Source organism: Phoenix dactylifera, chromosome 9 (assembly GCF_009389715.1).
Source record: "Phoenix dactylifera cultivar Barhee BC4 chromosome 9, palm_55x_up_171113_PBpolish2nd_filt_p, whole genome shotgun sequence".
Classification (NCBI taxonomy): Eukaryota; Viridiplantae; Streptophyta; class Magnoliopsida; order Arecales; family Arecaceae; genus Phoenix; species Phoenix dactylifera.
Genome location: NC_052400.1, coordinates 13,218,304 through 13,357,800, shown reverse-complemented (window position 1 = coordinate 13,357,800; position 139,497 = coordinate 13,218,304). Strand labels below are relative to the sequence as shown.

General features: G+C 40.0%; 9 protein-coding genes and 2 long non-coding RNA genes across 15 annotated transcripts; 3 read left to right on the top strand and 8 right to left on the bottom strand.

Moving 5' to 3' along the window:
- Window positions 1-514: 514 nt before the first annotated feature.
- On the bottom strand, window positions 515-2,925 carry LOC103701847. Its single transcript, XM_008784051.4, has 2 exons — window positions 2,595-2,925; window positions 515-2,390 (listed from the first exon to the last, which is right to left on the bottom strand). The coding sequence occupies exon 2, from the start codon at window positions 2,333-2,335 to the stop codon at window positions 809-811; it is 1,527 nt and encodes a 508-aa protein (XP_008782273.2). The 5' UTR covers window positions 2,336-2,390; window positions 2,595-2,925; the 3' UTR covers window positions 515-808.
- Window positions 2,926-11,383: 8,458 nt separating this feature from the next.
- LOC103701846 lies at window positions 11,384-15,261 on the bottom strand. Its single transcript, XR_603225.4, has 2 exons — window positions 14,575-15,261; window positions 11,384-11,640 (listed from the first exon to the last, which is right to left on the bottom strand). It is a non-coding gene; the product is annotated as an uncharacterized LOC103701846 (long non-coding RNA).
- A 5,859-nt stretch (window positions 15,262-21,120) lies between these two features.
- Window positions 21,121-26,576, top strand: LOC103701845 (phosphatidylinositol 4-phosphate 5-kinase 2-like). The gene is made up of 8 exons (XM_008784050.4): window positions 21,121-22,676; window positions 22,788-22,955; window positions 23,118-23,283; window positions 23,877-23,987; window positions 24,097-24,290; window positions 24,381-24,511; window positions 24,607-24,709; window positions 25,701-26,576. Exons 1-8 carry the CDS (start codon window positions 21,448-21,450, stop codon window positions 26,005-26,007), a joined length of 2,409 nt encoding a protein of 802 aa, XP_008782272.2. The 5' UTR covers window positions 21,121-21,447; the 3' UTR covers window positions 26,008-26,576.
- Window positions 26,577-39,053: 12,477 nt separating this feature from the next.
- Window positions 39,054-56,645, bottom strand: LOC103701844 (oxysterol-binding protein-related protein 1C-like). Of its 4 annotated transcripts, none has more exons than XM_039130108.1 (10): window positions 55,800-56,645; window positions 55,318-55,674; window positions 53,411-53,510; window positions 46,555-47,003; window positions 44,306-44,461; window positions 43,144-43,311; window positions 42,930-43,070; window positions 40,055-40,285; window positions 39,827-39,940; window positions 39,054-39,474 (listed from the first exon to the last, which is right to left on the bottom strand). In XM_039130108.1, exons 1-10 carry the CDS (start codon window positions 56,289-56,291, stop codon window positions 39,307-39,309), a joined length of 2,376 nt encoding a protein of 791 aa, XP_038986036.1. In that variant the 5' UTR covers window positions 56,292-56,645; the 3' UTR covers window positions 39,054-39,306. The 4 variants fall into 4 exon arrangements, with proteins under 4 accessions (XP_038986036.1, XP_008782269.1, XP_017696973.1 ...); XM_008784047.3 differs by having other exon boundaries at window positions 53,411-53,506; window positions 55,800-55,990; XM_017841484.3 differs by lacking the exon at window positions 55,800-56,645 and adding an exon at window positions 54,436-54,540 and having other exon boundaries at window positions 53,411-53,506; window positions 55,318-55,446.
- An 11,159-nt stretch (window positions 56,646-67,804) lies between these two features.
- LOC103701911 (serine/threonine-protein kinase MPS1-like) lies at window positions 67,805-75,806 on the bottom strand. Of its 2 annotated transcripts, none has more exons than XM_039130107.1 (6): window positions 75,352-75,806; window positions 74,666-75,109; window positions 73,663-74,522; window positions 69,930-70,130; window positions 68,631-68,792; window positions 67,805-68,522 (listed from the first exon to the last, which is right to left on the bottom strand). In XM_039130107.1, the coding sequence occupies exons 1-6, from the start codon at window positions 75,515-75,517 to the stop codon at window positions 68,016-68,018; spliced, it is 2,340 nt and encodes a 779-aa protein (XP_038986035.1). In that variant the 5' UTR covers window positions 75,518-75,806; the 3' UTR covers window positions 67,805-68,015. The 2 variants fall into 2 exon arrangements, with proteins under 2 accessions (XP_038986035.1, XP_017696995.2); XM_017841506.3 differs by having other exon boundaries at window positions 73,663-74,447.
- A 1,331-nt stretch (window positions 75,807-77,137) lies between these two features.
- Window positions 77,138-91,209, bottom strand: LOC103701842 (histone-lysine N-methyltransferase ASHR1). Its single transcript, XM_008784042.4, has 15 exons — window positions 91,121-91,209; window positions 89,329-89,637; window positions 88,074-88,219; window positions 85,639-85,773; window positions 84,100-84,154; window positions 83,890-84,008; window positions 82,085-82,173; window positions 81,887-81,968; window positions 81,668-81,766; window positions 81,468-81,558; window positions 81,238-81,357; window positions 80,943-81,049; window positions 80,533-80,602; window positions 79,316-79,379; window positions 77,138-77,625 (listed from the first exon to the last, which is right to left on the bottom strand). Exons 2-15 carry the CDS (start codon window positions 89,435-89,437, stop codon window positions 77,466-77,468), a joined length of 1,446 nt encoding a protein of 481 aa, XP_008782264.2. The 5' UTR covers window positions 89,438-89,637; window positions 91,121-91,209; the 3' UTR covers window positions 77,138-77,465.
- A 129-nt stretch (window positions 91,210-91,338) lies between these two features.
- Window positions 91,339-97,058, bottom strand: LOC103701843 (probable plastid-lipid-associated protein 4, chloroplastic). The gene is made up of 6 exons (XM_026802527.2): window positions 96,624-97,058; window positions 96,423-96,536; window positions 95,900-95,998; window positions 94,749-94,823; window positions 92,931-92,998; window positions 91,339-91,667 (listed from the first exon to the last, which is right to left on the bottom strand). The coding sequence occupies exons 1-6, from the start codon at window positions 96,939-96,941 to the stop codon at window positions 91,595-91,597; spliced, it is 747 nt and encodes a 248-aa protein (XP_026658328.1). The 5' UTR covers window positions 96,942-97,058; the 3' UTR covers window positions 91,339-91,594.
- A 3,266-nt stretch (window positions 97,059-100,324) lies between these two features.
- On the top strand, window positions 100,325-104,872 carry LOC120111905. The gene is made up of 2 exons (XR_005513316.1): window positions 100,325-101,123; window positions 104,024-104,872. It is a non-coding gene; the product is annotated as an uncharacterized LOC120111905 (long non-coding RNA).
- Window positions 104,717-114,925, bottom strand: LOC103701839 (uncharacterized membrane protein At4g09580-like). Its single transcript, XM_008784039.4, has 4 exons — window positions 114,333-114,925; window positions 111,436-111,706; window positions 111,090-111,260; window positions 104,717-105,089 (listed from the first exon to the last, which is right to left on the bottom strand). Exons 1-4 carry the CDS (start codon window positions 114,653-114,655, stop codon window positions 104,958-104,960), a joined length of 897 nt encoding a protein of 298 aa, XP_008782261.2. The 5' UTR covers window positions 114,656-114,925; the 3' UTR covers window positions 104,717-104,957.
- A 1,823-nt stretch (window positions 114,926-116,748) lies between these two features.
- LOC103701910 (patatin-like phospholipase domain-containing protein 1) lies at window positions 116,749-127,601 on the top strand. Its single transcript, XM_008784128.4, has 7 exons — window positions 116,749-117,327; window positions 118,353-118,496; window positions 122,669-122,741; window positions 123,291-123,396; window positions 123,493-123,589; window positions 126,718-126,813; window positions 126,904-127,601. The coding sequence occupies exons 1-7, from the start codon at window positions 116,785-116,787 to the stop codon at window positions 127,117-127,119; spliced, it is 1,275 nt and encodes a 424-aa protein (XP_008782350.2). The 5' UTR covers window positions 116,749-116,784; the 3' UTR covers window positions 127,120-127,601.
- Window positions 127,602-128,746: 1,145 nt separating this feature from the next.
- Window positions 128,747-139,249, bottom strand: LOC103701840 (transmembrane protein 87B). Its single transcript, XM_008784041.4, has 5 exons — window positions 138,779-139,249; window positions 134,843-135,779; window positions 134,580-134,675; window positions 129,295-129,431; window positions 128,747-129,222 (listed from the first exon to the last, which is right to left on the bottom strand). Exons 1-5 carry the CDS (start codon window positions 138,997-138,999, stop codon window positions 129,051-129,053), a joined length of 1,563 nt encoding a protein of 520 aa, XP_008782263.1. The 5' UTR covers window positions 139,000-139,249; the 3' UTR covers window positions 128,747-129,050.
- Window positions 139,250-139,497: the final 248 nt, after the last annotated feature.

Below are 139,497 nucleotides of genomic sequence, written 5' to 3'. Positions count from 1 at the left end.
GGGATTTTGGTAGCTGGTGATCACATCTCCTTAGTTGTTTGCCTATTATACCATGACTCGTGGCGGTTCTAAATTTTGGATCAGGTAATTAATCCGACCAGATCGAAATATTTATGCTGAAATGTTGATCTAATCGGACTAAGATTTCGAGCCGGCCGGCCGACCGGGCCCGGCCGATTTGGCCTCCTTAATTTTATAAGGTGCTGCACGGCCGGGACACGTTGGCCCCACCTTCGACGACATGACAGACCGATGCGATGACCTCCTTTCACCGAGTTAAGAAATCTCCATTGTCGTCAAATCTGTCGCACTAAATCTGTTTAATATTACGTCCGGTGACCCGTCGGCCAGATTATTCTATCGCCACACTTCCGAGAGGAAAGGCAGCCTTTTTCTGCCCACCAACTTTTAAAGTCCAACACACGAGTGGCATTTCAGCTGCGATCTTTCAAGCAGTGCCTTGCAACAGTGCAACCCCTTCTGAAATGCTTGTAGCAAAGAGAGAAGATAGACGAACAATTAAGAGCTAATTACTTAATTAATTACCAAGATTTATCATTAATCATGAAATGGAAAGAGAAAAGAAAGAAAGAAAGAGCACGCTAATGGATGATGGAAAGCCCTGCGGTGAGCAGACTGTGAGGGCTTTGCATACACGGGTTATTCCGGACGGCACCAAAGACTGATGACCATCTTAATAACATCAATTAATTTAGTAGATAAGATGATGATGATGATAATAAGAAGGGTTGGTCGGGTCATTAACAGGATAATTAATGGAGGGATCTCATGGATGTGAGGCAGCAACTCAGGAGGAGGTGGCAATGCAGCAGGGCTCCAGAATGAAGAGCGGCCTCCGCAGCAGGCTGCACCTCCTCATGTGGTGCAGCAGCTCCTCCCGGTTCCGCCGCTTCGACGTGAACAGCAGCTTGTTGTCGTCCGGCGGCGGGCAGTCGTCCGGCGGCGCGTACTGCCCGCCGCCGAGCTGCGGCCCCCTCCCGTGGAACGAGTGGTGGTGGTGGTAGTAGTAGTAGTAGCCCTCCGACGAGGTGCTGAAGGTGGAGGCGGCCGCCGCCGCCGCAGCCGCCGTGGTGGTGGTCGTCGGCGCCGCCCGTCGTGCAGGCGCCGCGGTCGCAGTGCTGCGGTGGTCTTGCAGGATTTCCTTTTTGTCGGGTGCTATCGGCTTGCATTCTGCCATCTTCTCGGCCCATCGGGTCTCGCCAGCCCCGACGAATTTGTTGATCACGAACGACGACCGCTGCACCTTCATCGCGCCGCTCTGTTGCTGGGGTTGTGTGCTGACCTTCACCTCTACCACTGTTCCTCTATCCACTACTTCCACTTCTTCCTCCACCTCCTCCTCCTCCTCTTCCTCTTCCTCTTCTGCCTCTTCCTCCCCTTCTTCATCACAATTCTTCTCTTCTCTCAATTCTCCGTCTTCTGTTTGTGCCATTGACGTTGCTTCCTCCTCCTCCTCCTCCTCTTCTTCTTCTTCTTCTGGTTCACTTGGCTTAAAAACATCGTCTTCTTGCTGTTGTGTCATCACCAGGGTGTCGGAAGGATTGGTCTCGGTGTCATCAGGACCGTCGAAGGTGGCGTCGATTAAGGAAAGGAGCAGGCGGCCGTCCTGCCGCTGGGCGTGGAGGTAGTTCTGCGAGCGGACAGCGACTGCCTCGACGACAAGGCGGCCGTCGCGGCGGTACGGCCTCATGTGGATGCAGGGCCCATCGCGCCGGGAGATGGAAGAGAGCGGAGGTGGGAACGACCGTGGAGGTGACCTCCTGCTAATCGAGCAGTGGTAATTCACCTCCACCAGCTCCTTCCTTCCGCTCTGCACTCGTCGTTCTTCTACCGCCTTGGCCACTCTGAAGCGTGGCACTTCTTCTTCCGCCATTGAAGTGCTGTAGATGGGTCCGCGGTGCTCTTCCTTCTCTGATTCAATCTTGGATGAGAGGCAGTCGAGCTCGTCGAGGAACGAGGAGAAGTCGGCGGAGCCCGTCTCGGACCCGAGGCTCTCGGTGCAGATCTCAAGGCTTTTTTGGCTCATCAGTTTCGACGACCGCCGCACCAGTGGGTGGACATAAGGGGCCGGGGGATCGGCGGTAGCGGCGGCGGCGGCCTCCTTGGCCTTCTGGGACTGGATCGAGCTCCATAAATCGAATTGCCCGGGCCGGTCATCGTCCTTCTCAACTTCCACCGGGTTTTCGACAGTCGTGTATTGCTCTGGCGGCGGCAGCCACTTCGTAAGCGAGATCGGTATGGTTTCTCTTGCTATGTTAGGCATAACTATGGACTCGAAGGGCGAGCAGGAACTCCTGCGCACAGCCACCGACATCTAGGGCCGAGAGAGACACCCGCAAAGTTCGGAAATGGAAAGGTACAAGAGATCACTGGAGGAAAAGAAAATCAAAAAGATGTCAAGCCAAGAGTTTTTACCACAAACTTAATTCAGAAGGATGGGAGCGGAGAGTCCGGCCCAAAGGTAATAATATATACTACTGTAGAAGAAGATCGATGTTAGGCAGTCTAGTTAGTACTAGTCTTACAAAGAATAGGCAAGTGGGTGTGGATAGTAGCAATAAGTGTTAAATTACCTCAAACAAGAATAACATCCACGGTCCAAGAAGCCGTTGGCTGGTTGCTGGTAGATGGAAGGACAGAGTGAGAGAGAGATGAGGGTTCGAGACAGAGGGAGGAAGAGAGACCACCAAGGGTTCCTCTCCACTCTCTCACTCTCGTTCTCCTCGAGCCGGAGCTATCTGGCTTCGGGTTCTCTGAACAGACGGGCCGATAACAAACGAGGGAGGACGGTGTGGTATTTGTAGGTGTGGAGAAAGGCAGGCTCTCCCCCTCTCACTGGCTGGGGGAACCTTTTGGCCGTCCAGGGCCCTCCACCACCACTATCCCCTCCACAATCACACCACCTTTTACTTTTTCCAGCTTTATATTGTACATTTAATTTCTCTCTCGCTCTCACGCACGCACCCTCTCACTCAGCTTTTTTAATACCCTTGGCTTAATTATTCTCTACTTGTTACCGCTTTCTGTTTAGCTAGCTTAGCTCAGCTCAGCGTAGCTTAATTCCGGTAGCGTCTTTTTAGTAGTGACTTGGTGACAGCAGAGCTCTCCTTTCCCACCGGCATCACAGTACCGGTTCCCGCTACATATTCTTCGCCCCCCACTTTCACGAATTACCGGGCTATTGATGCCGACTTCTGACGCCAGCCACCCAGATATCCCGTTTCTTTATTCCTCCCCCCCCCCCCCCCCTCTCGTTAATTTTAAACTAATCGAGTTGTTCTTATTTATCAAGTCCAGCCTCTAAAGGCGAGCAGGAAGAGCCAGGGATTCCGCTCTTTTTATTTCCCCTTCCTGTTCTCTTTCCATCCCGAATATATTATACATCGCTGCTTTTCTCCTCGCAGCTGGCCTAGCTTCCCCTCTCCCTGCTTGCCGGCCCCACTGACGAGCAACATATATACCATCGCTTCCAAAAAACGTAGGAGCCTTGTGATTGGGTGACTCGGAGCGCTCTCCGGCACTCGTCGAGCCACTACGTTCCACGTGTCGAGAGACGGGACAAGCGCGTCCCGGCTCTCGCCTTTATGCGGACGCCGCGGAATCTCCGCCCTCGTGGACCAATCCCCTCCCTACCATCCGTAGGAAGGAGCATCGCATCCTCGGGTGCTTTAGCCTTTGCCCGCTAGTGGCACCAGAGAGAAGGGGATCCGCTTCTCAGCAGCAGCAGCAGCAGCAGCAGCAGGATTCCTTCTGTGGATAGATATATAGAGGCTGCCAACCCGACATGCCGATAATAAGCTATACGCCACACAACATTCTATCGCCGTGGCCTCTCCCTCCAATTCTTCGTTGACGCGGCTCTGCTCTCGTCCAAATCCCCTTCTCGCCTCAGATCAACCCATCAGGAGATCAGGCACGCGCGTAACAAAGCCTGGGTCTGTATGTGGTGCTGGGGCGAGGGGGGCTGCGGCCTGCCACGCGTTGCCGGGGGATTGGGCCCTAAAACCTCTAATCCGGACCTGGACGGGCCCAAAGCAGCCGGGCGCGGCCGTCATGTCTGGGCCCCGGCGTCGAGGGGCTATCCGGGCGAAGATTGCGCGTCACATCCCCTGCGTCCCGGCTTGGAAGCCCCAATTCTTAGCGCCTAAGCAGGAGGGGATGTTGATGTCGCATCGCAAAAGGAAATGAAAGGAAGGAAAAAGTACACGCCCTAAACGTGCAAGCCGGGAGGGACGGGGCCTTCGGATGGCTGATGATGGCCCAAAAGGCAGTTGGTGTGTCGATCATCTCAGAATTGGACTAGCAACAGCGGTCCGTAGCACCGCCCCCAGCAAATCAATCGGTCGGTGGCAACCGAAGATTCTGGCCCAAGTGGGCCCGCGATGATCCGCCGTACTGGGCGGCCAGAGGGGCCTCATGGCCCGCCCCGGATCCTATGGCCCACTGCAGCCAATCCGCTTCCTATATCGTGGCTGGTGCTCTGTACGTACTTCGCGTGCAGCCGCCCATCTGCCATTCATTCATAAATTCCGATCGAGAAATGCGAATTTAACAGTTGAAAGGTATATTTACTAACTTTGATTCTAGCTTGGTGCAGACATGTAACCTAATCAGTTTTATCGTCATCATCATTATTATTATTAAAGTTTAAAAAATAAAAAAATTCTAAATTTTGTCTTGGATCAAGCATCATAGCGACTAGTATTGCACAAGAAGGGTCGCGTTAGAAGCAGCAGCTACCAATGAGAACTAGGGACTTATCTCCATCATTCTCTCTCTTGAAGATTCGGAGAGGACAGTATCTTGGAAATCTAGCGGATGGCTGTCGGGCTAGTGCAGGCTTGGTCAATGGAAATTTTGTACAAGGTGTAGCCGGTAGAGCAATACAAGATCTTTCATAATAGAAACGCAGACGCTACGCGACGTATGACCGAGCGTTGCTCCAACGACTGCAGCAAGAATATTATCCTTGCCATGAATCATTGGGACTGGACAATTTTTCCAGGCTTGGCTTGATACCGCTCCAAGTCAAAGATCAGCATCATGATTACTTTTTTTCAAAGAAATCCATTGTTGTCGGGATTGGAGATTTCTGGAAGATCTTTTTCAATGGACTGATGATAGTCAATTAATTAGGACATGAAATATCAGAGACAAACCGGAGAAGAGAAAAAAAAATAGAATTTGACATCCAATCCTGCAGGGACACAAAGATCGCCCTTCACCAACAAAACTGGGTGATATTTTTAGCCAATTTACGATCTTGCGAGCCCAATAACCAACTTAATACAACTTGGATAAATAATTAGCCTCTATGTTCATTCACCTAAAGGAAAAATGTCTCATCCCGTGTTGAAATAGGGCTTGATACGCCACGGTTTCTCCTTGAACAACCTCTCAGTTTATGCCACTATTAACTTAGCTCAAGCTGATCACCAATGGACCTAATCTGGATTAACCTGCCACCTTATCCACATGATACTGCTCTTGCTTTGGATAAAAACCCATATTTATAGACCAAAAGACTTGCCTGCATGTCAATGTCCATGCTTCTATGATAGTATGATCATAAGACGGGTGAGAAGAAACCATTCAGGCAGTGAGATTTGGGATTCCTCATGCAGAATCCCCCCAAAAAAATGTGCTATGTTCGGTGCTTTTCGTAGATGGTATGTCATTTTCTTTTGTTTTGCCATCGAGAATGTTAGCTAGGGAAAAAGACAAAGTATATTAGATTATTATACAAATGGCTTGAGGCTCGGCCATACCTAATCTAATGTGTCGAAGGGTTGGTGCTAGTGGATCTGACCGTCAGGACCAGACGTAACCCACTTGACCACCTTTTTCTCTCATGGATGCACAAATTTTTTAATTTCTACGTAGCCTTGAGAGTTGAGATTCGTCTTTTGCATTGCCACCAAAAAAAATAAAAAACTAGCATCCACTCTTTTGTGGCACCGAGGCCTGCCATACACCAATATAAAGGTAGCATCACGCGAGCAAAATTGACAACAGATCCAGTGCTTACGCAGAGATTCTCATGCAAACAGTCAGAAGATCGCGACTTGTCATGAATAATCCCAAGATCGAAAGCTACAATATGTGTAAACAAATCTACAACTAAAAATCATCCCTTGAATATTGCAAAATGCATTGCGAATCCCTTGATACAGGCATACTCGTAATAAATTTGATCGCAAGAAGAAGATTTGTTTCCTTTCCTTTTCTTTTCTTTTATTGATTTTTTTTTTCCTTAGTTGGGAGGGGAGGGAGGTACACAAAAAATTTCTTTTCTGTAAGGATTCGTTTGGTTGGGTACGTCATGTTATGATATAATCTGATGATTTTTAGAAATTATTTATCTAAAACAATAATTATGGAAAAAATAGAATTTATCATGTTTAGCTAACAAAGAAATTATCATGAAAAATGGCATCAATAAAATATTACCATATTTAGCTAAAATTAATCTTATATAAAAATATTGCCAAATTTACAACAATGCTCTTGAATAAACAATTGAAGTAATAACATTTTTCAATATTGGCTACTTCGAATATTGAAATATATTTACACGTTAATAAATATTTTTAAATTAATTATACATATATTAAAAAAATATAACTCTTATTATAAATAAATTTTAATATATTTTGATATATAAATAAATACATTAATTATTAATAAATCCTATGTTTGGTTATTGATAATTAATAAATAATTTTAATTTATTTATTAATAATTAATATTCTAATAAATATATTAATATATTAAATATATGATTACTTATAAATATTATCAATTGATATATTGATATATTTATAATATATTTAATATAAAAATAATATAATATATTAAACATAATTAATTCTAAATATGATAAATTCAAATTACCTTTACTTGGTAGTTTAACATAAAAAAATAAATACTGCTCTTCCAGTGGTATTTTATTTTACCTTCTCTCTCTAAAAAAAAAAAATATAAGATCCATCATTTATTTCACTATGAATTTATTTTTTCATGCTAGATTATCCCTATCCAAATTGGCTCCAAGGAACATCTCCCCCTCCACTTAGCAAACACTTTCTATATTTTTAGAGTATAACCTTCTGAAGCTTGTGCAGATTATTTTCCTGCTCATGTTGTCTAGTGAGGGCATTAATCCATTTGTTTTGAATGATGAGTATTCTTATATGGGAGAACAAATTTATTTTGTTTCTCTCGAGAACAACAAATTTTAAGGACATTGTGGATTTTCTTTGATTTGTCTTTGACTTGCAGATTTAATTTTACTCATGTTACTGTGCAGTAAGGGTGGAAACACGACATGGTGCACCACTAGTCTTTACCTCCTCCAGTTCGGTGGAATCTGAAGCAGCTTCCCATCCACCCTAGTATCATTTTCTGCATCCTGGTCCTGCCAAATGAGCCCAACATTTATTTCTCTTTTAATTGTGGGAACAACACCAAAATCTGAACCATAACCTTCTAGTGAAGGTGCAACCAATCGGTCATTTCTGTCCGCATCGAATATTCTTCTAGCAGGGTAGGAGCCCACTGGAGGCTGCTACGCGGGGGTGAGCTTGTCCCTTCCTCCCCCCTTCCCTTTTTTTAAAGCAAAAAAAAAAAAAAAAAGGTGCAACCAATGGGCTACAGCCCAGCTTGCTGATTAACCCAAAGTCTTGGATTTCTACGTGGTGGGGATAACTTGTCGTGTCTACTATTACAATCCAAAGTTATATTATATATTTCATAATGTAATAAAAGACCACTTGCTCATCTCTTTGACTCCATCATCACATCATCAAAAAGATTCTTCAATAATTGTGTTGTTCCTTTTTGTTTTGTTTTGTTTTTTTAACAATTGCAGGGTAATACACAAATATGTTTCTATCATACGATGTTGAATGATTACTTTGATGCGAAGGATGTATTTGGGTTATAGAGATTTGCATGCTCCTTACTTTTAATTGTAACAGTTAGTGCACCCAAAAAGATCATTTGTTGCTTATAAATGCACAGGTTTCTGGATTTTTTGTTCTCTAATAAATCTAAATTATCATGCATTAAATTGAATGACCTCAATAATCTTGGACTTAATTAGATTTTTAGAGACACTATAATTAGAACACCGCACTTGCATCTACCTTCAAATCACTACGTATACCCAACTTTGTATGCACTTGGGTGGATTGCTGCTTGCAGAATCAGCTAGCATCCAAACATCAATTATGTGATGCCTTTTCTCTTTGCACTTGCTTTTCATGGTTTTAATCATGATCTAAATCATCAATGATGCACGCAATATGCACGTGTTCTCCTTTTTCTCTAGCTTGATTATAGTAACTTACGCATTAAGCAAAATTTTTTATTTAATGATGAAATTATCAGCTGTTGTTGCTATGGTAAAATTATGTTGAATGCTATCTCTACTTGATATAAATCATTCATTAAACTTAAGCCGGTTAGCCACTCTTGCCCATCTACATGCTAAATTTTATGGGTCAAGAGCATTATTCTCCTACATTTGAAGGGTTAAATACTTCAAACTGACTCTCATTTTGCTCCTTAATCTGTCCATGTGGTGCAATTTTTGGTTGAGCAACTACTTTTTGTTTTCTAACTATGAATAAGGGGACACATAAAATATTTTGATCCTTGATTTCAGTAGCCGAGGTGTTGTGTGCATTTCTTAATGGGCAATATTCCTCTCACGGTTTTGTCCTTCTTAAAAGGACCCTCTGGAAGAAAAGGGATGGCCCCTTCTTATAAGGCACAATCTTTTTCGCTACTATTTCAATATGGGACTAAAGTACCAGGTCTCCCATCCGCCTCCCAACAAAACCAAATCGGAAAACATGGTACAATATTGCGCGTGTTGCCATCTCTGCTCGATCTTAATCATCTATATGTTGTAACTTTAAGCAATAAGATGCATGACATTTGCTAATGTACATGGCTACCTTCCTTGGTCCCAATCATCCACAACATGCATGATGGTACCACCATTATTGGATGGTGGAAGCTCAACCAACAGCTAAATCCAGTCAAGGAAAGTTTTGGTGAGGCCACCACCGGCAGCACCGCCCAACCCATTCACTGTGGACCATGGGCACCTCCCAATACGAGAACATGACCCACCGTACGCCATTCTCCCGGCATGCAATCTAGCGGAGGATCCACCCTCCAACACGACTGGGAGTCGAGATCCATGGGAGATCTCCCCTTGCCCCCATTTCCTCGGGAACAATCCAAGCCGAGAAAGATATAGCTTTTGAAGTGGCAAGAAAAGAGGAGAAAGGCTTTGCAATCTATACAACAGCATGGATCCAAATCTTTGAAACGTTCACCACTAAAATGAATGTTCAACAGTAACTTATGTTAAATTTTTTTGAAATTTTGAAGTATCTTCCAAAAAGAATTGCATCTCACTCATGTTCGCCAAACTTTATTTTTATTTTAATTACAGCCATCCAAGCGTCCTCTCGTGTGCAACAGATACACATGAGCCAGAATGTAGTAGCTGCAATGCATGCAATATGTGGGTTCTGGAGTGAATGCATTTCTGACAGACGAAAGATAGTCATAATTCATGCCACTTAGGCCATGGATTTGATTTTTGAGTCACAGTCCCTCTGACATCGAGCCCAGCTCTTTCAGGCGCACATCAGGCACGTTGGTCCAGCCTGGGGAAGATTGGAACCGAGCCTGCAATGTAGGAAGTTTGGCCCCAAATGAACCACTTGATTTCTCGAATAATTTTTATCCATATTTCCCCGTTAAAATACACTTCAACAGCTCTGCAACAACTACGTACAAATGCACGAATTGATTTTTGTCACATTAAACTGTTACTTAGGCAGGGTTATAAGCAGTTATTCAACCCAGGCCAAGTCATTCTTGAAGGGGATTTATTCATACCAAGAGAGAACAAAATATTTTTCATTAGGTGTGCGACGAGCAGTATATAAGACCAATAACGATGGTTGAAATGATAACTATTTTAATTTCCGTCGCTGAAAGAAGTGGAGTCTTAATCTGAGACCCAGGCGTGGAAGACTGGATGCTAGTTTGCTTGGGTTTATATTGGTTCGGCCGGCTGTTATTTCCTTTACGAAGAACGGAAATTTACAGTTTTGGAGGGGATATTGCTTTGGGGACATATTGGCCTCACTGAAACCTTATATTAAATTCATTCACATAACAAGCTCCAATCTGATCAGGCCTAATAAATGTCAGATTATGGCCAAGTTTCAGATGAAACCATGCTTGCTAATGATTAATTTCAAGCTTCAAATGAAAAACAGAAGCATCCATACATGCTATATCACTTTAGAAGAATTAGATGGTACATGTATACATAAAGAAAATAAATTACGCAGTTTAGAGAAGCAACTCTGACATGAATGCTAGTCTCATCTTGCGAGTATTCAAGCAGAATAGGTTGTAAATCTGCTAAATGGGACTGAAATGTAGGGCCAATTGTTTCAGTTAGAGAGCTGAAAAGGATCAAAGCCACATAGCATTGAATCAGAAAAGCAAAATAAACACGAACCACCAATGAATATTTAGAAGAATTGGTGATGCACATAAATTACAAATAGGAATGCCAAGTTGTTCAAAGAAAACCACTCAATCATAAACCAAGAACCAGTAACTTTGACAGAAGAATTGGATGCGAAACATATATATACTGATACATATAAGTTGCATAAGGTGCACACCAGAATCATGAGAATGTGGAAGCTTATAATGTAATGTCAGAAAATAAAGCAAAACCATATATACATATATACATTCATACACATATACATAACACACACACACAAATACATAATTTGGGCAACTTCAACAATATTTTAATTGTCGTTTGGAGACCATCACAACTCAAAAAAAAGAAATAAAAAAAAGACTGTATATACATACACACACACACACATACATATAGATATTCAAAATCCCCATTTAACACAGTACGAAGGAATGTACTCCTAGTATACAACTCCATGCCAAGGGAGCAGCAATAATTGAAAAGAAATTTCTGATTTTATTGAAGGAAATATATTAACCACCTCAAGCTCAAAGGTTTACAATGACTATTCATAAAGAAAGAAAAATCCGCTAATAAAATGATTTTTCTATAACAAAAATTTTTAAAAGTAAATAATTATTTCATACAACCCCATGCCAGAGCAGCACCAATAATTGAAAATAAATTTCTAATTTAGTAACTTTATTGAATGAAACATATTACCCACTGCAAACATTTAGTAGAGTATTTTAAGAGAAACAAAAATTATGATAAGATTTTACTAGATTCATGCATGGGACCGAGAAAAACTCGGATCCACCAAAAAGGTTGAAAGGAATTTCAAAAAAAAAATATGAATTATGCGGTGATGAATTACATGCCTTCCCCCAATTTTAGACCTAAGCCCAACCCAACTATTGCTCGAGGTGAGACATAGATCTGTAGAGAGAAAGACAGAAGCAGCAAGTGTCCACAGTGCAACTAGGAACACTATAATTTAAAAATGTCACAATATACAACAACCTTTATTGGCACAGTGAAAAATCTTCAGGTGCACCCACTTCTCTACGGACTTCTTGTGAACTTTGCTGCATTGAAAAAGAAAAGGTAATAAATCAGTCCACCCTCTAGCTGGGACAGCATGTTTAGCAAAAACACTCACAACATTGGCACTTGCTTGCCTCATTGAAGGACTGCAAGCAACATCACATTCATTGATTAAATATTAACAAATACATTATCCTCTCTATTTTATGAGATGCACTCAAATGACTAAAAAAGGAGGAGAAGAATATAGATGATACTATGATAACAACAGTACACAGAATTCGAAGCAATCTGGAGAAACAAGAGTTGATCCCAACCTATCCTATCTGGCGATGGGACAGTGAAAATAAATTATAAAGTAACAGACAAAGGGCATACATGTGATCATGGAGCAACATGCAGCATCCCACAACAAGATGCATGATAGTTAATATGAGATGCAGCTAGCTGTTTTAATATATGATGTGCATCTAAATCATACATGTTTGCAAGTTGCAACTTTGAAAGCTTTCTACTTCATGAAAAAACAGAAGGTACTCGGGTAACTACACATCAACATAAACTAAGAAGGTATTAAATTCAAGAAACGTTTAAATTATGGCCAAAAAAGTTAAGACACTAATGGAAGCTACATGGCACAAATTGAGGAATAAAAGATAAAATTCCAAATCTAATAATACTGTAACAGCCTAGAACCTCGTCCCAAAAAGTTAACCGGAAGGTATTATTTGGATTTCTTGGCCATGTATAAGTATCCAACATCTATTTGGTGCATAGCCGATATGAGACTGAATACATGCCCGCACAAATCCTCATATACTTCCCTTGTTTAAGCTCTGGCATCCTCGCTAGGGTAAGGGTTAAAAAATTCATTCAAATCTAATCACAAGCACCACGATCGGCCCGTGGTTAGCCCCAATGGATAAGTACTACAATGTCCCTTAGTCCACATAGGTCATGGGTCAGATCCGCTCTGATACCATTTGTCACAACCTAGGGCCTCACCCAAAGAGTCTAGTTAAAAAGCATTATTTGGATTGTTTAGCCATATATAAGTACTCAAGATCTACTCAGTGCATAGCCGATATAGGACTATACACAAGCCCACACGGATCCTCACAAATACAAAACTAAGGCAGAAGGGACCCAATACTGAGGAATGGTTGGCATCGAGTAGACAAGTTCTTATGAGAAGAACGACTAGAAAACATATACATATATACATCCATACATATGTATGTATCTATATATGTATATAGCCGTGCGTGCATATGGAAAAAGAGTTTACCAAAAACACAATAAAGCAATGACTAAACAAATACTAGCCTGTTAAAATAATGATGATACTTATGGTTATTGCAATTATGTTCACGGAGCTGACTCCTTTGGAGTATGAGATAAAGATAACCACAAATTTGTTCCAGAAAATTCAACAACAGAGAGAGTTCAGACTGCAAGAAGTTAGACTATGAACTACGAAGAAATTCCACTCGCACATGCACATGAGCTAACCACCTCAATAACCTATCTGGAACTTCTCCAGCACAGGAATGGAATCCAGATGAGCCAATGTTATGTACTTGTGGCAATAAATTATGGGTCCACTTTTCTGATAGGTAATCTCTGAAAGTTTTTTTCAGTCCCATAGACAGTATACATCCTCATTCCATGATGTGATCAAGAAGACGAGTGAAGAAAACTGAGGTTTTAACAGGATAAGCTGATCAGCCATCTGACCATGCCCTATATGTTGTTTTTTTTTAACCTTGACCTCCAATCAAAATGGGGGCTAGGACATCTATTATAATGACATCCATTCCAATCGGCATAAGACTGGCACGCATCGCCTTACTGGTGAGGCAGCAATTGCATGGCGCTAGCTTGGAATGCTGCCAAGCATGGACACAGCACTGGCACAGAGGATACTTTAGTCGTTAGGCCAAGATATAGAGGGAAGTTAAATAGAAGGAGATGGCTTGTAAGATGATATGCGCCTCTCGTGACATATGGAGGATTCCCTAAAAAGAAGATTTTTCAAATTTAGTTCCCTCTCAGCCTCTTTTGTTTTAAGCGATTACAAAAGCGAAAAGAAAAAAATCATGCCAGATTTGGTTGTCTACATATTAATTAATATTAGAGCACCTTCCACATCCTCATTCACATGCACCAATAACTTTGATCCTACATTTGCATGACTATTTTGGAGATCATCAAAGTTTTGTTAGAAGGGTGGAGGAATGCTAGAGAGACAATTATGCCGGAGGTTTGAATGAAATTTTGTCGCATCAAATTAGACTATATTCGACAATCTGCACTGAAATCTCAATCGTACTATCTGTCGACCTGTCCACCAGAAGATAAAACTAGAGAGTCTAAGATGTTTGGTTGCAGCAAGATCAATAGAACCAGATCATGAACATCTCGTGAAAAGGAAAGCTCAGGATCCTCATCCACCAATTTCAAGAAAAGGTCATACATCGATACTCCTCTCCAATGTTCTTTACAAAATCTGCACTGAAATCTCAATGTACTATCTGTCGACCTGTCGATCGGAAGATAAAACTACAGAGTCTAAGATGTTTGGTTGCAACAAGATCAATAGAACCCCATCATGAACATCTTGTGAAAAGGCAAGCTCAGAATCCTCATCCGCCAATTTCAAGAAAAGGTTATACATCTATACCCCTCTCCAATGTTCTTTAAAAATCATCAGGTAAAAAAGCCGCCTTTTTCTATTTTCTTCGTTTGTTCAAATCGATAACCGGGGAAAAAATCTTCCTCTGTAAAATCATTCGCGCAAAGTTTTTTCCGCAAACCAAATAAAGAATCTCATGAGTGCTTTGAGAAGCCAGGAGAAGAGGAGGAGAAAAGGGAAGAGCAATTAACAGAAAGAGCATGGAGAAAGAATTCAAGAAAGAACAGATTGAAGGAGGAGGAGGAGAAGAAGGAGGAACACGAGGGAAGGGGAGACGGACCTGGGGTCGAGGGTGATCTTCTTGCGGAGGAGGACGGCGGAGAGCTGGCGGACGTTGGAGGTCTTGGCGGTGCCGAGGTGGTGGACGACCGCCGGCACTACCTGCGGGTTCTTCACCAGCCGCTTTATCTGCTCCTCCGCCTGCCGCCGGCGGCGTTGTCCGGCATCAAGAATTGGATCAGCAGCAGCTCCAGCCACCGCGCCATCGCTCTCTCTCTCTCCCTCTTGAGGTGGACGGGGCCGCGAAGTGAAGCATTTCGATGAGAAGGGGAGGAATATGTATTAATTTGATCAAATGGCACAATGGGATGATTATAGAACTGGCATTGCCGATTTTTTTTTTAAAAAAAAACAATTCATAATTTTATTTTGCCTACAGAAAAACTGTTCTTATATGTCAAACCTATAATATCCGGATTTCGACTAAATTTATAGCCCTGTTCTTATAAAAAAAATTGAAAAGGTTATAGAGAATGAGTTTATGGTAGAAGAAAACTTGGGTCTTAAGGATGTAAACCGTTTGGATTTTAAGTAATAAAGGGCAATTTTATGTTGGATACAAATCTAGCTGAATCTGCAACCCAATCTGAAAGTCAAAACCTTGAATAAAGTCGACAGGCCCGAAGAGGATGGAGGGGACAAGAGTGGCAAGGTCTTAAATCAATGCAGGGGAATCTGCCAGGTTCAGTCGAGGCCAAAACACAATATAAAAGAAAGATGGGAGAAAAAGGTAGCAGGGCGACTTGGTTCTAGGTAGAAGGCTTGGTCGAATTCTAGCTAAGTCCACCCTCATTAATTCAATTTGGCCCCTGACAAGGCCAGCTCACAGGTCCATCACTTGAGCCTGCGATGGACCGACTCTTAATGATCTTGCGAATTTGCTTGTTCTAATGATTGTTTTGCTGGATTTATAAGAAAATATGAAACCATTTCATGGGCGTTTTTACATTTACATGTCTGGAAATACCATGAGAATTTTCTCATATTATCATACACATTACACAGTATGTGAGTCCATAAATATTACACAGGAGCATTCGTGCTTGTGTCATACATGGACCGAAGTGGGCTACCTCAAACAAACCTGATCCAGATTCCTGATAATTTTTCTGGAAATAATGGGTATGGACAAAACATGGTACTGCTATATGATAAGGATACCTTCCCCTTCCTTCTCCATGGTTTATCATCCTTAATATTTATACTCATCCCTTGAGCTTGTGTGTTAGACTCCTTATCAGGCCATCAAAACAAATAGTATGTTTCAATTAATCGATATTGTCGCTTGTTTATCTTTGTATTCCGATAACCATGCATTGACATCATTTTAAACCTAATTATGCCAATGTTATGCTAATTTGTTCTTTTTATTGCAAAATGATATGATCCATATAGCTGAGTTAATACTATATATCCTTCTAATTCAAAAATTTGGCATGTGGTGTATGTCCAATTAGCAAGTGGCTGGTTAGAGAGATGAGATATTAAGGTGGGATATGGGTATTCCTCATTTTCCATTATTCCCATCCAAACATTGATAAAATCGGTATGTTTGCTTTATTTTTTAATACACATTAAGAAGATTAGCTGTGAAGATTTTTTTTTTGGTTTTTTTTTTTTTTTTTTGGGGGGGGGGGGGGGGGGGTGGCTCCTTTTCTGATACTAAGGAGAGTAAGAAACTAAATCAAATGATTGTTTTTTCGTCGACGCCTTTTTTTTTTTTTGCCAATATCAACAAATAAGAGAGAACAACCAAATAGAAACAAAAACTATCACTTGATAATTTCCACAAACACAAATTCTACAAGGTTAGAATTCTAACGCTTCTAAAATAGTATCTCATTGATGGCCCGGGCTCCCCCAGTAGGAGGCCTTTTTAAAGTTCCATCTAAATTGTGTAGGAAAGGCCCAAAACCAATCCTAGAAAACTATAAAAATTTATATGGACTTTCTGTCCACTTGCAAGTAATCTACATCTTCACACACATGTCTATTTTAAAAACCTCTCTTTGAGATAGCACCTAAGTCGTTATGCCTTTCCTGTGGGTCAAAATTGATAAATTTCACAAGTTTTCCAAAGCAATTATCCTTTTTTTTGTCCCCATATTTTGTTCTCCATTCAAGAGCTAACCTATGGTTAAATTCAACGGCAAATATCAAATCACATAAAACTTCTCTACGACATACAATTTACGACCCAATGGACTTGCTTAAGCGTTCAACAAGACGGCATTTTTTGGTTATGACAATAAATCTAGTTTAATACTTGTGAAATATTTAATTATTCAAATGTACCAATAAAATTATTTAATTCATAGCTGAAATCCAATCCCTTCGCCTCTCAGAAGCGAAAAAGGAAGTAGCAAACGAAAGCTTCGACAATGCATTTTAGGGCACTAGTACCTAGTTGCTTTGGTGAACCCACTTTTTTTTTATTTTTTCGCTTCAAAATAATAAGAAGCTTACTTTTTTCTATATCAAACATCAAAAGGACAATCCAATTATCATTGTAAAAAACACTGACCATTTTAAAAGCCTAGTTTCACTATGATTACGGAGTTTTAATCCTGCTGTAGAAATTTTCATCTTTGGTATATGTTCAATAAACAATGCACAAGCATGTCTATCTATTATTCTCTCTTCTCAAAATTACTTGTTTATGATTAAAACAATAACAAAAAATGAGAGCATATACTGTTACCTTTGGACATGAACATGGTAAATAGGGTATTATTGAATACCCAAAACGAGCGCCACGCAATTCTGCTTCCTTTTTTTTTTTTAAACCATGAAAGCATTCCTTTAAATCAGGACCTAAATTGATTATAGGTCTGTGATGGGTCAAATTGGTTGTTTCCAACCTCTGTTTCTTCTCAAATATTCTCAATCAACCGAAAATGATAATAACTACCTCCATGGTAAGTATTCTAAATTTTTATTCACAGTTTACATATTCGAGAAGAAATGAAGATATTGAAAGATTTAATTAGATTCATCCAAAAATCCATATATATTATATATCTGTTATTAACATATTTAGGATTTGAAATCTAGTAAATGATTTATTTATCTATCTTTTTTTTCTATGATCCTAGTTGTTGAATACATGGACGTATCTATTTGCTAGCTAATCATAGTATCCCAAAACATCCAAATATTACACTATGAAATCGTATATTATTTTAATAGTCCCTCCTTGCTTTGTTTAGTACTCCTGTTACCTCCACCAAAATACTTTACACATATGCATTTATCTTCACCTTCCTCATTGAAATTGTTTATCTATAGTATTTGCATGTATATAAGTACACGTGGACATACATAGATACATATATACATACATTTACCTTGAATTTTATACCAGATAGAAATGTGAAGATAAATTGATGAGAAAATGTTGCCAAGAACGAAAAGTTGCATGATCTGATACCATTGATCAACGTAAGTAGTTTTCTTTGCTCACGAGAGGTGAATGCTGGTGAAAGATTTGGACAACAATTTTGACACTATGACAAAGTGTCGTGCTAGCATGATGTTCCATGTAGATTGGGTGAGGGCCCATGCCAACGAATAGTAATATTCACCATATAACTACTCCATGTCGACATATAACTTTTTTTTTTTTTTGAAAATTGCTGCCGAATTTTATTTTGTATGGTATGGTCTTTTACCACATGAGGGGCCGATCCCACAAAGTGTCGACCCTCATCTCAGGGCCGGCTCAACCCTTAGGCGACTGAGGTGGTCGCCTAAGACCCTGGCCTAAAAACTCTAGCTATAAATACGGTCAAACCAAATATGTTGGAGGATATAACCATTCCGATTTTCATTTCAATCTATTACGATTCCAGCCGCAAACTAATCACTCTCTGAAAATGTAGTAGAGATGTCAACTATGAAGAGTTCAACTCCATCCACTCGTATTACAATAATTAGATGTTGGATTTCGACAACAAAAAAAATTGATTCATAAAATAGTATGCCCTTTTTTTTACTAAGACGAATGTATGATACAGACCAACTCTCTCTTCCCGAAGAGCACTGAACAACTTTCTCTCTCCCTTAGCCAAATAGTATCTTCGGAGTGGTTGGTTATACATAAAGCCACCAAATCCATTGTTCTATTGGTCTCACGATATATATACTTCGCGTAGAAGGCCAATCTATCGCAGGCCATAACCCGAATATCTCCAACCAGAGAGTGAAAGTCGTCTATACCAACTTTACTTTATTGGATTCAGCTAATAATCGCTATCAATAATTGTTGCCGAATCTTCCTACAGTATGAGCCCGCAGAGTCCGCCAAGCATTTCAATCGGTCTTTAACTGACCACACGCAGTGTACATGCAAGCTTTGAGCTTTATATAACCCAGACTGTCGACAGGAGCATTGGATTGTCGTCGTCATGAATTCCATACTCGAAGGAGGAGGCAAGTTTTAATGCCCTGTTTCTAACATGCAACAATTTATGCAGGTGGACCCCGGACAAGATCACTTCCCCACCAAAACATGCATGGTTTCCCGTCCGGTGTCCAACCAGGGATGATTGCGTCTGAAATTAAATGGGGAGGGCTCCAAAGCCTAGCACGACATAAGTTGCTGCATTTCAACTTTTTTTTGCAGCGTATATTTATTGTTTTACAATATAATGCAATTTACCCCACTATTTGTCCATAAAACACAATCCTAACAGTAACTACATCATTATTCTGGTACGGATTTTTACAACTATATATCCCTTCACTTTTATAGCTACCAAGATACGCATTTGGAGTCAAAGGGGATGGTTATTACATTATGTCGGTAATCATGCAGTCTAATCCAAAATTCCAAGTCCTTAATTATTGTCGTCATGGAGAACGGTCCAGCTCGGCTGTTCCCAACTTGCCACTCATCTCAAAATATCCTTAGATATCAAAAATAATAATTGGCCACCCTAACGAGGCCCGGAGCAATGATATGCATACACTACCTAATTATAATTGACCCCGTAATGGAAAATATATATTGATGAGAAAAATTCCTACGGACCCGAAATTGCCGCATCTACCCAATAATAGCAACAATAATCCTCACCTAATCCTCTAACAACAAAATCTAAGTCCAACACCAGATCTCCCGGTTTCCTAATTATTCTTCTCAAAATTTTTTTAAAATCTGTCAAACATAAGTATTTGGGCTATGATGAGTGGTAATATTTAAGAACGTAGATTGGATGGTTTTTTATATAGCCTATTTTTTAAAAAATATTTTATGAACTAAAGAGAAAAAATTGTTGAAAATATTTTAAAATTTATTTTTTTTAATTTTATTGGGTATATGTATACTCAAAGCGGCCTGTTTTTAATTAAAAAGAAAAAGAAAAAAAGGGAGTTCACCAAACATAGGACCTTCCCACATTACCGTTGCCGTTACGAAGAATAGCTTAGCCCTAGTTTCCTCACGGCCCCCAGTCAGTCAACCAAACTCTCCCAAACCCATACGGCACGGGAGAATTGCGGGGTAGGATGGTATGTTATCCGTTTGGGACAAGGGTTGGGCCGCGACGGGACTTGACATCGCACGTTTAGTTGGCGCTGCTGTAATGGCAAAGCGGTGGGTCCCGGGGGCACGAAGCGGTGGCAATGGGACCGCACCCGGCGCGATGGCAATTTAGGAAACTCGCGACGACGAGAGGAAGATTTGGTAGGGGTGCGGACAAAAACAGGTCGCAAATGCCATCCAAATCGATTCCTTTTAGTTTGATTTGTATCAATTTTTTTTTAAAAAAATTAATTTGATTTCGGTTTGAAAAAGTTTGAGCCGTAAAAATTTGATTCTATTTTAGTTTAAATTTTCAGAAAACTGATTGAAACTGACCCGATTCTTTTTTTTAATATAAAATAAATTTTTCATATTTAAATTTTGTTTTATCTATACATCTGCAGCTCTATTAAATATTGATTTTATATAAAATAAAATTTTTATATTTAGATTTAGTCTAATTTATTTATTAGCCTAAAAAGAATAACTTATACAATTATAGTATAAAAATATATATAAAAAATTAAAATACAATACATTTCAAAATGTTCGAGATAATTCCATCTTATTGGTTCAAAAAATGCTATATGAATGATTTACCATGAAGAAAGCCATTCAGTTTACAGCTCCATTTACTTTTCTGCAAACATGCTTTGCTCATAAGGCAATACGTTCGCCAAGCCTAATTTATTGAATATGCATTTGGTGAATTAAAAAGGCAATTGGCCAAATTTTTTTATCAATTTTAAAATAATTTTTATAAATAATTTATTTTGATTTTAATTAAAAAAATCTGGTTAAACCGGTTCGATTTTCGATTTAGCTCCAAAAACATAAACACGGGTGAGGAAGCGGATCCCGTCTTTGGCCATCCCGTCGCGTCGCGACGACCCAGGGAGGCAAAAGTTGGATCCCGAGGGCATGTTCGGCATTCCGGAGCCGCTTTGCAAGGGTAATTTCGGTATTTCAAAGAAGAATAGGTCCTTTGGGGTTTAGAATAATAATACTATTTTATTTTTATGACCCTTCCGCATCCTCCAGATCCCCTGCAACGTTCCCTAGGCCAAGGGCAAAGCGCAACACCGCAAAGCAAAAGGCCGGTTCTCTCTCTCCTCTCTTCTTCTCTCCTTGCTCTCTTTTTATAGCGTTTTTTTCTTTTAAGAGAGGATTTCTCTTTTCCATCACCTCATCTTCTGGTATAGTCCTCTGGCCCTTGTGGTGTGGTCTCGCTTCCTTTTTTTTCCTCTTTCTGGAAGGCGAGAAAGGGTGCGAGCGAGCTCCCGGAGAGGGATCTGGAGAAATGCGGGCTCCGATCGAGGGAGATTAGGGCTCGAGAGCGGCGGCGGAAGAATGCGGCACTTGGGCGCGGAGGGCGACGCAAGCTCCACCAAGAGACGAGGAGGAGGCGGCAGCGAGGAGGAGGAGGGGGAGGAAAGGGAGAAGCCGTTGCTGGCGGCGCCGCTGGCAAGGGTCACGACCGTGGCCGTAGCGCACCATCACCACCACCACCACCACCACCACCATCACCAGCCGAGGAACAGATCACAGGGCGGTGGGCGGCGGGTGACGCCGACCACCGGCCTAGGGGAGGGGGAAGCCGAGGCGGTGGTGGAGAAAGTGCTGCCGAACGGGGATCTGTACAAGGGAGGGTTCGCCGGGAACCAGCCGCACGGGAAGGGGAAGTATCTCTGGGCTGACGGGTGCATGTACGAGGGGGAGTGGCGGCGGGGGAAGGCGGCCGGGAAGGGCAAGTTCTCGTGGCCGTCTGGGGCGACCTTCGAGGGCGAGTTCCGGTCCGGGCGGATGGAGGGCTTCGGGACGTTCACCGGATCGGAGGGCGACACGTACCGGGGGTCGTGGATCGCAGACCGGAAACACGGGTACGGGAGCAAGTGGTACGCGAACGGGGACTACTACGAGGGGACGTGGCGGCGGAACCTCCAGGAGGGGCACGGCCGGTACTTGTGGCGGAACGGGAACCAGTACGTCGGGGAGTGGCGGAACGGGGTCATCTCCGGTCGCGGGGTCCTCATTTGGGCCAACGGCAACCGCTACGACGGCCAGTGGGAGAACGGTGTCCCCAAGGGGAGCGGCGTCTACTCCTGGCCGGACGGTAGCTGTTATGTCGGCAGCTGGAGCAAGGGCGAGCCGAAGACCCTTAATGGCACCTACTGCCCGGGCGCCGGCGGCGGACGGAAGGAGATCGCCGGCGGGAGGAGGAGCCCCTTCTCGCCTCTGGCTGATGCACTGTTGCCGGCATCGAGGAAGAGGTCGTCGGTGGACGGAGCGCCGGGGAGGGTGAGCGCCGCCACCGCCGAGAAGAACTTCCCCAGGATCTGCATCTGGGAGTCGGACGGCGAGGCTGGGGACATCACGTGCGATATCATCGACACGCTCGAGGCGTCGATGCTGTACAGGGACGGGACTTCCTTCGAGCCGGGCGGCGAGGACCTCGGAGCCGGTCAGCGGCGCCGGAGCCCGGGCAGCTTGACTGCAGGGGATGTGAAGAAGCCCGGGCAGACGATTTCCAAAGGCCACAAGAACTACGATCTCATGTTAAACCTTCAATTGGGCATCAGGTAGATGACGCGGTGACTCTTCTTCCCTGAAATAGTGCCCACCAGACATTCGTGGTAATTGGATCGGGGAAGAGTTTTTTTTTTTCATAATGATTTGATTTTGGGTTTCAGATACTCTGTTGGGAAGCCAGCTTCGATGCAGATGAGAGACCTCAGACCAGCAGATTTCGACCCAAGGGAGAAGTTTTGGACGAGGTTTCCTCCCGAGGGATCCAAGATTACTCCACCCCACCAGTCTGTCGAGTTTCGGTGGAAGGATTATTGCCCCATGGTCTTCAGGTAGCTTTATCTCATCCACTCGATATTGGAGACAATTTGATAGGCGTAATCTGTATAATAAATCAGTTGTATCTCATTGAGTTTTTGTTACAATTCATTTGATTTGCTTTTTGCTTGATGTATGAAATGATTTTTTTTTTTTTTTTGGATTCTGGCTTCCAGACACTTGAGAAAGTTGTTTTCTGTGGATCCGGCTGATTATATGGTCGCTATCTGTGGGGATGACGCATTGAGGGAACTGTCTTCGCCTGGGAAGAGTGGGAGTTTCTTCTACCTGACCCAGGATGACAGATTCATGATCAAGACAGTGAAAAAATCTGAAGTAAAGGTCAGATGACTAATCTTTATTCTGTATGTTACTCTTGGTGCTTCTATATTCATATGTACATTTATCAAATGTTTTTAATCCTCATGAAAAATAGAACCTCAACTTTTTTTGCGTGTCGAATTACTGTAGATGCCCTTAGTTTTGAAGATTGTCAAATAAGGACTCCTGAAGCAGATCCTTAATTGCTTCCATTAATATAAATGCAATTAGTAAAATGGGTACCTATAGGTGCAATATAACTTTTGATGTAGCTTAATAGTATGAGATTGCAATCTTGATGTGGAAATTAGCTACATTTGTTTTGCCATAGAAAAATGCTTAATGCTTCCAATCCTGTTAGGTCTACAAGTTAGAACCTGTTTGTTTTGTTTACTTGCTTTCAATTCAGATCTGATAAATGAATTGGTATGGCTTCTTCTTACAAATATGTACAACAGAATTTAAGAATGTGTCAAGGCTTATTTTTCTGCAAATGTAAAACTGGTATTGGAAATTCATTTAGTTCTGTGTGGATGCATTAATTCTGGCAAATATGCAACATGGATTAGAATTGGGTTGCTGGGTCCTTCATTTGCTCCACATTTTGTGTGCAGGTACTTATTAGGATGTTACCCAGTTATTATGAACATGTTCGTCGATATGAGAACTCGCTAGTCACAAAGTTCTATGGTGTGCACTGTGTAAAGCCAATAGGTGGGCAGAAGGTATGCAAATGTTAAACAGAATCTATAGTTATGTTAGCTGTTCTTTAGACTTTCCTGTATTAGGTGACCATTACATGGATTGTTTATAATGCTCATATGTGGAAAACAGGTCCGTTTCATTGTAATGGGCAATCTGTTCTGCTCAGAGTATCGTATCCACAGGCGATTTGACCTGAAAGGCTCATCCCATGGTCGAACAACTGATAAGGCTGAAGCAGAGATTGATGAGACGACCACCCTCAAGGACCTTGACCTCAATTTTGTATTTCGCCTGCAAAGACATTGGTTTAAAGAATTTATTCTGTAAGTACACTTATCTAAATGCTTGGACTGTATTGAAGTGGGCTTGACCATTTTGTGTTCTGCTGTGGGATAACATCTATGCATCTTCAGACAAATTAAGCGGGACTGTGAATTCTTGGAAGCAGAGAGGATTATGGATTATAGTCTCTTGGTGGGACTTCACTTCCGCGATGATGTTTCAGCTTCTAAGATGGGTCTATCTCCATACATTGCTTCTCCAAGTAAGTTGATGGCTTTGATAACCATGTTTTTAGACATGAAAGAAGCTGATGGGGTATCCTCGTTTGACCTAACACAAACAACATTGCTTGATCAGATTTTTTTGGCGAGAGGGAATCATTTCGAGGTGGAGGGAGATTGTCCGAGTTTCGCTTCTCAGTGTCAGGCTGTCAGGATATGGATTGGATTCTGGACGGCTGGTATGTCTTACCGTTTAATTTCGATATTCCTATTTAAATTTAATAAAGTTTCATGGGATTCATGTTTTTGTAAGCAATAGCCAAACGTCCAACTATATCAGTATTAAAAAGGAAAACAACCTCTAGATTCTATGGTTTTAGATTTGTTACCACAATAATCCTTAGTATGATGATGGATGATAATGACACCAAGATGACATTTCACTTGTTCTAATCCTCATATTTCCAGCTCAGACTGTTGCAAGAGGATCTTGTGGTCAAGCTTTATTCTTGTTCTAGTAGAATAATAGTGTTTAAATGCATCCTTTTATTGAACTTGACTTCTGAATATGCTATTGGACGTAGAGGTTCCTTTGCTTACGCTGGCTTATTTCTAAAAGAGAAAATGGTGGATTACTTTTAGCAGTCGCTGTCTGCTTTATTTCATGGATAAAATCAATTGTTTATGCAATCTTCTGCTTCTGGGATTTTGTTTTGTAACTTTCAAGATCATTGTTGCTACCTTCTTACTGAAGCCAGATGATTTCGTGCTCTGTCTTGCTTTCATAAACTGTGCTAGCTGAAACTCTGTTAATTCCCCCTTCTAAAGTCGCAGAACTTAAAATTCGCTATCAACTAGCAATGAGTGACAGTCTACTTATGTTCCTATAGAAATAGTAAAAGGAAGCAGCAAAACTCTTCTGAATTTGTCGCCTCCTTGCTGCCTCACCAGGTCCCACATCTTCATTCTAAGTGAAATAATGCAGTTCTCATAATGATGTTTAAACTTCATTGCCGTCTGCTTGCCTAACATAGGATGAGTGTGGCATGATTGGGCGCTAGCTGTTTGCTCCAACATTTTACAAAGGAGATAACATGATTTCTTAATTATTTTCATTACAATGATTATTGATCATTTTTAATTACGAACCAGCTACTCATGTTTCAAAGTTTTAATTTACACTTGCGCCCATTCTAATTGGATATTCCAAAATGACTTCTCTTTGCTCAGGAAGCCATTGATTCGGTTGGGTGCAAACATGCCGGCAAGAGCAGAGCACGTGCTGAGGAGTGAATCCGAGCCATGTCCTCTGATTGGAGGAGGGTTGTTGACATCTACCCAAAGTGGTGAAATCTATGATGTGATCCTCTATTTTGGGATAATTGACATCCTCCAGGATTATGATATCGCTAAGAAGCTGGAGCATGCCTACAAGTCATTGCAGGCGGATCCGAATTCCATCTCAGCAGTGGATCCGAAGCTCTACTCCAGAAGGTTCCAAGACTTCATAAGTAAAATCTTTGTGAAGGACGAGTGATAAGGAAATAAACAGAACAGACACCTAGGACAAAATTTGAGCATCCACAGTAGAAATGTTCAGGAAAAAAAAGACCGAATTAGATAGAACCATGGAGGAGGGACTTCTGTGATTTGAGGGATGTTCTATGTGCGCTCAGCAGCCATCGGCAATTGATGCATATTTATATATCTGCAGCTCCATGGTAGGAAGGGGAGAGCTGAAAATGCTGACGAATTGGGGACATGTTTTGCTCATGGGGAAGCAATTACAAGGTTGCTATAACTGGCGGGTAAGGCTGAATTTTGAAGCTCAGCCATGGGGAAGGCTTGTACATGCAATTTGGTGAGGAGAATTGGATTTTAGATTTTTTTTTCTTCCTCTTTTTTTCCTTTTCTTCCTGCTGCTTTGTTTCTTCTTTTTTTTTTTGGCCCCCTAATGTTAAGATAGGGAGGGATTAGAATTTTTATTTCCTTAAAAGAAGGATTCTTAAGTTATTGGTTATGTAATAAGAAATGTACATGCAGACAACGGTCATGAGGATGGCTGAATCAGATTTAAATTACCCACTGCTGTATGTTGGCCGCTCACTTTGCTCTCCACCCTTTTGTTATGTTGTTTTCTCCTTTTCCAGTATTCATTTGTTTAGGGCTCTGAGGAGGACTAGACTTTTGCAGAGGAAGGCAGCGAAACTTACTACTACTTGTACCCCTTGTAGCTTGCGAGAGAGGAGGGGAATGTTGGAAGTGGGGAAAAGCAGTGGGAGGAAGGCATCAAAAGGAGGGAAAAGCTCTACAGCGAAGATGCGGGAGCTGATCCGATCTGTTGCTCTCGCGTATATATCCAATCCCCTCCATCCCTTCTCTCTTTCTACATTGCTTTGTCCCAAGCCAGCCCGGTCTTAATTCTTTTTTCTTATCTAACCTCGTCTTTTGCTTTCTATCTTTGAAGGGGCGAACGGGGCCAGCCTTTGTTTGACCGGTCGGACCCGGATGGGATACGACGGGGCTACGGGTTTGGTGGCTTGTCCCGGAGGGAAGAAGGGTGGAAATGGAAACCACGGAGAGAAGGGTATTTTAGTAGGGGATCATTTGCAATTCGAGGAGGGAAAGGAACGGGTGGGACTCACGTTGGCCATCGTGCCACCCTCCTCATCTCTACTTGGGGTCAAAGTCCATGTCAGGTCTTAATCTTAACCCTTTCCGTACTTGTTCTCTTTTCCACCTTTTTCCTCTCTTGTAAACTGGACTTCCATCACCAAGTCTTCTGGTTTTAAAAATAAGACGGGATGCGAGGGGAGGGGCTGAAATCTTTGTTTTTTCTAAACGAGATGGAGTACCGCGGCATGCACCGCAATCCAAAGTAGGTAAAACCCGTATCTTTAGATGCTGTACGTGTGTGTATCTTCTACATCTCGGTTTTCTGGAAATGAATCTATTCCATTATTCTACAAAAGCTTGGGGTTTTCATATTTTGAGGGAAAGGCTATGCGACTAAACCGGCAGCTTATATATGCCCCTGATAAGTCTTTTTTTATATATCTTTTAACTCATCGTCTTTTGATGTTTGATTGTGGTAAAGTAAGTTCTGCGCAGTCCCTCAATGACTTCGAATTTATTCCAAGAAACTCTTTCCTTGCAATAATTTTCACGAGACTAAATGTCTATAACTAATGATGTATTTCTTGAGAAAAGATTAATATGCTTTTATGCTCACGGTTTATTAGGTACTCAAATAGCGGTCATTAAATACTAGACAATAAGACCATTTCATTGCTACACTAGTAGAATAGCATATTTAAATTTTATTTTATTGTTGTTTACTGTTATTTCTTGCGCCGAAGACATACTAGACTGGTTGGACGATAGCCACGATTTCCGTTACCTATAAATGTACATGTGTATCTTCTAAATCTTACGTGCCTGGAAATGGAACTATTCCATTATTATTCGTGGCTATAGCTATCAGTATTATTGGGCTTTCCAACGACATTCGATTTTGTGTCATCTGGGAACCCACAATCTTTTGGAAACTGGTCTATTTGCAATCAGATGTGGATCTCATGCAACCTCATGTGGCAAGCGCCATGAATACCCACCCTTGTAAGTTTTAATTTCTGGCTATCTAGAATGAAAGAAAGTTCTTGGTAGCCTCTTGACAATTTCCCCAAAAGTTCCAACCATTAGTCCAAAACTAGAACCATCAGCATATTAAGCTCCAAATTGCTCATTGGAATGTAGAGAAGACAAGGGAAAAAGGAGAAGGAAAGGTAGCATGAAGCCGGCCGTGAGTGCTGCCATGTCTGAACATATAGAGCAATCCATTAATGTGTGGAGTCATAGGAGGAGAAGGTTTTCTACATACGCGTGATAAGGCTGTTGTTCCATCTTTTTGGCAGACCCCCCGTTCCAGCTAGCTTTAGTAGGTTTTAGCTAGCTGTTGCATCCTCAGGCCCCGTAATAGCTCAAAGGCGTTTTGTGGGAGTTGGTAACGTGGATGAGGCCATGACAAGTGGTGGTGGGGTTTTGATGCTAAAGTTGGCGATTTGCTGCCGCTGCCGCAGTTACTGTTTCTTGTGCTTGAATCTTTTTGCCTGTTTTAGACCCCTGCTCTCGCAGCCACTTCTCGTAGCATTGAGGCTAGCAGGTCTTGGAACAGGTCACAAGGGAGGGGGCCCATTCAATTATTCATACAATTAAAGAATAGCTCTCAAAGGAATAATAAATACAACAGGACTAGCTTTTCAAAGAAATAATCAATACCATCCTGCTATCAATTCATGCCTCTTATTTAGGCCCCATTTGGTAGAGTTTTTGTATAATACCATACAATATCTTTTATGATCATTTTGTCGTACTAAAATTACTTTTTCAATTTATTTACTAAACACATATTAAAGTTTTACAACACTTTAGAAATATAGTTACCAAACAGCAAATAGCTTTTTATAAAAGCTCTACTTTAAAAAATTCTACTTCTGAAAGCTCTACTACCAACAACTCTGTCAAACGAGGCTTTAGTATCAGCAATTTTTGCTTAAGGGGGTGCCATAAATGATTTTTGATTTTGGTTTGGATTCATATATAGATAAAATATCAAAATGCCTGGGGGAGAGTGGATGATGCTACTCTTTGGATATCTGGCTTTGTTGGTGATTTTTATTAGTTGATTAATTTTTATTTTTCTTGTTTAATGTGGAAGATGCAGCTTGATTGATTGAATGATTATATTAGCTTCATCAGACACATCCTCGACAAATGATTTTTTTTTTTGTTGTAAGTTTCAAAGAATGATTTTATGCCCATTAGGGCATCGGTTCCTCCAGTTCATTCATGGAATATTTGTGTACATGGCAATTTTGATGAGCCAGCAAAAGATTTGTATGAGATTCTTTTTTCCCTATAAATCCACCATTCCCGAAGAACTGGGCAAAAACTAGAGTTGCATAGGTAGTAAAGATCTGCAACCTACTCGATTCAATCGTAGGAATTTCCTACACTCGGGTTGTAGAGGTTGACACTCCCTGGATAGTGTTTCATGATGAATTAGAATACGAGACAAGTTATATGCTCTTGGATACCAAAGCACATGGTCTCACTACAAGGACCACTCAACTAACTAGCGAGAGAGATTCATGAACGTAAGTTGAGTTGTAATGAACCCCATTTGGATCGTGGGACCATCCATCGACATAGCTGATTATGGGAAAATAAAATATATTCATACAAAGAATTTGATCTTTGTCCTCGGTCCTCCATGCCAAGTGATGACTATTACAATGAATCAAGGTATGGTTTTCTCTCTAACCAGTAAAAGACATAATTTCTTCTCCTAAATATGAGTTTTTCGACTGATAGATTCTCAAAGAAATCTTTGATTCAATAGCTTCTAATTATCATATGCTTGCAATGTGCATGTTTACATGACAAACTTACGCCAACATTTGGTCATGTGGTTCGCCCAATCTTTGGCTGGAAAGTCGAGGTTTGCTCGACTTTGAGCAGCAGCCGAGGATGCATGGACTGATACCTCTTTTATGACATGAAGGAACAAGAGTTTGGAACCACCGGGGACTAGGAAAAAAAAAATCTATGTCAAAAATTGGAATTTCTTTATCTTTCCCTATCATGCAAAACAAGAGACAAATATGATATATTGGTTTTCTAGCTTCACCTCCTAAAATGTCTTGCGGATTTAATATTCCAGATACTTTTACATCTCAAGTTGAATATTGGCGACCACAGCAACAAATGTGTTCTTACTATACACTCTTTGATGCCTCCATGCTTTAACAAGAGACCTGATTCCACTCTTGAATGTGGAATCATAGCCCAAGATGATCGAGTTGCATCAAATAATAAAATACAAATAACATATAATTATAATAGAACAACTTCATCTTAAAAAATATATGACAGATCTCTCTTGGGCTTGCAAACTTAGGTCTGATCTTTATGTCTAGTTTCTAATTTGGCCTTAAAGAGTGCCACAATCAAAGGGCCAGAAGACTACTGCAAGAAAGTGATTGATGGAATCCGTTTGTATAAAAAGTGCAAATGAAACTTGCTGCATGAGTGAGATGTAGTTTGGTCGAATTAAATTTTCATTTTTTTTCTTCTAGTCCAATACCTGACTGAATATCTTATAAGTGACCTATATTGCTAGATTATGTACTTGGGCACATAACTTCAGAAAGAAATCAGATAGAGGATTACCAAACCCACTAATGGCAATTCATGTATTATTTTATGCGGTTTAGCTAAAAAGTTCCTTTTTTTTGCTGAATAAAAAGTTCCTTTTAGCTGTGAACTAAAATGGTCATGCAATTGCATCGTGGACAGATCAAACTGCCCTCTCGTATCTTGTAATTATTTGCATCCACATGCCAAATCAGATGGATGGACACACCTCATGTGAACTATTTCATGTTTAGTCCAAAGGTTTGCATGTCTACATTAATCTAAAAACTATTTCATGGTCTTCTGCAGCATTCATTCATATGTAGACTTTATTATAGCAACAGCATGTGACCCCACAAGCTGAAGAACTTATTAATCATGGGCTGCAAACTAGTGAACAAAGTTGGAGCGCCGACCAAGGAAGAAAGCTTGAGCAGCATCGTCAATTTTGAAGAGCTATTATTGATTGGAAGCCTCAACCACCTCAGGCATTGTGACATTGCTTCAGACTACGACCCTGTTTGGGGGAGCTGTTGGCAGTAGAGCTGTTGAAAGTAGAGTTGTTGGAAGTAGAGCTGTCTGAAGTAGAGCTGTTATAAAAAGCTGTTTGTTGTTTAGTAACTATATTTTTAAAGTGCTGTGGCACTTTAACATATGTTTGGTAAATAAACTGAGAAAGTACTTTTATATGATAAAATTACCATAAAGGACATTGCATAGTATTATACAATAGAGCATGATAAAACATAACATATATTAATACATAATATACGATATAGTATTACTGTAATATAAAATATTATTATTATAATATAGTAATATGATATTGCATAGCATACCATAATGGTAATATAATTATTAGAGTAAATTAATTTTCTATAATATAACATAATATTAAATTATTTAACATAACATATTAATGTATTATGATATAATATAATATATATTATATTTATAGTATAATACAATAATAAAGGTATAAAATATTATAATTATTAGTATTAATTAATTTCTCATAATATAACATAATATTAAATTATTTAAAATAACCTATTAATGTATTATGATATAAGGTAATATAATATAATATGTATAGTATAATACAATAATAAAGGTATAAAATAATATATTATTAGTATAAATTAATTTTTCATAATATAACATAATATTAAATTATTTAACATTACATATTAATGTATTATGATGTAATGTAATATAATAATAGACTTATAGTATAATACAACAATAAATAACCATTTATCTGTTTAATAGATTATCTCTTTACTTAACTATTTGCAATGGCGACAAATTCACTGTACTTATCAATATCATAAGGATCAGAGATTATTTGCCACTCACTCATTATTTTTCTTTATATTTATTTATTTATACGTTCATTCGTATATATATTTTTATTTATGCATTTATTTATTTATTATTTTATCCATTGAAATATATTTATTTATTATCTTATCTTATTTATTCATTCATTCATTCATTTATATAAATATTTATTTATGCATTTATTTATTTATTTATTCTTTTCTTTTCTTTTCTTTTATTTCCTTTTCTTCTTTTTTTTCCTTTTCTTTTTTTCTTCTCTTCTTCTCCTTCCTTCCTCTGCCCCCTTCTCCGTAGCACCGGAAGGGGGCCAGGCCGCGGCGGCCGCCGGAGGGGGCCGAACCGTGGTCGGCGGCAGTCTCGGTGGCCGACGGCGTCGGAGGGGGTGCGGCACTACGGCGGTGGGGGAGAGGGACGAGGTGCAGCGGCGGGGGAGAGGGAGGGGGTGTGGCGGCGGGGGAGAGGGAGGCACTGCAGCGGCGGCGGGGGGGAGGGAGGGGGTGCGGCGGTGGGGCACTGCAGCGGCGGGGGAGAGGGAGGCACTGCAGCGGCGGCGGGGGAGAGGGAGGGGGTACGGCGGCGGGGGAGAGGGAGGCACAGCAGCGGCGGTGCGGGGGGAGGGGTGGGGGTGCTGGTGGGTTGGGAGGTGGGTTGGGAGAGGAACAGGGCGGGGGGAGGGGGGGTGGGGGCGGGTCGGTTGGGAGAGGAACAGGCGATACGACGAGGTTTTGAGGGATGAATTTTTTTTTTTTTACATGGGGATATTTTGGTCAAAAATATAGCTTTCCGAAAAAGTCAAAAATATAGCTTTCCGAAAAAGCTGAAAACAGCATTTTCGGAAAACTCCAAATTGGAGCTTCCCCCAAAAGCTGTTTTCAGCTTCCCGCAAATCAAAAAATTTACCAAACACCATTTTTTAGCTAAAAGTACTTTTGGAGGGCTAGAAAGTGCTTTTTGGCCCTCCAAAAGCTCCCCCAAACAGGGCCTACATCCAGCTCGGAGTTGCTCATCTGAAATGGTTTACTTATCTGATTCAAAATTTCGAAGATCTAATCAAATTCACAGGGCAGGGAGAGAAATTTTTTCAGAATCGAAGCGTTAATTGCAATGTTTCGGCCAACTTAAGTGCTAAGCCATAGAGTAGTTGGATATAGCCAAACAAAATTGTGCCATATTATAGAATATTATTATATTGTATCACATTATTATATAATATTGCTATGTTATATTATATAATTGTGTTATAAAAATAAAATATTATTATATTGTTACAATATTAATCATTTTTCATAAACTACACTATTATAATAATATAATATATAGTTTATCAAACTTGAATTCTAATTATACTATAAAATAAGACTTTCTTATTATTATCGATACTTAAATTAATTTTGCTCTTTTCTCATGAATCAATCAAACATACAAATTCGCATAAGACTCAAGGATAGCGAGGTCACACTTGTGCACTTCCTAAAAAACTTACCTTTACATCCCAACAATCAGGCAGCTATGTCATAAACCCATCCAGACACATTCTTTAGGGGGGGAAAAAAGGGACAAAAATCTAGGTTTCACAAATGCAAAATATGTTTGAAATCTATAAAGCTAGGTTTCATTCACAATACCTGATTTTGAAAGATGGTGCTTTGGTAGAACTTCCTCTATTTATGCAGCAACAGTCTTAAATGCTTCTGATCCATGGTGAGAGGCTCAATTTTATTTTGGAGGATTCGAGAAGGATGATTTTCTCACCGAGCTCTTTTTTTTTTTTTTGTGATACATACACCGAGCTCTTTCAAAACCATACATATATGTATAGAGATACGAATAGTGTAGCAGACTAGATGGCCTTCTATTATTTAGGACTCGACTCGGTTAGCTCCATCGTAGTTGCAAGCAATTCTACATGTTGATGCTCATGGTAGTATTTATTCCACAGCCGTATGATCGTGCCGTCCAATATTCATACATGTCAAATATCCATAATGTTAAAAAGAAAAAGAAGAAGAAGCATATAACTATACATACCTTTTCATGACTAAGTTACTTATGCTACTCTACTAAGATTAGATTTACTGAGTAATAATGACAACATATTACAAGTCCCTCTTCAACTCTAGGCTAGTATGTCCAATATCGATCATTCGTCCAAATCTCTCCATGGAGGTGATAGCAGCTGTCGTTCGTTGCGAAGGCAGGCACGGAGGAATGCTTCCTAATAAAGCGTTTTAATATGTTTTTGCTTGGGGACCTCGGCAGGCCTTGTTGTCCGCCACCTTTTTGCTCTCTTGGTGCCGCGTGAGCACCGACAGGCCCCGGCCGGCCATCCGAGGACCCGGTCGTCGTGCTTTTAAGTTTTAACCTGGGGTGGTTGGTCGGACCCGATATCCCAAGCGCGCTTCTCTTCTCGTCACCCCAAGTTGCTCTGAATTCCTCTTCAATTTCGATACAACTACGCGTACGCGCAGGCTTTTCTTTCTTTTGTAAATGCTTTTGTTTCCTTCTCCTTCTCTCTCTGTGCCGATGGGAATTGGCCGCTTGCTTGCTTCATCTAGAACTGTTGCTGCTGTACGAGGAGAACAGCAATTATATTCCTTTTTTAAGAACTGAAGTTCTGCCAGTTCAATAATAATAATAATAATAACAATGATGATTATCTTGTAGCGAGCAATATTATTAGATAGCACTATTTTGTTGTCATGGTATTTGATGTTGGTATCCACTACATCAGCTAAACGATCGATGGCTGTTGCTTTGTTTTAGAAAGCTTGGTTTAGGAGCAGAGATTGGAAGATCTTGCCAACTTTTATTAGAAGGACGTCGATTTTGAGCTCGTATATATCATATAGAATCTTAGTTGTAGAAAATTTTCATTATTGAGGGTATGCAACAAATTTTTTATTTTGAAAGGTGAGAGTTTGAGACATCTCCTTTGAGAACGCAGGCGCCAGCCGTTGGCGTGTGACAATTTTTTATTGATTGTATATTAATATAGAGGATATCCAATACATAGAATTGACCAGTTCAAGTAAAAAGAGAAACTTACCAAGATCTTTGCTTGGCTGAGTTGGAATCCATATCATATTCACCAAATAATTTTCAGAAGGAGAGAGATACTAGCGTAGAAGAAGGAAGAGAGATTGGCACTTTTGGAAGAAGTAGGAGGCCATGAATTGTTGACGACTCTTAGTAATGAGAAGTTCCTTCTTAGATTATATGTCTATAATTTCAGAATTGGTCAGATATTCTTACCTCCAAAGTACACTGTCCTCTGAACCCTCTCTTACTTTGCCGGACGGAATATTCTATGGACAGTAGATATGGACATCCAGCAAGCCAGTTTTAGCTTTTTTATCTTCGTATACCACCACCCATCTCCTATCTCTTAGCACTAAAAGGCTAGCATGAAATCAAATTTTGCAGTTTTCTTTTCAGAAAGAAATTTCACTTTGCACCGAGATGATGCATCCTAACTTTTACTATATCTTTTGGGGCGAGCCAAGCATTCTTGTTTTGTTTGTATTGGATGCCCCGCCTACGCTTTAAGATTTGTCTGCCATTGAGTAGACTCCATATGTTGTAGCCCATAGTACATGATGATCAATTAGAATAAGGTCTTTCTTGTGAAATTTTTCTATCATATATAGTCCATTATTCCCATGAACATGGTAATGGTCCCTTAAGATCAAGGTTACGAAAAAGAGGCATCATGGAAGTATCACAAAAAGATTAAAAATCTTGATAAAGTTTACGTTTATTATACTTACATTCAATAGTTAGCAAAACTTACGCTTATACTAACCGTTCATAATGTATTTATTTTTTTTATATTCTTAGATGACTGTTATATTGCTTGAGGTTATTTTGGTTATTTTTTAATTTTTTCTGATACAATATTTGTATTTTATTTAAGGTTAACCGTCTGATTGATATTGTATTAATATAGGTTAAAATAACATATAAATATAAATATCAGAAAGTAAGTGCAAGCTTTTCGAGCTGTTGGATATAAGTATAATGTATCTCTAATTTAAGAAGAATTTTTTTAATTTCTTTATGTATATAAAAAAAGAGGGTGGTGTGGGGGTTAAGGGCTGAAGTAGGAACCTAGGCCGCCAGGCAAATCAAAATTTTGTATAGTTTTTACTAAAAGATAAAATATTTTAAATTTTCTATACCAACTTAATTTTTTTTTTAAGAGCAATCATTTATGTTTTATTTTTATTTATTTATTTATTTATTTTTGAGATGGGAAGCAATTCTAAGTCTAAATTGTGCTAAAGAGGTATCTAAATCCGTACTCACCCAACCCAACATGAGTCGGAACCCAGGCCACAGGGCAAATCAAGCCAGAGTCTCTTAAAAAACCAATTTCAAACTTTTTTTTTTTTTTTGGATATGACGGATGCATCATGCCCATCTAGCATGACTATCTAGTACTCCTATGGATCGAGACTCCACTTCCTCGTCGAATCTCCTGTCAGCAATTGGAACCGAATTGTACCGTTCTTGGAGCGCCATGTCATTTTTTTTAATCTTTTTGACCGCCCACTAATTAAAAGCATTTTTCTTCACTAAAATAAACCATAACCATTCATGTTTATGGCCATCAAATTAGATCATTATTGGTTTGTTTGATCAATAAACAACTCCTGTTCACGAATACAATTCACATTTTCAGAGTTTCTATAACTTCAAATATCAACGCATTTGGTATAATTTACTTATGAAAAAAAAAGAGAGGAGGGTGGTGGGTGGGTAGGGACTGATGAAGCAGGAGGATGGCCTACGTTGTTTTGTCGTGACTTAATCATCACTAAGCTGACCACTGGGCATGGTCTCTATCAATCCGTCCATCTTGTCTGAGAGAGATGCGAAGGCGAAGGAGTGGTCTGTCGCTGCGCCTCGCTGCCGCCTGGCCGATGATTCCATCGCTTGGTTGGTTGGTTTGGGGGCATTTTTCCGGGAAGCGACGCGGTTTTCGCTGCGGAGCTCCCGATGCCATCAACGAACGGACTGGAAACGGCCCCCCTCTTCCCGCGTCCAAACGCCGTGGGGGGCTTGTCTTGTCGTTAACGCCCAGCGAAATGAGTTCAATGTGCGGCTCTGTCCGAGCGACCGCTGGCGCGTAAACTTGGGCTCCTGAGAGTCAGATCAGCACATGGAGTGCTGCGAAGTAATTGGGTGTTTCATTTTTGGAGCGAGAGGAATCCAGTGCTTCAAGAACACGCCTTTCATTTAAGATAAATTAGAGCACGTCATGTGGATCGCATATGACAGGGAGTATAGGTGACTGTCATTCTCCAGTATGACAAATACATTTGCAATTTTAGGTGGTTTTTTTTTCTTTTGTTTTTTATTCGAAGTAAGAATTTGATTAGAGTGATATATGTTGGTTTTGAGATGAGAGTAATTATTGACAGATTGAAGAGATTTTGGACAGCTGGTATGCATTAAAAGCTACTCTACTCCCCAAAACTTCCAATCAGATTGAAGGAGATTCAGCCACAGTGGCTGTGTGGGTTAATGGAGTTAGTCCTCTACATCCAGCGGCAAGAAGGATCAAATCTCTAACCGAGAAAATTCAAAATAGAGGGTCACTTGCTTCGAAGCATCATGATGGTGATGAAAAATAGAGGATCACTTAGGTTAAGCATGTATTTAAAAAAACTAACAGAGCTACAGATTGGATGGTCGTCTATGTGGCCAGTCATACCGGTAGCACTTTGTGAGCTAGAGATGAGGAGCTGCCTCGAAAAGTCCACAACATTCTATTTTCTGATTTTATTGGATGCATTTGTACACTGAAGTACCTGTTTTAGCAAAAATAAATAAATAAATAAAACCTTTTCATACTGCCATGTCTTCCGTGAATGGGTGCGTTACCAATCTATTGAGCTACAAGGTTGTTTGGTTAAAAGGCAAAGGCCTTTGTTAGAGGCGTATGTGCGCCCGGCAATTTCAAGATTTTAGAAATGCATTATTTGTAAGCATACGGGAGATTAGAAGTTGACGCTACAAAATAAGATTCTGGGTAAGTTAAATTTGAGAACATATGTAAGTGTGGAAAACCTAGAATGTTCAACGTCTTGATATGCCAACCTCCAAAGAGAGGTTGATCTATGCTCCCAGAGCATTCATTTCAAGAGCCTGAGAACGTAACACATCTATGGCATCTTCTTCAAGCATGAAACAAAAGGCTAAGCCAGGAAACAGAATGGCCAGATGCGGATTGCGGACTTTTCCACGGTTCTGTTAAAAGGTTTCCAACATTTGCTATTGCTTCTTGATGGTCAGCGGTTCCCCACAACCCAAAAAAGTAGTTTCGATGGCACGCTTTAAGACCCACGCATGCTATGAAGCTCATCATAACTTCAAATCGATCATGCATCACCCAACCTCACGGGTAACATCCTGTCTTCTCTTGTACATCTCCGTCAATCAACGTAGTACCCTATGCAGTCTCATTAAACTCACATGACGAATCAGAGAAGCGACTTCGCCATTTCATCAAATGGCAGGCAGGTTCCGGCTCACGTGCAGGCAAAGGTAAGAAGAGTACAAAGGCAATAAGTATTATTAGCTCAAAGAAAATTACTGCAATGGATTAAAGGATCTTTGATATGATTTAAGAATAGGTGGTCTCACGTGCAGTCATGGTACGATGGAATCAAAAATATAGACTCAATCATGCGGTGAAAGAACAAGTTCACTGCATGGCCTCCATGACTACCAATAAATTTGGCTCAAAATGATGGATAGCTCAGCATTATTCCAAAATTCACCATAAGAAATGACAATAAAATTACCCAGAAGAATCAATTGCTAATTAATGACCTCATGTAATATTAAACTAGACTGCAAAATCCCAACCTTACCGGAATTTGGTTTTACCGTACATCGTTATGGTAATTTTCAGAAAATCCTGCTTGTCAGATCTACATGGTAAAATTCTAGCATGCAAGATGCTACCTTAATTGGATATGTTGATTCTCCCGCAAACATGAAAGCAACATCAAAATATTTTGTGAGACTCTTTCAGCATCCATCTTTAATCCCAATTTTACTCGAATCAATTCATTGCAAGTATTGGAGAAGAACAGGGTTCTGTTATTCTATAAAAAAAACAGATATCAGAAACACCATCTACCTTGTTTACAAGCCACATGGCCTTGAATGCTCGAAAATGGCGAGCATGCAGAATGGAATCACGAGATCCCATCAATTGAAAGAGACAGCAATAGGGGAGGGGGGATGGAAAAAAGAATAAGAGCCTGCTTCTATTCCAAACTGCCCGTCAGCAGATTATTTGATCACTGGGGATTTGGCCAAAGATATCAGGACATCCATCCCACTTCCCCTTTTCCCTGGCCTCCCAATAACCGCCGATGTAACGATATGCATCGCTTCCTTTATCTTTGGCAAACCACCTAGGCTTCCAGCCACTTTCCTGCATCTTCCGTGCCTGCATCACAACCAAGCCAGTCTATCATGGACAGCATCATAAATTTTTACAAAACAAATCATGCAAGGAAAGTAATTAGCAGGATGTGATGACACTAGGCAGTGGAACGTAGACGGCAGACACACAAGCCCAATATCTGCCCCTCGAGTTTATGCTCTCATTTATGTGAGCATTGATGACATAAGGAAAAGGTGGGCAGGAGGATTGTGCCAGCTCAGTTGCTCGCAATCCATAAAATAGAATTGTACCAAAATTAAAGGTGACTCCTGATGAGCTCCAATTCTAGCAGTATCCTTGCCAAGCTCATGAGGAAAATAAATTCACTTTGGAACAAAGTTGATATGAAATTAACCTGTCGTTGCCTCTGTTCTAGTCTCAACTTCTCTGCATTTGCCTTTTCATACTCCCCATTTTCCAAGCATCTCTGATCAGGTCTTAGCCTTGAATCCGTGGGTGGCAGCTTTTCCTGCTTATCATTTGAGACATTAGCAAACATTGCAACAAGAAAGAGCTTTTAGTTTTATAGGACCAGGAAACTTGCAAAAGACAGATGGGTGAGGCTGAATTTAAAGCTTCTCACCTTTAACCCAGGGGTGAGTTCATTCAGTGTAATTGCAAAGCGTGTAAGGTTGTATCTCGTGGGGTTCTTAGGCGGTTTGCTACGATTCCACAATATGTGGGCCTCAGATAATGGTTCAGATCCCTTGCCCTTACCCAAGCAATCTCCATGAACAAAATGCATGCTCTCGTCCCATTTTCCAACGAGTGTTGCCACTGTTTTCCCATTCCGATCTTGAACTATGCCATGCACCTGAAAATGCATTAGTAGATCATGTAACAACAGTTTGTTTCATTTGTTAAATGACACAGGATGGATTCAATGGATTCTTGCTCGAGGGGAAAAGGAAAATGCCCCAATCAACAACAATCAATAAAAATGTTATAAACACCAGAGCAATTTATCTAGAAGATCATATATAATCACATGCACCCCAACTGCTTGTTTTATTTTTTATATGTTCTCGAAAAATAACAAAAAGGGAAAATATTTGGAAGAATCAAATTGCTACACTAGTTAAAGAATTAAACCATTGATTGGGAATTAATTTGTACCAATTACATCAGCAACTACTAGGCAGGAACAACAAAAACTTAGTAAATTGACTGGTTCATAATCACAAGCAACTCCATCTCACAAAAAATGGTCAACACATGTTTAAGCCCATAATTCACAAGTTCTCTTTCTTGATGAATGCAAATAACATTGTTTAGTTATATTACAGAGTTCTTCAACGAAGGAGAAGAAAACTAAAGTTATACAACGGATGCCACACAAGTATGAAAGTTCGGATACTTTTTTTAAAAAGAAATTCCAACTAATAACTAGAAGTCTGCATAACAAAACTAAAGAGATCAAATACAGTTTGAAAATTATGGGGTGATACACTGACAGCATTTACTGATGATGTTATATGAAAAGCGCACTTCATTGTGCTACCATTCAATGTATAAAAGGGTTGAGTGCACAGTTGAATAAAATGGTCACTTATGCTCAACCTTCAGCAACCAAGCGTATCAAAGACCACTAATGTGGTCTCCAGCAATATTGCCTCTCAACTATAGACACTCTTCCTCGGAGTTGCTCCACACAACCGTGCTCTTACATCATGTATTGACAACAAGGTGACACTAGGATATTTATCAGCAATATGTAATAGATTGGCTTCAATGCCACCAATTAGACTTTAGGGCTTGTAAACACTGCAAACATGTGATGAGCAACAAGCTTGAGAACAGAATATCATGATAGATAGAAATCCTTATCATTTTAATCAGAGGGCAAAAAGAAATCATAGGAAGGACAAAAGTTCCTAATTTTCTGATCTAATTTATTTGCATATATATGTTCACATCTAAATTTAAAAAAAAAAATCTGAGGAACAACAACAGAAAGAAACGAGGGAGAAGAAGATGAGGAGACAATAAAGGAGCAGGAGGCGTGGGATGAGAAGTAGAAGTAGAATAATTTAAATCTGTCATTAGATATGAATATATTAGAGTTTGAAAATTAATTAGAAGGTGTTGAGAGTTAAAAAATAGGATTGTTTATCATTATAGTTTAAAAATAATTAACAAAAATTGCTTAGATTATATGTCACTTATAAAGGATAGATTCTGTGAGAGTTCTATCTTTTTCACGAAAGGTGAATAGAGGGACAAAAGCTTTGGGTTAGCACAATCAGTCTACTTCACCTTTCTCTATTTGTTTTCACTTTCCACGTTCTTCCTATTTTCCCTTTTCAAACTTTCAGATGACATATCTAAGCTCTTCCTCTTCTTCTAATCCTGCTTCCCCCTCTACTCTTTCCTTCCCTTCTCTGCTAGGAACACTCGCCATCCATACTTATGAATGTAAGGAAAAGCTTATATGATTGCTTACACAACAAACTTCACAGTATGCTAGCCACTTCAAACATCTTTAAAGAAACACAAAATAATTATTATTAAAATCAAGCTTTCATTGTTTGAATATTTGAATTCATGCACCTCCTAAGAATGCAACCACTAGTTATATGCAGGCAGCATCTTTTATATTCAAGCACATCTTCCCTGTAGACTTCCTATTTATTATTAATGCATATGAATTCTTCCAGATTTATACTACAATTCTGCATACTCTTTCATGACCTTGGAGTTCCAAGTAACCTGCAGCTGTATCATTGTCCCAAAACCTGTGATAAACTTACTAACTATAATTCATAAAAAGAGCGATCGCCAATAGTAATGCAAGATTTTCACATATTCTAGTTACTACTCCAAATATTCAAATAAAATAAGTATAATACAAATGACACAATAAAATTACATTTTCCTTGACTTACAATTATATGACAACAACAAAAATGCACCAACCTTTCCCATCAACATGTTGTTGTCTATGGAGCATAACTCATTTGATATTGCTCCATAACATGATTGAGCAGGTTTTTGCAACCATCTGTTACACACCCATGACTTGTGCAAACACCCTAGGCCAATACTTCTTAGCAAGGAGGTTATTTAAGACCTATTGGACCTCTAATAAAATAAAATAAATATCATTCTACCTAACTCTAATTTACCTGATGTGCTTGCAAACAACCAGTTCTCTAAGTATGACCGCTATAAAAGGTTAATAAGATCTTATCCATAGTAAAAAAAGAGCCCGATAAAAATTATAGACATCAAATTATTAGAAAAAAAAAACATATTCAAATAGAATAGGTCCCAAACAAGGGATGAGAACAATTCATATATGACATCTTTGACCAGCATGGTTTAATCTCAAGGAAAAAAGTAAACAATTATTGCTTCAAAAAATTAACCCCCCCAAGGAAACAGTTAAAATCAAGTGAGCTTTAACTATTATTTTGCTGGTCTATAAAATATTAAGGTGGAAAAAAAAAGAGAATCACCTGATGGGGGTTGCGATCTATTATTGACTGCTCCTTGAACTTTAGTTTACATGAGTATTCACGATTTCCTTGTATGCGCATGGTACCATAATGATCACAATAAAGTTTCCCCAATATAAGGTTGTAAATGGAAGTTGTCACCTGAGATAGTAGTTTACAGGTGTCAGAAGAAATCCCAAACCAGAGTTCAATTTCTTATGAATATATCCAATACCTTGCTCCATTGAAACACTTCACCATCATCAAACTCAAGTGTTAGAATACCAACAGGATCAAGCTGAATTGAACGACCCCAAAACTTGCTTTTCAAATTACTATCTCCCCAAAACTTCCATCCGTTACCCTCACAGTGACATGCGACAATCATAGGGTGATGACTGACCTGTGCAAACAGCGAAACAAACTATTAACCACCTTGCTGACTTGCAGCCATTCTCCATTCATAAAAAACTTCGTATAACATGAATGCAGTAACAATGCATAAAATTGCAGCAAAAAAAAAGAAAAAAAAACAAAGATGTGGAGAGGGGAAAAATGCAAACACAAGAAATGATGATGGTGATATACAAAGAAGCAGAGAGGGAAAAAAAGCAAATAAAAGACATGATGAATATGAACTTTAGTAAATATAGATGAATTTTTATTGCACCAGAATACAGCAAAAGAAATATAAAGAAGTGGAGAAGGGAAAGAAGTAAACAGAAGAAATGATGAAGGTGATATACAAAGAAATAGAGAAGGAAAAAAAGCAAACAGAAGATATGATGAATTTGCACCCCAGTAAATATAGATGAATTTTAAATAGAAAATAGGGTGAAAATAAGAATCTAGCACCTGACAAACAAAGAAAACATATATGATGACATGGTGGAACCAGTGCACTAAATAATGCTAAGTTACACAGCTTGTTGACATGTAGACTAGCAGGTGAAGTTGTCACACTACCTTAACTATGGAGATAAAGCCGCATTAATCAGGGAAATATGCAACTTTTTCTTTGCTATGTAATTCTTATATGATATTGGAAAGTGAGCATGGAAAGTGAAACAATTAGAAAACTTCTTGCAAAAGGAGGCCAGTGACAACTATATTTGTATGAAAAAAACTGTAATGTTAATAATCTATTTGATTTTATGGACAATATGTTGACAGTGCTACTATCCAAGATGAACTCAGGATCTCTCCATGGAGTAGGGCGCCAACATGCTGAGTCCAATTAGCTAACTCTCAATTTTTAAAATTTAATTTTTAAAATTTAAATATACTTAAAAGAGCAAGACTTCAGATATAAAAACAAAAGGTAGGATCACCAGCATCTTGATGCCCAGAATAAATAAAAAATGATATCAATAATTGAAATCCATTACTTTACCAACCTTTTCTGAGAAAAACCGGAGGCCTTTGTCTGGATAATCAGCTTCATATGTTTCCCCCAAAAGTGGATTGAAAGGCTTGCAGTGTCTGCCATCAGTTGAAGAATATCCAGAAACAGCAAATGCAGCAACATTAAGAATCCTCATAAGACCATTTCCCTAGAAAATTACATCAAGATTCAAATGTTAAATGATTATGTGAAAGACTCGTGCAGACAACATGAGCAGGTCACTGTTAATTTATTCTAAATTTCATATGAAATTACACTGCATAATTCCAAAGCAAAAAGGATGTATGTCGTTAACCATGATGGCGCACATTCTAATTATTACTTCTATATATAACAGAGTACTCCAAAAAGTTCCATGAGAACCAAGCAAAACAATAAGACTAGTGGCATCAACTCTATGACACAGAATTCTATCAAAACTACTTATGTAAAAAAGGCCTTCTCCATGTTCAGTCAAATCAAAAATATTTGAGTTACCAAAGATTACATCCATATACAAGTACCTTATATAATAATATCTTGCAGACATTGTATTTCTATTAAAAAGGATATCTCGCAAGGACAGCTCTTAATAAAACATATTGGCAATGCTGAAGTCAGAAATTGGAGAGCAACAATATGAATCTTTCTAAATGAAAGCATTCTAAAAGATGTTGAAAGGACATGGCAACGTCAAGTCGGCATATGGGCTCAAACTTCCCATAGTCACAGGAGTGTTTTGGTTATTACAACCACAAACATGATAAATCTACTTCGAATCTAAGGTGGACAATCGGGGAAGGCACATTCATGGATACCATGTACTCAACTACACAAGTACACATATTTCAGTAATTCAAGGTAAACAAGGACAGTTCCAGTTCCAACTATTTACATACAGCATCAAATGTAACCCCCTGGCTCAACGAAATTATGTAACAGTGGAATACCAAAGACTATGGTCCTGCTCCTTTCTCTTTGACAATGAAGCTTCCATGAAAGTCATCCAGTATGCAGCAAAGGTAGGTAATATTTTCTCCTATTTCTATGTTGGCTTGCCTTTTGAATTAGACTTTGAGACTACAAAATCTTAAAAATATATGACCAACCAAACATAATCCTAAACCCCAATTCAACTATTTGAGCAAATATCTTACATAAAAATTCATTCTCATTATTCTGTTTATGTAATTTAATATGTGACCATATGAAGTTGCTCAGACTAACTTAACAGGAAAAGGAAAAAAAAATAAGACATGATAATTCGTGGGTTAACTTGAGATACAAGTTATAGTCAGGAGCAATTATACATAAACAAACAGAAGCAATTGGTCTGAGAGATTTAAATGGCTAATCAAGTCAAATAGATGCAAGAACTTCGTTCTTATAAAGATCTTCCAAAAAAAGGACATGATAACAATCAATATACTCACTGTATCAGAAGGTTCACCGTCTCGGTACTGGACTCCGTACCGGTGCCACACTAGCATAGTGTCGGTACGGTATGGTACGGAATTTTTTTGGCATACCAAGGGTCGGTACGCCACCAATACTGGTATGGTACGGTACGGTGCACCCGGTAGTATCCGGTTCAGTATGGTACAATATACCATATTGTATCATGGCATGTCTGCAAACCAATCACAAGTATATACTCAAATATAATCAACAGACCACATACCATTCCTAATCACCATATTCTGCACTGCTTTTTGGTTGCAAATGATGGAAACAAGCATTTATATTAGAAATACACATGCAACTATAAGGTGAATGTTCGTAGATTTTTAATAATAGAGGATACACAAGACAACTACACAGGAACAATAACACTCATATTTGGAAATCCATAAGCCAACTACTTAACCATACGCTGCAACACATATACAACCCAAGTCAAACGTTTTTTTTTTGGGGAATTGGGACATATTCATGCATCATATGCTATATTAACTCCAATTCCCAATTGTTTAGATGATAGAAACTTTTATACAAATTTGAAGCATAAAGTTATATATATATATATATATATATATATATATATATATATATATATATATATATAAAAATAAATAAATACATAATGCTGAAAGACTTTCATTGCAAATATCTGCATTAGAAGATCTAAAACAAAACAAAAGAGCAATAGAAATAACAAAAAATGAAAAGATTTTCACAATTACTGATGCCTAAAGATGAAGTAGCATTCATATTTCAATCACCAAAACAAGTAAAAGAATTTCAATGCGTACAAGAATCTACCTTTCTGCCCAAGTCATATGCACGGTCAAGGAGGTAGGAGTACTCCAGATCTTCAAAACATTTCTGTAAGGATGACAATGGTTCATTAAAATACACAGGAAGACAAACTTTGGTGAGATCCTTTCCAATGTTATCCTTAATCATCGACCAGAGGCTCACTCCTTTCTCTTTTTCAACTGGTTCGGGCAACTTTTTACGTCTCCTAACATACGGGTTACTAGTTCCCACTGACTTCATCGAAGCATCATTACCATCAACTTGACCAACTCCATAAAATTCCTCATCATCGGAATCGATTTCAGATTTATGAAATTCAGACTCACTGCTTTTAAAAGAACTTGATGAGAGAAAATCTCGTGTATCAAAAAATGTGTTTTCTTCATCATCAGTCTCCTCTTCAGCAGCATCATGCCTTTCATTCTCATCCTCAGTTTCACTGGCACTTCCCTCTGAACAAGCATTTGCACAAATAAATACAATCCGAAAATCAAATACAAGCACATGTTACAGATTCAAGACTTCATGCTGTACTTCATCTTCTGAAAGACCAAAAGAAAAAACATATGACAATTTTCATAGTAGAATAGATTTCCTTGAAAGAGAACCATCTTAATTTCAAGTCAGCAGGCATAAATAAATTGACAGTAGATCAAGAGTTACTTTTCAAAATGAGACCAATTGAATAATAAATCCTGATATTCTTTCTACTACTGCTAGGTTATTCCCTGTATGACAAAAAAATAACCTAGTTGGAAAAAAGGCAAATGTTTGATTTGAGGCATAAACAAAGTGAAAATGTGCTTCTAGAAACAACATGTTCACAACACAATATGTGTTTCTGAGAACACAAGCATGGCAATTCAGGAAAAATTATACAAGAAAATAAAAATGGAAAAAAATTGCTAATAGAAGGTTAAACAATAAGGTGCGTAGAGCTGCAACCAGTGTTTTGAAAAGGGAGGTGTGTGGTATGTCAGTGGAAAGGGTACTGCATAGCACTTAGATAGAAAGTGGGCGCTTAAGTGGATGCCTATAGATTGGACCTTGGTTGCCAGAATCAAGAGCAGGTGCAAGAGCTGATATGGGTATGGAAGTGGGTGAGGGTAAGCAGATATTTTGAAAAAAACTAAGTGACTAGGAAATGGATGTGACTTAAGGTTTCTGATGAATTTCTGCGGCGGGTAGATTACCCTAGACAAAAGTTTCATGCTACAAAAGATTGGGCAGAAAATATTAAAAACTTAATCAAAACTCATTAACATATTGTAAGTAACTAAAAGATCAAAAAGAAAATGACAATAAATTTGAGAGAAGAAGGAAACTAAAGAAACACTATGAATTATCTGAAACCTATTCTAGTGTTAACTAGTAGAAATATAAATTTTCCTAACAAATTATACAATATTATTCCAATGAACATTCTTTAGCCAAAGATGCAGGAAGCCAAGCAACAGATTGTTGCTGCAGCAGGTGAGAGGAAAGCTTCACCAAACTTGCATATTATAAAGGATAGATGGGACTTGCAGATGGGCAGAAATTGCACCTGGCATGTATAACATGATTGAATAACATAATCTGAACTCTAGTATTTATCTGAACGACATTTCTTACAACTTAATGATTGTAAATTGTCCTTCATCATATGCAACCTACTACTTAAATCCAAAGTACCGATAACTAAGAATATAGGCCTTGAAAAAGATCTGCTATAGGCAGTCAGAGCAGTGATGGAATGGATGTTGAGGGATCTAGGCTTGGATGCAGAAGAAATCAGCGAGGTAGCAAGCTCAATAGTGAATTATATTTCATATTTAACTGACAGTAACGCCGAGCCTATATTATATGATCAGCGAAAAATGTTTTGAGAGAGGCGAGGAAGCTCCAAATAAGTAGGAGCTCAGCAATCAATTTCTAGGATGTTTGTAGGAACCATTAAGAAATTATTCCAGTGAGTTATTCTTTTAGGATTCATAGGGATTTAATGTATCATAGTCTTACTTGACCCTAAATCACCTGGATGTAGTGGAGTAGTGGGTCCAGTGGGACACCTATGAACTCACTTTGAGGAAGATTAACATCCGAGTCCTCTTGTAGACCATCTCGTCCAGAAGATGAAAGCAGAACTGGAGTATCTTTGCCTTGATCCATAGCAAGGTACGAAAATGCCTAACACGCAAGAGGCTACATGACTTAGCATTCACACATAGAAGTACTTGAATCAGGGCAAAAGAACATACAACAAGACCCATCAATGGATGGCTTTGTTCATGATGATGATCTTATTGTTCATGGGTTGCAGATTAGTCAGCTCGTGATCAGGGCCGGCCCGAGCCTTAGGCGACCGAGGCGGTCGCCTAAGGCCCCGGGCCAACGGAAGGCCCCCGGAAGGTGTAGAGAGAGAGAGAGAGAGAGAGAGAGAGAGAGAGGGAGGGAGGGAGAGAGGGAGGGAGGGACCGTGACCAAAAGGAAGCAAAGGCCCCATATAAAACGGGATGAGCTGGCGACGAGTCTTCCCCCTTGATGGAAGGGAGGTGGAGAGTTTCTTGGCCTGCAGAGGGGAAATTTAGGAAGTTGGGGACGGTAGTTTTGTTTTGGATGGAGAGAGAGAGAGAGGAGGGATTTGGTTGGCTTGATACACGCCTGAAGCCACTCTTATCTTTCATCCCTTCTCTTGTTTGGTTTTGGTCTTGGTTTTCCTTCCCTCACATTACTCCTGATCCAGCTGGGCCATCAGGAAGAAAGGGGGATTGGAAATGGACTTCTTGGAGGGCGGAGATTCTTTTAATTTTCTCCTCTCGGTTTCTTCTCCCCTCTTGGGTGGTAGAGAGAGAAGGAGGGAGGGGGTTGAATGGCTGCTGTGCTGTGATGTTGCTGTTGCTGCTTGGGTACTCACTTGAAGGGGAGATGGAGGGATGGGACTTTTATTAATTAGATGGAGTCAATTTCCCATAATGCCCCTACTTTCTCTTATAGAGAAGCTTCTGGACAAATTCTTTTCTTTACCTTGACCATGAAGTGCCATGGGATGACCTTTTCCTATTCCGCTCTTGCTTAACATGATAAACAATATTGCCAAGCATTATCTCAGTTATTTAATCAGTTTTATGGCCCTTCTTTTAGGATAATTACTTTTCTGCATTTCCATTCAAAAATAATATTAAATTAAAAAGATTTCTTGCCTATCTTTATTAGATTCATGTACCTTTGTTGAAATAGTGTACTTGATAGCTATCCATTTTCATATCATTTTTTTTAATATTTTATATTTATTAAAAAAATTTATTATTAAAAAAAAGGCCTCATTCATTGGATTCGCCTTAGGCCCCCAAATGTATTGGGCCGCCCCTGCTCGTGATGAGCCAAGGAATCCTCCATGACCAGCTAGAACCATCACAAAAGCAGTTGGCACGTGCGATGCGGAAATGTGTGTAAAGCATATTTCACCCACCATGAGTGAGGCTAGATAGGAATCAGAGGACTAGTCAACAATTTAATAGATAGATGTTTGGGTCACAATGCAGTGCGCTGGTCTCCAGGGCCAGTGACAACAGTAGGCAAAGCAAGTCCGAGGAAAGTACTAGTCATCAAACAATGCAGCTAACTATATAACACTTAGGAAAGATGACAGCAAGACACCAGATCCATCAGATCTCGTCTTGCCCAAGCATCTCGTGATACCAATGATAGTGATAGTGACAATTCTAATGATGGGTCTGGAGGTCAAGATGAACATGATGGTCAGCCTGCAATTAGTGGTGGTTATTCTTTGAGGTTCAGTCCATACACCCGTGAGTTAGAGTTCTTGTGCACGTTGCAGGATCATAACCGCGAGGCCAGAACAAAATCTAGATATGACAGGAAGATGCTATCTTACAAAAGGAGAGGATCTGAAGGTGGTGCAGCTTAGGGCACATAGGATCGAGGTTTTAAGGAAAGGTACGTAGAGAGATTGGAGAGTTGATAACTTATGTTTAAGCGTAGGAGGATTATATGCACACCTGGCAGGTTGGCACATTAGAAGCAAGTTGATGGAAAAAATTCGATGGGAGGGAAAAAAAGATGAGTAGTACGGCAATATCTGAGAGTTGTTACGTTGAATGAAATGAAGATTAGTGACAAATTGACGAGTGTATCAAATAGCTATAGTGGATAGCAGATTTCATCATATGCTGGAGGCTGATCTCCTAATGATCAGATAGTTAAAGTGAACAGTATGCTCTATCCATGTACGATTCATATGCACTCATCTTATCTAGGAGGATTGGACACAGCACGTTACCCCTTCTGGGGAATAACCGGGGACTAGAGCAAGATGTTGCTTTCTACTTTCCTGAACATGGATAGCCAGCCTCCTACGATGACCCCACTTATACGCAGCCACAGTATCAGGAGGCACAGATGAATCTCATATGACCAGTAGGAATGGGGATAGTATCTAGGTTAATCTAATATCCAAGGTCCGAAATATGAACAAGACCTAGATGTCTATAAGAACCATAGACACTCTATCTGGGATTGAATTTCCAAAGTGAGTTAGCATGCATCTTCTTTTTACTATACTCTATTATCATTTTAAATTATAAATGTTGATAGTTTATTGATCCATGTTGACTCAGTCAGTGTTGGTACTGATATCAACATTTCATTATCAAATACCCATTAAAATGCAACTAAAACACTAAAAATACAAAAAAAGTCACCCAATAGATATGCTTGCTAACAAAAAAAAAGAAAATAAAAAACAAAAGAGGGACTTTTTGGTGTCCCAATACGTATGGGAATAGAGCCCTGTACCGTGTGTCATGGGATGGACCAATACCATACCACTTCAACCAAAAACTAGTACCACCTCTGTTACCAATTTTTTAAAACCTTGCATTGGAGTATTGGTCACGATGCCAATTTAGAGATAAGATGAAAAGGCTGTAAAAACTCCACTAAAAAACTCCATCACAATGTGAAGCACTGCATTTTACTCGGCTACAGTAAGATCGGTGAGAATTCAAGCTACTTAATTCTAAATGATGTCAATACCAGTAGTATAAGCATTAAGTTGAAAGGTTAAAAAAGAACATGCACGAATATAAAGCTTCAACATGGAGGATAAAAAGAAATGATAATGATATTACTGATACTAAATATGTAAACAAGGAAATAGCTTAGTCACATTACTGGCATACAAAATATTTAGGATGCAAACAAGTCAAATGACCTAGATAAACAAATAACTACATGAGGAATTAAGAGGACTTTCCCCCAATGGCTGTTTGCAATTAGTCATATGCATCTATTTCCTATATATCTTTAGGGGCATATCTAGAATTTTAGGTACCAAAAATACATATATTTTTTCGCAGAGCGGTAAATAACCAATTGATATTTTAAGAGCACTTATGCCAAAATCTCTGAAGGAACAAATTGTTAAAATAATTTGGTTATTTTCCTTTTTGTTAATAGGATGTCATCCTCAACAAATCATCAAAGCATATACGCTAATTTCAAATCTTTGTAACAGCATAAGACGAAGCTTCAAATTTTTGGTGGGGCATAAATGCACATTTCAGAGTTTTGAACAAATATATTTACACTTTTACTTTCTGAGGGAAAAATAAGCAAAAAAGCACTTTTTGAAAGGTAAATCACACACACACACACACACACATATATATATATATATATGCACGCGCACACACTACAAAGATCCCTTTTTTTATTGCTGTCATCCTCAACAAATCATAAAGGCATATACGCTAAGTTCAAATCTTTGTAACAGCATAAGACGAAGATTCAAATTTTTGGTGGGACATAAATGCACCTTTCAGAGTTTTGAACAAATATATTTACACTTTTACTTTCTGAGGGAAAAATAAGCAAAAATGCACTTTTTACAAGGTAAATCATATATATATATATACACATATATATATATATACATATATATATACATATATGTATATATATATATGTATATCTATATCTATATATGTATATCTATATCTATATTTATATGTATATGTATATCTATATGTATATCTATATGTATATGTATATGTATATGTATATGTATATGTACATGTGTATATATATATATGTATATATGTATATGTATATGTATATGTATATGTGTGTGTGTGTATATATATATATGTATATGTATATATATATATGTATATGTATATATATATATGTATATGTATATATATATATATATGTATATATATATATATATAAATGCAAGCGCACGCACTACAAAGATCCCTTTTTTTATTGATTTTTATTTTTTTGAAGAAAAGGAAGTAAGCCACTTCGCCCCCCCCCCCCCCCCCCCCCCCCAAATTTCTCTCACTGATGTGAATCAACAAAACAAAAAAATCCTTTGATAAATTCACGTCTATTGTTTCCCTATGCATAGGAGAATGAAAAGACAAAAACACAAATAGTTTGCTCTTTCATTAAAATTATATATGAAAAGAAAAGAATTGCCCGAACATCCATCCAACATGTCAAGGCTTTGGCTACACATAGTTAAGTAGATACTAACAAACCTTCACATTTGCCCATTGAATATATTCCGTTTGAAGTAAAGCATCAGTCTGATTACAGTCAAGAGTTAAAGATTCTACATACTTTTCTAGGTATAAAAGATAATTAAAACAAAGATTATAGTACAAAAATAGCAAGAACATGTTTAAAACTAACATAAATAATCATACAAATCACATAATAAAAAAGAACCATAACAGATGATGTTTAACATAACACACATAAAAAAAATCTCATAATAAAATCAAGCAGGGTTTTGCTAGACAGGAAATAAGCAGTGGATTATGACAAAACATTCTATCATTCATCATACCACTAAATTTCTCATGTCTTGATCTAGAAGCAGATCCATACTCTTTTGACTGTCTTTGGCTCTCATCGACAAGGGTATTCTCCAAATCAACCTTTTCTGTCTACATGACAAAGCATCAAAAAGTAGTTTTTAAGCAGACAAATATGAGATATAAGATAAGATAATCTTGCTAAGCCAAGTAAAAATTGCTGTGTAAATAAAACAGAGGCTACATACTTGTCACTACTATATGGAGTACACAAGCAAAGGAAGAGAAGTGCAATGCTAATTGCATAGGTAGAAACAATCAAGTGCTAATAGGTAGTGCATACAAGAAGTGAGAGGTGCTGACAACTTAGTGCAATTGGCGAGTATAAACATTTTAAGGTGTAAGACAGAGAATTGTCATTTTCTGTATACATTATAGCATTATATTGGTTCATAATATAGCTCCAAGAATATCCCTCAAACTTACGGAATAAGTATGCCTTCTCCGCAAAAAATTGTAGATTATTTAACTTGGTAAACAAAACAACTGCCTTCTCATTGGGTGCAATTTCTATAAATGAGTTACCTGTTAAACCTAAGTTCTTTTTTTTCCCTTTTCGCCTTTCTTTCTGCAAAGCTAAATGCAAGTCTTAAGTTGGACACATTCATAGGGAATAGTGAGATCTATGGAGAAAATTGAGGTACTATACTCGCCCCTTTATGTAGGTTTGTCGATCTTATAGTTTTCTTTAACGAGATCTATAGAGAAAATTGAGGTACTATACACGCCCCTTTATGCAGGTTTGTCAATCTTATGGTTTTCTTTTCTTTTTTGTGTGTGTGTGTGTGTTTTTTTTTGGGGGGGGAGAGGGGGGGGGGGGGACGTGATAAACATATCAAGCTTAATTTCACGTCAGACCTAGACATCATCCTAACTTAATTTCACTTAAGAAAGAGTAGGAAAGATAATCGTAAGATGAGGAAAAAAAGGTGAGTTTCGGATGCCACAGGTTTCTTATATTTTTTAGTAGGATTGTAGAGAGAAAGAAGAGTATCACCTCCCAACACATACACCATGAATTCTGTGCCATTTTTCCTCCACTAGAGTCTGGACTTGGTTTGGTGCACCATATCTTCCCCTCCAGTTTTCAGTTGTTTCCTGACTGAATCACGAGGTATGTCAAGGGCTGGTCTTTCATGAGGATAGGTTTAACTTGCAATCAAGATCATATAGAATCTATAACTGGGTTAGGTTGCAGCACCTGATGCCACTCATTGAATATAATATCAGAATTATTTTGTAAACGTCAAACATTGGAGTAGAATTGTTGTTTTTGCAGCATTACACTTGCCAAAGTTTGGATTCAGATACATTGATTCTGTAAATACTGAATTTAGCCTTATAATTTTTATTCACTTCAGAGCATTCCTTATGCAAAAGTTGAATGTTGGAATAGAGAGTTACAAGAAAACCATTGGTAACAAACAATTTGCAGAAACACATTTCGATGAAGCATTTGGGACATCGAAGAGTATCAAGTGGAAAGGAGGTTGCCTTGCATAATCTCTACTAAATGTGACTGAAAGTAAACTAAAACTTGAGATGAATGGCAAAGGACTGTATTAGAAGATAAGTGGGAAGCCTAGACGAATGCATCCATTCTCACCAATAGCTTGTGAAATCAACATGTTAATCGATAAGTTGAAAACCAATGATTTAAAGAACTGCTTATTTTTGAACATCTTGTCTTGGGTTCATCGACTGCAAAAATCAACACCTAATACTGATTGGTTCCTTTCTACAAAGTGCACCTCAGCAACAATATACATAAGATAATATGAGATTCAGATAATGGCAAGGAAAAATTGCAAATGTTTGTCAAGGTCCAACATGGAGAATAGGACCAAGAAATGATGAGAAAGAAAGGTCCTCTTTATACCTCTAATTGGCGAAGGGTGTCGAGGAGGAGAGACTGCTTCTGCCTGAGGAGCAGAAGCTGGTTCTGCATCGAGGCGAACTCGGTCCTCATGATCTGCTCGCAGTCCTGGATGGCGGCTTCGCGGACCCCCTCCTCCTGCAGCCTCTGCCTTAGCTTCCCCGTCGACACCGCCACGTTTTCTGTCGGCGCCATCAGCTCGCTGTTCGACATCCTCGGGAACATCTCCTTCACCGCCCGCAGCGCCTCCATCCATGCCGCCCTGTCCTCCCTCGTCTCCGCCCTCAGGTGCAGCCTCTTCGTCCCCGTAAAGATCGAGAACCTCCTGTCGTCCGATTTACTCTCTCTAATCGATGAAACCTAAACCAGTAAAGATCCAAATAAAATTTTTAAAAATTTTCAGATAAAAAACAAGAAGGATGGAATCAAGATGGGATCGGATCTCAAGGGTGGGGAAAGAAGAGATTTGTTTCTTGCTTGCTTGCCTTGAGATGGACTTCGCCGAAGGGTTTGCGGAGTGGATGAGATTGGCCGTTCTTGCGGCGGGACAAACGACGCATGGACTCGTCCCCAATGACCTTGGACACCTTCTCGGTTTCGCAGTTGACCTCGATCCGATCGGGCCCGTGGATCTTGTAGTAGGAGAGGACACCATCCTGGAGGACGAACCACCGGGGCCGCCACCCCCTGCCGTAGTTGACCCATTTATACAGGATCCCGGCGATCCCATTGCCGACGATATCATTAATCCTGACCTCGCGGTGGTCCCCGCCGTGGAGGAGGAGGCCCTCACGCAGCGACGTGGACCGCAGGGACCCTGCGGCGAGGTCCGACCCCGCCGGCCGGTCGCCGCCGCCGTTGTTGGCGGGCCAGCGGAATCCATTGTGATGGTGGTGGTGAGGGGAGGCGTCGTGGCTCCGGACGGCGGCGGCGGAGGCCGAGTTGGACCGGACGGGGGGCGCCGGCGGCGGGGGCATAGAGGAGGGGAGGGGGGCGGGGCAGCGGCAGCGGGGGAGACGGGGACCGTCGGGGCGCAGCAGAAGGGATGCATCCGAATACAAGGGGAGGAACCGAGAGGGGGGGGGGGGGTTCGCGGATCGCGGGGGCGACGGGGGCGGCGACGTGGAAGGGAGCGGATCGCCCCCACGTGTTGCTACGTTTCCGAGGCGACGGTGGAAGCGGGGTGGCCGGCGAGATCGCTCGACGTGGCCGCGCAAATCGGCTGCAGTTTTGATTTCGTTTCGGGCGTCCCTGTCCACCCCCCAAAACCACCACCACCACCGCTCTAATACAAACCCATAAATACCCCAGGCTAAGGAACGAAAAACGTTATTCCTGTTATACTACAGATCGTCTATCTTCTTATAGATTCCTACCTAATAACAATAAATAATAATTACATAATTCTGCGATAAACTGTAGTAGTGAACAAATATTTATACGGCAATGTACCGGCTACTGCATCAGATGATGATGATACCAAGATCTCTTCACGGAGTCGGAGCTCCGTTGGGTACGGAGAAGGACTACATCAAGTATACAAATAGAGATTTTTTTTATAAAAAAAAATATAGATCCGCCTTTTATATTTTTTAAAATTTAAATTTTATAGGTTCGAATATTAACGATAGGACGCGAGAAAAGGATTACTTGATTGCCTCTGTGTACAAATGCCAGAGAAAAACTTGTGGCGCGATCACATGCTATCTGAGAAGGGGACCACTAGGCCACTCCTGCTTCACCGGCAGAGAGTTCGCTGCCGGCGCTTAGCATCCGCGCGACAGCTGGACTGGTCAAAGCCACTGACGCGTGGCGAGCGATATCGCCTAGGATTGGCCGCCCCACTCGGCTATTATTGTTTTCCTACCAGCTTTAAAAAATCTTTAATGAGGCGGCCTTTTTTTTTTCTCTCTCTCTCTCTCTCTCTGTCTTTCTATAATTTCAGGCCCCAGTCCCGGTCTAAAACGCTGGATCGAGCACGGGCGACATGGCTGCACGGACGCTGGGGGAATAGCAGCGTAGTGTGATGCCTAATGGGGCGTCGCCATCCACCGTCCGTCCGGTTCTAATTATTATAAGGCCGGTTGGTTGGGGAGGACCAAAAGCGTTCTTGAGACGCGATCCGTGATTTCGTCAGCGCGCGGACGTTCTACAGCGTAGCCTTCCGTTCGTTTTTGGCGTTAGACCGCTGCATTCGAACGTTAGCTTACCGGTCCGAGAAACTCTCTCTACGAGGTCCCAGCGACTCGGAAAGAATTTTACTTCACTAAAATACTTTTTAAACAAATTAATATTTAAATATATTATATTTTTTTAAAATATTTTTAGTATATTTGGTTAATTATGAAAAATAGTAAAAAATATATATTTTCTGAGTGGCTATGTTTAATTGAGTTTTTTTTTTTTTTGGAAAAGTTATGTTGTAAAGTATTTTTTATATCTTTAATATGGGCCATAGAGGGGAAAGAATATCAGCCATTAGGATTAAAGATATTTTTCTAAAACAAATTAGCTTAATTCCTAGCCGACTAGAAAATAGGTTTTTTATATCTCATATGTATTTCTATTTTTTATGAAAGATGGAAAACTTGTTTCATAGAAAAGCTACTTTTCTATCTCTCTTATTTTAAACTTCCAACCAAATATAAACTATTTTTGTCATTTTTTAGTTGACTATACTTTCTTTTTTCTCTTTTGGCGACCTGCGCTTACATCTCAAAACCCCAATAACTTCTCTTCCTATTCCCCTTTCTCCTGGTTGGGTTTTGTTGGATGTGATTGAGTACAATGAAGATAAAAAGAGAAGAAGGCTAAGGAAGAATACAGAACATAATATTGATAGATCTCTAGCAGCATATAGTAATAAAGGTATGGAATAGTTAGCATAATTTTAAGAATCATATAACAATCTGCATCATTTATAATATATTTTTTATTGGCATGATTATGTATCAATATATATTATTTTTCTTTATTAACATCATCTTTTTAAAATAATTTTAGAAATCTCATAACAACTCGTATCAGTTGGTAATATTTTTTATCTAATATTTTAGTCTCAACATCCACGTGACATCGATGTGTAATGCTGAGCAAAAAGAAAAACAAAAATCGTAAAAGGTTAGAAACTAATTAGAAAGGCCATTTTTTAAGAAAAAAAACTACTCATCATCCACCCTTTTATTCTTCACTTTGCCCCTACTACAATCCAAGTTAGAGAAGAAAACAACAAGGACCTTTCCAGAAAGGAAAAGAAAACTTTCTGTTGCTGGTGGTCCAAACCGAGAACGATTGACACGACGGTGTGAACGGGGTTCCGCCTGAGTTGTCTTGGTTGGTGCTGGTTGCGCTCCACCTTCCGCCAAGGAACCTGCAAACAAGCCTTGCACCACCACCAGGGTGGTGATGGCCCTCCGACGGTCAAGTCAGAGGAGATTGGAGGAGGAGAGATGATAATCACAAGTGGGAGAGAGTGCTCTGGGAGGTATTGCTTACCCCCCCTTCTCCCCCCAGCCGCATATATACCTGGCTGGGAGGTCTCTCAGGGGGGTTTGTCGTCGTGGGGCACGATAGAATGGCCACCGACATGGCCGTTACGGGGCGTCGTGGAGCAGCGCTGGGTACGGTCATGGCAGGGCGTAGTGGAGCTCCGCTTTGTACGGTTGATACAGGAGATCGTGGGCAGCATCGGGTACAGCCGTTGCAGGGAGTAGTGGAGCAGGAGGCCGCGGCGTGCCTCTGGAGAATAGCCTGTCGTTATCAAAAGATCTCCGACTCGGGGTCGGAATGCTGGATCATAGGGCAGCCGACCCGGGGTCGGGCTGCGAAGCCGAGGAGGTCCGACTCGGGGTCGGAGTGCTGGATCATAGGGCAGCCGACCCGGGGTCGGGCTGCGGAGCCGAGGAGGTCCGACTCGGGGTCGGAGTGCTGGATCATAGGGCAGCCGACCCGGGGTCGGGCTGCGGAGCCGAGGAGGTCCGACTCGGGGTCGGAGTGCTGGATCATAGGGCAGCCGACCCGGGGTCGGGCTGCGGAGCCGAGAAGGTCCGACTCGGGGTCGGAGTGCTGGATCATAGGGCAGCCGACCCGGGGTCAGGCTGCGGAGCCGAGGAGGTCCGACTCGGGGTCGGAGTGCTGGATCATAGGGCAGCTGTAGCTTTCCTGGATACGCGTGCCGATCACGTGGGGCATGGCGGCTCAATTCCCCCATAACAGTAGCCCCCCACTTCCGAGCCTGGAACCAGAAGGGGAACAGGTGAAGGGAGTGATGTTTCGAGATTGCCGCCATCCTTCGGAGAGGCGCGCGCGCTTCAAGCTTCCCGCCTTCTTTATGGCGTATGGCGGTTGCTGCTGACCTGGCAACCTGAGGATTTCGGCGGACATCCTTCCTTAATGGTGTCGATTCGCCTTTGGGGTGCGAGCGACCCTTCGGCGGCCAGGCGTCTTCTGGCGTCATCGAGGTGTCACTTGCCCTTTCGCCTATTTAATCGGGGGCCCTCCCCCGTCCGTCTTCTTCTTTACGGACATTTTCGAGTTTCTCCTTTGCGCTACCATTGTTGCCGCCGAAACGTTCGCTTGCTTTTCCTTTGACGCTCTCGGAGCCGTTCTTCCTCCTCTTCAAGTGAGTTTCCCACTCTTCTACTTTGAGCTCTTCATACTTTTTCTTTTTGTACTAGTGCACCCCAGTCGTTCCGGCCTTTCCCTCCTTCTTGACCCCGTCCTGACCGTAGATTGGCCATTAGGGATGGGCGAAGTGGGAGCAGATAGCATCAAGTCAAAACTGGTCGCCGAGGACTTAGACGGATTTGTGGCTCGGTACCACCTTCCCGAGGTCTGCAATGTCACGCTCCCAGGGCCTGAGGAGAGGATGTCTCATCCTCCTCGAGGGAAGATCGCCATCAATGAGGGCATCCTCCAGGCCGGGTTCCGCTTTCCCCCTTCAGACCTAGTCTTACAGGTGCTCCGGGGTTTAGGAATGGCACCGACGCAACTGGTGCCGAACTCGTGGCGTGCTCTGACGGTCTTCCAGGTTCTCTGTCGCTTGCATGCGATTCCCGCCACCTTGAACGTTTTCTGGAAGCTCTACGGCCTGAGCGGCCACCCCCAGGACAAAGGGTGGTGGTGCTTCACAGCGCGGCGAGGGTGCGGCCTTGTCAAGGAGGGTCCTACCTCCATTCACCACTGGAAGGAGCGCTTCTTTTTCGTTGATGCAGACCCCTCCTGGGAAATCAGGGCAATCTGGGGGACGCCGGTGAAGTCCCCAATTGGCCTGTCGAAGTTGTCGAGGGAGGAATCCGAGGGCGTCGCCGCCTTGAAGGGGTTGGTCGCCGAGGGCCAGCTTCCCCCGGTGGGCCGCCTTATTTCTGAGGATACCTTGGTGAACGTCGGTTTGAGCTCGGTCCCCACCGACCGTGAGTCCGCCATCGTTTCTTTAGCTCTTTTCTTCTCTTTCGTTCCTTCTTCCTTTCGGTTTCTCAGTCCCTGACCATCCCGTCCTTCTTGCAGAGGTCGACGACGTCATGCGGTCGGTGAAGTCGAAGGCTGTTGGTAGGGCGTCCCTGCTGGAAGCAGTCCGGAGGAGGAAACGAGCTCTTCCGAGCGGGGCCCCACCGGCGAAGAAGTCCTGTAAGGAGATACCTCCGATGCCGACCGACGAGTCCGGGCCCACCGGTCAGGGAGATGTCGTGGGCACCGACCGGCAGCTGACGCTGTATCAGCCCTCCGGTGGTAAGGTTGCCGCTACTCCGGAGGTGCCACCTGAGCCTGCTCAAGACGGACGGGTCGGACGTGATCGGTCCCCGACCCGGCCTTCGACTCGGTCGGCTCCTGATGACTCGAGGAGGGACGCGCCGAGGCCCCGGCCGAGCGGGACCCTATCAATTCCTGGGGCGACCCCCGCCCCGAGCGCGATCAGCCGGACTCTTCCCCAGGCGATGGATAAGGGTAAGGCTGCAGAACCACCATCCGGCTCCGGGGAGAAATCGGGGTCTGCCTTCACTACCGATGGCGCCCGAAATCTCATCGAAACAGTGTTGCTGGAGAAGGACCGTCGGCGGGTCCGGGAGTTGGATGTCTCTGACGTTGGGGCCGCCAGCTGCGTCTGTCTCATGTCGGTGAGTGTTCTTCTGGCCGTCTTTCACCATTTATTGGCTCTGTTGTTCTCCGCCTGACTCCCTTATTTTTCCTATTTCTTAGCTCGCCCAGTACATGATCCGTCTGGAGGAGTGCTACAAGGAACAGGCGGGGCTTTTGGCGAAGGCCGAGGACCGGCTGAAAGCAATGGAAGAGGGAGGCCGGGCTGCGGCAGGCAGGACGACCGGGGACCTCGAGGCGAGGCTCCGGGAGGCCGAAGAGCGGGCACTCGGCTTCGCCGCCCTGGAGGAGCAACTGTCAGAGGCTCGGGAGCAACTCAAAGCCGCCTCGGGCCTCGAAAGCAGGGTCAAGAAGGCGGAGGAACGGGCTGAAAAGCAGTCCCGGAAGATCGCGGACTATCGAGAGCGGTGGGAGAAGGCCCAGCGGTCTGCCGACAACGCCTGCGACCGAATCCGCTCTTTTGAAGCCAAACTAGGCGAACTGGAGTCGGCCCTGGAGAAGTCATGCACGGACGTCCAAGAGCTCCGTTCGCGCCTGAAGGAAGCCGAGGCCGCTCGGGTTGCTACCGAGGCGAAGCATAAAGAGGCTCAGGCTGATCTGCTGAGGGTCTCCTCTGAGGCCGAAGGCCGGATTGTGGCGAAGGTCTTGGAGGCCAAGGCTCAGATTATGGAGCGAGCTGAGGCGGAGCTGGCCGAGAAGAGGGCGGAAATCGGGCGTCAGGCGGTAGAGGCTTATCGCCAGTCCGCCGAGTTCGCCCATGATATGTCGGAGGCAGTGCGGACCTATCGCCAGTCTGACGAGTTTGTCCATGACGCGTCGGACGCGGGGGCCGAAGCCTTCACCTTGGGCTTCGAGGAGGGCCTGGCAAGGGTGTCAGCTAAGTATCCCGAAGTTGACCTGAGCGAGATCTCCCTCCTGGACTCCTCTCCGGCGCCATCGCCTGCTGGTTCTCCTGCTGCTTCCCTACCTCCCGCGGACGAGCCCGGCGTTCCCGACCCGGGAGTTCCTCCAAGCTGACCTCTTGTACCTTTCATTGTCTTTTTTATTTTTGTATGTCGGCGTTTTGCCCAATTGTATGGGCCTCGGCCCTGAAAATTAATGCACGTTGAATATTTCTTCATCTCGCCCTCGTCCTCTTTTTTTTTTTTTTTTTTTAGCTCTTGGTTGCTTCTTGCTGACTTTTGATTCCCGAAGTTCTTCCGGCGCTAGGCCAGGCATCCGAGGGTTAAACCTCAGGAAACTCTTCCGGCGCTAAGCCAGGCATCCGAGGGTTAGGCCTCAGGAAATTCTTCCGGCGCTAAGCCAGGCATCCGAGGGTTAGGCCTCAGGAAATTCTTCCGGCGCTAAGCCAGGCATCCGAGGGTTAGGCCTCAGGAAACTCTTCCGGCGCTGAGCCAGGCATCCGAGGGTTAGGCCTCAGGAAACTCTTCCGGCGCTAGGCCAGGCATCCGAGGGTTAGGCCTCAGGAAACTCTTCCGGCGCTAAGCCAGGCATCCGAGGGTTAGGCCTCAGGAAATTCTTCCGGCGCTAAGCCAGGCATCCGAGGGTTAGGCCTCAGGAAACTCTTCCGGCGCTGAGCCAGGCATCCGAGGGTTAGGCCTCAGGAAATTCTTCCGGCGCTAAGCCAGGCATCCGAGGGTTAGGCCTCAGGAAATTCTTCCGGCGCTAAGCCAGGCATCCGAGGGTTAGGCCTCAGAAAACTCTTCCGGCGCTGAGCCAGGCATCCGAGGGTTAGGCCTCAGGAAACTCTTCCGGCGCTAGGCCAGGCATCCGAGGGTTAAACCTCAGGAAACTCTTCCGGCGCTAAGCCAGGCATCCGAGGGTTAGGCCTCAGGAAATTCTTCCGGCGCTAAGCCAGGCATCCGAGGGTTAGGCCTCAGGAAATTCTTCCGGCGCTAAGCCAGGCATCCGAGGGTTAGGCCTCAGGAAACTCTTCCGGCGCTGAGCCAGGCATCCGAGGGTTAGGCCTCAGGAAACTCTTCCGGCGCTAGGCCAGGCATCCGAGGGTTAGGCCTCAGGAAACTCTTCCGGCGCTAAGCCAGGCATCCGAGGGTTAGGCCTCAGGAAATTCTTCCGGCGCTAAGCCAGGCATCCGAGGGTTAGGCCTCAGGAAACTCTTCCGGCGCTGAGCCAGGCATCCGAGGGTTAGGCCTCAGGAAATTCTTCCGGCGCTAAGCCAGGCATCCGAGGGTTAGGCCTCAGGAAACTCTTCCGGCGCTGAGCCAGGCATCCGAGGGTTAGGCCTCAGGAAACTCTTCCGGCGCTAGGCCAGGCATCCGAGGGTTAGGCCTCAGGAAACTCTTCCGGCGCTAAGCCAGGCATCCGAGGGTTAGGCCTCAGGAAATTCTTCCGGCGCTAAGCCAGGCATCCGAGGGTTAGGCCTCAGGAAACTCTTCCGGCGCTGAGCCAGGCATCCGAGGGTTAGGCCTCAGGAAATTCTTCCGGCGCTAAGCCAGGCATCCGAGGGTTAGGCCTCAGGAAATTCTTCCGGCGCTAAGCCAGGCATCCGAGGGTTAGGCCTCAGGAAATTCTTCCGCTCGCTGGTCGGCCAAGGCTGGCGCAAGCCGAAGCGACCGGTCGGGGCTTCCGGCTAGTCTGCTCCCGAGATGATCATCGGGTTAGCCAGGCATCTGAGGGTTGTCAAGCCTCAGGGAAATTCCGCTCGTTGGTCGGCCAAGGCTGGCGCAAGCCGAGGCGACCGGTCGGGGCTTCCGGCTAGTCTGCTCCCGGGATGATCATCGGGTTAGCCAGGCATCCGAGGGCCGAGCCTCGGGAGATTCCACTCGTTGGTCGGCCTAGGCTGGCGCAAGCCGAGGCGACCGGTCGGGGCTTCCGGCTAGTCTGCTCCCGGGATGATCATCGGGTTAGCCAGGCATCTGAGGGTTGTCAAGCCTCAGGGAAATTCCGCTCGTTGGTCGGCCAAGGCTGGCGCAAGCCGAGGCGACCGGTCGGGGCTTCCGGCTAGTCTGCTCCCGGGATGATCATCGGGTTAGCCAGGCATCTGAGGGTTGTCAAGCCTCAGGGAAATTCCACTCGTTGGTCGGCCACTTGTCGCTCGCCGCCCATCGGGGTTTCTCCGTGCCCAGCCGCGACCGTGTTTCTCCTCTCCTCCAAGCGTTGCCTGGGGGGAACACGAGAAGGGTATTAAACGCTAATTAATGCGTTACCTGGGAAATCAGATCGCCAGTTGCTGCTGGTGAGGAGTGTTAGTTGAGCGGCCGCGATACGCGGGTTCTTCGAGGAGGATGCGGCCTGGGCGCGAGCGGAGACACGTGGACCTAGGGGTATACGTCACCCGGATCGTCCTTTTTAAATTGTCTTTCTGGCCTTGTTGAAGCGGGTGAGATAATCCCGCAGGCTCTCTCCCTCGTTCTGCCGGACATCGAAGAGGGAGTCGGAGACCAGTCTTCGCCGGCTACTGACGGCGAAATGGCTGATGAAGAGACGGGTGAACTGGTGGAAGGACTGGATGGAATTAGCCTCCAGGCCGGCGAACCACGCCCTTGCCGGGCCGCGGAGGGTCGCCGGGAAGGCCTTGCAGAGGAGAGGATCCGATGCTCCATGGAGGAGCATAAGAGTCCTGAAACTCTCCACGTGGTCCCGTGGGTCCGCCGCCCCGTCGTAGGGTTCGATCGCCGGCATTTTGAACCCCGGCGGGTTTAGGGTTCGCAGGATCCTTGAGGCAAGCGCCGGCTGGGAGGAGATTTCCAAGTCGGCGAAGGGATCTTTGGAGTGGCCCTTCAGGACCTGGAGCTGTCTGTGGAGATCGTCCACCCGCCGGTCCAGGGAGCGCGACCGGTGGGTGGGAGACAAGGAGCGGCGCGAGGGGGACCGACTGGAGTGCGGGCCCCTCGAGGACTGGGGTGTCTGAGAACGCGCCCGGGTCCGCCTCTCGTACCCCGCGCAGCTCCGATGAGAAGGTCCTGGCAGAATGGACCGCACTCGAGAATCCTCCCCGCGCCGGCGCTCCTCTCCATGGGAGAGGAAGGAGCGCGGGTTGTGAGGAAGAGGCGAGTGCTCGGGGAGCAGCGGCTCCTGAGCCCGCTGCGGCACCCGAGAGATCACACCCTGCAGATTCTGCACTGCGTCCGCGAGGGTGCGAACTTGCTGGGCTAGCTGGTCGAACTGAGCAGGTTCGACCGTCTGAATGGGAGGAGAAGCGGTGGAATGCTGCTGAGAGTGTGTTGGGGACGCAGCAGCCTCCCGGCCAGAGGCGCGAGAGGCTCCGCGACCGGAAGCATTGGAAGCTCCGCGACCACCTCGCCGTGCCATTATGATCGTTCTGAGATTCGGCCCTTCCTCTAGCGCCAACTGTTGCTGGTGGTCCAAACCGAGAACGATTGACACGACGGTGTGAACGGGGTTCCGCCTGAGTTGTCTTGGTTGGTGCTGGTTGCGCTCCACCTTCCGCCAAGGAACCTGCAAACAAGCCTTGCACCACCACCAGGGTGGTGATGGCCCTCCGACGGTCAAGTCAGAGGAGATTGGAGGAGGAGAGATGATAATCACAAGTGGGAGAGAGTGCTCTGGGAGGTATTGCTTACCCCCCCCTTCTCCCCCCAGCCGCATATATACCTGGCTGGGAGGTCTCTCAGGGGGGTTTGTCGTCGTGGGGCACGATAGAATGGCCACCGACATGGCCGTTACGGGGCGTCGTGGAGCAGCGCTGGGTACGGTCATGGCAGGGCGTAGTGGAGCTCCGCTTTGTACGGTTGATACAGGAGATCGTGGGCAGCATCGGGTACAGCCGTTGCAGGGAGTAGTGGAGCAGGAGGCCGCGGCGTGCCTCTGGAGAATAGCCTGTCGTTATCAAAAGATCTCCGACTCGGGGTCGGAGTGCTGGATCATAGGGCAGCCGACCCTTTCTTGGATACGCGTGCCGATCACGTGGGGCATGGCGGCTCAATTCCCCCATAACACTTTCCATTACCCCTTGATGGCAAATGAGGCTGGAACAAAATGAAGCTTTTCTTTATCTATAGGAATGAGAAAAGGCTGTGAGAAGAATCAAATTAGGGTAAAAAGAAACTAAAGAGAGCAAAAACTTGTTTGGTTCGCGGGAAGCATTTCTCCTTCCAGGAATATGATTTCTGGAAAGAAGATTTCTAAGAAGAGAATGTCTAGGAATGTACTTTTGGTATGTTTTGTTTAACATAGAAAAGTAACGGATTTTTAAAGTGCTTATGTTTGGTTGACCATCCACTTTTCTGAAAAAAGTTATATGTAATTCCTATTATACCCTTAATAAAAGTTAAGTCTTTAATATCTCTTTAATGTTGAAGGGCCTTTTTGGAAAAAATAAAAATGAAGTGATTTCTACCTAATGGTAAATAACTTTCTCATGTTTCTCATGGAAAAGACTTTCCTATGAAATGTGGAAATCATGTTTTCATGAAAATACAACTTTCCTATTCCTCTACTTTGAAAACTCCAACCAAACAAGAGTCATCTTATTACTTTTCCGTTGACCACACTTTTTTCTTTTTTTTTCCCGCGAACCAAACGAGCCCATAAAACAATAAAAGGACTCAAGTAAGGAACCATGATTAAGAACCCACGATTAAGGATTTTTAAAGTATGAGGCTTGGTTTCTCTGCAGAAAGACTCAAAAGTAAGCGGATCAGCTGAGGGAGATTCGGTCGGGGTCCTTTGATCCGGTTTGACTCGATCGGCCGGCCGTCCGTCCCGCAGCGAAGGTCCTGCCGAGCCGGGTCCCTGTCGCCCGGTACTTTGGACGGCGCGCACGCTGCGTCCGCACCTGGGACCGGAGCTCTTCGGGCTTACGCTACTGTCGGCGGTCTGGTCCACGCGCTGCGTCCCCACCCGGGACCGGAGCTCTTCGGCCTACGCTGCTGTCGGCTGTCTGGCCGTGGACCAGACCGGGCGGGGCCTACGGGACGGCCCGGTGCGGAGCGACTGCCACGTTTCGGACCCCCCCGGACCCAAGAGCACTCGCCGGCGTTGAGCAGTACGAGTCGGGTTGACCGATGCCGCGAGGAGTTCCGTCCGCGCGGGCCCATTTGCATTGCGGCCACGGGGGGAGGCCACGCGGTATAAGAGTGGATGGAGTCGGAGACTGGCTTGTGTTGTCCCAGTCGTAGAGAAAGGCATAGCTAAAAAGATAGGGAAAAAAAAAATGGAAAGCGAAAAAGAGGACGACGGCTATGAGCCCATGACAAAGGCTCGTCCACCCCATCAGTACCGTCAGGGTGAGCTCGAGGGTCGGGTGAGGATCGCTGTCGGCTGGCTAATCAACAACTTGCACACGTACTCCTTTGTCTACCCATGGGCCAATGTTCCCGTTGGGTCTCCAATTTAGCTGGCGTTAGTGATTGCCCGGTTTATAGCAACGGGTTTCCTTATAGAATCTCATCCACATTGGAAAAGTTTAGCAAGACACCTGTACCATCCTGTCTGTATTCATGCGGGGCCCGCGATGGCACTCCCACAGAAGCATTAGTATGATCTCTCATGATATGATCGATTCGTTTACAGCGCGAAATCTGGACCATTTTGTCTGCACGAAGGATTCATCTTTTTGCCCAGGACAATACAAGCAAGCAGGCTGTGGTACGAGATGACATTTTCTCATGCAGGTTTTGTACGCATCAAGAGACGTTTGTTTCTACATGCATGCTTCGATCCTGCCGTCTTTTCTCAATCTTGACAACAGCTTCATGCAGCTCAGAACGTAGCCTAGACACTTCGGGTTCATCCCAATAGGCTTCAAGCTGGTGCATAAGCAGTTTCGAAGGGTGATCATGGAGTGGAGGCGGGGCTCGTAGAATTGGAGGAACAAGAAATGGGTGTTGAAGAAGCTGCGGTATTCTCAACCTCTCGTTGCGATCCCAAGCAAGACATCTCCGCATGAGATCGATAAGCCATGGATTGGAGACTGGTGCATACGCGATCTCATGGTTTCGATCAGTTACGACTTTGAACTTGGCCCAAAAGGTCTTGTATTCTGCTAATGGTGTCTTACCATATACCATCTGGTAAAGAATGCAGCCAAGAGACCAGATGTCTGATGGGCGGCCACACTTAATAGTGTTCCCGTCAGCATCTTGCTCATTGCACATGAATGCTTCTGGAGACATGTAGTTTAGGGTTCCCACCTGAATTTGAGTAGCCAACAGAAAATATTCTTGATTTTTCCTCTATTTATTTAACTTAATAATGAAGTTCAAAGGGAAAAAAAAAATGGATGATAGAAATGTGGTAACCTGTGCATCACGCTGGATGTTCGTTGTGTCACTCAATATAGCTTTTGCAATGCCGAAGTCGATAAGCTTCAGCGAGCCTCTGACTAATAGAAAGTTGGCAGGCTTCAAATCAGAGTGCACGATGCGCTCCTCGTGTATCGTATTTACAGCTTCAAGCATTTGCTGCAGGGGCAAAAGGATTTACTTTCTGTAAGCAAGGTGAAAAGTAAAGAACTATAGAATGATCAAATTTGATGCATATGTAACTCATACTGAATGATGAACTGTCATGCACCAATCACTAATGTAACCAATGTAACCAATGTAGCTGACACAGACTGCAAATCAATGGACTCGATAATGACACAATGTTTTATTTGAAAACACTATAGAGATAAGTTAGTAGAGACTAAATATATGGAAATCACTCTTTGCGCACCAATGCTAATCGGATACTACTCGATTGGAGTTCAGCCTCAATTTTACATAAAAAAGAAATGGTTGCCATGTTGCTGGCTGTATTGCATTTATTCTTGCGTATACTTTGATTTTAGTGTCAGTGCACACTAAAGTCGGCGAATTTAAGATATGGTCTTAACAATTTCATGCATGATTTACATTAATATCTAAATAAAATTGGAAGGATTTGTCATAGAACACGGTGAACTGCATAATTTCTTGAGGTTGAATATTCCATTTATACATCTCACCTCCTTTCTCTTACACTCTGTTTTCATTCAAAACCTCCATAACCAAGCACTACACTATCTAATACCTTTATCAGAATTATAACATAATACTTAGATTTATGCGGATGATGATGAAATATTTGTTTCCTCCCTACTAGAACTGAACCAGATGATAAATGTGTGAACTCCAAAAAAAAAAAAAAATTCTAGCATGACTATTCCACATAAATTTTAAATAGTCAGATCTATCATGCAGTTGGAATAATGGTGAATCCAAATTTTTACCATCCACACTTCGTTTCCTTAAAAAGTGATAGAGATATCAGTTGAAAAGTGCATGATGCTGAAAAACGTGCCATTAGACTGTTGATATAGAGCGAACAAAGAACCAACATGGCTTTAAAATATTTGAAGAACACCTTCTACAAGTAAACGAGTTACAATTTATTTTCTAGAATTTGTATTTTATGAAAGGAGTTAGTTTAGCAATCTACTTCTACAACTTGACAAAAAATAGAACCCAAATGTCTTATTCCAACTTATAAGAGCAACAAGGTCATCTTTGTAATGCCTCAATTTACCTAAATGTCATAAAGATGTAAAACAACTAATTAAGCAAATTGATGAGTACCTGCCAATAAAACCGTAGCCAATTCTCATCCAGTTTCCAACCTGACTTATTCATCTCTTTCCACTTCTGTGCAAGCATGTGGGCCAAATCAATCTCTCCATACTCAAGCACCATGTATATATATTCATCATTTTTGATCCTTCCATCCTTTATGGTTGTGGAGCCATTCACGACTTCCTGAAGCAAAGTTTTATCTGTCACCTAGAAAATGAAGTCAGCAAGCATCAGTGCAAAGAAATGCTTGAAATTACATACTGTGAGTGCACATAGTCCAAAAAGAGTGTAAAGAATAGTGAAAAGGACTATGATTTTTTTTCTTCCTTCTGGAAATTATTTTTCCAGAAAGTCAGGATGGATTTGTAAAGACTAAGAAAATGATATTATATAACATAAAAATTACGCACGAGTTTGCTACCTCCTGCATTTTGGTAATACAGAAAGCCATAACTAGCTGGGAAAACATGTGCAAAAAGTATTAAACCACGTAGTTTTTCAATGAACGCAACAAGAAAGAATTGGCAACATATTCTTACCACTAAAACAAAATTTACTAGGGATTTGTGCTGATTGTATCTCGTATATCAAAGTGACACCAGTTTGCTACTAAGGTACATTTATAGATACTACCGTCCTGAAATGTGAAACACATGGATGGTAGAAGAGTTGGTCTTTTCAGCATTTTCACGCGAAAGTTTTCTTCAGACAACTTAACCAATAGGATCAAAACCTTACATATCTTGTTCAAGGTTTTGAAAAGTGGGTTACTGTATCCAACCAGCTGAGACATTGAAACAATGCCTATGCAAAACATGCATATGTATGTATATATATGGGCACATATGCAGTTGGAACTTTAGAATATCAAAAAATAAATGACCAAAAATAAAAATAAGCAGAAAATTAGAGTTAAAAATAAAAATTCAGAAAAAGAAGAAGAACTAAGTGTACAGTTTCACTCTAATTTAAGGTCCGTATTAGTATTTCAGGACATTCTAAGCAGAAAACGTATCGAAATCTTCCTATTTACTATTTATTATGCTAAAAGTACCAAAATGCAACAAATAAAGCTACAAATTATCAAATAGAGAGGAGATTTTTTTTTTTTTTTTTGGGGGGGGGGGGGGGGAGCCCACTTGGCCTAGTCATGTGCCTAACACTACACCATGCAGCCTGGGGGCATATGGAGACAGAATTGGACCAGTGTAGCGCACACATCTGCATATGCAGCTGAGAGGCTGCAGTTTTAAAAAAGTTATCCCATTAGGTCAAGGCAAAAATACTAACCAGTTAATTAATTTTACTGAATTCAAATAATCTAATATACCAACTTAGTATTGCAACTTACAAAACTGCTGACTGCTATCATGGCACAGACATTAGCCTTTCTCCAATGATAGATTGGCAGCCAAGTAAAAAAAATAGAAATAGCAACAATGCTTCAAAACAATCTGAGCATATGAAGAAACTAGAATTGGTATGACACCTCCTAAATTCAATAGGTGAAGGGCATATATAGTGCATAATACAACATACTATTTCAGGTACTCGTTTAGTGATGACAGCAGGTGTTGTCAGAGACACCTCAATAGATTGCCTACAGCACTTAAGCAAGTTCAGTCATAAAAGGTCATGCTGCTTTCTTAGTTTATCTATATCATCTATACCACTACATAGTAATTGAAAAAGAAGGCATGTATATCAGGGCGAAATATAACTAAAGCATACTTAAGAGTTGTCGGAAGTGGCTTCAACTCAAGTTTAGATGGAGAAACAATGGAAGGACAAAGTGGTGCAAATATATACCACATGCAAATATACACATAACCAGTATAATTTAATAACCGCAGGTGGATATTCCCTCCATTTCTCTTTAAAAACTGGAAAGAGACATGTAGATACACATAGAATCACTATAACTTAATTATATACGCAAGGAGAATGTAATATATTTACTTTCATAAGGTATTGAATACTGTTTATTTCCATTCACATTCCATCCAATGTAGAATAAACAATATGTTCTTCTCAATATTTTTCGAACACCAAACACAATCATTTTCAAGTTTTGCAGAAAACAAACCTAACATCTGACTAGGAATGTGATTTGAAGGAAGTGGGTTAGGTTCACCAGGACAACTCTTGACTTGATAACTACTCCACTTTCTACTCCCTAATTGTTCTTAATTCTCGGCACCTCATAAAGTCACTGCCATGTATTTCATGGTTCAGCAAAAGAAGAATAAAAAAAGAAAAATCATCTTATTACACGAGTTGTTTGCTTATCCTTCCACTTAGGAGATAGCATATTGGGATCCCCTGGTAAGAGCAAATTTCTCCCCATGCACATCACGTTTGAATGTTTTCAGATTTCTCGAATATTGAACGTCATTCTCTAAGCTGTAATTATATCGAGGACAACGTTCATATTGATCCTTATAAACAATGGAGGAAAGAAAATATCCTCAATCTACTCCTTACTTTATTTGTAACAAAGAATGTGCCTATGCACATTTTCCTTGTTCTTTCTAACATTAAGGAGACTAATGAGCCACAAGTCATAAGTCTAACTAGTTTTAAATAAATAGGATATAAAATTTTGGACTAAGAAGAGTGAATAGACAAAGTTCCAGGGATGGTTTCTACTGCCTCATCAACATACTTCTTTCTCTTGTCTTCTCAAACTACAATTAACCCAAACTTACCTATTGTTGTATATAAGAATAGAAGCAGATATATTTTCCACCTACCCACAGACTATTACTTTTTGGGTTATTGTAAGCTGTAACCATTAAACATGCTCTAGCTCTTCTTAGTCATCGATTTCCATTATGATACATTCATCAAGGATAAACTCTGTAAACTTAGGAAGGTCATTTGTGTCCTACATATAATAATTACAGCATGGTTTGGAAGATTTACTAGGGCTATTTGACAGGCTAAATGTAGGCAATACTGAGTCTATAAGCATGCTGAGCCGACAATGTCTTCCTAATACAAGTGACCCGAAATTGTGGCTACATAGAACAACTCCCAAAAAGTCAACACCAAGAAGTTCTCTTGCTCCGAAATGAAGAATCATGATCCTTGAGATACTACTTTTGTATAAATTATAAGATCAAGGATATTCAATTCCACATAAAAGTTTGTTTTAAACTTGCAATAAAAATTCATTAACAGAGGGTGTAATCAAGAGATAGAGCCTTTTATAATGTCAGCATTTTCAACATCCAATGGAGAAATTGATAAATTATCCTATTGTTGGTCTATGCACTTGAGAGGTACTATACAGCTTATGCTTGTAATCAGTTCAACACTTTTGGTAGCAGCTTTTACATACTGGGTTCCCTCAAGTTGTATCATTTCCATAGTCATCTGCTCCCAGGGTTTGCAAATAGAAAAGGAGCGGACAAGAGCTCAAGGAAAGAAACAGTTTGTAAACACACCAGCTCTAATTCAAGCATTTAACATTGAGAAAAGAATGTTTACATGTATGAGGTACTCGTGTAAAATTTAGAGGGGTATTGAGTAGGTTTGAACTAATTAGCACATTTAACACTAAATATCATATGATAATAAAAGTTTATATAATTAGGCTAGCTGAATTTGTTTCTATAAAGAAAATGTTTGATGCAATTTTTTGAAGTTCTAATGATACATGTAGCAAGAAATTCCTATTCAATAAAAAGGTATAAGAAAATCATACAGCAATATGATTGGCCACGCAAGCTAGTACCTCGTAATCAACAAGTTGAATAATATTGTTCTTCCCTTTCAGCCTGTTCAAATACACAATCTCTTGACAAAATCCACAAGCAGTAGGATAGTCACGGCCTTTGAGTTTGATCTTTTTCAGAGCATATATCGTGCAGTCTGATGATATGACTTTGTGAACTTCACTACTTCCTCCACTGCCTATCTTACCAAGCTTTTGATAGAGCTTTCCATTAACTTTGAAAAATACATCAGGGTCGTACTTCTTTTTACGAGGAGCCTTCTCTACTTTGTTAGATTGAGATGGCCCCAAATCCATATTCGATGATGGATTGTTTGCTGGCAGAGCCTGAGATTGCAAACGGTTGGCATCACCAGAAGGCCCTATCTCCTTTACACTTCCACCCAAATGAAGACCCTGTTGATGATTCTGAAGCCCATCAGCTTCCTTCAAGACACTCCCTCGCCCCTCAGCAAGGGCATTGTCCAGAACACATGATGAGTTCTCTGTAGTAGATGATGACATTTGTTGTGGAAAGGCAGTCTGCCCAGCCAGAGGAGCACGCGTGCACTGAAAAGTAGGGCCTGAATGGACTGACATTGTAGTGACACATGAAGAGCCCATAACTGAAGACCGAGTTGTTGGCTCTGCAAAATGCTGATTATGACTCTGTTCGATCCTCTTCTCCAACAATGTACTCCCACCAAACTTAGCAGTGCTCCCAGACACTTCCATATTCCCATGACCCTGCTGCATTGGATCCTGATCATTTGTGGCTGCCTGAGTGTTCAAATAGCTTTCCCCCTCTGTCAATGCAAGAGAACCCATATAAGATGAAATGTCGTCCATTGTACTATCAGTGGTCATTCTTGTATTAGCACCTGCATAAGAAGAACCTAAGAGAAGCAAAGAGACACAGAACTATGCATGGAACAAAACAATGCAGTTACAACAACAATAGCTCTTCAAAGACAGACTCTCAACTCATGATAGCAATCAGTAAGCAGTTCAAAATTTCTCTTACTCTGAAAAGTTATATGGGCATTGATAGCTGAAGCAAACTGATCCTTCTTCAAATGATCATCAGCCAAAGCATGTGGGGATGCCAAGTGAAAAGAAGAAACTGAGAAAGATGACTTTTTTTGATCAACCAGGAGTTCAGAATCGCCCTTTGGCAAGTCAAACGGGCTCATGTTCTCATCATGCACTGTAGTTATAGTTCCGATAATTGATGGGGGAGTAAGCGAGGAATCCCCTTGAGGAGTCGTCACCACTTCAGCCGCATTATCCTTCCTCTGATCAGATGCCACATTCGGTAACCTCGTACCTCCTACAACTGCTCCAATTTGTGACACTGTCTTACTGAAAGGATTTCCACTTACGGAAGGCGCAGAAGCAGTGCTCCTCGAAGGCTCTGTTTGTGAAACCAAGACACGGCTCGCACGGGTAACGTTAGAATGCATCATACCTGGAATCCTCTCAAGAAGAAACACAAATCGATTAACAAATCAGCCAGAGACTAATCATACCACTAGGGCTCTCTATTCAGTGTCAAGGACTCTAATTTTTTTAGCAATCCACGAATATAGATAAAAAGAATCAATTTTGGACGAACTGGAACCGAAAGCCCTAGATTCCGTCCCAAAGGAGAGGCATGGCAACTGAACATCGACCAAATCTTAGGAAAAAGAACAAGAATTGGGATCTTACCGAGAGGTCTGTGGCGCTTAAAGACCGCATGAACATGTCGGAGGAAATCCCGGGGTGAGAGGGAGGAGGAGGAGGAAGAAGAGGAGGTCAGATTGGCCTCTCCGGCGATCGGAGGGATCTGGCTGCTCGACCTCGGGGGAGGCGGAAGGTTAGCCTTCCTTTCCATCGGCGGCGGAACGAAACGGCATCTCGTCGGAGAGGAGGAGGCGGAGGGCGGCGGCGGAGGAGCGGATCACGGGAAGGTCCACAGCGGCGGAGGGGTCGGGGTGCCGTCCATCGGCGGAGCCCCGAACGGAACGCCGGTCTTCGCTTCTTATCGAGATTCTAAGAGCGGCGAAGGAGAAGGGAAAGGAGGAAGTGTTGTTTCGTCGTCCTCGTAGGAGGTAGAGGAAGGACCGAAGGAGGCAATTTGAAAAGGCTAATATTGCCGCTCTGCACATCCATCGGCCGTGTTGCGCTTTTGGAATAGTGCGCACGTTTGGACCGGCTCGGCCACGGTTTCTTCTAAGGGCTCGTTTGGTTCGCGGGAAGCATTTTCCTTCCTAGGAATATGATTTCTGGGAAACAAATTTCTAGAAAGAGGATGCCTAGGAAAGTACTTTTGGTTCGTTTGGTTGACCGTGGAAAAGTGACAAATTTCCAAGGTGCTTATGTTTGGTTGGCCATCCACTTTCCTAGAAAAGTTATATATTAGGTTTTTAATGCCTCTTTAATGCTTCTTTAATGCTGAAAGGACTTTTTGGGAAAAAGTAAAAATGGAGTGATTCCCGCCTCATGGGAAAGTAACTTTCCCATGTTTCTCATTGGAAAGACTTTCCCATGAAATGTGGGAATCACATTCCCATGGGAATATAACTTTCCCTTCTCTCTCCTTTGAAAACTCCAACCAAACAAGAGGCATCTCATTACTTTCCCGTTGACCACACTTTCCCCCCTTCTTTTCCCGCGAACCAAACGAGCCCTAAAGAGGATTCGAACTCTTATGGGTTTGGATTTTGGTGGAGCTAATTACTTTTGATGCTAATGGTAAACAGGTTAGATTCGGGTGTGTGAGCCAGAGCTCGATCAGACTCAGGTCGTTAGGATGGTGCTATTTGTGTCAGATCAAGTCAAGTTGGATCGGGTCAGGTCAAGTTATAAATAACGATGAGGTTATGGGAGATTGGATTGGTCTTTCTTTTCCTCCCCTCCTGTTACATGTTCTTGTTAGAGAGGGCAGTCGCGTTGGATTGAACTGACTCAATTTAGGTGTCAAAATGGATGACAGGAGTTGACCAATGGATGGATATGAATTGGAGTCCCGATCAATGCAAGTATCATGATTGCATATGCTGTGCCCCGATTTGGTTCGAACGCATCGACTTTTATAAAAAAGCTATTTAAAGCTGCACATATACACAGAGAAGCAAATAGTACAGCAGAGCAGATTAGGTATGGACCTTAGAACATCTTCTCATATATGGTTGCTAAGTTGCATGATTTCTTGTTCTGGGATGTCTATAATTGTATCCATACAAAATGCAGAATTGCTAGGGCTCGGACCAATTCATTCATAGCACTACAGGAAGCTTCGCAAAAGCAGAACATAGAGGTAAACATGCAACAACTTCAATTTGCAACCCACGAGTATTTTTTGATCCATGGTGAATGAATCATGACATTTGTGAATTACTTGTAAGAATGATTCAGGGACTCATCCAGCCAGTCGAAAAATCATGAGCAATTTGGTAACCTCTATCCAAAAGTTAGGAGAATATTGTCACTATGACAAATGGAACCACAGGCCTTTAACATGACAAAAAGTTTTTTCATTTACCCTTTTTGTATCCAAACCACAATATTTAAGAATACATAAAAAAATATCAGTAATACATGTTTCAATAATTCAGTATTTAAGCAAAATTAGAAAGAAAAGATAAAAATCTGGGGCGAGCAAGCTCCAACCACTAACTATAGCAACATTCTGAACACGACGTACCGACAGTTCAGTTCAATGTTTTACTCAGATCTCTTCCATGGCTGCTAGAATGTGCGGCAACTTGAGGATTCTCGACAATATTGGAAGATTTCTATTGTCAGCATCTCTGGAAGTCAGTAAATTAGTTGCGATGTTGTCAATCACTGGCTGAGAGCTTATAAGAAGCTTCAGCGCGTGCCTCCTCAAGCTGCCTTGATAGATCTCTCATAAAAGGTGTACCAGTCCCATGAGTAATTCGGAGTACATCCATTGCCTTGGCGAATGATTTGAGAGCATCCTCAGTGCACCCAAGTGCCCTGCAGGAGGAGGAGAAATATATTTTCAGCTAGCAGCTGCCAAGATTTCCACAAATAACCAATGACAATTAATTTTCGATTCAAGTGATTTCACTTCACAAGTTTTGTCTCAGCTTCCAAACAGGCTTCACTTAGTAAACAAACCATTAATCTAGTTGGGATCTGGACTTGCAACTCATTCATTAAATGCATCTAAAACAGTTGAGTTTGGAGATAATAATGATCAATTAGGCAGGCAGATAACAACCTGTAGCCCACAATTCAGTCAAGGAGAAGAGACAGAGAAAGGGAGGCCTAGGAGGGTATGGACAGATTACTGAGCTTGCATTCACAAAATTACAGGAATGGGGGGAATCACTTTCTAAAAAGATTTAATAAACAGTAAGTGGAAGCGCTTGGAAATTCCAACACCAGCTCAGTAACTTCAGGTAACCCCTCCGAAAAAACTACTAAAAAGTGCAGTTGGAAAGCCATAAACATTATAACTAGGAATCCAAATAGTACCAAACACATGCAGGAAAGGAGAGAGGAGTGAGCATTTAAGGTGAGGTTCTGCCTAGAGAAGGAAAAGGAAAAAAAAAAGACATGGTTTGAAGTTTCAACAAAAACACTGATTCCAAAACTAAAACATACTCATCTCATCAGAAATGATCCAAAACTCAGTCGTTCTGGAGTTTCTGTCAAAACTGGTTTGCAGGGTAAACTTACTGCATCTGCAGGTGTGCTGAGATACTGTTTTATCATTTCATTTCTTTGAATTCGCGGAAGCATTTTCTCAACATTAACTTAGATCTAAGAATATTCTTCTTCCAGCATGAATTTCAATATGCTTCATACTAAAGAACAATCCGTTTCAGATCAAGCACCTAAAACCCAATGTACTCTGATAGTCTTGATCAAAGTTTAGCAAAATAAATTACTACTACAGGGTTAGAGAATTAAGTAGGTTAGATTCTTTTACATTGAAGAGAAGATACTCTTATCAACCTTTCAGAGAATGATCAAGTATATTGCCTTGCACTTTTTGTTTCTTTTTAAGCTAGGATTGGCATCGTATTTTAGGAATTAAAGTAAAATTAGAGTCTAGGACGTGCTTGCATGTTTTTTTTTTCATTTTTCCTCTCCCATACAATCTGGTGGGGCCCAGAGAAATCTGGATGGCTGGGGCCTGCAGGGGGGACTTTTCGTTGTTTTAAGGTGGGACCCAGCTTCAGGATAATGAAGCCAAACAAAGCCTTTCCAATTATACGTCAGTACATCACCACACGTACTTCTATATTATCCAGAATTCCAGCCTTAATCTTCTGATCACAGTTCCACAATGTACTACCAAACCTCTACGATACATATGCAAGGCACTAGGCTGCTGCCACCCAAGAAAGTTGCAACAGTGTTTTGCTTAGATGGATAACTTTCCAACTCTGTATAGGTCAACCATAAAAAAAGACCATCTAATCCATTAGTCAGTCTTTTGATACATTTCCCAATGTCCACATTAGTTTCTAACCTTACAAAAATCAACTCTTTTTTTCTCATTGTTTAGCATATTTTGGAGATACCTAAGTGAGCTTATAACTTTTATAGGTTATCCTGAACAAGCTAACCAGATGTACCAAGATTGCAAAGAACACAAATGTTCACATAGAAACTACCAAAAGATTGTTGGAAAAAGGGATTAATTGATTCTTACCACTCAAGCTTCCCGCAAGCACAGAATTGCAGCCCTAGCAGCGGGTGAACTGCTGGATAGACTCCTGCAGCAAGGAAGAAGCAATTAACTGATTCTCATCACTCAAGAATTCAGTAAGTTTACTTATCTCTAAATGATGTCTAACGTATTGTTTTACTATTTCTCTTTTAGTTCCAACTTTCTTATTACATATTCTTACTAGTTTCAGATTAAAACCACTAAAGCTATACATACAGACAACGTGTTAATAGTCTAGTATGATGTCTATGCATTCTTGAAATGGAATTATTCCCTACATCCTTTCCAAAATTTTCAATATTTTTATTTTTACTTGTTTTTTGGTACGAGATTTTAATGTTTATATTTCTAAATTCTAATCTGCTTTAGACTTAAAGCACTGAGTTCATAAACAAAACTATCTAGAAGTTTTGAATTATAAATGATTTATAGTTAGGTCAAATATAATTATAGTTTAGGTCAATTTCTAAATGATTTATACTTGAATCAAAGATGACTCTAATTTGAATCCAGAACTGCCTCACTGAGTTGCTTTCTGGGTATCAATCTGGTCATTTTGGGTTGGATTTAGGTCAGCCATCCCGCTTGTACCCATGCACCTGAATTTCTAACATGTTCATTGCAGCTAAAGTCAATATAAGTAGTTTATTACACCTTAACCAATAGATTTATCCCATTTATATGAGGTTGACTTTATAAACTAAAGCTAACCGTTTTTAGCGTGCAAATATGCACAACAAAAAAGCAATAGATAATGAGAAAGTTACGACAAATAGAATATATTCACGAAATAGGAATTAATACATAAGCCAGTAACATCAAGTAACAGTTAAATAAAATCTAGATTTTGATAGAGTTCATACTTCGCAAATTATTTGTATTATAAGCAGGGTAAATTGCAGTAGGAATGTAGATTTCATGGTGACTGCATGGCACATAATTTGATCAATACAATGTGGAAGCATAAGACATTGAGTTGATTGAAGTTATACCAACACAGAAAGGTAGATCTTTTCCTGAAACAACCTTATATATGAAGAAGGTAACTTAGGTCTTAGCATCCAATGTTTATAATGTATACTGTTTTCAGTAGCATAAACCAACATATAAGGACAACTAAACACTAATGGTTGAAAAGCCATTCAAAGAACTAAGCATCATAGGTTTACTATTTATTAATGAATGCATATCTGCCATACTTTGATAAACTGGAATTGTTAATCTGCAATATGTTAAGGCACCTCTCCAGTCTTTTAGCTCCATCAAGATCTGCACAAGTATCAAAAATCATATATGAATTGATTTGCATCAATAGACAAACAACAGTAAATTTCTGACAGAAAGAGCAACGGATTATCTATTTCAAATGTTAAAGCATACAAACATAAATATGTAGATTATCTGATGCAAAAGTGGATGTGGTGTTTTTGTTCAGCATACTTTGTATTTTTGGAACTAAATTCTAAAACATAATTTGAAAAGAGTAGTAATCATTAGAAAAGGTAGTAATTTATCTCCAAAATATGTGGTGTTATTCATACATCAGTTAGAAAGGATAATGTTAGAAAGCAAGGAGATACACAAAGAAGTGATCAAGTAGTGACCACACCTTTATGAGAATCTCACGGGTTCGCAGCAAATTGATTGAAAATTGATGACAGAGCTTAACCTGGAGCTGCTCGATGGTTTTGTATATAGCACTTGCTTCAGAATAATCTATTTTCTTGTCAAGATTTTGAAATTGGCATAAGAATTAAAAATAGCCAGAACCAATTGATGAATCACTGTCCTTGCAACAGTTATATGTATAATTCCATAAAACAAGAAAACATAAATTATAAATCATGAAATTCAAGCATATGTTATGGCCTGCTATTTTAGCAGGTGAACACAGATCAGGATACTGCCAGAGGACAGAATGGTAGAAGCTTTTTCTGATAATTCTGCTACTTCACTAGCAATCTTCTTTATCTCTTGTTGATCCCTAGCAAGGCCACATTGCTGGCACAGAAAAGCTTTTTTATCTGCATACAGTGCTCAGTTAAACATTTGACATCGTGCATTAAAATGAAAATTTAAATAAAGAAGAATTTCATTAGTTAACACAGTTTACATAGGTCATTTCTGGACTAACCTGACTCAAGAAGCAAGAAGCCATTGCATTTCTTGTCCTTACATCTATAACCTTCCAGGATAGCATTTTCTCGAAGCTCCTCATATGAATTCTTGACAATTTGACAGCAAAACCAGGTCATGAAAAATTCAAACTAAGCAGAAAGTGAATTCCAAAAACAAAGGGAACAGGCCACTAAAATAAATAAATTAACCAAAAACCTTTGTGCAGCAAGAACATGTGCAGGTGAAAAAATACTGCTTGAGATCTTTTTGTCGTGTCTGGGTGGTTGCCGCAGTTTCTATATAACTTATCAAGACCTGACAAGGAGAAAGACGTTAGTACCTTCAAACCAAGTCCATATCCCTGGAAATTGAATGATATTGTAATTAAAATGATAATGACCAAGTTCAAGCGAAGATATAGGAGAAAGAACCCACCTCAGTACCCTTAGGTATAGGTTCCATAGCACGGACAAAAGCTACTCGACCTTCAAATACCAAAACTGAATTGGGCAAACAACTGAAATTCCAAATATTTCCAGCACAGAAATTTCTCCAATTTAGACCTAAGAAAAGAATTCACTAGAAGAAGCTTTTGCAGAAAAATAATAAAGAACATATATACAAGCTATGAACCTGTGGTTAATGATGGAAATTACAGGATATAGTCCAATCCCCAGGGGTCTAAGTTCATTATCACAGATCGTATGAGCATTGCATGCCAGCTGCATCATATTTATCACAACATGTCGTAAAGAATATGTGTATGCAAACAAACATACATGTGTACACAGATATAAACATCTAACTCTGTATAAGTGTTGGATATGCCAGTATCCCTGTTTATGGGCATGTGTGTCTGTATGCAAATTATATATAACATGTATGAGGTGAAAATATTAATGATTACCTTTGAGATAGTAGTGAAAGGTGGATGTGCGGTGATATGCTTTCGGGGTGTGGAATGGCTGCCACATATCAGTGCCAGCAACCTAATACAGTTGAAAACTCTGGGCAATAAAGAGTGTGCTAGTAAATATTTCTGGTGTGAACTTCAGAATGAGGATTAGTCAACAATTCATGTCAACATTGGTTTTGGGACCTTTTTGTAGATTTAAATCCAAGCAATTTTTACTTTTCAAGTGTTAAACTAAGCAACAAAATATTAAAAAGATACGAGAGCCAATCTACCTGCCTTAGCCAGACACTGGAAAAAAACATTTGGAAAGGATTCACTAATGAAATTATAGCCTTAAAGAACACAAGAAGATGTCCAATATATTCACCTCTCATAATAACCTATTGTTTTCAACTTGGTATATAGAAGCTTGCAGAAACCAATGCCATAGGCCTTCTAATGTTCATCTTGAGCAAGCATCTGGAAACCCCATTTGCAGTTTAATTTCTGGAACAACACTTGCACAAGCATAGTGATCGGTTATCACTATCCCTTTCCAAAAGCAATCTGATTTAAGATCCATTGGCAATCTATATTTTCTTTACACTAACAGCATCAGGACTCTTGCAGATGAGAGACATACATTTGACTTAAAAATTCTGTTCCTATAGGGCTCTTCATCTTGTAAGTCACTCGATCTGCCATGTTCCCTTATGTTTATCCAAGTCTAGGGGAGCCTTAAAGGGTTGCTCCAGTTGTATCAGCTTGAACTACACAAGTCTCCGTACCCATCAGCTGACCTTCTTGATTTGTGATAAACTCCCTTCTTGCCCAAAGTTGCCTCTTCATGGAAATTAACAACATTCTATGGAGGGTCAACATACATTATGAGCCAGTAAGAAAGCACAAATACTAATGAATCACTAGCCAACCGCAGGTAATAGACCTTGCCTATCATCAAGGTGCCTAGGCAACTTTAGTACAAAATTGATCATTTCTTTTCCCAACTATTTCTAGTTCACACAAATATACAGACATACATAAGTCTTTATGCAGAATGCACTAAACATTCTACACAGCATGGATGCAAACACCCACATACATACACCCACAGATATGGAATGAAGTTATCGAATAGGTATTGATAACACCCAGATATGAGATAAGCAATTAAATAGGTTTTCATCCAATCAAATAGCAAAAAAAAAGCCAAATATGGTACAGTAAAGGATGAGTTCTAAACATGAATGTGATGAAACCATTTTTAGAGATACTCAATAACTTATGTCCAGATTTTGAGACAAGGCTTTATGGTTATGGACCTTATGGTTATGGTTTGCACATGATGTCCTGCTTATTCCTATTTCTCCCAGGTATTTTTGTTGCATTGTTTGTTCTGGTGAAATGACAATTTGATCCTAGATGTAAGAAAAAATAAATGACAAACTGTCTCTGTGTGCAATAGCCTAAATTAGTTTTTTTAAAAAAAGTAAAAAACACAGACAATTGTACAGCAAGTATGCAACATTAATTTCAAATTCACCTTTGAAAAATTGTGTGTGATCTCCTGTAAATCAATCTCCAGTGAAGGAAGTACTAACTTGACAAGGTTGGCCATCTGTGCATAAAGCACTAGCTGTTCCTTATCAACATCAGAGATATCTTGGTGCATATAATTATAAAACAAAGAATGTATCATAGAAATATGGCACTGAAATAAATTTTCCACCAAATGAAAATAAATCTAGGATACGAGATTCCAAAGCCTCCACCAAGCTGTAGTTATCTATTGCAGTAATTGGAATAACCTAAACAAAAGGACAAGAAAAGTACGTCACAGTGCACAACTCTAATGCATAAATTGCTCTAATAGTTGGTTCATAAATAAATTGTAACCCCAGTATAGTAATGAATCAACACATCTTGTCTCAACAGGATTTTAGAAACCATGCAACATTACATATTTGAACACAAACACAAGCAAGAGAGAGAGAGAGAGAGAGAGAGAGAGAGTCTTTCAGCCATACTTCGCAGACTTAGTCTAATACAAAGTTAAACGTATAATCTTTTACATTACTTTGTAGCATTAGGACTTCATTTCCTGTGTAGGGACACCAAGAAGTACTTAAACACAACCATCAAATCAAATACAGAAGATGACAAAATCTGAAAAATTAAGTCTATTTATAAATAAAAAGCCTTCATTATAATGATAGAACAATTTAATAGCTAACTAAAGAGAGATGTAACATCGACAAGGAAAAACCCAATTTACCATATATCCATACCGATAGATAGATAGATAGATAGATATCACCAAGAAGGTTCAAGTACCAGTTTTGGCACCCATACTGGCACCTGGCCATACCGTGTGCTGATATGACATATTTAGCATGCATCTATAGTGTAAGCTATTTAGATTTACTAGCAGATTAAGGTAGTGTAGATGTCAAATATATGGTTTTCTTGCATATTTTGGGCAGCTAGTTGTTTGTATAAAGGGAGTGTTGCATATCTTAGGATGATGGTATGTATCAAGTATCAGCATGGTGCTTCCCCAACTAAATTGAGGTGCAAATAAAATAGTTCAATCCTCCATTGCTAGTTGCGAAGCATTGAAAAGAATTGGTCATATGTTAGTAACTGAAAGCAATTGTACTTATTGGTAGCTTCGAGCAAATCAATTGAAATTGAGAAATATAGGTTCTAGTAGTACCTACAAAAATATCATGGTATGGGTATTAATTATTGAACAGTATAATAAGATATTAAGAGAAATATATAAGATTTTCGCTCTGCATTCCCAAAAAAAATTAGCATAGCAACATAGGCAGCATCGTACCTATCTCAATTAATTATTAATCACGTATCTGTGCTACCTTGTACAACAAGGAGAGTTGAAGAAAATTAAGTTTGATAAGAGGCCATTATGCATTAATACTAATAAAAATTTTTGAAACAACAAGAAAGAACTGAAGAAAAATGAGAAATTCAAACAAAAGAGCTACTGATCACTAGTACACATAAAGAGGATGAAAAGTTGAAATAGAAACTAACAGGATCATATGCTCAATTGTTACATAAGAAAAAGAGCTGCTACAGAAAATTATTAACAAAATTAATGATCTAAATAAGTTCTATCCAAGCAACTGTAGCAACTTGCAGGAAAAGGTGACAACATAGCTTTCAGCTGGGCAGATGGAAAGAAAAACAGGAAATGAACATGCAAGAAGTTTGCAGAACATGCTATCCAAAGTTCCAAAGTCCAAACAATATCAAATATGTAATTCACCTGCTCATTTTGCAATTTTCTCCTTAGTATCAGTCTCACCATTAGACGAATAGTAGGAGTGAGCTTTTTCTTTCTCTCCTCACTGAGAGCCACAAGAGCTTGGCATTCTAGTTGATGTAACTTCCATTCTGATTTCTGATAACAATAAAACATAGTCCAAACATTAGATGACAAAATAAGCAATTGTCAAACTTACAGCAGTCATTTTGTTTCTTCGCCAACTCTCTGTACCATCATTATAGTGATGGAAGAAAGTGGGAACCATGTGATTATTTTGCCTATACATCTGATAGGCTGTGGAATTCATATTTCCACAACTGCAATAATTTATACTTCCACCTCAATGCACTTGTTGAAAATTGGGTGGGCCCTATTTTTGAAATTAAGGGTAGGAAGATTATCACTTGTAAATTCCAGAGTCCTTGGGGTCCACAGCTGATCCGATCAGGGAGAATGAAGATTTCCTTCAATTTGTTCAACTCGAATTTCTCGGAAGATAACTAGATGAAGATAGTAGTATTTCGAATGTAGTGCATTAAATTTTCTTTTCTTTCATTAATTCTCCAAATACACTAAATTGAGGTATATAGCCTCTATTTATAATACTAGTAAGGTCCTTCCTTTCACAATTTAGGTTGGATTCCTCTTCTAGTTCGAACAGGATTAGGTATCCTAAAATAAATATGACTAATAAAAATATTCTAAAAAAGCTAAAATTTAGAAATATTCTAGAAAAAGCTAAAATTCTTGAGGAGGTAAATCTCGATTTATACATCAACTCTGTCTTCTGTCGCTCCGACTGATTTTTCTCAAATAGAGAGCTGCACCCGGTCAAAATCTTATTCGAAAAGAAAACTTTCGGTTTAGCCAGCCTGTTTCGGAGCCTAGAGGATAGAATTTCATTCCAACTTAAGCTTCTAGTTATAGATCTTGACAAATTATCCAATTTTTTAAAAAAAAGATTATCTTAATCGAGCATCATATGTCCAAGTTATGACCTCCAAAAGTTTGGCCACCTGCGACTCGGCTTTCCGATGTGGCGATCTCGCTCCTGAACTCTATCCAGCCCTGCTAGTAGTGGCCAAAGTGTTCCACATTGAGTTTAGTAATCCTCTTGAATACTCGTAGTGACCAAAGTTATCCACATCGAGTCTAGTGATCCTTCTAGATATCTATAGTGGCCAAAGTAGTTAGTCTACATCGAGTTTGGTGATTCTCTTAAATACTCGTAGTGGCCAAAGTGATCCACATCGAGTTTGGTGATCATTTTGAATACTCGTAGTGGCTAAAGTGGTCCACACCAAATCCGGTGATCTTCCTAGATCAACAGCCCTTGATGGTCCCCATAGTCACTATCACATTCTTTATTGCATTTTCCTGGTAGACGAACCCAACTAGCATAGCATAATCAAGGGTTTGAAGGCAGCAGTTCATAGAATGGAACAGTTGGAAATGACCAAAATTACAAACATCTCATCACAATTCAAACTCCCAGGAAGATCATATACTTTATCATCGCTGGCCATAAAATGTTGGAATGGAAAAACTGTTACAATTGCTGTAGAAATCTATCCTTGTTGGGGACTTAGTACATAGTGAACCTTGACATATTGACATTCTTAGTATACAAAGAACCTTGACATATTGGCATATTCTTTTACTTTCATGAAACAATCCAAGTGATCTTAGAGCTATAGTCAAAAGATTTATCATTCAATTAGATCAGGTTTGTTTTTCAGATCATTGATCCTCTGATATATCTATTGCACACCTGAAAAGACTGCAGTACATATATATATACATGCATCTAGCATATGGATGCAACAACATCCTTCACAAATTAGAAGACTACCACAAGAATGTTCCCATAATTTTTCATGAGTCACAATGTCTGGTGCTGCATTATGATCGACAAAGGTTTTTATCTCTGTGTGCTTCTAATGCAGGAAGGTGCTAACATGGATTTATATAAATACATAAGCCTACTGTGCAATACATATATATATATATATATATATATATATATATATATATATGCACAAAAGCTAAGTAAAAGAGCACATATGATGAACATTTATCAGACATTAAGGGCACAATTGGTTGCGCATGAGCAGGCATTCAAGGTCACTGCAGGTATGTGTGAAGTTACTTTAAGTATTTGTCCCAAAGTGGCCCCATGTAAGTTCACTCATTGAGAAGAATTGGGCTCAAAAATACAGGAAGTGACTTGCTAGTTGGGAGCCAAAGTTCCTTTTGCAAAATGAGTTCCCATCCATCCACTTACAGGCAACCAAAAAAGCCCCAAGAGTCAATCACCATACTCTTTTTTGAGTTAGTTCTTGTACTGATGGGCATTACCAAAACAAAGAAAGCAATAAAGTGAATTTATGATGCTACAATCTATGGAAAAAATAATTGACAAAAAAATATGACACCTGGCATGCGGTCCCACAATACCATGCAACCCGACAAGCTGAACATTTCCTTAGGTTGTTGGATGCAAAACATCCATCACAACTTGAGCCACCAGAAATTTTATTAGGTGTAGATGCATAAGGCTCTTGACAAATAATGACTTCTCCTGCAAGATATAACTCGTGTCAGAATTACAGAAATTAGGGATGCATTATTTCACCAGCTCATCAAGTATCATAATTTCACAAGTCAGATGTCAAACGATAAACACATTCCAGTCTAGGTTTGCAGCTAGAATACAACAAATACTAATCAGTAAGTGAATGGTGAGATGCGGTTAAAATGTCAACAGATGCATGAACCAATAATAGTTTCCATCTACTAGTTTGTTTTTGGGCATCCAATATATTCCTCAAATTCGTTGTTGTACTCTCCAACATTCCATGTTATTTCCTCTCTTCTACCAATCTCCAAAGGAGTTAGTGGTACATTCGAAGCTAAGTGGAGGAACTATCAAGTGGGGCCATCCTCAAAGCAGTAGAGTAGTTTGACCGGGAAGTCGTATTTCGCTCTATGAGCAAAAGATCATGTATCCGCTTGTGTCCACAGCACCTAGCTTGGAATTTGGCAACCAGAAATTTCTTCCCTCTATAAGCTATAAGGCATACATGAGCAAATGATCATGAAATTGATTATGCCTTCTAGCAGTTGGTTCTTCTTCAGTCAATCCATCAATTCGAGGTAAATAAGAAACTATAGACTCCACAGCTATCACATCCTAGAGGAAAACTGGCAAATTCTTCAAGGTGCATTACCAAGTTGACCAAAGTGTGGTGCTTAAATATTCTGGCTCAGCTGGTGTTTAACTCCCCTCTTTATAGCATTAACCACTCATCCAAGGAAAATATGAATCTTAGTAGACTCCACATCCGTGAAGATCACAATCAACTTGGACAGCAACAACAGTTGCCATTAACATCATGATCATGTCATCTTTTATCGACTATCAATCTCCACACTTGTTTGTCCTAACTTGAAGACAAGGAGACACTAATTACCCCAGTTTGTGGAGCGAGCTCTTCAATGACCCTACTCATGAAAATTTTCAGCTTCGCCATCTGCCTATCGGACGAGGCAAGTAGTTTTTGAGGATATTTTGCAAGACATTTCATCGAGCACTTTGGACTCAAAGAAAGCAGGAGGGGTTTGCAGCAGAGTTTTTCGATGGTGTGAATTCACCGCGAAAGAGAAGGAGATAAGCATGGGATGACCGACCCGGTGAGAAGTCACGGGCGGTGACGAGACCGCGGCCCTTCCCTGGGATGGAGGCGACGGTGAGGCCACGGGCGGAGAGGGCGGTCTGGAGGTCGTCCATCCAAGCCATCGGGGACACGCCGGGGGCTTCTCGCGGGCGCGCGCTTTTGATCGCCAGTGACTGGAAAGAAAGCGCTGCGCTGGTTTGCTGCAGCTACCTTCACTTCTTTGGTTCGCCCCGCGTTTTTCCCGACCCTTCCGCCGAACACCACCATTTTCCAGACACCCGCATAAAGTTTTTTTATGCCAACTTCGGGTCCATCCTTCAAGCTGCTCGTGGAGCTCGTCGGACACGTGGCGGTAAACAAGAGGAAGGAATTCAAATTGGAGAACATTTAATGGGAGAATATGAATATAGGCTGCCAAGCTAAATTCCAGGTATATTTTTAACGACTCATTTAGTTCAAAGAGAAGGGAAGGGAGAGGAGCATGATCAACAGAAAAAAAAAAAAAAAAATCATATTTCGTGGAAATTTTCAAAGATAAGAGATAAAAATATAGCCTTTTATGAAAATAAGATTTTCAGATTTTATAGAAAAGAAAAATCTCTACGGGGCATGAAAAACTTCAATTTTCATCCGTTGGAAATGGGAAAAAATTGCTTTTCAAAAATGCCCTTAAACTTTTATATAGAATGAGATTTTTATTATTATTAAGGACATGACTAATATTTTATATAATTTTTTCAGAAAAGTAAATGTTCCACAAATATAAGTTACTCTGCAATGTGCCACTTTTCTATAGTTAACCCAACATGTAAAGACCGTTTTTTCGGTCATCGTATATCTAGATATCAGCTTTGCAGAAAAAAATTTTCTACAAATCAAACAAGTCCTAAGATTAATAGTAGGGGCTCATATGGACAATACACCTACTATATGTCATAAAGGGATTGGCGTAGCGTGTAACATTTGTTTGTCACGAAGGAGATTTGATTGATTATGAAACCACCAAATCTGACAAAATTTTAATGTGCATATCATAGACAACAGGAAATATTTTCCATATTTTAGATTCCATAAATCTAGGAGTGGGGGAGTTAAACCGCTGAAGTTGCACCTAAGAATTCCAAGTTAAGCTATGATAGGTAAGGTAAGGCAGATATTCAAAAAGTAGCCATTGTTTAACTATAAGCAATGCTAAGCTAACATCAGCCAAGATGAGCAATCTTTAAAAATCTAGGTTGCCTCAAAACCTTTTTTTTCATGGAAAGAATACCACCAAGGGGCATGACTCTAGAAGCCCTAAACAAGAACCATTTTATATTTATGATGGTCATAATCTAAGAGAAATATGAATTATCATGTGAGACCAACCCACACTATAATTAGCCCAATCCAAATCCCTGGGAATGTCCCACCCAAAAGACAAATCGCTACCGAGCTACATTCGTTTTGATCAAAACATCGAGATAAGCCTCAATTCCTTTAATTTTCTTCTGATTAAAATATAATTCTACTTCTTTTTTTCTTTTTTGATACAACAGTGACTCTACGAGCTACACTCATAAAAATTCAAAAAAAAAAAGACAAAGAAAGAAAAAAATGGCCGCAAGTCTCTCCCAAAAAAAACTGTTCTAAATGATGATGTATAGTATAAAACTCTTTCGAATAATTCTAATTTTGAAGCTCCATTTCCAACTGGTAAACTTTGTGAAATGACAGAGCTAATTCCAGTTTCCAACCGGCATCTCCTACACTCTGATATGATATGACAGGGGTTATACCCTTTGTATATGACAAAAGCCACGTACCTCTGGACCCTTGACAGAAAACTCGCACCTTGATGCGTGCTCTCACGTCCTTTTTCGGCCAATGTAGGGGAAAATTTGTTGCCTATAAAAGTGGGCTGGCATAATCTTGAACTCCGCAGAGGATTGGCCAGTTACCAGCCCGCAGTTACTGTAGCTACCATTTGCAGTTTAATTCCACCACGAGAAATTCACATGCAACATACCATATAACTACAGCATGCAGTCCAAATGAAGCTCTCCTCTTATTAATTGTTACCTTTTTCACAAACTCAATGTGAGAGGGTGGTCACAAGAATCGCCTCCTCATGGTTCGGCATATTTGCTGCCAAAAAGATGTGTACATCCAAAAATTTATATACTGCCTTTTCCAGCTACATACATTATCTGCAGAGCAGAGGACAAGTTTCTTGAGTCAAATGCGCAGCTTTATATCGGTCGAGGAAAGAAATTTGCATCATATTCAGAACTTTGTCATTAGACAGGGACCCTGTATGTTGGATCAACCATCTTTAATACAAACAGGTTCCCCTTGTCACCCCTGGAAACCCTGCAAACCAGAAAAAGAGTCATCGCAAAATCAGTGATTTCGTCATCAATAGAAACCAATGGATATAGTACCTCTCATGTGACATATCCATGGACTTGAGATTTGAAGAGAATTGATGTTTCTAAGCGTACGATAAATTATCTTGATTCTTGAATGATTATCTTTGATAGCTACAAATCGTGGAACTCTCTAACAATCATAAACTACCTGCATCATCCTAATAATTTAATTGGTAAGATACTTTCTCATATTACAGTGTCACCAGAGGACAAGCAATGCAACAAGATAACGTGAGGGCTTGGTTGTCGTCTAAGAATAGTATAATGACCAGAAAAATCTTCAACAGTGTCTATCTAAAAATTGGATATGTCGAGCTACTAATTCTTCTCAAATTATTATAGACATAAAAAACTACATAGGTTTCTACCTTATGAATTGCATCTTTGGTATTACTAATCATTCCCATATTTTCTTCTCTTTTGCGAATGAGCCTTAATGCAGTGGTAAGATTGCTCCGTTATGACCTGGGTGTCACACATTCAAAACAAAAAAATAGCTTCTCTATATGCAAGGGTAAGGTTACATATATCTGACCCTCCTCCAATAAAATTCAGAGATAGAGGGTAGCAACTAGATAGTCTATATGTAATATAGCACTAGATCTACTCCAAGTTTCCACGACAGCCAAAATTATAGGTCAGTCCGATACAAGCACCTTAGAGAGAGAGAGAGAGGTGCATCCTATTTGACTGATGGGTGGCATTAGTTGGATATGGGTCAAGTTAAATATCTATCAACCTGAACCAGACCCATTTATTAAATGGGTCAAAATCTAAAACCGAACCCACCCTCTTTATTAAACATATAACCTAGTGCAACCTGCATAACCCATTTAATAAATAGGTAAAATCAAAATAAACAGACTAAATAGGTTTTTAAATGATTTAAACATGTTGTAACTATGTTGCAGTGATTTTTCCCACTACTAGAAATCATCGCATGTATGATTAGGTATGATATATGAAGTAAGTGGATGTGTACTATTGAGTGAATAGGCATAAGTGTGAGATATAACAACAGCAATTTGCCATGCATTAACATATTTTCATATGGGGGCATCTTTATTTCTAGAAACTCGTGACAGTAGTGGGAAAATCCAATGTGAGTGCTAACTTTAACAAGAAAACTAGCTCCAATTTTACATAATTGAGACTAAGATATAGAAAGGAGAAATACATTTGGTAACATGCTGCACACACTTACCGAATCTCTTCATCTAAGTAAGTGATTTCTAATTCACCACGTCCTCTTCCAGGTGCTTTAATAGGTATCTGTATGCAAACAGAAACAGCAATATAAAAGCATGACCAGTAAAGTTTCCAATAAAGCAATATATGCAGAACTAAACAAAAGAACAATATCAGAATGAGATGACATATCTTTCTTAGTCTCTTACTTATGACTAACACTTGGCAACACAGTCTTCTTTGACGCCAAGCCATATGGATATATATATCTAGTCTTTTTATATCTGGAAAAAATATTATGGTGTCTGAAATTGGCACGCACTATTATGAAAGAAGTCTGTTCACAATGGCAGAGCCAGGAATTTAAACGAGGGGGAGGACAAACAACAAAACAATATCAGAAGAATTATTATCTAAATCAAGGACATTAAAAAATGATTACTGTAAACACATACTACCACTCGTGTGTCATAATACTTCCATCTATTTGTCTGCAAAGCTAATATAAATTATTTTAGTAAATTTTTTCACCCCCTTCTAACATTTTATGAATTGTGATAATGACTTCTTTAAGAATGTATTTGCCATCTTCTAACAAATAGCATGAGGTAATCAACCAAAATTTTAGAGACAACAAAAAAATGTCCTGGATAATGGTTGCTGAATAAAAATTAAAAACAACATTAAAAATCAAAAAATAATGAATCAAATATTTTAACAACATAAATTGAATAGTAAAGAAGATGAGCAAATAAAACTTATATGCTTACATAAATCCAGCCTTCAGTAACTTGCCCATTAAAACATAACCAAATAAACTAAAGAATAAATACAAATGACAATGTATCATTGCCTTCTATGTAGACTCGTAATCCTTATTTAGCAAGGATTTCACAAATCCAAAATAGACTATTTATTCCTGGACAGGAAGGGTGTTGGTCCAATTAAAATGTTCTTTTTTCTTATTCTTGAGATAAAGAATCGGGAACTTAAAATGCTTTTTTCTATCAGTTAATAATTAGATCCCATATTTCCTAAAATACCTGGACAAAGAGTGGGAAAGGTATATCAACTATAGAAACCTTGCTTGAATTTGAGGAAAAAAACCCATATGAGTTGGCGGGCTTTTTGGTTTAGAAATATACCAAACAAAAGCCAAAAGTTTAGGAGTCATTTGTGATCGAGTAGTGCAAAGCCATCTCTTGGATGAAATATTTCTTTGTTTCCTTTCCTTTTATAAGATTAGAATGGAACTTTGATTCCACACTAGAAAAGCAAAATCATTGGAATTCTGCAGGGGTGGGGAGGGGAGGGGGGACAAATGTTTGTCCAGAGTTCAAAAGATAGCAGGAAACATCAGCCATTTTTCAAGACAAACCCAACTTGTTAGCCACAAAATGATGAATTTTGTGCATAATTTTTACCCAGGTTTGATTGTGCCCTGATCAACTGTCTTTTACAAAAAATGCAAATTTAGCATGAACAATTATAACTAGACAAAAAGGATTTCAACCGTGTGATTGTTGACGAGGTAAGCAAACAATGGCGAAACGAAAGGATTCAGTAAACCAATATGGTTTCATGCTTAAAACGTCACTATGAAGATGATGACATGCGAAAAGGAAGAACCCAAAGCTACATCAGAAGCATGTTCATTTAGAAGGCATGTCTAATCTGAAACAACATAACCATGCATCAGAAAACATCCTAAGTATGAACAGAGATGTCCATGAATCCTGCTCTATGAAAGTAATATGACCATCAACATTAAAAAGTTCCAGATCAGAAATAAATAGTAGAAGAATATGATTTTAAAAGAGAAGACATCACTTACCAAACCAAATATTTTGAAAGTATCAAATCTAACGGCTACTCTTCTAGCATTGAGAGGCACCAAGTTGGCTGTTACCTGCAAGGACAACCCTGAATTTGAAGAATACACTTCAGAGGAACTTTGTGCGAAGCTATGAAGATGCTAGAACAATTCAGTAATGTAGAGATAACAAAAGTTTATTTTATAGCAAGACTGCATAATATCACTAACTTCACAACTTTTGGTGGTGCTGATCAGACATCTAATTTGCTTTTTCCTCAATGTAACAAATTTTATTATGGAAACTACCTGTTAAAGAAGCAACATACCTGATCTTAAATATTTCTAAAAGTGCTTGAAAGTGCTAACTGCTCACATAGATATGTTCATGTTAAGAAAAACAATGAACAAATACATAGACATGGGTAGATACTGTATCAAAAAGAAATGTTGGAGTTAGTCATACCCATGTTGCAATTATCAGCAATGCATTGCAACATGTAAGTCCAAGTACACACGTCTAAACAGTATATTTTGTTATAGAGTCACATCTCCTTTAGCAATTATTCGGAAAAATAGTAGCTGACGAGATGCCTAGTAAAACTAGAAAACATTTTATCGCAAAAGTCTAGTGATAGGGCCAATAATAATAATATCCTATGATGAAAATAATGCACTTGATATGCTTTCAGTTTATGTAATTATAACCATCAGGTTACCAGTTTTCTTTGATATATATGAACTTCTACCTTTGTTGATGTGGCTAGTTAATTTAAAATTTAACAAAGCAGTATAATTTGGTTATTACAATATCTCCTGTGAACCTGAACATGCAAATGGACACATAAGTATATTGTCCTCTTTCCCTCTCTCACCCACATAATTGTGTAAATTTTGGAAGTCGTTTCATTGCCATCTTGTACAGTTCCTTATTAATTCAACACCACATTGATGCCATGAAAGGAACAGTAAATGACTTATTTGTACCAATAACTAGACAAAATCATATGGCAATTCCAATCCCTTGCTAACTTTTCCTTATCATGAATCCTCAAGAAAAATGAAAGACATTATTTTGCATTCTTCAATTCTTTGGAAACGGAAATTCATAACAGACAACTTATTAAGGAAGCATGCATTTGCAAAAAGGCATGGTTTGAAGGAGGAAGAACCTGGTTGAAGTAAGGCCAAGTTTCCATATTTTGAGCTCTTAATGTGTCAGCATTGATAGCCTGATAGATCTTTCCATTTGGCCGTAAAAATTTCGGCCTCTGCAAAGTCAGTCCAATATCAATCTTTACAATATCCATCTTTACAAAGCACAATCATGACTTGCAGATATTCGACATAGAAAAGCAAGACAGAAGAAGTTACATCTTTAGATATCGAAAATTTTAATAATGTGAACGGGCAGGAATATTTGACGAGGTAAAAAAATAGTTCAGATAAAGGAAAAAGGATCTTCACTCCGTTGTTTCACAAAAGATAAAGAAATATCATCAGATTTTTCTTTCTGAGGAAATATCGACGAAATTCTGGATGAGGAGGAGAGGATTTCTCCATCTCTCTAAATTGTTCGATGATCAATCAATGAGCACAACAGACTTAAGAGTAACTGAAGACGGTTTCTACTTGTAGAGCGTCTTGACGCCATAAATGAGATTTAAACCCACAAAAATGAGAGCGAGAAGCAACCTGAGTTTGCAAAATTGATTTAGAAGTTGTATATAGGAGCTCCCATTTTCCATTAAGCAAATCCGATTTGAGTGGCTCCTTAACTGAATTGACTGCTTCCAATTCACGTGCAATCTGATTAATAGAAAGAAGCATAGAACGATGTCACAAGCTGAAGATGCCACTTCGTTATAAATTTACAGCAGATTAAAAAAGCTGCACCTGATCGATCCTCTCTTGGTCCTCGAGCGTGGCCTCGGCGCCGCGATCAAGAGGAGCGATCGCCTCAAAGAGCTCATCCTTGAGCGTCTCCCGGCTCTTGCCCTTCTTCTTGATAAAGGGCGGGAAGAAGGAGACCTTGGTCCTCCATCTCAGCGCGGCCTCGTTGGGGAGCGGAGAAGGGGCCACCGACAGGCCGCCCGTGCCCGCTGGCTTTCTCGGCGAGGGGAAGGAGACCTGAGAGCAAACGAGACGGAGGCTTCCGGAAGAGTGAGAGAGGGTTGGGAGGGAGGAAGGAGGGAAAGAAGAAGCCAACGCCATGGCGGAAGAGAGCAAGGAACGCGAGGGTGGACCGACGGAGGTTTGAGATGCGGTACGGTCATGGCCACTTTGGGGGGATAGGAGGCGAGTGGAAGGGATCGTTGCGAGCTTTTCCGAGACGCTTCTTCGCCTCGGCACCCGCCAACCGTTGTCCTCCGTTGGATATCGGTTCGCCCACTCGTGATGATTGCTCACAGAAATCCAACGTGTCGTAAGGAGATTGGCTTTTAACAGCTTGAATCACAAAGTTGTGAACAACGATCATTTTAGACTAATTATATATTTAGAGGGACAAATGGAACCACATGATAAGTAGCTTCCTGTGTGGCCAGTTATCTTAAAAATATTGTATGAGTTGAAAAAAAAAATTGCCTCCGCTCCAAAGCCTACTATATTTTGATTTTTTTTGATATATCCCTAACAGAACTATATTTCATAAATAAATTCTAGATATAAAAAAAACAAAATGATCATGAATCATTAGATAATTCTTGATTAATTTAACTTGGAGAATAATTCAAATAATTGAAACATTCCCAATAAATTCGACGAATTCCCCTTCTTCATTAGATATCATTATTACAATCTTTGTATGTGTAAGGAGCCACTATAAACTTAACTGTGATTTTACGCACCAGATAATGAATAACATTTTTTTTGTACTTTTTCTTAGATTAATTATCATAATATAAAATACTTTCATAGTTCAAGTTCATAAAGTCAAATGTTGGGTCTTCATATCTTACCAAGAAACAAGATTTCCTTAATTTGGCAATGAAGGACGGTAATTCACTACCAGGTACAGGGAATATTTCCAAGATACCTCCAAGTGTTTGGTCATAGCTTCTCTTGCAAGGTTGTTTGTATTCCAGTTAGAGCTAATATTTTATAGGCCGAACCTCTAGTCTAAATTTTATTCATTTTTCATTGCACTTCGAGCCGAATCTATATAAAATTTAGTTGTTTTTTTTTTTACCCAAGTCTAGCTCATGGTCAGTTTTAATTTCAACCATGTCTTATGTAAGAAGGCCTATGCCATATTCCATTCTATCTTTTTCAATAAAATAGCTGATATATCGACCTTAAAACAAAAAGGAGCCAATTGTTTAGTAGAGGTAGCCCATGGAATCGATGATAAAGTTCTTGGCAACAAGGACTTTGTTTCGTCCCTCACGCTGATCCCTTTGGGGGCAATCTTTCTATAAAAGAAAGAAAAATAGTATCTTAACGAAAGGTTTTCCCATGACAAAGTCGACGTAAGTGAAGCTAATAAATAGAGAAACGACCTTGGCATAAGAAGAGCATCCAATCATTGTCAAATAAGATCACTACCATGGAGACAAGCCATGGCGTGATTACCACCTTATCCAATCCATTAGTCAGACCCTCCAATCTCGCCACAGACATAGATTTTGGCCCGGAGTTTGCAAGCAGCAACATCCCAAGGAATCCACAAAACGAAACAAGCTGAAGAGTTTGAAGCTGCTCTTCTGCCCACCTGGCATGTTCCTATTGATATGGAGAAATGGATAGCATTTGCAGGAGCGAAAGGAGTAAAAAAAACTTGAGTTGGACTTGTCTATAGGATTCAACCTAAGGGTGGCAATTTATGATGTCAACCCGATTCACGAACAATCCGTTTTAAGCAGGATTTAATATAAACAAATTTGAGTCGTAAATTGCTTAATCCGTCTAAATCTGTTTATTAAATAGATTGAATTCAGATTTAAATATTTAACCCGTTTAACCCATTTTGACATGTTTAATAATTGAATTGGATTATGATCTGATCTGTTTAATATGTTTAAAACTTATTTAGTCTGTTTGAAACCTGCTTAATCTCTTTCTGACCTATTTAACCCGACCCGCTTAACCTATTTAACTTGTTTAAATCTATTTAACCCATTAAAAATCAGTTTAACCTGATTTAACCTATTTAATAAATGGGTTATGTGAGTCATGATGGATTACCTATTTAATAAATAGGCCGGATTCAAATTTGAAATTTTGACATGTTTAATAAATAGATTGAGTTTAGATTGATGAATTTTTGATCCGAACCGCATCTAATCCGATCTATATCTAACTCGACTCGATCCGATTGCTATCCTAATTCAACTCTTGGACTAATGAATTCACCAATGGAGAACAATCAGTTAAATTGCCCGATTGCCTTATCGCAGATCATTTACTCATCTAAGGCTGACCGCTATTATTTTTGACCTCCATCGGAGGTCAGTGGATTTAATTACCCCCAAGCCTTATTCCTTTCTTACCTGAACATCACTGATGGTATGCTCCAATTCCTCCTGCTTCACAACCCGATGTCATTCTCTTACATAGATGAATTTACATAAAGTCTAAAGGGACTCATGAGGCAAGGTTTTTTTTTGGGAAGAACATTTGAGTTCTTTCGTAGAATATATGAACAAGCTTTAAAGACCAACAGGACCCAAGAATTTTATTTCAAAAATGTTGCAGGTCGGACGCTTTGGCCGGAGCCTCGCGCAACAGTTAGTCCACATTAAGCTAGCAGAGAAAAAGAACTGCGTTCCTCCCGAAGTATTGTCCGCTTTGAGCGCTCCGGCCCGCGCGTCCAGTGCAGACGGGGGGAGACTAGTGCCCTCACGGTTTTGTCCCACAAAAGGGCCCTCAAGAGGAAAGGATTTCCACCCCCCATTTAAGGCACAGAACCTTTCCGCTACTAGCCGATGTGGGACTAAATTCAGATGCACCCCCCACAACATAGCCCCCCTAGCGGGAAGGTTCCTGTGGCGCCTCCCAGTCCTACGGGGTAGTCTGCGGCAAGGGGCGCGTCCCTTCCTCTGGCGCCAATCTGTTGCGGGAACGGACACTTTGGCCAGAGTCTCGTGCAACAGTTAGCCCACATTAAGCTAGCAGAGAAAGAGGACTGCGTTCCTCCCGAGGTATTGTCCGCTTTGGGCGCTCCGGCCCGCACGTCCAGCGCAGACGGGGGGAGACTAGTGCCCTCACGGTTTTGTCCCACAAAAGGACCCTTAAGAGGAAAGAATTTCCACCCCCCATTTAAGGCACAGAACCTTTCCGCTACTAGCCGATGTGGGGCTAAATTCGGATGCACCCCCCCCCCCCCCCAAACAACTAGCTGGAAGGGATGAAAATCCTTTCCTCTTGAGGACCCTTTTGTGGGACAAAACCATGAGGGCACTAGTCTCTCCCCGTCTGCGCTGGACGCGCGGGCCGGAGCACCAAAAGCGGACAATATCTCGGAAAGAACACAGTCCTCTTTCTCTGCTAGTTTAATGTGGGCTAACTGTTGCGCGAGGTCCGGTCAAAGCGTCCGTCCCCACAACAAAAAATATTACTGAAAAAACAAAAATATCATTTTATTACATGGTTAAGGACTTCAGTATCAAATTTCATGATGAGATTAAGGGAATTCATCAAAATATATTCAGTAAAAGTAACAATCAGAGCAGAGAGTGAAGCAAGATCATAACAGGCAAGCATAAAACATCAAGATTGCCAAATAAAAACATAACAAAAAAAAGAAGAAAGATAAATAGCATTCGAAGCATTTGAGTTAATTATATATATATATATATATATATATATACAAAAAGATCCCTTTATTTGCAGTACATCTTGCACTTATTTATCATCACAGTAAAGAATCGTCTGGGATCGCATCCTCTTCAAATTTTCAAATTTCACACTCGTTACGCTCCACCGCCGCCGCGAGGCGGCGGGGGGTCGGCGAAGCCCATTCCGCCAGCGCGACCTCTACCGACGCCCGCAAATCTGAAGCCTCGCCCGTTCCAGCCCCTTCCTCCTCCACCTCCGCAGCCGCGGCCGAAAGCGAACCCAAACCCTCTGTTTCCGCCACCGCCGCCGCAGCCGCCCATACCGCCGCCTCGGCCGCTGACGGGGTTGGCTCTCCATCCAAACCCGCAGGCGCCGTTTCCGGGAGGCCCGGCGGCGGATCCGGGTCGGAAGCCAAAACCGACGTGTCCTCGAGGCGCAGAGCCGAAGCCCCGGCAGCAGTCACGCCCCCATCCTCTCCGGCCCCCGCCTCCGACGTGGCCCGATCCCCAACGGAAGTGCCATCCGCCGGGGTTGTGGCCCCGACACCAACCCCCTCCACGGCAGCCAGCCCTGCACGCCATCTTCGCGGGGTTCCGTTCCGTCCCTACGATTTATAAGGTAAGCCACGGCAATAGGATAAAGCAAATGAGGGTTGCTTGAATTGCACTCCAAGACTTGTTTGTCAAAGCCTTAGCTGCTAAGATTCGTAACCAATGGGTATTTCTTTATGATTTATAAGGATAAAGTAAGAGATTTGGTGCCAGAGCAAAAATGAACAAAAATTTATATAATACTATATGAGACGGAGCTCCTATTCTTTGCCACCCATCTTAAAGAAAAAATTTAAAATTTTAAATAAAAGAAAACTTCTCCGGCTAATGAAACCTATCAGTTTCATAATTATATAAAAAAAATTGCATATACCAAAAGAGATCATCCATGAATCCGATTTCATCGGATTCAAAATGAGAAAAATTGATTTTTTTTTCATTAAGTCGAGCAACTCCATCTATCCTTTTTTTTCATTAAGTCGTCTCGCCCATTCGCGACGACTTTCTTTTCCTCTCAAGTCCTCTTCTCATTTTATAAATCCCTCTTTTTTTAAAAATATTTGCACCTAAAAGTTTATAGAATCTAAGAAATAGCATATATATAATTTTTTATAGTAGACAAAGCTAGAAACCTGTGTAGTAGTATTAATAGATATTATATTTTAAAACTATGTATCGATTTATTTAGAGATATATATTAAGTTGCCAGATGACTAATTTGCTTGGTGTGTATCACCTGACCATATAGCGTGTACCAGTAAAAATAATATTCTGAAAATTGTGTATCGAATTATCTAGAAGTATGTATTAGCTACTGCTAGGTATGTATCAAAAAAACTTGCAGCATATATCAGAAAGTCGATAAATATGTATCATATGGTTATATAGTATGTACTAGTAAACGTGATGTTCTAGAAGTTGTATATCAATTTATTTAAAAGTATATATTGGGTTGCTAGATGACCTATTTGCTAAGTTTGTATCACCATGCTATGTACTTTGTACTAATGAACATCATATTCTAGAAATTGTATATCGATTTACTTAGATGTGTATAGTGGCTTGCTAGATAACTAATTAATTTGGTACATATTTTCCGCCTATGAAGTATGTGCTAGTAAAAGGCATGTTTTGGAAACGAGAAAGAAAAAGAATGCTACGCGTGAGTAGGCTTCGTATTTTACCGTGTTTTCTCTAGTGCCCATTTTAAAAAAATCCCAAAAGTCAGAAACTTCTCTTACTCATGGAGTCGTTAGACCCATGATTAAAAAAATACAAAAATAAATTGCATGGTATCCTCTTCCTTCCTTTTTTTTCTAAAATATATTTTTTATTTGTACATACTACATAGAGATGGGCATCGGGCCGTGCCGGGCCCGACCTAGCCCAGGCCCACCGGGCCACAGACCAAACGGGCTGTGCCTGGCCCGGCCTGTTACTAAACGGGCTGTGCCTGGCCCGACCTGTTACTAAACGGGCCGTACCAGGCACGACCCGCTTAACCTAAAGGCTAAGCCCGGCACGACCCTAGGCTTGTGAGGTGGCGGGCCATGCCGGGCCTGGCACGAGCCGTGCCAGGCACGGCCTGTCTGTCCAAAAAAAATAGCCGTTATGGGTGGCCCATAACGGCTATTTTTTTGGCCCATAACGGCTATTTGTGGCTTTTTACCTATTTTGCCCCTCCCACCCATAACGGCTATTTTTTTGGTCTATAACGGCTATTTGTGGCTTTTTACCTATTTTGCCCCTCCCAACAGCCATAAAACGGTTAATTTGAGGGATATTTTGGAAAAAAATACCCCTTATGGACCGTTCCGGGCTGGCCCGCGGGCTGTGCCGTGCTTGGCCCACGAATCGTGCCGGCCCAGGCCCTTATGGGCCGTGCCGGGCTCGGCCCGCGGGCCAGAAATCCTTAACCCAGCCCGGTCCCCCTTCGTGCCGGGCCATGGGCGGCCCGGCCCAATGCCCACCTTTAATACTACATAGCCAAATAATACACACCAAGTAAATTAATTATTTAGCAAGCCAATAAATTTAGGTATATTGATACATAATTTTTAGAATATGATGTTCACCAGTACACAGTACACATCAAACTAATACGCATTTAACAAATTAGTCATTCAGTAACCTCATATATACCTCCAAGCAAATTGATATACAGCTTTCAGAACATCATGTCACTAGTACACCCACATGGTTCGGTCATATATATTTTTCGACTTTCTGATATATATTACAAGCTCCTTTGTTACACATCCAATAGTAATCCAATATAACCTCTAGATAAATCGATACACAATTTGCAGAATATGCTTTTTAACAGTACACACTATATGATACCAAGCAAATTAGTCATCTAGCAAGCTTATATATTTCTAGGTAAATCGATACATAGTTTTCAAAATATGGTGTTAATTAGTACAATTATATAGGTTTCTAACTTTGTCTGATATAAGAAATTATATAGATACTATTTCTTTGATTCCGTAAACTCTTAGGTACAAGATCCTTAAAAAGAGAGAGAAATTTGAAGGAGGAGAAGAGAACTAGAAAAGAGAAAGAGGACTTTTGGGAGAGATAGCTTGATGAGGAAAAGAATAAATAGAGAGGCTTGTCAATGAAGAAAAAAAAAAAAAAAAAAAGGATATAAACGGTCTTTCTTAGTGTGTGTGTGTGTAAGTTACAAAACTGACAGATTTTATTAGTAGAAGAAGCTCTTTTCCTAAATGGATGCTAAAGGAAAAGTGGCATGATGGAAGTCCCGCCCCAGATAAAGGGGGTTGCTAGATTTGGACTTTTAGACTGGTTGCTTCTAAGGTCATAGCCTTAACGACCAAGATTAGCAACCAACGGGTATCGGACCCACGCCATGGATTCTAGACATACGAACACGGTGTAATATTATTGAATAACAAGGCATTTGTGGCTTTGAAATATATCCTCGGCGATGTTTTCTTGTAGCAGATATTCCGAAATATAAGATGTAACATGGTTTGGGCTTCATGATTGTACGCTTGGAATTGAAGATCAGCAACACTCGTGAGTGCAAACAGTGGCTGCAGAAACTTCCAATGAAGATCTTGGCAGATGGGAGGGGAGTAGGAATTGTGGGATGCATCATGTTTGGACATTTAATCAAAAGGAATGTGGATGTCAAAGGCCTTTAAAAGGGTGACAGACTGACGGACGATTTCCATTGAAACAAAAAACAGCAGCATGCAGACACACGAATGAGCGAACAAGACCCAGAAACTATGAGAACATGGGAAAAGTAGGAAGCAATTCCAACCACTGTACCAAATATTTCCTGTTTTCTCATAATATCTACCAATGTTCTTCAGAAATCTGCTAATGAGCTGATGGGAGTTGGGATTTACTTGCAATCAATGAGCTGCCAAGCATAACCCCAAAATCGGGAATTATATCACCAATCACAAACAAGAATCAGCATGTGGCAGAATCACACCAAATACCACACTTAGATTCTTCGGATGGAAAATCTAAACAGCTCTGTTCATAGAAATCAAAATCATAAATAGTTGTTGTTTACGATCTGTTGCAATCTCACAAACAGGACTTTTTGTATGCCTACTTGTCTACAAGACACTACATTTACAGCTAACAAAGTAAATCCATTACAAGAGAAGGGTGCCAAAAAAAAAAAAAAAGTTGATTCCTTCATTTATCAGACAAAAGATTACATTTCAGTTCTGCAATATAGCTTCCCTTTAGTTGCCAATTTTGGAGATCTAATTAAACAAATTATGAAATGTGAAAATATGCCAATGCCTGTCATCTACAGATATAACCGAATAAAAACAAAAGAGCTATCACCCTGCACTACTTTCCCTCTTTCCTGAGAGTTCTAATGACCGTGAGCAACTTGATCATGGAAGACTCATTCATATGTCCGCTTCCTCTTGAGGATCGCTGGTAATATGGAGATAGATCCAATAAAAAACAGAACTACCATTGTCTTAAAGTCATAGAGATCTCTGATTGATTTTAAATCCCCAAGAGCAAGGCCAGCCTGCAGGTTACCAATAGTTGCGCGTGGTTAGACAAGGAAATGTTCAAAAGTTACATTTATGCGATGAATGTTGAGGTTGATACTAGTAAAATTTACATGAAAAAGAAAAAAAATAATGTCTGGCGTTCAAAGTAGCGACAACAAGTATAAAAAAGCAATCACCAATGAGACACTTTTTTCTTATTCATCAAGCATCTTACGCCTCTGGAAGCCTGGCCTGCTTATAAATTACAATAATACAGAATATGTGAGACTGCAAGAAATTGCAAGTGATTAATTCCAGAGTTCCATACAGCAAACATACACGCGAAGGAAGAAAGTGGGTGCAGGAAAGTTTGCTGTATATGAACACATCTTGTAAGCATGGTATGTCGTACCGGCCCGAACAGAGCAGTACAGGGTATACCATACCGTACCGGCCCGAACTAAACAATACCGATACTCGGTATGGATGGCGTACCGACATTCAATATGCTAAAAAATTTCATCTTGTACCATACCGACACTATACTAGTATGGCACCAATACGGGGTCCGGTACCGAGACGGTGGACCTTGCTTGTAAGTATCTGTGTGGCATAGATGGTGTGTCATGGTTGAGAGTGCATAACCTCACTATTAATGGAGCCATATAGAATTACCAAAAACAATAAGAATAGAACTTAAACAAGCCGCAACCATATGAAAAAGGAACTAACGTAAAGTTTTAAGGGCTCATGAGGGGAATTAAACTAACAAAAAGCCTGAATCAAGCGAAAGAATTCCCCTAAAATTACTAGCGAAAGAAGAATCTCAGGAATCCAGTTCTACCAATTCCAAAAAAGATTGCAATGAAGTTCCCAAAAAATGAGGATTGACATGGCTGTCTTGGGTGTTTTTGCCTACAGTGCCCAGTCAATCAAACTGGAACCCAGACAAAGCCTGAAACAGGTGAGCCTATGGTAACAAATCCCTCCAAGGTATTTGAAAATCTTCCAACATTTTCCAAGATTTGCCCCAAAAAAAACCCAATACGTGTGTAAAAAAAAAATATACATATAACAGATATTTTCTTCATTTTAAATACATAACTAAAATAGAATCAGCATATTGTTTAGCAATTTTACCATACGATTATGATAATGCTGAATTATCTTTCCATAGCCATACGTTTATGCAAAATGAAATCATGTAGCACAAAAGTTTGATTAAAGCACATAATAATTTGTTCATATGCTATGTTTACTTCAAAAGACCTGGGACTAAGAAATGACCGACATGAAGGGCACTCTCCTCTGCGTCCTTTCCTTTTTACCTCCTTTTTCATGACAAGATGAGAATTAGAGGTCTAAGTAGTTATAGTTTAAAAGGCAGCCCTAGTTAACTCAATGCAAATCGTAGTATAAAGGCAATTATGGTAAATATCAAGAAGGCGATTGTGCAAAGAACCCACTTCTAGTTTCATATTTTCTTCTGATTTTAATAGGCCGACTAATTGCCTTATCCTTGTAATACATCGGAGAAAGGGAAGGTGTTGTTTAGCCTATATTACTTTAAAAAGATTGTCATTCCCTCCATATATGCCCTAAACAAATTTCTGAATAAACTTTTTTCTTCCTACATTTCATAGAGTTACTTCTCATCGTGATTGATTATATGCATTATTTTGGTTCAGTGAAGACCATATGTAGAGTCTTTAGGTGATCTCCTCACCAAATGTTTCCTTTATTTTGCCTAAACTAGAAAACAACGTCCATTCTAGGTAATACACTGACCCTAAAACATTATTGGCATACTCAAATACCAGCAAAAAAAATCCTACAATTCTTATCCATTATCACTGGAATAGGCACCATAATAATGTCAATTTTTTCATATTTTCACTTATTACCCCTAACAAGATGCCTCTAAAACTGTTTAATTGTATGACTTGACAAGGACTGAAATATTGGCTAGTGATGACTAAGCAATCTATTTGAATATACAGAAGGTAAGCATGCCATGTATTTCAAGATTTAAGACAAATATTCGTGTGAGTCAAAATGAGTCAAAAAAAGGCTGGAGAATACATTAGCAGAGATAATAAGCTACTCTGAAATCAAACAAATGACACCAATTATGTTTGTATTTTTTTCATGACATTTATACACCAATGCCCTATTGCAGAAAATTCACAAGCCATTTCTCCCTTTACCGGAAGCTTGTTGGGTATGACATTCAAACTCACAGCATTAATGAGCCTTAATCAAAAGCAACAAGCCTTGCCCTTAGAACATGCACTATATGTGTATCTTAGATTTAAAAGAAACGTAAGACGCATGCGCATAAAAATGTGCATAAACATTCATACAAATATACATAAAGTAAGTCTGGAAATGAGCCTGGGTCAGCCCGAGATCCATCAGACTAAGCTGACTCCAAGTTGGGCTACGGGCTAGGCCCGAAAGTGTTCGGATCAGATTTGGGCTTAAATGCAGAGCCCATATTTTTTTTGGACTGGGATTGGGTATATCCTTGCCTTGGCTCAGGCCCGACTTGAGCCCGTGTACAAGGCCCAAAATGGAGCCCAAACCCAGCCCAGTCTAACTTCCAAAATAGGTCTAGTCCTCAATCCGGCTCCGACCATTTTACATTATGTGGCCTGACCAATTTGCAGGCTCCACCCCGGTCCCCTGATCTGCTAATCACTAATCTCCCCTCACTCGAAGGGCAGACCCTCGGTTTGAACGAAGTCTCTTGTCTCCCCTCCATGGCTCCACTAGTGTTTCTTCTCCCGTTCTCCGCCCCCACCGCCTCTCCATCCTCTTCGCCTTCAATCCCATGAGTAAGCTCCAGCCCTTCGAATTGTTGCCATTGTTGGTCGCCGATTGCTGGTCGCCATTCTCTCATCAAAGTAGGCAAACGTGAGTCATGCGACCCTCCGCTCATTGGTCGACAGGGTTTCCATTCAACTACAAAGGGTCCTTGGCTCCCTCACCATCCTCGACTTCTCTTCTGCCAAGTTCTTCCAAGTCTTCCCATCCGTTGACATTTCTGGGGCTTCATTGCATCCAAGTAACTCATGCTATAATCTATCGATCTTATCCTTTCATTGCAGTGAATTCAATTGCAGTATATCTAACTTGCATTAGATTAAGTGAAATAGCTAGAGTTTTATATGATTCTTGATGCCTTCTTTAGAATTTTTTTCCCCATTTTCTTTAGTAATTTCCTATGATTGTATGGATTCTAAACCTATTTATTTTGATTTTTTTTGTTAATATTTTATATTAATGGTGGATTAGGTCTTTAACCTTGTTTGATACTAGAGAACTTGGGTTTGATTCCGATCTTCACCCAAACAAAAAGGAGGATCTTTTCTTCTGCCCCTCCTGCTCCTACATATCAAAAGATAAAAAGGACATTACACGTGTAAAACTTCAGGGATCCATTATATTGTATTTTAATTAGAGCAATGCTATGCATTCTGATTTCCCCTCTAGACATGGTGCAGTTTTATCTATTGGCCAGCATAGAAGGACGTCTTTCTAATTGGAAGAGTTACAAAGAACTGACCATATCCAGTCATTGTTTAAGCTAGATTTATGATTAGCACTTAATTTATATTGGAAACTATGGAAGTCATATCGGAGGGAATGAAGGGCTGGGACAATTAGGTAGAACCACCTTCTATAGCATACGAAAGTCACAAATAAACAGGAAACCAGACTTGCCACCTTACCACTGGTTGCAACCTTGGACTTTCATTGTTTGAGTTCTTACTGTATTTGCAGAAATTTCATGGACTTCCTTTCCTGTATAATTTACAAGACTACATGATTCCACAACATTGTGCACCTAGAAGCCTGCTTCAGAGCTGTACGGTTTCAATTCCATATCGAGGAAAACTAGCACCTCATTTTGGGATGTGAAATACTCACAGGAAAGAGGGCACCGGATTCAGGTCATGTAACTAAATACTATGACATTGCTTAGGTGGATGCACATTCAAAAGAACTTTTAAGCATGACCCTTGTTAAAAATTATGGATGTCATGGTTGCCCGATGTAACAATCACACTCTAAGCCTTGAATATAATTGGTGCACTGTCAAATTATTTATGCTTTCCTGCTTCTAGATTTTGCTAGGTTTCAATATCCTTGAATTCCTTTATTGTTTTTTTTTGTTTATTGTATGGTGATGAACTAGAAGCAGGAATCTATCTCGGGATATATCTTTATAATTTAGTAATCATCTTTATAAATTTTTTATTCATATCTAGTTACAAGTTTACATATTTAATTTTCTTCATGTTCTAATTATTTGCTTTATTCAAATGTAGGTTGTCACAACAATGGATGAGTGAAGAGGGATCAATCTCTCTCTTCCCTCTACCAAGATTGATTCCACGTGGATGTTTATTTGGAAAGTTTAGTTCCAGTAAAAAATACTAGTAAAGTTAAGCTGTTAGAACTGATTTCTTTCCGTATACTCTTATTCTCACATGGTGTTGAAAAGTCATTGTTGATCATTGAGTCTTGGTATAAGCAATGGAATGTGTCTCGCTAAAATACTAGTCAAACAATGCTGTTAGAATTGATTTCTTTCTATAAATGCAGTGTGATACTGTTATTGTCATATGGTGTTTGAGAAGTAGGTGTTGATTGATTAGTCTTGATATAAGTAACAGAATACTTTGCATCAATGCACTAGTCAAATATTGCTGGTTGAATTGATTTGTTTCTATATATGTGATACTGTTATCATCACATGGTGTTTGATAAGTACTAGCAGATTAATTGGCCTCATCATAGCAACAGAATGGTTTTTTCCTATTTTTTGTTGAGCAAAGACGTAATGTAAATGTGGTGCTTAGGTTTTAGAAATACAGGCAATGCAATTTTATGTCTTTTGTTAGTAAGGGCTATGGACTAAGGTTACTTTCATGTATGATAGCAAATGGGAAGAGATGTAAATTATATATGTTTTTTTTTAATTATCCTTAATTTATAGGATCGCATAAAAGCACTTCACTGGTGCATACATGATTAGCATTAACAAATGACGATGAAAAAATCGGAGCCCGACTAGCAAATGCCTAGACACTTGTGCTGTTGGTTCCAAAAATCATGTTGGTCTGTACAGTTTCTTCATGGCTTTTTTAAGTGGCAACAAAGAACAGATGCAGATGGTGTTGTGGATAGGCAAAGTGGAGTCATAACCATGTTACGTGATCCAAATACTTCAAATATTTATTTATTTCGGCCTCCTTCCTAATAGCAGGGTCATGGCTTCTCCTCAAGCAGGTTGTGGGTTCTTAATTTATAAGTTTCACGAGCATGAGATTTGGACAGTAGATAACACAAAAGTAGGTCTTCAATGAATATTAGGCGGATGAGAGTTCATGTCCACAAATTCAGGCCGGTCCAATTTTGGCCCAAATGGCTAAGTCGGGCCGGCCCAATCAGGTACTGGACGGGCTCAGGCCTGGGCTCGAGTTGGGCTCGGGCCTAAATTTTTCAAATGTTTTCGGGCTCGTTTCCAGCCCTACATAAAAGAGGTAAAAGTGTAAAACAAGATAAAAGTAGTGGTTAGTTTGAATAGGTAATTTTTATTTGTTATATTGGATACCAACAGAACCACAATCAATCAAACAATAATGAGGTTTACGTTGGTCAAGCAAGCAACTAGACAAAACCTCTTGTACCAAGCATGCGTGCATTATTGGAATAACTAAATCCAAATATTACGAGTCACAACACCTTGTCTCAGTTGCTCAGAACTAAAATGAAATGTAAATATTAATATTTAAATTTTTAAAATTGGTAGGCAAACCACAAAAGATGCATTGCATCCAGCCTGACTGCAGTAAATAATTTTTAAAAAGAAAAAATAATATTGATGCAAACTGGTACAAAAAATAGAAGCATTCTGAATCTTAATCCAATATTTTGCCATCAAAACTAGCAATCACTATCTAAAAAAAATCAATGATATCAAGAAGGCTGAAAGGATAAGAATACAGTAGTTAGAAGAAACTTACTCTGACAGTAATGTAAGATGCTGGAATAAGACCAACCAATGTTGCAAGAAAAAAAACATGGAAAGGTATGTCAACAATTGGAGATGCCACATTTATAAATGTGTTAGGCAATGATGGAGTTATCCTCAGAAAAAGCATGTAATTTAACAGCTTGTCTCTGCGCTTTGCTACCTGCATTTAAAGGAACCCATATTCTCAGATATGAAATGATGATTAATCAATCAAGTGGGAGATCTAAGCTAGATTTAATAAAATAAATTCCTTAAAGGAGGTTTAACAGAGAAATGCTACATAGACCACATTTAAGTAAATGGTTGATGAAATAAAACAGGATTATTATTTATACCTGTGCCTGAAAGAACTTCAACTTTTCAGGCCACAACCAGCTAACTAAAGGCCTTCCAATCAACTTGGAAAGAAAATAGCAGGAGGATGCACCAGAAGTGGCAGTAAAAACGACCAACACAACACCCTTGACAATCCCAAAAAGAGCTCCAGCCAGCAATGACATGAATATAGTGCCTGGAATCATAAATGTCTGCATGAAGATGTATGTTGCACAGTACCCTAGCATAAATTTCGCTTGGTAGTCTCTTGCATACACAGCAATATTATCTCTGCATAAGAGATTCACCAAAAATTAAAAATAGTTCTCATCATTATAAATGTGCTAGTGGGCAATATTTTAAAAAGTAACACCATAATAGATGATGTAGAGAAAGTGTCTAACGTTCTCACATCAATCTGAAGCAGAATAGATAAATAATAAAGAATAATTCAAGGCCAGTGCACGCTACAGATTCCAACCAATATGAAATTACTTCTCATGCTTGCCTTCTAAAAAAAGAACTTTAAGTAACCTAGCTTCAAAAGCTCTGCCCTGCATATGTTTTTTGACTGAAAAAGTGTGAAGCACAGAAAGCACGCATATAAAGAGTTGCTCTGGCTGCATACTGAACTGCTGCCATGCACTTCAGGGCACTTCACATGACTTTAACATAAAATGCCCTTTAGATGTGCACCCTCAGTGAAAAAACACAACCACATGTGAGAAACACAGGCAGGTTCTAAGGGAAATCATGGTGTTAGCTGGTGGTGCATATGAGAATTGGAACCTCAGATCTCCAAGCCACAAGATGGGAGAGATGGTACAGCCAGATGGAACTATGAGTCTCTTTTTTTCTTCTTTACTCTTTATGCTCTCTTTTTTCCTTTCTTGTATCACTTCTCTTCTTTCTCCCTTTATCTTGTCTTTTCAGCATAAAAGGCAATGCGACAGACCCTTGTACCCACAGCTATAGGGAAGAGATCAGCCTCTTATTTTCTTAAGAGAAAAACAAAGAAAAAGGAGGGAGGTAGGTCCCAGAAAGTTTAAGAACTTACAATTAACCCCCTAAAAACAGAGAACTATGAGATGGATTCCTAAAGCTCATAAGGAAGATTGTTAGGACTTGAATGACAGCTAGAGGCCTAAGATGGGACTTTTTTATACCAATAAAATTCTCTCTTCGCTCTTCTCATATTGCATCACCTGGTCAACTTCTCGGTGATAGTTGTCTCTAAAGACCAATGACAAAACCAGATGGTATTTCCATCCATAATCCAGGGAAAGAATGCAAATTCATGCATGAGTTTTCCTTTCTGTCTACTCTATCACTTTGTTCTTCTCTTCACATTTGTTTTGTTTCTCAACTCTTCTAGGCATGTGCTATATGTATCTTATGTAAGCTGGTCAACCTCATCATCTTGTATTCTCCTTGCTTTACTTTAGAATATTCTGTGAAAAGGAAAACAAACCAATCGTCTATAAATTAAGGGTACAAAATAACCTACTTTTGAAAACAAAGAATAGTGTAAGAACATGGTTTCTTATCATAAACTATATCAAACTTAACTAATCACACAAGAGGTCCCTACAGATATCCCAAATGAAAGGACACATCTCATACCTTAAGAATTACCCCAATGTGACCTCTCCCAATCCAAAAAGACTTCACTACTATACTATTTTTCCTTAATATGAACATGATAACTACCAAGAAAAATACATAAATGAACAAGCTATACACAGACTCATAAACTATGTCCAAGATAAACTTCCAAAAGTTAAGCACATAAAAATTCGGTGGGTTAAATATGTTTGTTTAGATGATATAGAACATAATTTATTATACGACTATAGCTGAATCACAGGATTGAATGTGAAAGTACCTGCAATCATTTAACACATAGAAATTGCAAACTGAATATTATTTATGAAGTAATCTCCTGAAAATGCACTCCATTTTCTAATGGAACTAAGTTGTATAACCAGAACTCTTCATGGTTGTACTCTAGTTAGTAATTTTCTTCACAGATGCCTTGTCCAGTTGCCCCATCCTCTATGGGTGTTGGCATGATGGTCAAACTTGATTTCTTATTTTCAAAATATCCAGGAATGAGGGAGGGCAGGCAGAAAACTGCCTCCAGTCTTTGATATGTACGATGGTGGAAATGTAAAACAAGTGTCAAGCTACGCAAGGATAGCACACCAAGACATCAGGTTTGAACTGTAAATAGCAGGCACAAAGTATGTATCACAGGGAAGGGTAAACAGAAGAAGACCTGCAGAAATAAGTGAAATACCACCAGGAGATTGATGTTGGAATTAGCTTCTGCAGGGAACTTCTGCCATTCCTTGCTTTTATTTTCACTTTTTTTTAAAGCAATAAATCTTTGCTGCCAAAAGCTTCGGTCGAGTTCAATATCTTCTTGAGTTTTTTAAAACAAAAATGGAGAACAGAAGCAATACCAAAAGGGCCCTTAGTCAACTTTGATAAAGTGATTTTGGAATTGCACAAATTGATAAGGCTCGAGAAGCTATCTCTCCAGCCAGCTAGATCAAGGGGAAGCAGGATGCTCCAGAATCTCTCTCCTAAGCCACTATTTTTTTTCAATCAAGATGGGAAAAAATATTTTGGCCCCGTGATAGCCATTTGTTATGTAAATAAAACAACAACCAATTGTTATCCCCATCAAATCTGATCAACAGAAGGAATTCAACGACATTTCTGTGGGCAAAAGCAGTCCATCAACATCATCAGACTTACGTAGGTAGAGATTGTGATTTCATCGCCAAACAAGGCTCAAAATTCTGCTTCCATACTATTATATATTCCAAAAGGGGAAAGTGAATTACCAAACAAAGCAAATAAAAAACAAACCAACCTACATTCAGCTGAAATGAGGAAATCAGGAACTCACTTGAGGACGCGAAGATCGGCAAGGTTGCGCGGCAGCCGGAGGATCTTATCATAGTCGGCCTCCGGCATGGTGACATAGATGCAGAATAGGCCGACGACGAAGATCGTGAAGACGGAGGCGGCGGCGGCTGCCTCCCCCCGGGTGAGCGGGAACTTGGCGTCGCGGGCGCCGACGGGCTTCTTGGTGGTGGGGAACTCCTCGGCGAGGGCGCTCTCCACGTCCCGGACGGCGGCGACCCGGAGGGGAGCCATGGAGACGAGGGCGGCGGTGCGGACGGAGGAGCAGCAGGAGGCGGCGATGGGGGGAAGGGGTCTCAGCTTCATTCTAAGGGGGCAAGCGGCATGGGGAGCGACGAGATCCCCGAAGAATCCGCTGAGAAGCTCCCAAAAGATCCCGGCGACGGAACGGCGCTCGATCGGGGAGGGGAAGTGGCGTCTCGCATCGGCCGGCGAAGCCCTAAAAAGAGAGCGGGAGAGGGCCAAGAGGGTGGGTGTACGAAAGTGAGAGTTGCGGAAGACTGCGTGCGCTTGGTTCTATTTTCTTGTCAACAGAAAAGTTAAAGGTGGGGGAGATGGCCGAGACAGAAAGGGCCGCCTCGAGTTCTTGTTCTTGCTTGTCTGTTATGGTCATTGATGCCAATTATCTAATTAACAATAAAACAATCTCATAAAATAATTATGTTTATTTTTATTTTGATGCTATTTTGATACCATGTTACACAAGTTGTTGAATTTTTAGATTTTGATGAAATAATTTCAACCCATCCCTTTTAATGTAGAGAGGAGTCAATTTTACTTTATTAGTAATCCTCAGATTTGCTTCTATAGTACCTTTTTTTTTTGAATTAAAAAGCTTGCATATTGCCTTTTGAAAGTAGGTTGGTTTAATTTGTATCTCTTGCATATCAAGATAGGTATCGATGGTAGTCTTGATCCAAACCAAATAGATGTTCTCTGGTCTCCTTTAATTCTCGAAGCTATTGCTCATTCTCTAATTAGATCATTTAGTAAAATTATTTAACAAGAATGAGATGCATATTTTTGATAGGCATGAATGGGATGCATATTTTCTATAACTGACTTCTAAAAAGTGTAAGAACTTAAGCTCTAGCCTTGTAATCCATCACATTCATAATATTAATTTTCAAATTAAACTTGAATCGATCCATGCCAGTTCAAAACCTATCAAAGTAAATAAGATCGAGGTTTAAAGGCACGAGCATCTATACTAGTTTCCTAAATAAAAATATCTATTTCTCATAACTATATAAAAAGAACTCTTGAACCTACCACTCGTTTGATAACTAAAAATCTATATACATAAGCTATATAACAAGAATGCTCATGGAGGCTGACAACTCTTTCAAAACTTCTAGACGAGAAACTAGGCTCTTAAGCCAAGTAGGCATTTAATTAGATGGAAAAAATTCGCATAAATCAACATATAAATGCAATAATTAATATATCAAATCTTAATTATTTGTTATTTAGAGATATTAAGTACATTGCATGCGACATAATCAGGTATAGTCTCACTCTAATTTTTCTTCCACACCCTCCTTTCATATATTGGCAAATAAATAACACTTGTCCAACCCAAAGCCAAGGAGTTCATATTCTTCACGATATCGAGTTTTGCATCACAAAGAATTATACAGCTCTGGATCACTACCATGTGATCCCACAACAAAAATAGATGATTGTTAAATATCCAACAAGAGAGGTGCTTTCGATAGAGGTATTAAGATTGGTTATAAGAAATACAAGTTGTGTCTAATTAGTTGTTGGAGGTATTAAGATTTTTGATACCAGCATATCAATGGTAGAATTATGAACTCCATGAAAAAGATTGATTTATGCTACGTAAAGATTATGAACTTTTATATTTACTTAGAGGGAGACTCCTTGATGGTTGTTAAATGACTTTTAGATTCATTTTTCCACTAATACCATAATTCATTTACTTTTACATAATTATTGGTGCAAGATGCATGCTCTGTTTTTTATTAGAGCATCGTATATTTACAAAGAAGCTAATAATGCTATTGATTGCATGGTGAGTTAGGTGACCGCTTGTTTTAAGATTATTCATCTTCATTATTTTTTTTTAATTTTTGAATATTTTATTTTTAAATTTCATGAATATATCTATATTTGTATTAATTGATTCATCTAATTTATTAAAAAAATATCGAATGATATTCCTCGTCATGTACCATGTGTAGCGAGCAACGCTTTGCACGTGTTTGATTGTGATTTCTGACGGCGATCGAGGGAGCCCTGTGCGGTGCAACGCACGCAGGGGATCCCCGCCTCGTCCCTCAGGGCCTCATTCCCTGTCCATCCCGTTCCCTTACTTTATCCCCGCATACATTGAGTAATTACGCGGACGCATGCGATTCCTCTCTGTGTAATATCATCGATTATCGTAACGTTATAAATACGCGGGGGCGATGCTTCCGAAGTGGGTTGCCTCTCCCCGTTACCTCATGGCTTCTCTCGGCTCCCTCCCCTCCCTCCTCCCCAAACCCCTCCCTTTCTCCTGCCCCAACCCGAACCCTCGCTTTCTCCCCATCCGCGCCAAGTTCCGCACCAAGGCCGACGGGGAGAGAGGCAGCAATTTGCCGTCGCCACCGCAATCGGCGACGGAGAAGAAGTCCTTCGCCGTTGCCACGGGCGAAATGTTCCTCGGCCTCGCCTCCTTGCTCCTCCGCAGCAGGAGCTCTTCCGCCCCTGTCTCAGCGCCGCCTGGCGGCCCGGAGGTGTTCCAGGATGGGGAGGAGGCGTATTTCTCAGGAAAAGAGGAGTCGATTGCATCGGTGGTGGAGGACCCGGTGGACCAGGAGGTGATCTGGGAGCAGAGGTTGAAGGATTTAGAGGCCGAGAAGGAGAGGAAGAAGGTGACGAGCCCTGGGTTCAGCTTCTCGGCCGCTGGCCTTCTCTTTCCCTACCATCTTGGGGTTGCTCAGTTCCTTCTCGAGAAAGGCTACATCAAGGTAATTCTTTTGGCCCTCGTCACAAGCATTTCTTGTGTGCGGATTGTTTTAGGGGAATCTGAAAGTAGATTATCTAAAATGTTGCTCTGGTAAATGATATATGTAAATAGATATTCGATGTTTCTAAGCTCTGGAAATTAATGATTTGGGGCCGTGAAACTGTTCTTCATGAAGAACTTTGAGTTGGACCGTGCTGCACGTCTTCTCTCCGGTGCTTCTGTTTAACGTTTAAATCTTTTTAAGAAATGGAAATTAGGCTTCTGTGCTGCATAAATACATTGAGTTCCAGTGCGTCAGCATGCTTACTAAGTGGTGACAATGTATGTTTTGGTTCCTTTGTTAAGTTTATAAAAGGAAAAAGGGTAGCGAAGTGATTTACACATTACCAGAGGATTCCACATATGATCTATAGGTGCAAGTGCTAAAATACTGGTTATAGATATTGCCTGTTCATCTCAGCGATAGTTGTAATAAAAAAGACTGTTATGATCTATCTAGAGCACTTAAATATGCCTCTTATTTCTGGATTCTGGTTTACAAATGATGCCTATGACCTAACCACTAAAAGAAGTAAGGAATACTTTTATCAGAGTCAGATACTAGTATATTTTAATATCTTTAGTACAATATTGAGCTTATCTTACAAATCAAGAAACTTAAACACCTCCAATGACTAGCTCTGCTCCAAGTCTGGAACTTTGCTTAGCTTAGGATTTGTTGCCAGCAATCTTAGACCACACATCTCTTGAATATCATTGGATTTTTTTTTTTCATGAAACAAATTTTCTAAGAGATGCTTCAGTAAATGAACTTGGCCTGTTGACATATTGATATAAACCAGTATTCTGTACAGGTGTGGCTGCGGATGACATGGCAGAATTGTTTCCAATATGCCAATGCTACAATTTATGCTAGTCTATGATTGTGTTTCATTTGTTAGTAGTAATTGATTAGATCATGTCTTATAAGACTATCTTAGACTATCTTTTCAGTCTCATATGAATTGAATCATTTCACTGATTTAGGAAACCACACCATTAGCTGGCTCATCAGCTGGTGCAATAGTCTGTGCAGTAATTGCTTCGGGAAATAGCATGCAAGATGCCTTACAAGCAACCAAGATTCTGGCTGAGGATTGCCGGCGCAATGGCACTGCATTTCGGCTTGGGGTATTTATTAATTAGCAGTATTTTTTGTTGAATTAATCCTGCTTGTTTGCCAATTGTATTTGCTATTCATTAGAATATGCATTAATATTCTTTTTACTCTTGCTTTATGCATTTTCTTAACTAACTTGTAATTTTGGTATGCTGGGGCAAAATAGAAGTTCATGCGTTTTATGAAATGGGTGGCTGCACACATCTTAATATGTCAAACACTTTTATATCCTTGTGCTTTATGCTTGCTCTTATTGTCTACTTTCAGAAACATGCTTTGTAATTGATATGCGTCATCAAAACTCAAGGATTAAGGTACCTGTGGTACCAACTTGTCATGATGGTACTGTATACAGCACATGGGACAGGTGTGGGGCACCAGTTAGGGCATGAACCAGGATATCCTATTCCTACCCATCATGGTCGGAACCAATCGAGACTGTCTGGTACCAAAGCTGGTTTGGTTAGTACTAGCTGGGACCAACCAGGCCCCTTTGTTTTTCAAAAAAAGAGTTGTGGCTTTCCTATTATCTACCGTCGCAAGAGGGTCTCAGGTCTAGAGAGTGAAAGAGAGAGTAAGGGAGAGGAAAATGGGAGGGAAGGTGGGAGGCTCAAACCCAAATCCAGCTTGTTCTTACTGAAATTCGATCTCCTTGTTAGGTGCTAGAACCTATATTGGCACCATACACCCCCTCCATTGACGCATAAACCATGTTTAAGGATCTTAAAATTTTAAATATTTATTAAAAATTCAGTCAAGACAAAAAGTAAAAAAATGAAAAATGCATCCTGATATGGTATTGGGATGTTAGATCGTCTTGTATTGACCTGGGAGCAGACTTGTATGGTGGTTGTGGGATTTAAACCCTTGTTTGAGCTACATCAGAGCCCAGTCAAGGGAACCTACTTATTAGGCCATCTTGCCAAAAAGATGGAGATTGATATGACCGCTAGATGTGTAGCACTTCAATTATTAAATTACGGGTTCGAAACAATGAATGCATATTGGAGATACTATCAATGAGAAGCCATAGCAATGATTTCTTAGATGTGGCTTTTGAGCATCTCTATTACCTATTTACCTTCATAATCCATGGAAGACTGATTAAGTTTTTATATGTTGGTTTAGAAGAGTATGGCCAATTTTTAACAGGAATTTATTGGCTGAAATGGAACATTTTCAAAACTGAAATATTTTGAATCTGAAAGGAATAAATTGAATCTGCAAAAAGAAAGACCTTTAAGTATAAAGCTATAAGGAAATTTGTAAACCTTAAAAATAGGAAAATAATAAAGATATAAGGAAAAAAACTCCTAAACATGTTAGAGCTTGGTGGAACTTTTCTTGGCATGTTATCAAGGTTATCTTAGCTTCAAAGCACAGATAGGTAATTTTGGATCAAAACATTTTCCATTCGGTCCAACCCCCACCCTGCAAAAAAAAAAAAAACTCAGATACATATGTCTGTGAGTGCACACACGTGTGCATCTGTATGCGCTTGCATTCATGTGCATTGTGTGTGCGCTGTGCATGTTGCCTATGTGTGCACTTATGCATACAAGTATGTGCATCCATGTGTGTGTGCATGTGCTTGTGCACATGCATGCCTGCATGTGTGTGGATGTATGTAGGTGTGTATGTTTAGATGTTTATGTGTGCATGTTAGTGTCTGCAATTGTGCACGTGCATTTGTGTGCATGCGTGTGTGTGCATGGTTGTGTGCTTGTGTCTGTGCATGTGTGTATCTGTGCAAGTCTCTTTGTTTGCATGTGAACTGTATAGTGAGAAGATGTTTCAGTCAAATGTCATTTCTCACAAGTAGAGTCCTCAAGATGAGTGTATCAGCTTGAGCTGACAATCTGTTGCACAAAGAAAAGAAAATCAGGTAGTGAATTGTGTGGGTAGGTTTAGATGACTTCCCAAAACTTTGCTAAGAGAGTATGAAGAGAGCGTTTCAAGATTCTTTGAATAATTTAAGGGTTCTATTGTGCCACTAATTTCACTACCAGGCCATGGCTAAACTTATTGATTTCATGGCAGCTTTCCGCTCAACCTTGTTGGAAGAAACATCAAAGCCATTATATTTTAGATGGTTTTTCCTTGTCTTAACTAAATTCAGAAACTTAACATATTTATAGTAAATAATTGAAAAAAGGATAAGTATGATATTTATGTGTCTATATAGCTGCATATACATGTTTCAAAATTTATAATTAAAAATATTCTTCAATATTTTCAATTCGGAGCACAAGTTGTCTTAGTTAGGTATATTAATTTTTTAGACTATTCCTTATACTAGAAACTAAAGCATTATTTTTTCATGAAGCAGTCAATAGATTCATGTCTAAATGTAGAAACTGTGTTTTTTCTGTTTCTTTTGAGATTAAATCCTGTTTTCTTTTAACAGTCTTCATGACTTTTTTTTTTATATGCGTATCGACTTTTGTGTTGTATATTCTTATGGGGGTAGCTTAGTTTGGGAATGGTTTTTATTAGAAGGTCAGAAAAGAAGATTCATTATTCATTGCAAAATTTTATCCATAAAATGTTTTTGTATGTACCATTTTCTATTATCTTAGCATCTCTTGTCTGGGTAAGAAATATGGGCTTATTGAAGGGACTTACTAAATGAGTCATTCTTAGACGCAATGGGAACTTTCAGCTATCACTAGCTGCAATTTACTCATGTACTTTATGTCATACAGCTCAACTTCGAGATTCTTTTCATTCTTGAGAGAGAGAACTTTCAGTGATTCATGAGATGCTCTGGGGCTTGGATATTAATGATTTGTTTGTTGTATGTAAAAAGATATGGAGGCAATGACTGCTCATAATATGCATTTCACTTGAAGGTCTATTTACATGTTTTGATTTGGTTTGTTATTATTGAGTTTATGGTGTGTAGAGCGATTAACACTTGCTACCCTCTAGGGTCATGGTTACAAGAACAGCTTGCTAAATGCATATTAGAGATCCTTAATTATGTGCATGTTTGATCGATTTGATGATGGTGAACAATTTTAACTATTAAATTTCAGACTACATAGACCATGTAGCTACTGACAGCCTTATATGAGAGAACAGTTGCACAGAGCTTTTGATGTTTTGCTGTGGTGGTTTCTCTAGTATACTTGTACATGTTCTTCACTCATAATTGTTTACACCACTTCCTTTTTTTTTAGGTCTAGCATGAATTTTTCGTTCATGTAACTATTGTTATCTCCGGGGAGATTAATTTAAAATATTTAGCTGCTTGATCATTCAGGCCGTTTTGCCGGTGTCTGCATTGTATGCCATCCAAGTAGTAGGGAAGACAAAATATATCAATATTTGAGCTGTGATTCATTCATTGAAAAATATGGTTAGGACTCCATATTTAGGTTTTTGGATTTCAATTTTAGGCTTTTAAATACAACTAAACCATTCTAAGGTGATGAAATTAAAAGGATGGTGTAGGGCAATTGTTTAAGTTAAGGATATGGAATAGAAATGAAAAGTTTTGGTTGCTTTCGGGATGAGCAATCATTGTAAAGAGGAGAGCACCTTCTGCTGCTTTTGTTTTGTTTGCACATTTTCTGTAATGATTTGCCATGCTTATCTATGCCAAAAAAGGAAAAAGATTGAGAAAGTTTACAGAGGAAGAAGGGGGAGAGTGAGCGCGACATGGAGGAGAAGAATGAGAGGGAATGAAGATAAATAAAGGGAACAAAAGGGAAATTTCTGGTTTCAGAAAATGCGTTTAAGTAGATGGATGTCTTCACTTAGGAACAACATGGTCTGCTGAGTGGTGATAAAAGTCTGCTACCAACATGATTAGTTCTTTCATTCATTATTTGTAGGGTTCTGAGTTGACTTTTATCAGTCTTTGAGTGTTTGCTTCTCCAGTTATCTGGGTGCTTGAGTATTTCTTGGAATCTTTGCTGCTTCTGAAAACTGCAATGGCTCTTGGTAATTTTCTTTTGAACTTGCAGGAAAGGCCTACGTTCCCTCCTGTTTGTTGCCTTCTAATCTAAATTAATTAAATTATGTATGATATGCTCCTGGCTTTCCTGTAAGTAACTCTTTTTTTTAAAAAAAGAAAAACCTTAGTGATTAGTTATTTCAAGTGATTCTTGAGTGCCTGCAATGTTGCTTATTTATAAAAAGGAATGTTATTCTATTAGATTCCTCTCATGTTGTGCAGGCAGTACTTAGGGATGTTCTTAGCAATTTTCTGCCAGACGATGTGCACATTAAGTCAAGTGGAAGGGTTCGTGGTAAGCTCACTTGTTACTTGTGCGTGGCCAGCAGCAGGCCTGAGTTATTCATTTTTAATTGGCAGTATTTGCTTTCATTGCTCTTTACTTATTTCTTCCTGTGCCTATAGATTCATATATTTGTCCCATTATTCATCTTTTTCTCTAAATACAACTCTTGTTTACATTGTCATTTTTCTATTTCACTCCTTCTAAGAGTCTTTGGTTTTTCACCCAACATCTTGCCTTCAAGCATTACTAGTTATGCTGGATTTGTTGATTTGCTCACCTATCCTTTCGTAAGTGATTTTATTATCTCATTCATGTTGCTCAATTTATCCCCATGTTGTAAAATATCCAGTTACATTCTTGATTGTGGATACTGTTTGCTATTTGTAATTTTGTCCAAACCAAGTTGACGAGGTTTAGCGCACCTACAGAGGAATTTAATTCAAATTTTTGACATATTTTAAGTATCACTTCAAGTACCAGTACTAGTACTACTTTTATTCTCAGCATCATCCAAAACAACTTAGATTTCTTGTGTTCACTGATTTTCTTTTTGCATAGTCGCTATCACTCAATTATTTTGGAGGCCAAGGGGGTTACTTGTGGATCAATTTGACTCTAAAGAAGACCTCATTAATGCAGTCTTCACCTCTTCCTTTATTCCAGGGTATGCTGGTTCTGGATTTTGCTTTTAAGATTTGCAGGTGCTAATCTTGTGCTTGTCAAGTGAAAGAACAATAAGTTAATTTTTGAACTTGTCCAGCTATCTGGCTCCCAGGCCTGCAACTATATTCCGCAACCGCTTGTGCATTGATGGTGGCCTGACATTGTTTATGCCACCAACGTCTGCTTCAGAAACGGTGTGCAACTATACACTCAGATATCCTTACATGATATTTCTTGACAACTGCCTTTATGAAAGCCTATTTGGTTTCAATCCTTTGGACAATTCTAATGTGACATTTCAGTAACAATATATCCATTTGGTTTAAATAATTGTAGCACATTTTTAGAAAATGTCATGTCAATTTCAAAATGAACAAGAGGGAGTTCTTAAGGAATCTAATGTGTTTGCAAGTAGTAGCATTGACATGCATGTAAAAACACACATTTGCACATGCATGCTTATGCGTATCCTGCCAATGTGATTTAATCCAGATGTGCTCTTAAGTCAGCCAATTGGTGTATAATTGCACATCCAATGAAGTCTATTTTAGCAACCAAGAGACGTGGCCAGCATCTTACAATCATCATACAGTTGGTAGCCACATGAATAAGTAACCTAAACCCATCCCAAGCTATGACTGTTTATAACAAAGAAATGGGACTCTAGTTCTCCCCAATTGTAGGTAGCAATCTAGTTTTGCACAACATTCCCATGAATCTATCTTATATGAGACAGACTACTCATGCTAACGTAGTTACATAAACAATAACAATATGCATTTACTGGAAAAATGCCATGTCATATATGCTTTAAATACATTGCTTTACTCGTGCATCACTTCCGAGAAATCTTTTCATTAATAGCATTGCACCGCACATCATCTTCCTTAATAGCACATTTCATGGCAAGTGTGGGAGTCACTTCCTACTCTTAGTTGAAGCATAATTTCCATCAGATTTTCATAAATCTATCTATTTAAGACATTGTGACCCTTATCCTGTTAGTTGAATTAATTGTGATGCTTATTACTATAGCAATGGGTAACTGTGTGGATTGGTGTGCTTGTGTGTGCGCAACAGTGTTTTATCAAAATAAAGTCTTTTGTTTTGATTTTGCCTATGCTGCATGCAAATTCAAATCATGATTAGGTTCTTGTTATGCCGCATCAAGTGAAAAAATTAGTTGCTATGATGGGGACACTGCTTTGAAATGGTGTCTTAGATGGCTATAATGTAAATTGGATTTGTATAAAACAGCAACAAAGATGATAACAACAATTACCATTACAATGGGTTCAGTTATGGAGCACACTAGGATTTTAAAAGGAGTGAATGAGATTTGTGATTGGGTCTTCACCTGATGCTAATCTTCTCTGAGTTTTGCCAACAATTCTAGTTTAGGCCAGTTGGCAGGTAGGAGGTCCTATCTAAAAGAAAGGAAGAAGAGTAAAGGAGGGAAAGGAATGAAGGAATAATAAGATAAAGTTAGAAGGCGCATATATGGTATACTATTTATAAAATTAAATATAGTAAGCTGTTAACTATTTATCAATTTTCCCGCTATTATACTCTCTTTCGGACTAGCATTGCTAGTATTCTGAGCTCCAAGCAAATACTTTTTTGGGTCAAGTCATTAGGTTGTTTTTGCTGTTTAATTCTGTATCAAGCTGAGTTCCCAAGTCCATATAAAATTGGATCTCTTTATTATTTTGCGCATTACTTCTGTAGTTTCATTCACACAATCATAAGCCTACCTTCCTAAATCCATCTGCCTGCTCTTTGATCTCTTTATTTGTGCTTCGTCTTTAGATCTGGTTAAAACATGAATAAACTATTCCAATCTGTATTCTAAAACATCTTTGATTTAAATAATGTTTGACTTTCCTTGGTTTCATCAATACAACCTGCAACCTTGTCCTTCTTTTATCAGATATCTACATCTCCGCCTTCACTTAATGTTGGAGCATGCAATTTCTTGATTGCCAACATCCTAAACTATGTAACATAGCACCTTATCTTATATAATGTACCTTGAATCTGCCCAATATGCATCTATGACATGATACTCCAATAGCATTATTCCTCTTCATGTGTTCTATACTCAGTCCTCTTTGAAGTATCTTCATATCTTTCTATACTTGTTTACTAGACTTTAGCATGTGCAGTTCATGTGAGGAGACAGAAGGCACTGCTTTAAAAAACAAAAGAGTGATGCATTGGTTTTGAGAACAGAGTCCAGAAGACCAGGGATGCCAGTAACCTCTCTGGTGGAAGATAAATTGAAAAAAAGAGAAAAATAATAATAATAACAGATGGATAGTGGAGTCAAATGGGATGTTTGGCCTGGATAAAGGTTCTCGGGGTTTAGAGATGCACCCCCCTGAGTTTACCATATAATAGAGTAGATAATAGATTGAAATAACAGAAATGGTTACTCTAGGGTTGTTCGTATCAACAATTTCAACATGTGGCTCCTCTTCATTTGGTCTCTCAATAACACACTTCTATGTTTTCTGTCTTGGTCATTTATTAAATATGCATTTTACATGTTTTCTCTTGGTCTCGCATTGAGCATTATTCTACATGCATGGTTTTGGCTTCATTAAATATGCTTGAATTGAATCCAACTGTATACACTTGCTGATTAAAGCTACCTGACCTGTACCCATCCCGTGGATCAGAACAAGTTGGGTCTTATTTGCCAGTCCTAAATGTGCCATACTCAGGTTGGACCAATCTCCACCATCAAGAGTAATGGGCCTGTGCCAAATAACTAGTGTTTAGGCTTGACCGACCCATAAAACCAATGGAGCACAACAATTCAAAATAGGCTGGTCAAAAGTGAGTCAAGTTGGGTCAGGTCCCAAATTGGCAACCCTAATCTGATTTATCAGACCTGTAACCTTTAAAAATTTCTCCTGCGTAACTTACTCTTTTTCGGGTCTTGCATAAGGTTTCCTCTTGAATTTTATTGTTAACCCATCTTGCTGCACAAAAGATATATAAGTTTAGGCTGGATCCTTGATCCATTAGTCATCACAAATTCATAACTTAAGTCATAATTTGCTGATACACTTGTTGCACCCTAATGCCTTCCCATGTCATAGTAATACATAACCTAGTAGACACCTTCAGATTCCACCGGATAACCTCACCTAGTTCATATCATAGGTTTTCTGTACGTCATTTACATACAAGCAGAGCTTCTTAAAAAACAGATAAGTATAATAATGTATTAAAAGAATTCTCTTTATGTCTGCTTGTTAAAGTTGGTTTTAGTGAAAATGAAAAACTTGGTGTGACTGCTTGCTAACAATTTCAGGTTCGTGTTTGTGCTTTCCCTGCCAATACTCTGGGATTGAAGGGGATTGGAATCAGCCCGGATTGCAATCCTGAGAATAGAGCTACACCTCGACAGGTACTTTTAGTTTTTAAAGGGCAGCCTGTTAATTATCCTGTTTTAGTAAATTCTTACCTATTAGTAACTGTTCCCTTCTGCCAATTTCAGCTCTTCAGCTGGGCACTGGAACCTGCAGAAGACTATATCCTCGACAAACTCTATGAGCTTGGTTATCTGGATGCAGCAGTCTGGGCTGAGCAGAATCCTGTGGAGTCAGTTGTGAAAGACGAAGGCAGCACTAACGTTAGTCGAAGTGTGAAAGATTTAGGCAGCTCTAATAGTAGTCAAATTATGGAAGATGAAGGTAGCACTAACAGTACATAATTAGCATCAATCATATGACCAATCATGATGCAGGCCATTGGAAACTCTTTTATGATATCATGGGGAAATCCAGCTTAAAGAGAACCAGGTTATCAGGCAGTGAGGCCGCGGATAATGTCCCACCCTGTCATTTGCTCCTACCAAGTAAACAGAAGGACAACTTGTTCCAAAAGGGGGAAAAAGAAAAAGGAAAAAATGCAAACAAGTTAGTAAGGTTTAGAAATATATGCACCTAATATGGAGCAATAGCCCTTTTATGGGGGAAAGTATTCTGGAACAATTTATAATTTATTTGGATGGAGAATCCGAAGTAAGGCTTTTATAGGACAAGTAGCCAAAATGAAAGGGCTTACACATGATGTCAAAATTTGTCTTTTAAAGTTTTTTTTTTTTGCCCAATTCATACCAATCATAACTTGTAAACTTACATTTGAAATATAAATTATTCAATCGATCTCAAATTAAACTGTGGTATGTGAAAATCTGAGTTTCAATAATGGAAAAATGTGCCTTCAATTTCCTTTTTAGAGTACTGATTATCCTTGTCTTTTCTCTCTTTTTCTTTGTTGCTATATTTTTTTTCTCATCGAATATCTCATCCAGTGCTGTCAGCAGCTTGGTAATTGCAGTCAATTAGGGATGATTTTATTTAAAAGATTCAAATCGGTGCAAAACCGATGATGAGTTATCTACATTACAGAGTCACCTTGCTGGTTCTGATTATTTAAAATGCCTAAACAATTGTTGGTCTTATGAATTGAGATTATCTCCTTCAACAACTCAAACAAATGCACAAAACTCTAATTGCTTAGGTGAAATCAACCACCCAATTTGATACATTATGTTTGCCATCAAAACGGCCTAATATTGTTGTTTGATAATGGATGATTAAACAATGCTTAAATCATAACTTAAGCACTGATAGGATTCGAGGCTCAAATCTGTTAAAATGCCAGCTCAACGATTCTTTTTTTCCTCTTCTAACTTTTGTTGCTTACTACCTGACTCCTCTTTCGCTCATCCTTTGCCTCCACCTCATTCTTAGAGCCCTGCCCAACTGCGGCAAACCCTAAACAACATTACCTTTCTCCCCTATCTGCTATGCCTCCCGTGGTCTTGCGCTGAGTTCCCACGAGTAGTTATTGGAGAATGTTAGTATGCGTCTCTATGAGTACTGTATCTATTGAATCTGGTTCAAATCTTTTCCATGAACTCGCCTGCGGTGTCCCATAACCCTTCAGGTATCCTCCACCACCGTAAAACCAAGTCCTGCTCTCTGACAGCCACATGGAACACCATTTAGAATCAAGGCAAGTAATGGTCTGATCCTTGTTTGATATCACAGATCTGAAGCCATTTCGGCGCAAGTCTGGGCCAAGCTTGACAGAGATCTAACCTGACTCACTTGAGTCCCTGCTCAAGGTTTTCATTCTGATTTTATAGATTCTATTGTTAGATGAGATTAAAATTGCATCGGTGCTGGCCGGCCAGGCTAATTAAGCCCCAGAAGCAGCCGCCTACCTTAATCGTCTAAACTTTATTTCATCTTTGGCTTATCAATATCAACATTCAGCTGGGTCAGCACCTGCTGCAATTCAAATTATAGAAGGCTCAGAAGAACATCTAGTATCCAAAAAACCACACAGGCAAATTGTGACTCAATGAGTATATGTTCTTGATTACTGCATCATATACATACAGAGCAGCTACAGACAATCGCACCAGATAGCCATGTGTTACAAATGATGCACATCCTGCCCTATCTAGTTCTTGCAAACCAAGGAGAGAAGGTGAAAGTTAAAAAGATCAAAGGGAAAAAAGAATAGTGATAAGGAGACTTCTACCCAAGCACTGTGAGATCTCAGCATCTTTGGCTCCCCAGCTTGAACAAAATCTCTTTAATGCAACTAGTGTTCAAGTCCAAGAAGTACTTATTCTCGCTTGTCCTCCTCAGCCTCGTCTTCAAGACTAAAGGCATCAGTGTGATCCACACTCCTTTCTTTCTTATCAAGCTTCACCAATCCTAGGTCACCATCTGATGTCCCTTTGGTTAGAGATTGAGCTTCATCATCATCTTCTCCAATTTCACCAGAATAGGCATATCTGTTATAAACGAAAGAGAGTTAAAAGCTGACACCATAGCTTTCTTTGAAGGGGGCGAAGCAATAATTCTACCTTTGAGAGCTTTGAGATGGCGCCCACAGATAGCACACAACACACAATAATGCAAAGGAAAGAATGTCCCAGAAGGCAGTGATGATCCATGCACTCTGCCACCGTTCACTAAATGGGTCTGTTGCCTTGAAGTAAACCTGTCAAATGGAGGATGTTTAGTTGGATGGTTGGCATTTTCTTTACTGCAGTAAGAAGCCTTGCAATTTCACATGCATGTAAAATGTCAAATTTTGTTTGTATGGCAATGCATGTGCAATCATGCTTCACAGAACTTTTCCTCCTCATATGCATTTATACCGTGTTATCGTGTGATAATTTTAACAGGCAAAATCCTAAATCTGAAACATCTTTACTACATACACCAGAGGCCTGGGTCAAGTTGCTTGCCAACCATGGTCTCTCACTGGGAAGGCCACATGAACATCCATCATGTGTTTCTTTTTTTTTTTGGGGGGGGGGGGGGGGGGGGGATATTGGTAAGTATTCAAATTCTTTTGATATTTGCATTCCTTTAGTTTTCTCTCTCACACACAAAAAATTTTAAGGGAAATGTGGAATTATTTAACTACATATGAAATGGGAGTACAACTATCCATAACAAATTATTAAACAAATTCTAAATGTATCACCACTCACCAGCAGATGGGTTCACATCCATCCATCAAATATTATTTATTTTAAAGATCCATTCGTGCTAGGTTAGTTTAGTAATAACAACATGTTGATATACACAGACTCACAATTTAGTCAATCTTGTGTTTCTAAAAAGAAATGTTCCAGCATCATTAAATTATGGCAAATCCTAGTTCTGGAGATCACATTGAGTCTGTTCTTTATTTTCGATGGTAAATAATCGGTTTACATGAAAAGATAATATCATCGTCATCATTTAAGTCATTTGGACATTCAACTTAATGTTTTATTGGGAAATTACCAGAATTCCTTGCTATACAACTCCACATGACACCATATACAACCATGCATCCACGTGCAAAACTATGGAACCATGTTAATGCACACTCTAAAGAAACACTAAGCTTTGAAAAAGAACATTTTCTTTCGTCGACTAAATTATTTCAGGTACTTCTGTAAAGATCAATGTATATGTTTAGAATATTATAGTTATGTCTGATTCTTACCCAACACATCATGAATCCTCTGATATATGCATCATTATTTCTAATATAACCTATGAAAATGCGCATCAAATTCAATATTAACTAAAACATGGAAAGGTAATGATTAAGTTGCCATGGGAAACAACTCCAACAAAGATTTGATTTTAAAATTGTCATCTGATAAGCATCAGATACATTGATATTAGTCACTACTTGCTCCATGTAATCTATATATAATGGGAAGTCGTGGAGTACAGCAAGCGTGCTAGACTCTGTGGCCTCCCGTGATCCCGTGCTAAAAAAATAAAAACTGAGAGTCCAGCACATGCTTATTGACTCAATTTTGGATTGCGGCCTCCCGTGATCCACAAGTGTGTTAGACTCTGTGGCCTAAAATTGTACATGTAGTAACTGATTGTAGATTTATGGTTATGTATCAATATGATTCATTTCCATATTAGCATATAAATTTTCCATAAAAAGAACATCAAGAGATAACTAAGCAGCTAGTAGGGATCCACTCTTGCATTGGAAGCATAATTATATGAGTTGGACTAAAAACAGTCTAGTGTCCCAATATGGGTTCACAATCAATAACATCTTCACCATCGAGAGTAACGATCAGTCGAAGAACACCATGCATTGATGGGTGGTGAGGACCCATATTTACTATCATGAGATCTTTTCTTGTAGCCGGTATACTAAAAATGTGGACCTTCCGCTCAAATTGTCCCATTTTTAATGTTTGTTTTTTTGTCACTTCGGGCACATTTATCATCAAAATCATCATCTGATTTATTAAAAATCCACGACATCAATCACTTATATGATCAGTGTGAGCTGTGGAATCACCAATCTTTGCATTTTGTAGCAGAGGATTTAAGAAGTTGTGACAATGAACAATACGAGATCCATTGGATCTCTATTTAAATTAAAACATATAACATGCTAGAAACATAATATCTTGTTTGATAATAGGATACAGCTGCAGACAATGACAAAAATGTATGTTACCAACATTGGAAGTAAATTCATGAACGAATAGTTCAGAACGAACACAAAGCTCTGAAGGAAAACAACTATTCATATTTTTAGATTTGCCTTCTCGAAAGCAATATAACAACATTCCGACGAGTATAACATCATACAAAATAAGAAGGAAAATACTGAAGTTGATACTTCACAGAGTGTGCAACATAGAATACTGAATATTGAAGGGAACACCCTCGAGAAGAACAGGAAATTTATTTTATGAATCAATGATGCTTAGTGAAATCAAAATAGTATTAGTTGGAAGGAAAATTTTGCGAGGATCGGGTTAAAAAATAAACATCCAAGTGTAACAAGCATAGAATGTTAAGATCAGATATTCAAGTATCAATTTTATGGATTCTAATACAAAGATCTGCAACTTTCCTGACAATATCTGGTCCATCAATATGGGGTTCAGCTATAGAGAACAACTCTAAAAGGGTTCATAGAAAAATGAATAGATGTTTATAACTAATCAGCAATGACCAATCCTCTAAGAAGCAAAACAAGATCCCTGGCCATTAAGATTTTAAGCAAGAGAGTATCGTTGCATAAAATCTAAATGGTCAATTGGTGCAAAGGGAGGGCGACCTAATTATACTAGAAATTCCAGCACATGTCTCTGGAAGCAGACCATAAAAAGTTCTCCAAAGTCCGAATGAGTCCAGAGAAAAAGGGAAAATGACAAGGTTTGATATGAGGAATCTTGATTCTCTTAGGGCCTATTTATTACTATCCGTAAGGAATACAATATTTTATAAACCTTGATTTTATTAGCTTTCCGGATCAATATGTTCAATAAGATGCCAAATCGAGTTTAAGGTAATACAGGTATTGCATAAAACCCAACTTTCTTCACCATCTCAAGTCCCACCTTCATAAAAACCAAATCCTCCATCCCCTGATTGCATCCACCCAAGCAAAACCCTATCTCAGCCCTTTCAGCATGCTCCTCTCCTCTTCCCTCTCTCCTTCATCCACCCCTATTGCTGGCAGTCTTCTTCCCTCCTCCACTTCCTATCCTCCATCTGCTGCCACCACCAGTTCAAATCTCGCATTTTCTTATCCTATTTCTGTTATTATCTTTAGCTACTCCAAATGCAATACAAAAGTATTTCCCAGAACTGCAGGGGAAGAAAACAGCAGCCTAAATGACTAGATGATATGAGTTTTAGCTTCATCACTCTAAAGACCTAATAAATAACATGCAGGTTTTGCAAAAAGAAACCAGCAACCAAGCAACCCCTTAGGCACAATTTACAAGGTAAGAAACAAAATAGAACATTATCTCAAAATTGTGATCAGACTATTGATTATTTCAAGGACGAAGAAGTTTCTTCCCTGGATAATATTGGTTACGGCATGCTTTACCATGATATATGATCACATGATGAAAAATGCCATATTTTTAATTTCTGTACAAGGCATGCAACTCAAATAAGAGAAAGAAGACTTAAGTGCCTGCACTAAATTCATTCATTTCATGAGAAGTTACATATAATCAAGTAATTCAATTCATGTTACTTGATATCTTTACTAGTGTCAGTTGAATAATATGTACAGCATTTCTCCGAACAGCAAAATATGATACAATAATGCAGCTTCATATACTTGGGAGAAAAACCTCTGCACGTATATTCATAATTTGGTTCCATAATAGCTACCAATTACAATGTTTATATGTTCCTCGCAAAATGAGAATACTGGATAAATGTCACAAAGAAATATACAAATATCTACAATGGGTTATGACAAAGATTCTCATAAAAAACATGTTAGGGGACAAAATGATCCACCAAACTTTATGACCATGGAATGCCGTACCGGCCCGTACCAGCCGGTACGGGCCGGTACGTACCGGTCCGGTCCTAGACCGGTACCGGAACGACAAAAAAACCGGTATTCCCGGTTTTTTATCCGAACCGGCCGGTACGGAGCCCGTACCGACCGGTTCCGGCCTCGTACCGATGCGAACCGGTTCGCACCGGTACGATTTTTTTTTTTATAGAACCACAGCGCCGCACACTGTGGTTTTTGAAACCACCGCGTACCGGCCGGTACGGTACCAGTACCAGCCGGTACGTACCGGACCGGACCGGTACCGTACCGGTCCGGCCGGCCACTGGTACGCCGACCGGTACCGGTACGGCGGACCTTGTTTATGACTGTAACTTACAGTCCTCTTTCACTCCCTCATGCACGGCTTTCTATTCTTAAATATGTTTTTCTTCTTGAATGTGTTTTAGTAATCTAGTAGGTTAGAGGTACTGATATCTGGTTAGCTAGATTTTATGAGAACCCCGAAGACCCTGCGACCACTGATACCCATGCAAGTCCAAACAACAATAACCGACGGATAAGAACCATAATAACATAACATTCAGTCTATCAGAAAGACAAACAAGATTTTATGGTCCAATAATAAGAGTCAAAAAATCCAGCAATCACAAAAACTAAATATGAAGTACAGTAACCTCTCTGAAATGCTGCAAATAATTATCTGCTTCCAATAATCAAAGCAAGAAGCTGTTAATCATCATGATGCTCTTGCAAAAACCTAGTAATACTATATAATCATTTTATAGTTCCTGTATGCATACATATATACATGCAACATATGACCACTTCTTACATTTTGAGTACGTTTTCATATTGCGTTAGGTTTAATAAAGTGTCTATTTTATGTATAGAAGCTGAAGAGAAACATGAGCATTTACATCTTCAAACTATTTCCTTGATCTTACAATGTTATTAAGGAAGAACCTGCAGATTTTCAAAATAGCTTCCAGCTCATAAACTGAGTGAATAAAAAAAACATTTTATGACAATAGGAAACATTAAAAAGGCATGGCAGTCTAAAGTAAAGCAAATTTCATGAAGAGAGAAAAGAAGAAAAAAAAATTATGTTGCAAATTTGCAGGCATGCGGTATGGATGTTTCCTTTTCTTTCATTTTATTGTTTCCTACAAGCATAAAGACTCCATTCAGTTCCTAGGTAAAAGGGCAAAGCAACATATTGAGTTAATAGACAGACTAAGATGAAAATTTGTTTACAAAGCAAAAAGACCTGCAGATATGAACTTATGATATACAAATCGCTATCTTACAAAAGTTAACAAGAAGCTGTTTCTCTACCTCATATCCAATCCAAGCAACTGAAGAAATCACAGCAATCACCAATGCATTAGCAAACTTCCTGTATATGTCCAGCTTTACAGAACTTCTCCTTGCCTAAAAGGTTTCCCACTAAAACAAGTTAGTATCTAGGATATGTTGGCCTTGTCATAAGAAACAGACAAAAGAATAAGAAGTAAACCAGAGTTTTCAAAACCATAATTTTGAAATAGTCTGCTAGTATAGCTAATAAAACCCTATACATTTAGCTTGGCTTTATATACCTGTAGCTTTTCTAGTGTCCGAGAAAGAGAAGTAAAAATCCAGAGTATTATGAAAGCATCCAAAAATGCATCAGGAAGGACAAGGAAAAGCCTTGATTTTCCTGAGAAGTCATTAATGGTTCCAACATTTTCTGCAATATCCAGTAACTCTGATGCCAAAAAATATGTTACTCCAAGAAGAAGCACCTTTGAGGTCAGACCTCCAAGAGTTGGCCGGACAACACCATATCCCATAGAAACGGAAAGTAAAATTAGACGTGAAACTGTTTTTCTAACAGCTCCAACAGTCACTACCCAAGTTGTTATTCCAACAGGCCTCTTGCCAGTGTTATTAAAATTCAAATATTCGAAGTACCACAGAGTCATTTCAAACAATCCAAGAGCAATAACAAGGGTGATACAGTTCTGTAATGGCAGTATATCTCTCCAAAATCTTGCATACTGAGCAAACCAGATGAAACTTAGCAGTAAATATGCCAATGACATGAATATGTAGAATGTCATTGAGGGAGCCATCCTCCCTGGCAAATAACCACCAGGGTTTTTCCAGACTGTCTTTCCACTCACTGAGAGCCCTCTCAGCTTTGGATCACAAGAGATAAAGAACAAGTTATACATTCCAGTCTTCGTTATAGGAATATCCTCAGCCTCCAATGCTGTTGATAAATAATTTGCACTAAAGTGTGTACTTATGACAACAGGCCAATTTAAATCTACAGATGATGCTCTCCTGATAACTTCTCCTTGTTTGCAACCCTCAAGCTTAGCAAGATCAGGGGTGCAGCATATGGATCTTTGTCCACCATAAGCAGATCCACCAATATTATCCCGATCAGATGCTTCAAATATAATAGCTTGGATCAACCCAGTACTATGCTCCATGCTTGAATGCTGCTCAGCTGAATACTTAGTCCTCCAGAATGTGATGTTCTTAAACCTGCAACAACTAAGTAATAAGATATGAAAAATAGTGGATTCTAACAGAAAAGATTAAGCACTTCACCATAAGTAGATAAAGATATAAGCATATGCCTTGTTGAGTATATGAGGGGCAAGCGCCTGGAGCAAACACAGTGTGTTCAGCCAAACACGTGCACGCATATACAAAGATATAGAGGCCAAGAGGAGTCATCAAATGTTAATAATGTGACAATAGGGACTAAAATATTTCATCTAGTGCACATGACAGCCAAAGTTCATGATAGTACATAACTATGCATCACATTAGACCTGTCAAAGTTTGGTCAGTAAACTAATATCATATCATGTCATGCCATATCAGCACCATAAACAATCAAACATAAGTTTGACCCCTCAAAAGAAATCTAGCATTAAAGCCATACTAAAGAAAACATCATTAGGTAATAAATTTTCCCCATATTGTTCCATACCTTTAAAGAAATCTGAGATCAAAACTAACATGAACTAGCATCATATTAGATTAAATCTTTGAATTCAAAAAATATAGATAGCTCAAATGAAAATTTTGAAAAAAGAAATAATAATAACAACAATAACACAACATGGTCATATGAACTCATTTACTTCAATTGTGTTTGACTAGATCTATGTGCAATCCATGCAACCCTTGTATCATCCTGTAACACCATGTACTATTATATTTCATTTCCATACTGACAAGTTTTAAGCAATACACATCAATGTGATTGATATCTATATTCATCCCCTTTATGATATGTGAAAACATGGGACACTGCAGATGTTACATGGCACATCACAATTAGCACTAGAATCTCTAGTGTGACACCTAAGGATGCAATAGGGGCTAATAACCTGGTGAACTGACCCGAATCCAATCCTAAATCTTGGAATTGAATCTATAAAATGAGCCAGTAATCTATTGGGTTGGCTTTGGGTCCTAAATTTAAACCAGAGCATTATTAGCTCAGATCAGGGCCTATGACAATTCATACCCAAAATCCAGAACTCAATATAATACATACACGTTATATTTAGATTAATTCCAACCATGCATTTGGAATGGGTAACTAATAGAGCATGTCTATCGATTAATAGTTAAGAAAATTCAAAATTACAGACAATCTAGTTGAATCAGGTAGGTCCCACAGATCAGTCGTAATTAACATATGGTCGGACTATAGCAATATTTCATGCCCCATCCAATCAACAACCGTCAGCCATCTGATACTGAACTCTTGTAAAACTATGGTGATGAGTAATGTTGCGGATGCTCATCGTTCATAAAGAAACTTTTATATGCAAGTGGTATCTTGAAAAAATAGTCTAAAGATATATCAGAATAGCTTAATAAATAACCGAGTACTATCTGATATCCGACCCACATCCTAAGTATTTTTGGTATGCTATTCCATATAAGTATGAGGTTGTCAATAGGTTTGAATTTAGATTCAGATCTAGCTAATGTGTTCTTTGAGTTTAGTATGGATACCTTCAAATCCAACCCAAAACCTGTTGCCAACCCCAGTGACACCAAAGAAAGCAAGGTACCAGGCCTTAAAGATGCGTCTTATATATCATTTATGAGGTAAATACTTAGAGAATGGAAATGATATTGGTTGTATTAATTGATGGTTGAAGATTGATACAAGATCTATGCAACCAAAGAAATTCCAATAAGCTTCACAAAAGCAAAGCATTTATCTTCAATCAAGCCTGTCCATATCTTTTCTTCACAACTTCCATCTATGTCATCTTTGGTCCTCCCTTCTCTTTTTGAATCTTTCATCAAAGTACTTCTCCTTCCCCCAATCCCCTCATATCAAAGTTTTTATGCCCATACGATTTCATTTGGTTCTCCATCACTTCATTCGTGGTTGTTGTGACTCCTATAAGTCCTCTTATGTACTCAATCATCACTTGATCCTTTCTAGATTTACGACAGCACACATGTAATACATTTTGGCATCGGCCAGAAGACGGCCCATCAAATTCTCATGACTATCTAGCCCTGTTTTGTTAATATTGTTAACGAATGATGACATGATAAATCAAAGACAAGTCTGCTTGCACACCCATTTTGTCTTTTCTGTTCTTAAAAACTAACACAAAAAAGAAAGAGGAAGAGCAACAAAAATAAGTTTCATGAAGTTGTTCCTTTCTTGATTGTTCAAAGCAAATTCAAAAGAAAAAAAAACGAAAGTTATGATAACAAAAGCTCTTTAATTCTGAAATTATATAGACTCTACATTTTGAAACTCTAGCAGCATGAAACATTAAATAAAGAAACCAAGCTTTCATGTAAATTGACTATTCTCTTTCCAGTATTCGCTCTATCATAACAATTTCTATTTCTTTATGCACATCTTAGCTGGTATGCACCTTGACATTGTCGTATCTGCTCCACTCAACTCAAGGTCTTTGTTCACAGCCCAACATCCTAACTGATGCAGCATAAATGATCTTACATATTCTAGGACCAGCTGAGTTAACAACTGACCTCACCAAATCAATCTGCCAGAATTTTATCAACACTACGAGCTATCCTTGCTAGCCTCAGAAATTAGTTAACAAGGAGAAATTTACCAAAAACAAAGAGTCAAAGCTCAACTCACATACTCAAGAAAACAATTTTATCGCCATCCTAGAGAAAGTACTGGTTCCAACCTAAAGCATGGCATCCTAAAGACCCATTGCTTTTTCATTACAAAATCGAGCTCTTCCATCCACCATGACAGCCGTGAACCGCTGCTTTTCAGTGGAAACATTCACTCCCATTTCCCAAAATTCCGTCCAAAAACGGTTTTTTTCGAGAATATCTTTACCTCCACAACTAATAATAAGATAGATTAAAAACAGACCCCAGTTCCGACTGATTTCAGTACAACAAAACTCATCAAACTACTCCTATTATCACTAAAAATCAGCTGAATGGCTCCAATTAACATAAGAATCGAATAGGGAAGGCATGGAGACTAAGATGAACTGTTCGATTACCGGATATAGGAGCGGCCATCAGCGATCCCGGATGAAATTTGGCGGGCGGCGGGGTCGGAGGCGACGATCCCCTCGCTGCCGCCGGAGAGGAGGAAGGCATTGCCGACTTCCTTGAAGGGCTCGCGGTCGTAGGTGTGGATCGAGCCCTCGACCCTCCCGAGGTCCGTGAGAGTGGCGATGGAGAAGAGGAGGAGAAAGGCGAGAAGGGCAGCGAGATCCATGGAAGGGAGAGCGGGCGGGAGGAGAGACAGAGACAGAGAGAGAGAGGCGGGAGAGATCAGAGATGTCGGACGAGGGTAAAGGAATCTTGGTCGATCACTTCAGCATCAAAGCATAACGCTATGTCTGGATGGTGATGATCTCAATGCATGCTAATCGGCTGGTTTTTTTTTTGCTAAAATCGGCTGGTTCTTCTGTAGATATCTGCTTGCATGCGGATCAAAGAACATATGAGAGTGGTGGAGGACACCACTGCTTCAAAATATCTAGGCTACTGTGAGCAAGGTGGTGGGCCTTTCAGGCTAGGCATATATGTACATAGATTAATGGAGCTGCAGACTAAGTGGCTTCTTATATGGTATGTCACTTCGGAGTATCCTATGGGTTAATAAGGAAGAGTTGTTCATAGCACTCGAGATTTGTTGTTTTCTGATTATATGAGATGTATCCGCACTCGTTTTATATGAAAAAAAATATATCAAAGGTAGTGTAGATGATCA

Coding starts and splice junctions, on each gene's coding strand:
- LOC103701847 (XM_008784051.4), bottom strand. CDS start 2,335: ATGTCGGTGGCTGTGCGCAGGAGTTCCTGCTCGCCCTTCGAGTCCATA.
- LOC103701845 (XM_008784050.4), top strand. CDS start 21,448: ATGCGGCACTTGGGCGCGGAGGGCGACGCAAGCTCCACCAAGAGACGA. Junction 22,956..23,117: donor TATTGCCCCATGGTCTTCAG/GTAGCTTTATCT, acceptor TCTGGCTTCCAG/ACACTTGAGAAAGTTGTTTT. Junction 24,512..24,606: donor TCCATACATTGCTTCTCCAA/GTAAGTTGATGG, acceptor TTGCTTGATCAG/ATTTTTTTGGCGAGAGGGAA.
- LOC103701844 (XM_039130108.1), bottom strand. CDS start 56,291: ATGCCCCCGCCGCCGGCGCCCCCCGTCCGGTCCAACTCGGCCTCCGCC. Junction 55,675..55,799: donor TCGGCGAAGTCCATCTCAAG/GCAAGCAAGCAA, acceptor TTACTGGTTTAG/GTTTCATCGATTAGAGAGAG. Junction 39,941..40,054: donor AACTCACCCCTGGGTTAAAG/GTGAGAAGCTTT, acceptor AATGATAAGCAG/GAAAAGCTGCCACCCACGGA.
- LOC103701911 (XM_039130107.1), bottom strand. CDS start 75,517: ATGGAAAGGAAGGCTAACCTTCCGCCTCCCCCGAGGTCGAGCAGCCAG. Junction 75,110..75,351: donor TAAGCGCCACAGACCTCTCG/GTAAGATCCCAA, acceptor AGAGGATTCCAG/GTATGATGCATTCTAACGTT. Junction 68,793..69,929: donor GGCTACGGTTTTATTGGCAG/GTACTCATCAAT, acceptor TTGCCCCTGCAG/CAAATGCTTGAAGCTGTAAA.
- LOC103701842 (XM_008784042.4), bottom strand. CDS start 89,437: ATGGCTTGGATGGACGACCTCCAGACCGCCCTCTCCGCCCGTGGCCTC. Junction 85,774..88,073: donor ATTGTGGGACCGCATGCCAG/GTGTCATATTTT, acceptor TATTGTTATCAG/AAATCAGAATGGAAGTTACA. Junction 84,155..85,638: donor GAAAATTGCAAAATGAGCAG/GTGAATTACATA, acceptor CCTTTTGTTTAG/GTTATTCCAATTACTGCAAT.
- LOC103701843 (XM_026802527.2), bottom strand. CDS start 96,941: ATGGCGTTGGCTTCTTCTTTCCCTCCTTCCTCCCTCCCAACCCTCTCT. Junction 96,537..96,623: donor ACCAAGAGAGGATCGATCAG/GTGCAGCTTTTT, acceptor TCTATTAATCAG/ATTGCACGTGAATTGGAAGC. Junction 92,999..94,748: donor CTTTCAAAATATTTGGTTTG/GTAAGTGATGTC, acceptor GTTTGCATACAG/ATACCTATTAAAGCACCTGG.
- LOC103701839 (XM_008784039.4), bottom strand. CDS start 114,655: ATGAAGCTGAGACCCCTTCCCCCCATCGCCGCCTCCTGCTGCTCCTCC. Junction 111,261..111,435: donor TGAAGTTCTTTCAGGCACAG/GTATAAATAATA, acceptor CTTTAAATGCAG/GTAGCAAAGCGCAGAGACAA. Junction 105,090..111,089: donor CATCTTACATTACTGTCAGA/GTAAGTTTCTTC, acceptor GGTAACCTGCAG/GCTGGCCTTGCTCTTGGGGA.
- LOC103701910 (XM_008784128.4), top strand. CDS start 116,785: ATGCTTCCGAAGTGGGTTGCCTCTCCCCGTTACCTCATGGCTTCTCTC. Junction 123,397..123,492: donor ACCTCTTCCTTTATTCCAGG/GTATGCTGGTTC, acceptor GAACTTGTCCAG/CTATCTGGCTCCCAGGCCTG. Junction 126,814..126,903: donor ATAGAGCTACACCTCGACAG/GTACTTTTAGTT, acceptor TGCCAATTTCAG/CTCTTCAGCTGGGCACTGGA.
- LOC103701840 (XM_008784041.4), bottom strand. CDS start 138,999: ATGGATCTCGCTGCCCTTCTCGCCTTTCTCCTCCTCTTCTCCATCGCC. Junction 134,676..134,842: donor GGACACTAGAAAAGCTACAG/GTATATAAAGCC, acceptor GAAACCTTTTAG/GCAAGGAGAAGTTCTGTAAA. Junction 129,432..134,579: donor TTGCTTGGATTGGATATGAG/GTAGAGAAACAG, acceptor TCCATTTGACAG/GTTTACTTCAAGGCAACAGA.